The sequence below is a fragment of the Sander vitreus genome, chromosome 8 (assembly GCF_031162955.1).
Source record: "Sander vitreus isolate 19-12246 chromosome 8, sanVit1, whole genome shotgun sequence".
NCBI classification, from domain to species: Eukaryota; Metazoa; Chordata; class Actinopteri; order Perciformes; family Percidae; genus Sander; species Sander vitreus.
The window spans coordinates 21,686,241-21,830,419 of record NC_135862.1 but is presented as its reverse complement, the minus strand read 5'-3'; the positions used below and the strand labels follow the sequence as shown (position 1 = coordinate 21,830,419).

The window sequence follows — 144,179 nt, the reverse complement described above, 5'->3', positions numbered from 1 at the left end:
GGGTCACACTGATAGCCATGACTCCTGGCCTAATTAGTCCAAAGGAAATATAGTAGCATTTATTGCATTTTATATCCTGTCTGCAACAGATACAGGCTTCATAAATATTGTAAGATAGCCAGACGGTTATTAAAAATGAAAGGAATGGTTGACCTCCAAACACACCATACATTTCCTCTTGTTGTGCCTTGCACTGCGCCTGCATGTGGCCTCCCAGGGAAGAGAGGGATGAGTGAACCTAGAGGAGCCTCAGCATCATGTCAACGATCCCTCACTTCTCATTTTGCTCCAACAGAACTAAGTGTTGATTGCCCTGAGCCTGCAGAGAGCCACCAGAGAGAGAGACCAGAGATTAATGCTGACAAGTCAGCCCCCACTTGTGACGAAAAACATGTCACAAACATACAATAGTGTCACACTCCCTGGTATGTGAGAAGACAATGCTGAATTGCTGAATTTTAAGGCTGCTGTTTTGTATTGCAGCAGGTTACTGGATGTCTTGTGTTATTGGGCAGGAACACAGCCAAGTCACACTTGCAGTCGTTTAATTTCCGCCTGAATGACAGTACATGACATCATGAGACAGTCACGGGAGTAAGAGAAATGAGGGGTATTGAATTACCTTTCACGGCAGCTGGATTGTCACTATATCACACGAGAATCGTGGGATCACATACCACACGAACATTCATCTTGTCAGGCTTTGTCAGGTAATATGTTTGTGTTTGAACTACCAGCTTACTGAACCAATCAGCATCCGGTGAGGAGCTACTGGCAGCTACGGGTGTAGTTTAGGTGTGTGTGACGGCCACAACTTGCCATTCGAAACAACAATGGCGGATGTGATATACAAAAGTTTCATCCAATCACCTGCCAGGTTTTTTTTTCAAACAGTTTCCAATGATGGCTTCGGAGGTGGCTCTGTGTTAACAAACCATCTGGTGCATCAGGTTAGTTATGTCAAACTATATATATATATATATATATATATATATATATATATATATATATATATATATATATATATATATATATATATATATATATATATATAGGAAACTGCTGAGGAGCACATAAACCTAAAATGTTTTTGTCCACTCCTTCCTTCTCAAATGCCTTGAAAAGCTGTCGTTTGCATAATTTCACAAATAATCACTGGGACCAAAAGGATATTTGAGTCGGGTATGGCTGGGGCTGCAGCCTGGAGACCTCCTGGAGACCTGGTGCTGTCCACGGCGCGAGCTTCGACTTTTCAAAATAAAAGCTTGCGTCTGGTCCGCTATGTTTTCGTACAGTGTTTTGGATGTTTTTGAACAAAACAGTACAGCAATCATGCTAATGAATAAAATAATTTTTTCAGCAGATGTCTTAGTTACAACACGATGGAGCTAGCAAAGCAGTTTTGTGTTTGTATGTGTGTATTTCCTCCGGTGGTCCATTCCATAAGGAAATGGAAAATTGGAACTGGGTAATTCTTCAACTATGGTACTCTTTGAGCTAGACAGTTTCAGAAAATAAAAACATTTCTACAAACTTTAGTATCAGCTGGTTTCTCAATATGTCTAGAAACCTTCCCTGAAGTTGGCTGTGATGATTTGTATTGAATATCTGACAGTCCAAGAAAACATTTCCATCACATAACAAAACATGTGTTTTTAAGCGAAAATAATTAAATATCTTCTGTTATAAATATATTTGATTAAATAGCACACGCATCTCTGTTCAAATTTGTAATTTATTTATTTTTCAGAAATGTAACTGTAAAGATTTTACAATGTTTACACTAAAAAACACCTAAAACCAGATCACTGGAACATTTCATTTACTTATCATAGCTCAAAATCATGTATTTCTCAAAGTATATACACATATCTTACCCCTAACTGCACAATTATCAACACCACTGAATATAGTTGGTTTGATTGTATGTTTTATATATGATTTACTTTAAAATATGTGTTGTGGTGGAAATGACATGGCGTGGCGGAAGAGACAGTGAACCAAAGCAAATTTAATAAGCAACAGCATGAGTGAACAAAAACATATCACCAATATTTTTAAATTAAAAGCAATACAAAAAATAAAAGAACATGAATTTGTGTTAAAAATCAGCATATAATTTCTTCACTGTTTTCTACATGCTGAACTAGAGCAAACTAAGTATGAACTAGCGCAAACTAGAGCAAACCCTTTATGTCATCATTACCTTAATATAACCTTAAAGGGATATTTCACCGCTGGAAAGCTGAATATGTCTTTAAATTGGGTCACTTATGTAGTACAAATGTGGAAAAAAAAATTGAAATTGGTGCCTTCTAGGCCGAGAAAAGCCAGGAAATGTGTTTTTGGCTCATGTGGATGAAAGACACCAAATCCCAGAATGAGTCCACTCCCAAGCCACGCCTACCGTTTACAGACAGACAGACAGTGAGACGGTCAACTCAATTCAACTGTGTTTTATTGTCATTTCAACCATGTACACGAAACAACGTTTCACCGTGGCTCAAGTGGTTACACAATTCAAATATATAAAAACGACATACGAAACACATTATATGTTCCATAAAGTTCAGCTAACTAGCATTCGCGCTTGGTAGGCTGGAAACACAGAGTATAAACACAGCCGTAAATTTGTGTGGAATGTAGAATGGTCTAATTCTACATGGTCTCATCTAACAGTGACAAACTCCACCAGCGGTTAGCAGTTAGTTGGATACAAGCACCCCATTTTTGCAACAGCCGAAGCCTGGCACAGGTGGCTGGCTAGCGTTAGCTTTCCACCTGGCTCCAACTCCTACCCTTGTCTCGCTTTCCGCACACCGCTGAGGATGTCCCCCTACCGGCTAGCGGCATCGAGCAACACCGCAGGCTGATGTGCTGGTCTCCGTAGCAGGTGAAGCCTGCCACAGGTGGCCAGCTAGCGTTAGCTTTCCACCTAGCTCCAACTCCTACCCTCGTCCCACTTTCCGCACACCGCTGAGGATGTCCCCTTACCGGCTAGCAATGTATCCCGGTGGTACATGTGTGCGGTAGTTTGAATGCACATAATTGTTGTTCTAAAATTTCCTTCGGGATGAATAAATCTATCTATCTAACAGTTTCTGCTGAGAAGGTAAGCGATGATTCAAGATGGCTGACATTCGTTTTTACCTCGGCAATCTCCGGAAAAAGCCGACAGTCCAACCCCCCCTATGGGCTATGCGGAAGTAGCTCCTAGTACTGGCTGTAGTCCTTTGCCTCTGGGCAAAAATCTTCCGATGACGCAAAAATCGTCGGTTTACGTCATCAGAAGATTTTTTTCCAGACCCACAATACAGAGATCTCTCCTCTCAGGGGGACATGAGGGAGGGAAGCACGGTCATTCAAAAATACTACCGTGTTTCTGCTTATACAAAGCTTAATGCTAAATCGGTGAAGTATCCCTTTAATGTAACCAGTTGAATATAATGTTGAATAAAATAGGCAATATATTTTGAAATTGAAAATGTATATGCTTAAATGCTATATGCCTATGCTGAACCAGAGCAAACACTCTATACTTAAAGGGGTGATAGAATGCATAACCGATTTTACCTTGTCATAGTTGAAAAATGACAGTTTGGAGGGTAAATAGGACATACATAGAACCTCAAAATTCCATTGACACCCCTTTCCTCTGCAAATCTCACAATTTGAAATTGCTGCTGAAAACAAAGCTCATAGTTGACGTCAACTATATGGCTCCTCCTTATTTGGCTCTAGTCTCTACCTTTGTCACGCATAATAATTTACATAGGCTACACCACTGACCTGAGGTCAGTTTAGTCTTCTGAATCTAGGTCATGCAGATCTCAGAAATGTTATACATTGTTCGTCTGTTATTTAATTACTAAATTCACTTCTGAGACTTTTTTATATATAATATGTGCCGTTTACGAAAAATTGATGGCTAATGCAAATTTTGTCTGACTGTGTGTTGGAGTTCAGCAGGAGCTCAGCAGGAGCTCAGCAGGCTTACGTGACAGTGGCCGGTGCTGCCTCGCCGCCCGGTGTGTCCTCCTTCACAGACCCGGCCCGCTGTGAGCTAGATGGATCTCTGTCACGGCCGGCAGCCCGCGGCGCTCCATACCCACGCAAAGTCACCGTTTCTGGGTTACTGGGTTACTGGGTTACAAAAGTGTAGCTAGCTAGCTAGCCGCGATCTTTACCCATAGGATTGAAGGGACACTAGAAGCTAACGAAACCCCTCAAATTCACAAAAATGCATTAAATTGAAATCGGACACAAGCGTTAGGGTATCTGTGACATACATGCCATGACAAAATTCAAACTGTAAATATACGATAGTTATTCCAGCAGCTGGCAGCCGGCCAGCTCCGCGGAGCTCTGTGGAACCCCAAGCCCCAGTAGTCTAGTAACCCAGAAACAGTGACTTTCCCCTGGGTATGAAGCCCAGCAGGGGCAGACTGTGTGGAGCTCCTTAAATCAGACACGTCTTACCAAATTTGCAATTAGCCATCAATTTTCGTAAAACAGCCCATATTTGAGCTTTATATAGTTGATTTCTCACATAAAAAAGTCTCAGAAGTGAATTTAATAACAAAATAGCTAGACAAACAATGTATAACATTGCAGTATCTGAAATATGAGACCTGCTGTCTCGTCTCCAGTGTATGTGGTTCCTCAACCAATCAGCATGCAGCGCATCTAAATATTCAGGAGCATACCACATAGAGTCCGGATCGGGTCGAAGCCCGGCCCGCGTCCGACAGAGTCGTGACGGAACCCGGCCCGAGCCCGACAGGCATTAAGATATTTATGTCCAAGCCCGACCCGAGCCCGACACAGTTAAAATCTCATTTTTTTCTCATACTAATGACACGTACGTTTGTGTGGAAAACTTTTATTAAGCAACTATAGGAAGGCATTCGGAAATGTCAACAGATGAGCGCATCGCACACACGGGGCAACAAGCGCACGTTAATAAGCTGTTTAATTTAAAATGTTCAATGTGCTAACCTTTCCTGATTGCTTCGTTTCCGACCGTGATCATCAAAACTTATTCCACCAACTCTGCTCCGGTGGTCGCATCTACACATCTGCTTCCTCTTTCTCTAGCTCTCTTCTGCCCACTTTACACACGCACTGAGTTCTCTTAAAGGAGCCGCAGCACCATTTTACAACAAATGCCTTATCGCGCTGATGTGATTGAGCCTGACCCGAACCCGACCATAATTTCTAAATATCTGTCCGAAACCGGCCCGGCCCGTCAGGTACCGTCGGGATCGGTTCGGGTATCCATGCCTTAATTCCACAGGGATGCATAAGGGCCCAAAGAATAGCACCTGCGACATTTTCAGCCCAACCAATGTTACGTACCCTATTAGGAGACCTTAAGGAACAGTGTGAAATACCCTATATAATCATTCTATCACCCCTTTAAACGTTACTGTCATGTGTGTTATATCGTAAATCTATGTACTGTCAAACGTAATCATGTGGAATAACAAGTTGAATCTGACTAAATAGACATTGTAGTTGCTAAATACTGTATCTGTCAAACTTGCATATGGGCCAGAGGTTCAGTTATGTGTTATTATGTTTTTGAATTTAAATGTTTTTTTTACATTAAAGTTTTAGTATTATAGCCCAAATAATTTGCTATTTAGCACAAACAATGTAATTTCCACCACAACTTGTCTTTACCACTACAATGAACACCGTGGTAGAAATGACATTTCCCCCCTTTCCCTCTAAAATCTCATGCTATGTTAGCCTGCTAATATTAGTTTTAGAGTTAGCATTAAATATACACAAATTACACATTATTAAATTAAATTTAGCCAGTTATTTTTACGTCCATGTGAAATATGAGCTGTTTGGAAATGACAACCAATAAACATACTCTCAGTTTTACTCATATTTACCTTGATTTTTAATCTTTTCATTACCCCCTTGTAGACGACACCATTTCATCCAGCCATGTGTTCCACTGTGGAGTTTCTTTTACTATGGTTATTAAGTATACAAACCTAAATGATGATCCCAGGATTAGTTTGTACAGTGTGGTGGAAATGACAGTAAGCCCAAGGGACAAGGGTTCTAATTATGAAAAATATACAAAAATGTGAATAAATATGGCAATATATAATATGTATAATTGAAATAGACATTATTTTATCATTTGTACTTGAAATCTACATTATTTAAATATTTAATTTAGAATTAAGTGAGGATGAAGACGCAAAGTCTGGCTTAGGGACAGAGGGAAAACAGTAAAAACTATGCTATTGCTTGTAGGTCTATCCAATTGAGTGCAGGGGCATTTTCTTTCCTGGTTCGGTTGAAACATGCCCCATAATCACAGCCTAGAATCTGAGTATGACGACGTCAGGCTAGTATAGGCCTAGTTCTTTTTTTTAACTATATTTCAGTTGAGGAGAAAAAAAGAAAAACCAGATGCAGATAGTGGTTGTAGCTTTGCCTCCCGTCCCTGATATCAAGTGTACTGTTCTGAAAAATACAGTCATGCATGGCTGCACAAGGTTAAGAAAAGGTTGTGTCATATGTCATTGCAACAACTGCTGTCTAATCTCCGTTGATCCATGTTAATGACCAAACCTTATGCTTATGCAAAGATCATGTTCATTACAGTTAATACAGACTGCAAAAAACAAAATCAAAAAGTGCATATCTCATTAAAATCCTACCATATAAATCATCTGGCAATAGCAAAAACACGTTTTGGTTTTTTTTACCACTTGAAATGTGCTGAATAAATAACTACAGCCTGAACTTGAAATACCCTCCCTCTGTTGCTCTTCTGCCATCTCCCTACTGTCCCTGTCCTCGTCAGGATTCAAGCAGGTAAAGTAGAGATGTGGAGCAGTACAACCAAATTGAGTTTCCGGCAACATACATGGAAGTGTACAGCAGCAGTCTGTTTGTCCCCTTAAATCCCACTGATCCGCCACAAAATCTTGCCTCGAACACAGAGGGCTCTGTCTGGGTCCCAAGGCAAGCCCTGACAGGTGGTTCCGTCCTGAGTATTAGCAAGGTGACTGTCTGCCACAAAGGGACAGTGAAGGTAACTACTAAAAATATAGCTCTGCAGATCCACACATTTCTCTTTCTCTCTCTCTGTGTCTTCATATGATGACATGATGCATTATTATCATACATTTTTGTAACCGCGTCATTTAGTTCCAACATAAATTAGAGCCGCCTGCTCCAAAAGATGTAAATGTGTTTTGAGGGAGAGCTAGTGGAGAGGATATCAAATTGCACAAACCTTCTATGTTCACATACATATCAACAAGAGTTAAATGACATATCCGTGAATCACAGCCACCACAGTCCATTTATCTAAAGCTTTTGAGTAACATGACAGGCCAGAAAGGTCCATTATGACAATGATGCAATGCTCACTTACACCAGCGGGGCTTCTCCTCTATCTTTAAAGCTATGAAATGTACTTACAATTGCAGCTTTTTAGACCAATTGCTTGGTTGTCTTCCTCGTTTTGTCTAATAAGTGGAAGCAAAGTCGAAGTTCCGCCATATCAGACTCTCATACACTGAGTGTAGAGCTCCCTGCACACTGAGAGTATGTATGTGCACACATGTATAGGGAGTGTATGTGTGTCCAGGCCATGTGTCTGAATGTGTGTGTGTGTTCAGTGTTCCAGAAATTTGGTGGTCTATGTGCAGTCGCCACCATAACTCATTAGTGCAGTGGGACCATTGGATGAGGCTCAGTGCCTCAGATGTGGTAACAGTGACACCAACAGGAGGAGAAATACACCTTCCTGCCAGAGGGAAACAAATCCCCACTACCTCCACTGATTATACCCTGGGTGCAAGCAGTCCATGGAGACATATTGGGCAAGGGTAAAATAACAAAATATTAATGGCACCCATTTTTTATCCCTATCTTAAATAGGCCAGGAGAAAACATTCTCAGCAAGAGTATTACAAATGGCATGCTTTGACTGTGCACTCCACAGTTCTATTTGTACCTTACAGTAGTCTGTCTCTCTCTGCACAAAGCAAATATGTTCTTTCATTTGGCATCAGGGTATCTCTAGAAGAGAAAATTGCCACAGGATGATTCTTGTGATATCTGTCATCGTTTTACACCTGACACATTATCTTGGGAACTATAAAAATGATCATCATCCATAAAATATTTTGGCTTACAGGGGACAAGTGGGACTGCAGTATTTCGGAAATGTGTTTGCTAACGTAAGCTGGAGCTCAAGGCTGTAAACATGGTAAGCCAGACCCTGAGCTCTGTATCTGGTCCAAAGTAGGAAAAAAACATTTCCTCTAAAATTGTGGTTTCTATGTGCTCTACACTCATGAAATATAAGTTATTTAATCATTTTAATGTACACATGAGACCTAATTAAGTGAGACATGCAACTAATTTAATTATTATTTTTTTTGTACTGGGGTTATTTTATTCCCTATAGAAGGCAGCAGATCAGTTCTTGAGTCAGAAATTATACACATGTAAGCTTATGATCAATTAGGTCTATCTAAAGTGGGGGAAAGTAGCAGTATATACTCAAATAGTATACTTTAGGTACAATTCTGAGGTAGTTGTACGACATAAGTATTTATCTTGTATGCTACTTTTCTATAAATCATTACATTTCATTGGGAAATGAATTACTTTTTACGCCATCATGTTTATTTGACGATTTAACATATTAAGATTTTGAAAAACTATAATAAGCATATGAAACAGGATGCATTGCTTGACACTGGAATACTAGAATATTTGAAATTAGCTCCACCTCAAACAGCTACACTGTTAAAATGCCTCTTGCACGATAATACATCAGTAACAATATAATAATGTAACACTAAGTCTGAGTACTTATGAGATTTTAGGCACATTTAGCTGACAATATGTATTTTTGCCTAAGTAAAATTCTGAGTGCAAGACTTCTGTAATGGACTATTTTTCATTGTAGTATTGCTATTTTTGCTTAAGTTAAAGGGCTGAATTCTCTTTTTCATCATCACGAGTGCACCACGGCAGTATTTGTACTTGTTTGTTTGTGTTATTTTGTGTTATTATATACATCAACAAAGGATCTGGGATAGCATTAGGCACATAACAGTAGAGAGAATATGAAGTAAAGTGAAGCATCTGTCACTCTGGTTTCCATCTGCCCATGAAATAGACAAATTATTCTGTCCTGCATCCAGGCCTGAAATAACACCATTCTCCTCTTCTGTCCTCAGTCTACATGTTTAGGTTCTGTATGTCATCAGAAACATCACTTTCTTACCTATTACCATGTCCCTCATCTATTACCCATCTGGCTAAGTGAAAAAAGATATTTTGTTGTCAATGTCCTGTGAATGCCAAATGTTGCCTGTACAATTTCAGCTTCGTACTCTCCAGCTGCTGTCTGCTTGGCAGTACATCGAGCTTAACTGGCTAAATGGCCGTGTTGCTTGTTGGATCAGGGTGGTAAATATAGTATTGTGATAGTCCAAGGCCCAGTGTTTCTCACTGGTAGGAAATGTAGAAAAACATTCCAGCAATTTCACCCCATCATGGAAATGGTGCTAATTATAACCAAACCCTGCTACTGCATTGCCAGAAAATAAAACTGTAAAGACGTTTGATTATGTTTCACGTATATAATGCATCGGTTTTGTTATTGCCTTACACAGTGGTGCTTTTCTACTGCAACTTTATTTTATCATTTCAAATTTTGATTATATGTTTTTGGCATTCAACGCAGTTCCACAGTTCAAAATGTTATGTTTGTGTGAGTATGGGTCAATCTTTATCTTGACAGTGGTCCAGAGGGACCAATATACATAATTAAAATATTAAGTAAATTTGGTTCTGAACAGTAAAGGAACAAAGAATGCTAAACTATGAGCAGCTGTGCCAGATGGAGGCCTTATGTCTGTCTTCTGTTTGATTTGCTCTCTCTCAGCCTTATCACCTGGGTGTTACTGTTGGTGTCCCACTAACAGTGCACCTGCAAACAGCAGAGGGGGCAGACAGGGGCTGGGGGTGCCCCTTTTATCTTAATCCTCATCTCTCCTGTCGGGGTAGCACCAACTGAAAGCTGTGGTCATGGCCCTTACTTCTCTGCCACCACAGGCAGCGGCACCATCTGGGGGGAGAATGAGCCTGTGCTTTAGGACCCCTACAGCACTAAAGCCTATTTATCTTCTGTATGTGAGTCACTTGCTCACCTATATAAACAAAATCAGTTGCACACTAATGCACATCAGATCAACACTGGGAGAATAGCTTGTATATTAAATAGACAATCAGTGGCATAGTCCTCAATAAAATGGGCTGCTTTCATTAGCAGCATGAATTTGTAATTTCAGATACACAGATGACCTTCAGCAAGTGTCTTTGTGCAATTCAGATGTAAGTCATACAGGGATATTATACTCAACCATAATATAAAATGTTGCCAAAGAAACGCATCAATGAGGTGTGATTTTCTAACTGCTTTGAAGGTTTAACATAACCCTGAAAAGGTCTTGTCCTTTTGGTCTGGCTCCACAGTGCCATCCACCAATTAAATGTGAGGTGACAGGAGTAGATATTAAATATGCATCGCTTCAGATTGAGTACGCAAATGTGAACACATTCTTCTTAATATTTTAAAGCAAAGTAAACCAACCATTTTCTGCATTGTGAACTCTTGCCAAATCCTGTCACGCAAGCTTAGTTTTTCTTTTTAGCACAAACATTCCTTCTTCTTCACTCAACAACACAGATACATACTGTATACAGGCAAGCACACTTCCAGGCCCATAAGACAACAGCATCAGAGAGTGAGACGTGAAACAGATGACACAGAACAGAGAACCTTTGCAACCTATAGCCAGCTAAGGGAACAAAACTAAATAAGGCTAATAAGAGTGGTAAAAGTCACTGCAGGGTCATTATTATTAAAGAGGCACTAACACACAGATCTAATCTACATTGAATTAGCTAACACATACAATTTGACATCACCTCCCAGGTTTACAGCCTTTGTAAGCCATTTGTTTCTCCAGAAAAGCACAGACACAGACTGCAGCGACATTAAATTGATTACAGTGCTGCATGTTCACCCAGTGGTTACAAAAACTGAAAAACTGACAACTGTACCCTGCACGCACACACACACACACACACACACACACGCATACACACACACAAGTTATTACTTTATTAAAGACCTTTTCCCTAGACAGCTAATGAATTTGTAGTCCCCACCTAGATTCACTGACCTAAAATTAATTAATCTACCATATATCCATAAAATGTAGCAATAAATGGTTGTTCACAAAATGTCTGCATATCTCACATAGAAGGGTAGTGCCATTTATTTTATTCAAAACAGTCATGCATCTATCTGTGTCTGTCCTGCGGGACTGTCCTGCCTCAAGGGACATAAACATCTTTTTTTCTCTTTTTTACTTCTCTTTACTAAATTCCTATTTCTGTTTCACATAAACGTAGATCATTTTGAGGTATCCACTGACTCACTCTTACTTGTTTTCCAGAAAGTGGCAAAGCGAAATGTATCCAGTCTTCACAAAATATGTGCTTTGAGACTTTCTAATCTCATCATTTCAACATAAGCTTCTGTGACTGCCAGGTTTCATTATTACCATCAGTTGTGCTGTGACATTTTGTCTCTGTCCTCGGCCTCTGGCAGTGAGGGTCACTTACAGCTGCGTCAGGTGAGTCGGTGCATCATCATCCTCACCTCCCTGGTAGGACACCCCCAACTACAACATAATAGAATGGCAAACAAAGGACAAGTCATCCCGTTTTCTTCTTCTCTTGCCTGTCAGGACACATGAAAGCATTAAGTGTGCAGAGAAATGTAAATGTTTTCACCTCAAATCACTCCAGGTACATCGACATAGTAACAAATGTCGCCAGAGGACACTTAATTGCATTTAGACAGGCCCATGGTGAAATGTGGAAAGACAAAACCATTATGTCATTTTCCAGCTTTTCCCATCCTTGCTCCACTGGCTCGGCCTGATTTGGAATGACAGCTTCTCTTACCTGCATGCCAAATCCGTTGTTTTCCTTAAGATTAAAATAAGTACAGCATTACACTGCAAATTATTATCTTATTGGTTTTGTTTTGTGAGATCATCAAACGCAATTCAGGAGTGTGACAATCAAATTAGTGGAAATGAGGGCTGACTCGCTGTTCAATTAAAATCAGGCTCCAGTTGCTACTGAAAGGGTTGCTTGTCAGTGTAATTGAATTGTATCACCAGGAAATCATGCATGGAAATGATAATTTCACAAAGTCATTATTTTACCTTCTCAAATTCTCAACCAGTGCCAGTGGACATTGCAAGCAGTACATTTTATAACCTTTAGGAATGGAAAGTGGCTGAGAGTGGTCGGAGAGCCTGCCAAACACAGCACTTTTGTTTGACGCAAGCTGTCTCTCAGCTCCACCCACAGCCCAAGCAAACAGCTCTGTCTCACTAAGAGACAGCAGGCTTCGGCCAGTACGGCTGCTCTGAGAGAGAATTCCATCAAAATGAAAGGCCTTATTAGTTGTGTCAAATACTGATATTCACCGTGGCAAAGTGCACAGAATACAGATGCAGTAGCAATACAGGAGAATACAGCAAGCCATATCAACAGCTCAAGGAAAAGGACCCCAAACAATAACTTCAGGGATGGCGTGATGGCAGGCATATGAAAGGCATCACAGATGACGTCTAATCTGTATTAAAGGACCTGGGCTGGCTGTAATCACCTCTCTGTCACTGTGCTAATGGAATCCAAAGGCAGATAACAGACACAAGAGAGCAAGAGGGGGTAAAAAACAGCGCAATGCAGAAAAAGCACCCAAAAAAAGACATGTCCACAAAAAAACCCTGATAATAGCAGGCAGACAAAAACATCACAGCAATTGCAAAGGCCAAGGCAGAGCAGGCTGAAAGGAGAGCAGAAGGCAAAGACAGGTATATGATTATGTACTCCCCTGTGTTCATAATAGGGAATTTCAATCAATTTGAAGGAGCCAACACTATTAAATATTGACACTCTCCACCTTCTACCTCCCTGCTAACCCTTCCTCCTCCTTGGTTTGGCAATCACAGACATGATGTTGATCATAATTAAACAGCCAGCCCCTCTTTCTTGTTAGACTACTTTGTGCCATTAATTAGGCTGCTAAGATTTCCCTACCCACAAGTTACGCTGCTGCTGAAAGATCACCAGTAGCTCACAAGCTAACACTACAACATTACGTGACTGTAATATTAGTGAACCTTCATTCAAAAAGCTTAATCAACACCCTGTTTGAAAATTATTGTTGTTTCAATCTTAAAAAGGCGCCTACAGGACAAAAAGGGCAGAGGGATCAGGAGTGGAGATCCCCCATTTTAAGTGGCGCTTGAGCTGCTTAATATCATGCCATAATATGCATGATATATTAAACATAACCATTTCTACTAATTAAGTCATTAAAAAATCTAATTAGCAAGTACAAAGCACAGTATAGACTGCAGATATTATATTATTGTATATGTTTGATGGCAGGTGTAAAACACAACTTTGCCATTAATTGTGATCAGTAACAGACATGTGGGCAGGACGTTTTGGACATTTTCAACTTTCCTAATTTTAGGTATGTTCCAATCTGTAGTGTGTATTTGCTCTTGAAGAAGGTATTGGCTAGAAATCTAAAGAAACTATTTTGTGTGTAGAGGGGATCAATAGATTGACCGCCAGTTAGGTTTTAACAGCTGAGCTGTTTGGAGAGAGAGTTGAACAACAAAGCACAGTCCTCTCATCAGCACTGCTCACCTGTGAATGAGATACAAGCAGCTGAAATATGGTTGCTTTGCAAGGTGGCCTGCCTTAGTGATTTGTGACAGGCTGAGGATCTCACTGAAGGGTGGGGGGCAGGGCAGGGACTGCTTTCTGGCGAAGGAGGAAACCCAGCAGTTCATCTCCCTGCTACACTATGGAGATCCCCAGAAATCATTGGGGGACATTAGCAGGAAAAAAGACATTTGGGCTGCTGTGCTTAGATTGATGGATGGATATATGCATCGGTGGATTGTGTCATGATAACCTCAGAGTATATGTGCCTTTTCACCTTGAAGTATGAAGTGTATTGTTGCTCTTCCTTGTCACTCCTCTTGATGAACTGTCTTCCTTAAAAATGGCTTCCATGCTGCTGCATCCACAGAGCCGAAGCAAACACAGAGAGAAGCAGAGACGAGCACAGACACATACACTGCAATATCTAATTCTGATGTTTGTAAATTCTGATGCAGAACTCCACTGTAATGTTAATCATTTATGATTTCCCTGAGTCAGACTAGACAAGCAGCGCCTGACATGTTCTAGTACAGTTATCTGCACTACATGTTTGGCATCCACAACCACAGATGGGGAGGTGGTAAATTGAGGGGGGAGGAATTGATAGGAATTAACAGTGTCAGCGGGGAGGGAAAAGTGTCTAACTCTGACATGTTAGAGTATCATGGGGTGTCCCTCACTTAGCACTGGTTGTCATCCAATATGCCACACTAAATGGAATGTCATTGTTCTGGAAGCTAATTTTAACAACACATCCATGCGTGTCAGCAGTATAGCCTAGATCCTAAGAAATCTACTTGAATGTATATTTATTTATTTGTTGTTTCAATGTCAAAACATTGCTCAAGTTTTGGCTTTAAACATGTCTGTGTCTTAAGGAATTGTTCAGGTATAATTGCTCTTTATAAGTTATGGAAACAAAACTCCTAAAACTTGGCTTGAGTCTCCCCAAATAATCCCGACAGGCTGACAAATGCTGAGCACTCATTGATCGTGTGGTAGAGGCAATTACAGGCTGCTTCAGTGTCAAAGAGTGCAGCCGTTTTCCAGAACACCTCCTTTCACTCTGATTTTTACGCTTACAGCAGCATATTTATAATTACACATGCTAATCAAGGTGGGAGTTCACAGTAAGCCATTCCATTATGTCAGCATCTCCGAGTGGCAACAGAGTCAATAGCCAAATCACTTCTGCACCATTTGGCAGAGATTACTGAGACGACCCCCACCACTCCACAATCCTTACCTGCCACTCCGCTGTGTCACATAGTCAACATCAAATCAAACACGTTGATTGAGCCGGTCTACATTACGCAAAAGAGCTACGCAACAGGCATGCTGATTATGCATAAAAATAGTAACACAGACTATTTAAAAGGAAATGGCTTCCTTAATCACACATATAATACGCATTTAATGTTATCTATATCCTACTAAATTAAAAGTTAACACATAAATGCCTTTTGAAAGCGCACTGAGGAACTGTTCTGATACTTTAATGGATTATGAAATATTTAACTTTTATTGAGTTTTCCTTTCTTTGAATGTACAAACTGTTAAAACTCAGTGAATGTAATTTACTGTCGGAGCCTCGATTAAAAGAACCATTCTCCGTGAAATAGCATTGTGACCGTCTCAAAGCCTCATATCAATACAGCATGGCAAAATTCTACCGCTCTAATTTCAGCATAATCGGAAAGAAATGAGGATGAATGGATTTTAATGAAGATCCATACGCACAATTAAACAACCTTATTTTCAAATAACAAGAATGTCATTAATATGCTTTAGCCCACACTGATATTAGCTCTGTCAGGTTTACAAAGACTGTGGAGACATTGGCACTCCTGTTTGTATATTACAGGTGAAGGTTGCTGACCTTTCATTAATTGTACTATATATTTATTGCTATATTTTTGTAAATATTGTCTATTTTTTTACTGTACTATGGACCTTCCATTGTGTCCTGAATAAAGTCATTATTATGCTCTTCTTAAAGAATACCTCGCTTAATCTGCCAATCTCTTTTATGACAAAACAGAGGAAAAGGTTCTGAGTGCAAACAGTAAAAAGTAAATTCCTCAAATATGAGTTAAAAGCTGACCTCAATAACTGTTTGGTTCCTGAAGACAAACTCTGTTATTGACAAAACTATACCAAGACTAAGGTTGTGTTCGATTCATTATTTTATCTCCCTTGCAGTCTGCTATTAGACAGTGCATTTTGGGAGGTTTGAGCATGTCCAGTAAACTTATGTTGCATGCTTAGATATTCTTCCTAATCTCACTTACACAAAATCCACCTACTATGCAGTTGGAACGCTCTACATACTCAATTTTACATCATACTTAGTACGCATATGAATGGTATGTTAGTTTGCGATGTTAGTCTTCAGTCACACTAGCAGCTCTGTTAGGCTGTACACAGGCACAGCTGCGCTTCGAGCTAAATGCTAATGTCAGCATGCTGACCAACCAACGCTTGCAATGACAATGATGGCACGCTGAGGTTTAGCGGGTATAATATTTACCATCGCCACCATCTAGGTTCAGTCTAGTATAAAGTACTTGAAAGCAATACTTGAGTAAAAGTGCAAGTATCTTATTACAAAATGACTTTGGTAGAAGTTAAAGTCACCTTTTAGAATATTACTGGAGTAAAAGTCTTAAAGTATCTGATTAAAAGTACTTAACTATTAGAAGTAAAAGTAAAAGTAACAAAAACTTATTATAAACTTTATTGTGGCTTCGTTATAGTAAAGAATGATATTCATGGTTTGTGCACCTTCTCAAAGATTAAATTCAAAGTCTGACGTCAAAGAAAAAACTGAAAAAGATTTATTTTTTATTTTTTTAGGAATAATCTTTTCACTCAATTATTACGCTTCTTCTTCTTCTTCTTCTTCTTCTTCTTCTTCTTCTTCTTTAGTTTTGGTCTATGGTTTTGGAGCATGGCAACAAACATGCATTATGTCACCAACTGGAACGGAGCATGCATTAACTTGAAATCCACACGCAATGATTCGGCCAACTGCTTTTTTGCAGTCTAATACATTTCTTCTGATTTTATTTAGTAGTAACGATTAAGATGTTTAGGGAAAGTGTAGTGGAGTGAAAGTATACATTTCATTTAGTAAAAGTACTGGATTAAAAGTAATAGTAAGAAATATAAATAACAAACTAAAGTACAGATACGTGGAAATTCTACTTAAGTACAGTAACAAAGCATTTATACTTTGTTACATTATAACACTGTCTAGGGTAAGCATGTTAGCACGCAAACATTGACAACACAACATCCAGCTGATGTTGATAAGACTGTCATCAGCTTTGCGTTGGTCTGTTTATGTCTGATTAAAATGTTGGCCTAAAGGTGGTGCTAGATGGAATGTTGATTTATTCTGCAGGGACCATGAAACAAAATGTATGGCAATGCATCCATTTGTAGTTGTATCTCTGGAGAATGTAAGTCCAATATTATAATGGCATCAAGGTCAATGCGAGTGGTGGGACTGCGGTGACGCTGAAATGCTCCGGAGAGCTGAGGGTACACTGAAAAGTCAGATGATAATTGTTTGTGCGTTTGTCACTATCAGGGACACTTTCCACATTACGCCTAGTAATTTGATCCATTGTAAATATGAATATTGATTTGTGCAGCTTTGAAATAATACACTTTAACTATAAAATAAGCCTGTTTTCAAATAGAAAGAACAGTTTTATTCCACCAAATTCAAAAGCTTCATACATTTAATGTTACACTGCCCCTATTCCCAAACACATTTGACAAAGAAATTAAAAATTTTTTAATTTAATCAATTATTTTGAAATGATTTACTTAAATCATTCAATAATAATAATAAATAGCAACTATATTAAATCCTGTAAATAATACATTGTGCAAAATCAGGAACTCCAGCCTCACCTCCTGCGCCATAGCATTCATTCCCACAGCTGACATCCGTCAAACCAGGAGCACCATCATTCATTACACAAAGATAATAAGACACTCAGTAAATGAGAGCAGTGTGAGAGGAATATCTTTCATCATTACTCTTATCGCACAGTGTACAATGTCTAGTAGCCTATAAAATGTAATCATCATGATCAAGTGGTGTTATTGACTGTAGTTGTAACATCCATTGTCCGATGTGTTTGGACAGTCGAGAGCCTCTCAAGCTTAACAGTTTTTTATGCTAAGGAATCTTGAGCTCACTCAACTGCCTTTTTAATCTTAAAAAATAATCAACAGCGTGATTAATTGCAAATCAAATATGGGATCCTATCTGGGAACATCAGTGTCACTGTGCAGTTCACTGATGTATGGTATTGATTGCAACAGGGAGCCCTCTAATCAGAATCATGGTAAAATCAATAGCTGGCGTTGCCTGAGGTCCTGTTCATGCTTCAGTGTACATATCTGAAGTAAACTCCCCTGCGCGGAAACAGTCAGGCCATTTGCTTAAAGAAAATCAAGACTGGCTGCAATAGGGAGGACTGCGGAGATAAACTGGAGGAGACAGACACAGATAAAGGAGGAAAGCACTGGGATATGTAAAGGAGAGGAGGGGTTATTCAACCAGGGGAGTCAGTTTGATTGACAACTGTTATGCAGATTTTCATATTAAAAGCTTCAATCCATCAAGTTTACAGGGTGCAGCAGGGAATCAACAAGCCACTGACCCTGACCTGATCCACAGGTGAGATCCAGCCGGCGAGCTGTCCTGCTGTTGTCACATCTCGCTCCCTCTGCGCTCTGACCGCTCTTTTCCTCCACTGTCTCTTGATCTCTCCATCTGCCTCGGGAGCGGGTTAAGTTGCAGGGCCGCCGTCGTCGGTCTGTCTACTCACCGTGTTCCCTGTTGGGAGAAAGTAGAGGCAGGGTGAGGACAGATCTAAGCTTATCAGCTTAAAACATGGCTTTAGGTTGCCTGCTCAACATATAACAGTCACAACCCATGAACTGTGACACTGTCCTGAAGACAGCTACAGTAAATGAATCCGACCATAGAAGAGCTCCGAGAAGCCGCAAAAAGACTCCAGGGTTTCCACCAGCATCTGGTCTGGTGCCAGGGTATCTGAGGCAGTGACTGGATCCCTGGCATTCTGCCACAGCAAGGGAGCCAAACATTGCTGCTTACCTACACAGAGAGAGGACAACAGAGGAGAAACACATTAAGTGGAGCAGGGAATCCAAGAACAATAGAAACGAGATGAAAAAAGAGGGATTTGAAGCAGAAGAACACTGGGCATGGAAGGGGCACTGTGTATTCAACAACCCTGTTTCTTACAAAATGTCCTTATATCCTAGTGATTTGTTTTGCCAAATGTGTTGTTGAGGAAACATATACTACACGGATTGCGTTAATTGGAAGCACTTTTTTCCAATCCAGGAAGTCAGACCGAAGTAATAGAATGAGGGCTGTATGTGTGCATGTTCAAGAGCTAGTACAAGGCACGGGACTTTAATGTAAGAGCTTGGGATTTGTGTACTGTCTCCCACACACTAGCTTTAGGCTACTAAAACACTTAAGTCAGGCTTATATATTGAAAAAGTCAATATGTCCCGTGTCATGCGTCGAGTCAGCCCTGACTTTTCTTTTTCAAAATGTAAACCTGCATAAATTGATTTATTGGATTTGGGGGCAGCACAATAACCTGCACACACAATACTAAGACAGTGTCACCTTATAACGTTGATATAGATAAAACATGTAAGCAAGCAGTTGCTTATTAACACATTCAGCAAACACAGAGCAAAATTACAATGAATTGGAGTCGTGTTTCTGGTCACCTGATGAATATTCACTCATCTTTTAACTCTGTTTTGGTCTCTACTAACTCCTGAGGGAAACACCATTTTTTTAACTGCTAAATGCTTCACCAGCTGGTCACGAAACTCTGTCTGTCTGTTGTTTGGTGCAGGGCACATTTGCTTTATCAGAACCTTTTTACTGGAAACAGCACCCTGCTGTGACTGGAAACAAGGTTGATGAGCGTGAACTAAAACATTAAAGTTGCAGCAGGCCATGAAACCAGAACAACAAGCTGAAAGATGCCAAAATTCTCCATGGAGCTCAGGGAGCTGTAGAGTTTATTGTTAATACAGTAGCATTGTAAACATTTAGGAGACAGGGTTGAGATTCACATGAGTGTTGCGGAGTGAAAACAATGATTCTGAATGTAAAAACTGAACTGTGAGATGACAGGTCACCTCTCACCATGTGATAACCACTGTGCAGCAGCAAAAATCAACCAGAGTGAGGTGGAAGTGCGACACCAGCACTCAGTACCAATCACCACAAGGGGAGCAATTACCGTAACATTAAATAGTGATAAACACCACTGCACAATGATCGTCAGAACATCAGAGCTGTCAACCGCGCCATCCGTCAAAACCAGGCTTCAGGGTAGCAACAGTCAGGTAGTGATAGATTACAAGGGACAGAAACAGGTGCTACAATAGATTCTAATTACTTTGTTCTATCAATTATGTACAAATCCTTGTATGGCCTGGGGTCTGCCACACACTGCTGTGCCTCCTACTCACTCTCTGCACCATCCCAGCTGTGGCTACATAGCAGGCAGTACTTTTCAACTGCGCTTTGTGCCCATGCCTTGAGGTGACTAGAGAGGTTTATTTTTCCAAGGCCGAATTCATACGGATGGAACAGTTCTAAAAAAAAAAAAAAAAGCATATCCCACTGACATCTGAATTCATGTGTTATATCCTCTCTAGTAAATTCTTTTTCTCTTCCACTCAGCACTGTAAGCATCAGTTTAGACACACAGGTGCTCTGCTGTTTTGTGTTTTCATGCTGTAACGGTCTTTCAGGCACTTGTGGTTTCTGCCTTTGTTTTGCACGCTCCTCAAGTTTTCTCTCAGCCGCTCAGTGCACAAAAACATTATGCTAATAAGAAGGTAGACATCTGCTTCCAGCTCAGTTTTTCTCTCGGTGTTTAGGCATATGTGTGTGTCACTCACATAGGGGATCTGCTTTTACCTACAGTAGGTTGAATCTTTAAAGCGGAGGCATACGCAGAAGAATTTCAGACTTAACCAGCTGCTAGAATGTATTCATCATTGTTGAAGAATGATGTTTCTTTTACCCTCCCCTCACGAAACAGCATCATAGTATGATAGTGCATTAGGTTCAGTGTACTGTGTGGAAAAAGTTATTCACACTCCCTGCATACAGCATGTCATTCAGTGTTGAAAGAGTGTGTTTATGTATAAGGTAGTCTCCAACTAATAGCCATATTTGTTAAAATGTGTATTGGGCTTTTTTCAGCAAGCTATAAGAGCAGTATGACAGTGTTTAAAAGATCTCATCATTTTTGATGACAAAAAGAATAACCATGAGGAAAAAGGAAGAGGCTTAATCTGAAGGCAAAGCACAAGAAAAATAAAGGGAAAGGAAACCCGTCATATCCAAAAACAAAGATTTTAATTAACTCTACAGTAGCAAAGCTCAAAATGTGAAGGCTGTATATGAAACAAGCACTACATTTGAAAGGACACATTCTTTCTCATGAAGCTGTGCTTCAATAAATACTTCTGTTTTGACATTTGAAATGGTTTCCCTTGATTTATTTTTCTGAATACAACTTTGGGGGGGGGGGGGTCCTATGCTGCATCATAGTTAACAAATGAGTGTGTGAATTAACAGCCCTAGCCATGGTGAATAAACTAGGAAAATAATTTCCTTTACATGAAGTTAATTATCTGAGAATATCAGCTATTACAAAATGGTTTGGTCACAGGTCATAAATTATGAGATTTAAAGGAATTTCAAATGCTCAATTCCCCAAATAATGTTGGAAGCATATCAGTAAACTAAATGCAATTAAAATGCTGTTCACATCTGCATCAGTTAATATAATAATCAAGATAAAATATGAATAAGGGTATTTTCCACAAACATTGCTATTACAGAGTATTTTCTTCCAGAAATAACTATAACAACTATAACAATTTAAAGTTTGTCTGATAGACTTAATTTCACAGAGAACACACACACACACACACACACACACACACACACACACACACACACACACACACACACAGTGGTTTTCTATCTATCTGTATTGTCTGCTTCCAACCTATTGACAAAAGCTTCACATCAGAGGTGTGTCTTGTTACGGCAATAAAAAAGAAGAAATAGTACAATGTTGGACTACTTCAAAACATTTTGTCATCATGCATTTCCTCCACAATGTAGATCACGTTTCCAGCATGATTTGTTTATGAACATCAGTTTCAATCATTTATTTAGGTACTGTATCACATAACTGAAGCCAGTTTCGGATGTGTGTAACACAATTTATTCATTTAATGTAAAAATGCAATTTCTTAAAACGTGTTAAACCAGAGCAAAGCAGCATGTCCTATTTTCTTTTGGATCTGACATTTAAACGTTTTAAAGTACTGGAGAGAAGAAAAAAAAACACTATATTTTTCTTAAGGAATTATAGAGGTTAGGTTTGTTCAAACAGACAAGAGCCTGTTGTACCTTCTCTGGTATAACTGATATCCAGTGATACCTTTGAAGTGATACACTAAATGCATTCAGGCAGCACACCTGCTAGTGAGCAGTAGTCACAGACTGTTAACCTCAAGATCTGGAAGTGTTTGTGAGTCAACGAAGCTTCACAAACTCCCCTCTCTCTCGCCGTCTGCCTTTGTCAAAGTTTGGCTACATAAAGAGCCTTTTAGGTTTATCTTCAGATTCACACTAAAGTGAGCTCGGCATCCTGGCCCTGGCCGTAAGGTAAGCAAACAAATATGATTCTAAAAAGTTCATAGGCTTTTTAAATCAATAGCATGCTACTGTTACTCTTGTACAGTGACACTCTCTGTGTTGAAGTCACTTATACTGTCCACAGCAGTATTAATATTGCTGTTAACGCTACTAAAATGACATTCTATTGCTATAAAAGTCATTTGAAGTAATGATGGATAAATAACTTATCTTAACTCTAAAATCTAATTCATTATTAAGAGATATTATATCATAATCATTAAATTGGAAAATAAATTCAGTAATTTTGTTTTTATTTATCTTCATTTAAAAGGTAGAATCCACATTACCAATGGCTAATGAACACAGTTCCACTGTCCAATAATGTTGTAATAGCACTGACACCAGAAAATGTGTAGTAATGAGTACTGTGACATTCCCAGAAAGTGACAGACAGTGTTTGTTTGTGTCTCATGCTGCATTAAAGTACACCCTGTGAGGTTCTGATTCAAAGATAGAAAGTTTAAATATGAGGTTTTGTGTGTGGTTGAAAATAAAGTGAACCCATGAAGAGGTAATCCTTCCTTACTTATGGACATACGACTGTTGCTGATTTTTGACTTTAAGACTCAGTCACACTTTGCTACTTTGTGTTGGCAAACAATAGCAACAGCAGCATCATACAGAACACAGCATATAGTAACAGAAGCAGTATGTTAACCTCAGCATTGGTAGTGTTGGTAGGTGTGTCACGGTTGTTGCTCTTCATCCCCAAAATGTCACATCCTGGCAAAATGAGTCTTAGAAAAGTCTAGTTTGAAATCTACATTTTTAATTATAAATCTTTTTTTTAATATTACAGTAATAATAAGTAGCATTAGTTGTAGTAGTCTTTTTATTAGTTATTGTTATTTTTACCATAATTACCATTCCTTTATTTATTGTATTATATCATTATGTATTCCATCTTTCAGCAATTTAAAAAGAGTGTCTTGCAGAGAGGCTGAATGACTGTATGGCCCTGTTTACACATGTTTGGGGTCTGGATTATGTGGCTGGTGATCCTCCAGGTGTTACTGTATAAACAGGAAGCAAAAACACTGCATCCCTGAATGAAAACAATCAACAGCTGACTGACATATTTTTGTGTTTCTGTATTTGTGTGCTGTTTTGACGCAGGCAGCTGCCGGAAAATGACCCTGCAACCATTAACTCCAGTGAACTGTGCAGGCCTTATACAGCCCGGCTTCTCTCTGCTGCAGCTCGATGGGGAAGTTCTCCTGTTTGGCCAGAAAGGTTGGCCAAAGCGCTCATGTCCTACGGGAGTGTTTGGCATTCGTATTAAATGTGGTGAGATGAAGTTGAGGGCCATCTCTTTCTCCAATGACTCATGCTACCTTCCTCCGTTACGTTGCCCAGCTGTTTGCCGCCTCGACCCCTATGATGGGCTTCCAGAGAGTTATCTCATCCACGGTGGCCGCACCCCAAATAACGAGATCTCATCGAGCCTGTACCTGCTGACCATGGATAGCCGTGGCTGCAATCGTAAACTGACCCTGTGCTGCAAAGAGAAAGAACTAGTGGGAGAAGTGCCTGGGGCCAGATACGGCCACACCATGAGCATAGTTCAAAGCTGTGGGAAGACAGCTTGTGTATTGTTTGGTGGTAGATCCTACATGCCTGCGGGAGAGCGGACCACAGAGAGCTGGAATAGCGTGGTTGACTGTCCCCCCCAGGTGTTCCTGTTTGACTTGGAGTTTGGTTGCTCCTCTGCTCACACTTTACCTGAGCTCAGCGACGGACAGTCTTTCCATTTGGCCCTTGCCAGAGAGGACTGTGTCTACTTCCTCGGGGGTCACTCGCTCACCTCTGACTCCCGCCTCCCTCGACTCTTCCGCCTGCGTGTTGAGCTTCTGCAGGGCAGCCCCTTGCTTTCCTGTGAGACTCTTGAAACTGGCATATCCATCTCTAGTGCCATAATCAGCCGTACAGGTCCTACCCACAGATACATCATCTTAGGTGGGTATCAGTCAAACTCTCAGAAGAGGATGGAGTGCAGCACTGTGATTCTGAATGAGAAAGGGATCCACTTTGAGCCCTTAGAAGCACCTAAGTGGATCCCAGATATCATCCATAGTCGCACTTGGTTTGGCGGCAGCGTAGGGGAGGGAAGCATCCTACTTGCTGTACCTACTGAGGGAAGGCCATCCCAAGCAGACATGCATTACTTCTATCAGGTGAGCTTCCAGACAGAGGGAGACGCCAAAGAGAAGGAAATAACCCAGGGCTGCAGCCAGGAGTCAACAGAATTCGACGACTCCACTCCTCTCGAAGACTCTGAGGAGCTCTACTTTGGTCGTGAGCCGCATGAGCTGGAGGACAGTAGTGATGGAGAAGGGGGTAATTACAATGAGGAGGATGAGGAGGACGAATCACAAACAGGCTACTGGATCAAATGCTGCCTGGGCTGTCAGGTGGACCCTAACACGTGGGAGCCATACTACTCTACTGAGCTCCACCGGCCAGCCATGATCTTCTGCTCCAGAGGGGAAGAGGGACACTGGGTCCATGCCCAGTGCATGGAGCTGTCTGAGACTCTGCTGCTCAGGCTCTCTCAGGGCAGCAAAAGGTACTTCTGCCATGACCACGGAGGCCTGCCCTACCAGGAGATGACCCCACCTCGACAGGTCATGTCTCCAAAGCGTATTCCCATGAAAGTTAAGGACAGGAAAACGCCTCCGACAATCAAGATGTCCCCTGCCAAAAAAAGCTTTTTTAGGAGGCTTTTCGACTGAATCCAGTTTATGATGCGTGTCGATCACTGTTATGAATGCTGTGTGTATTCAGCATGTTTCTTGTTTATATTCAGTCAAACATTTTGTTAAGAAAATAAACAATAAAAGTGCAACCTTTCCATTATAATTGTACATTGTCATGGAATATTTTAGCAAGTCTGTCTGCTCATCTTTATTTCTTAACACTGAGTTTGACACTGCATTCTTGCTACATTTCTTTTTACCATTCAAATGATTACTGAATGAAAAATATCCAATATGTGGATCTGTTCTGAATTAAAATAACAATAAACAACATTCTGTCCTGTTTATTTCTAATGTGTTTTTAAAAAGAATTTTAGGTGACAGAAAATCCTGATATATCAATGTTTCTAGTTTTTAAGTTTGCAGTAGTATTCCATCATGGACCAAAGTGAAAATAATGGGATTAAATTAACACTACCTAACACTGGCTCCCAGAGCCAAATCTACCTAAATAGATTTTTTTTTAAATTATAATTAATAAATAAATAATAAAAATATACCTTATGTACAAATCTGTAGTCAGTTACATCAGTAATTAATTAAAAGGCAACCTGAATGAATAACCTGAACCTAAAGGTCTTTATAGCGCCATATCCTTTTAAAGAGCTTTCACAATCGTGGTGGTGATGGCGCAGTGGATATGACACACGCCTTTGGTGTGGGAGGTGTGTGCAATACATTAACTGTCCCTGAGCAAGGCATTTAAACCCTAGTTGCTCCAGAGGCGTGCAACCTCTGATATATAGCAATTGTAAGTCGCTTTGGATAAAAACATCAGCTAAATGACATGTAATGTAAAAGTATATCATGGGTACCCGGATAGCTCAGTTGGTAGAGCGGGCACCCATGTATAGAGGTTTATTTCTCGACACAGAGGGCCCGGGTTCAACTCTGACCTGCAGTCCTTTGCTGCATGTCATTTCCCCTCTCATTCCCCTTATGGGTGGTAATGGTGCAGTAGATATGACACATGCCTTTCATGTGGGAGATCTGGGTTTAATTCCCACTGCGATACATCAACCAATGTGTCCCTGAGCAAGACACTTAACCCATAGTTACTCCGGAGGTGTGCTGCCTCTGACATACACAGCAGAGCAATTGTAAGTCACTTTGGATAAAAAAAAAAAAGCGTCAGCTAAATGACATGCAATGTAACAGTCTCAATGTTTTAGCATATCTCCATGCAGTGTTTCTAGTGTGTGTTTTCATTCGCTGAATGACAGTTCATTGTTATTTTGTATTTTTTAGGCAGTGAAAATAAGCAGTTACAAGTGCTGTCTTACAGGATCAAACTCAGAATTCTTCAATATTAAAACACAAAATCATACAAAAAATTGTTAAATAAGAAACAACCAGAAGATCAATTTAGATTATGTCTTTATTTTTTCTTTGGAGGAAACAAGGTAAAAAAAGTACAAACTCAGGTAACTCGTCAAATGGATGGTAAGTTGACTGCTTCAGTGAAAATACAGCAGAAATGAATCACCACTGAACGTCTTCAGCAACCCTAGTAAACAGTTTACCAGATATTTAGTGTAATATGGAAACAGAAAATGAGGAAATCCATGGTAAAAAAAGCAGAAAGTGGAATTCTGTGAGTCATCCATCATCCATTACTTTGGAAATGCAATTCATTATGGCAACAAAACAAATAAGAGACTAGTTTCACTCTAAAACATGATGGTATTGTAGGAAAGACAACTATGGAATGAAATGTGAATATTTCACAGCTGTCACTTGGTTAAACCTATGACAGTAAAATAAAATCAAACTTTCAATCAAACAGGAAAACAAAATTGCCTGTCACAATTCAAAATGGTGAGGGCACAAATAAAGATAATATAATCAATCAATCAAACAAATAAAGTTGCCAACAAATCAGTTTCTAGCTCCCGCTCATCCCTCTCCTCTGTCAACTCGTGGCAATGAAGAAATATCATCAGAAAAAGAGCCAGGTTATATACAGAACTACAGAAAAACCCCTGCCTGCTGGAGAGTCCATGGGGTATTAGGCTTCGTAATGGACCATACTATATTTTTATGATATCAACAAAAAGGTCAGTATATGCTTTATTTTATGTGAAGAATTCGAATTTGAATCATCTATCCTCCACTGTGCAAAAACTAAAAGAGATAAAAATTGGTTCAAAGTGACCTGGCATCCATTCTGCCCCTCAGGGATCCCACGATAAAACACTAAAGTAATCTTTTTCAGAGGGCACTCATGAAACAAAAAACAATTGGGTCTCTGTGATTGCATTTAGTTTCAGCTCAAATGATATATTAATACATTGGCCACAAATATGGTCTTTTTAACACAATTTCACTCCATGACTTACAGCACTTTCATCTGTTTCCATAAATATCCTCTCTATAGAAATTCATAAATGTGTCATATCCTTGCAATACAATAAACTGTGCCATATTTCACAGACGGTGAAGATAAAAAAAGAACTTTCCTGCAAAGAGCAGGAAAAAAAGAAACCTGTGTGTCACTTCTATGTTCCTCTGTGTCCCCATCTTTGCACTGTGATAAATAACAGCTAACAAAGCAAAACAAATATATATGTACAACAAGGCAACACAAATACAAGTAAAAATGTGGTGTGGGAATAAAACGATTGTCCATCAAATTTGAGAATTTACTCTGTTCGAGTGCAAGAAATTGGTTATTTAACTGGAAAAGTATTTTGTAAAAATACAACAACAAAAGATGATGGTTTAAATTTCAAAGATACTTCAATAGCAACAAAATATAAAACAAAAATGTAGAACATCTTGGCTTTAAGTCCATAAGCTCCATTCCCCATTATTTTAAATATCAATAAATGAATATAGAAAGTACATTTGTAAACAAGTCCATATTTCTGATGGAAACAATTAAAATATACAACTATCTTGAAAGCAATGAAATGTTACACATTGCTGTAAAATAAAAATCAAAAGTCATCAATTTCCAGAGACATGTCCTCATAATTCTGGCTCTGTACTGGGTCAATGGTAGCTTGCAGAGCTTTGGCAGAGTCCTTGTGAGCTTCCATAAACTTCTGCAAGAGCTTGGAAGTGTAGAGCCAGTGATGTTTCAACACATCCTCCAGCTCAAAGGCCTTTGACTGACGTGCGTTCATCTTCCGGAAACGCCTAAACAGTTTGTTTGCTGACTCGTTCCCTTCGCTGGCCCAAGCTCCTATGGATCCATCTCTCTCTATGATTTCAGGCACATGGGCCAGGGTCTTGTGCAGGTAATTGGTTATCTTTCCATCATACCTATATTTAAATGTAGAGGAGAGAATGTCAGCAAAGCGCTGGGAGTTAAAGCTGTAGCGGCACAGCTGGTCGGGGCACTCCTTGGCAGGGCAGGTGGCGCGCCACACAGGCTTCATCTGGAGGTAGATCCTTATAAGCTCCCTCAGGGCCTCCCTCCTCTCCTCTGAGGGCACCAGCTCACACACCACCTCCACAGCCTCAAGGGTCATTAGCCTCCGGGCATAGTTCCCATTCATCCTCATCACCGGTCTCAGCTTCAACTTCTTCCTCAGCTGTTTATCCAGGGCTGCCCTCCAGCTGCGCCGTTCCTCCCGACTGGGGTTGACCCTTTTGTATACCTCTCCGATCTCATCCTGGAAGATTTTGTAGAACTCCGTGGCATTGCCAATGTCACAGTGCAATGCATCCAGCGTGGAATGGGTCTCCATGAAGGGCTTGGCAGAGACCCCTTTGACTCTGTCTCGCAGCTCATCTACAGACTCAGAAAAAGGGTTGGTTCTCCATATTTCGTACCGATCTAGGTTCTCTTCATGACTGCGGGTGACGGAATGTAGCACCATGTTTTGAGAGGCCTCTGCCCGAGTGGAGTCACAAAGAGTGCACACATAGGTGGACCCTGAGGCCTCGAGGCCCTCCATCTCACGCACCATCTTCTCATCATATCCCGTACCTCTGAAGTGAAAGCGAAAGGAGCGAGGTAGTCCACCCATGGATATGATGAGCCTGCTCTCTTTCATTGCATTACGCTCTGCAACTATAGGCCCAAGGATGGCTGTGAGCGTCTCATGGTCTGACTCATCCACAAACATCAGGCAAAGGGGCTTACAGGACAGTTCTGAGTTTGGCTTTGGCTCAGTGAAGATGGTAACCTCTTTCTCCTCCTCGTCTGCCAGGACAGAGACAGACATAATAGTGAAAGAAAAACGTACAGCCTTCTCTGGAACAGCTGGTCCTCCACCGTGCTTCTCGCTGACATCGCCCATGCCATCACAGGATTCCTTGATCATGACACTGAAGCCTGAGGTGCAAGCACTGTCTTCCATCTCACTCTCGCTCAGCCCCTCCATGATGTCCTCCTCCAGATCCTTTAATGCTGACACCAGTGCCACATCATAGCGAAACCGCCGAGTGATGGTGTCAGCTGGGAAGTCATCCACCGAGGAAGTCCATCCAGAGACGCCATTAATAATGCCAACACTGCAAGATGTAGACACATTCTTGAGAGCAGGCTGCCATTCAAACTCGTGAAAGCCAGGGAGAAGCTCCTTCTCTGCAGCTCGCAGGGAATGCAGGGGCTGAAAGATCTGGCGGCCACTGGTGGCTTTGACAGTCCGGTACATCTTGTGATACTGGCTGCAGCTCAGGAAAGTGTTGACCCGAATGGCCAGGCACACAGCAGGATGCAACCCAAAGCCTCTGCCTGCAGAGAGAGAGAGAGAGAAAAGGAAAAGAGAGAAAGTTTCAGAGAGAGACAGAAGGAGGCAAAGTTAAAAAGCCCATTTCTAGTGCTTGAAAATAACTGCAGTATCCAACATTTCCTCATTTGATATCCCACATTTAGAGTCATTTATACTATGAGACAGAGAAAATCGCAAATTTACCACCCAAATGTGAATGTATCATTGTAAAAAGCCCACAAGCCCATGATTACAGAATGCAATATTTCCTAATTTCCAAATGTTATAAGGGGACCAAGTGTGAGTCAGTGAAGCTGGCAAAAGTGATGTATTGGCTGCAGATGAAAACAGACACCAGCTGGCTTCTATTCCCCAGAGAGGAGGATGGTGCTGTCTGTGTAATTTGCAGATACAAGAGCTGCTGATGTTGTTTTGATTCTAACAGCCCCTTCACAAGAGTTGTTATTGTGCATTAAAGGGAGTGTGAGACTGACGGACAAGCAGGCAGGGAATGTGTGTGGGAGAGAATCAGGGAGAGGTTGAGCGTGCAACAGCGGTGGTTCAATAAACAGAGATGGACAATAATGAAATGCTTTTCAATCAAAATCAGAGAAAACTTCTCCCTCTTCAATAGTGAACTTTTCAATTAATTGCTATTTATGAGATGACTGTATTCCTCAGAGACAGGCAGAAATATTAATGAGCGAACACTATCATACTTTTAATTTGTTTTTGTCCCTTTTTCTTGGCAACGGAGGGTTATATGTTGATTAAACAAAAACATTATAATAGCTTATTACCTTGCATCATGGCCTCTAGCTCATCTGCTTGCCGGTGTTCATTCGCAGACCTCAGTGCAAGCAGAAACAGAGCCTGACACACAGACTTCAGGTCGCCACCTTCCTCTTTGTCTGCAAACGCCCTCACCTGGTTCTTCATGTCCCTCAGCCGATGCTTCTGGGCACGACGGGTAAGCGACAGCAGGTGCTGACGGGGTCTTCCCCCTTTATTGGCTAGCAGTGAGTTGTCGATTTCTGATGACTGCTGCTTTGTGTCCTGTCCATCCAGCTCATGGCCCAGACAATGAGCTTTGAATGAGTCTAGCCTTACTTGCTTGCCACAGCCACTCCTAGGGCAGAGCAGAGGCAGGGAATGTAGGGCTGATAAGAAGGCTTTGGTGGGTGTGCTGAGATCATCAGGGGCGCAGGACATGTTGCAGGCCGGGCAGTGAGGTCCCAGAACGTGGTTATATTTTATAATACAGCTGCGGCAGAAGAGGTGCCCACAGGGGGACTGGACTGGATCAGAGAGCAGGTGGTCACACACCAGGCAGGTGAAAGAAAAGAGGAAGTCCACAGGGAGCTTCTCAGAGATCAGCTTGGTATTCACATGGTCTTTCTGGCAGTGGGTGATGTTCCTCACCCATTGCTCTCTCTGGATGCTGGGTTTCCTACATGCCCGGAGCACAGGAGCATGATGATGGTCTCCAAATGGTCTCAGAGCCCTCCTCTCACCCACAGCAATGCTGTCGCTGTAGTCCCACCTGGACCTTTTTGCCAGGCTCTGGGCTTTGAGAATGGCTTTTCGCTTCTTCCTTCCAGTCCGCTGGAATGAAGGTTTCCTGGGGGAGCAAAGATGGCAGGGGGAAGAGTGGGGTTTCCATTCCGGGACTCTCGTTCTGGAGAAGCTGCAGACGCCGCCTCCGCGTATGGCAACCACCCAGCAGCGATGGCAGAAGAGAAGAGGTTGGACAGACTCTGTGTCCTCTGTCACATCCACTTTGAAGACTTTGAGGATGACCTCTGGCCAGCTTGTAAACTTGCAGCCCATTTTACGCAGGGCACCTTTGCTGATCTCATCCAGATTCCCGTTAACGTCGTGCACTGGTCCTTTGACTTTTCTCAGGGCCATTCCACAGAGACGGCACAAGCACCTTCATAGAGGAAAACAATGTTGTAAAATAATTTTAAAGAAATGCATATTCTATAGGGAAGTTAATATAGTATAGTGACATGTTATCACCTGAGGTGGTTCATGTGGGTGTCCATCTCCTGTAGCTTCATATCTACCCTCCAGCCAGGGCCCTCCACATTTTCCTTGCTTTTTCCCCCGAGGCACAATTTCATAACACTACCTGGACTCACAGCATTATCTAACTCTATATTTGGAGCTGCATGATGTGAGATCCCTAACAAGGCTCCTTTCTCAGGCTGTGTTTCACTGGGCAGAGGGGCCTTCTCCATGGACTTCACCCGAAACAGTTTAAACTTCCACTGAGAGTACTCAGAGTGGGGATGGTGGAGCTCAGCCGGCATGGAGGATCTGGGGCCATTTGTCTCCAGGCTCTCCTCCATTATGCGACTTAGAAATTAGACCCTGGAGAGGAGAGGAGAGGAGAGGAGATGAGAGGATAGAAGAGGAGAGGAGAGGAGAGGTTAGTTTGATGCATCTCAAAAGTGAGAAAATAATTTCAGCTGTCCGTGAGATACATGGTTGTGGATGCAGGAGAAAAGATGTGAAGGTTCAAATGCTTAGATATCCCCAGTGCCTTTTCAGCGTTGAGCCCATGACACAATCTAAAAGCTTTACTTGATTCCTGTTGAATTAATGCACCAAGTTCCCTGGAATCCCACTGAACAGAGAGTAGTGAGCCCCATCCCAGAGTGCTGTATTATAACACAAGTGGCATTTTGATCTTGTGTAAAATGCATGAGACAAGCATTGGGGGATCGATACAGGACAAAAATCTTCATTTCTCTCATCTCCAATCCCATCGCTCAGGGAGCCATTGTGGATTTTTTCCTTTGACACAGCTAGTTTGCTAAATGGGCAACCTTATCTCTGCAATGCTGTCAATCATTTATATTAGTCATTTTCTTGGCTGGAGAGAGAATTGGAGCCCTGGGAGCCTCTGACTGGCATTTTAAATGCGGGAAGAAAAAATCTAAAATACAGGAAGCTTACTAATATTAATATTACATATTGATCAAACAGGAGGGAAAAGAAAACAAGAACCCATCATATTGAATGAAGATCATAAAGAAGTATTCCAAACACAACTTTTTTACATCGAAGAGTCGTATTTCAACAGGCAAGTGCTCTCGATGCTATAGCACAGGTAAGATCAATGATACTGCTGCATTGACACACCATATTTCATCTCCTCCCATACTATCTAGGTTCCATTACAAGTTCAGACAATAAATCACTCAAACAATCTTACCATTGCACAACTATGGTGCACACACTCTAGTCTCTTTCGTCTATCCATCTTTTGGTCTTCTCGCTGCGTTTTCTCCCTGAGAGGCTCAAATCTGGCAGTACTCCTTCATTTCCTAGCTCTCTGTGTACTTGTGAACTCTCCTTTGAGACAAACAGCTGAGCCTGTATGCATGTGTGTCAGCTGGGCTCTTACCTTGTTTTTCAGTCTCAGCTGGCATCAGCTCCCCTGGGGGTCCTCTTCGCATGGGAGCGCAAGGGAAGCCCTGGAGCCAGGCCCTATACACACTACGTATACTGTCTATGCAAGAGTCTTGGAGCATCTGTGACCAGGAGTTGTGGCTCCATACAGTGGGATTGCTCCTGTCTGTCTCATCATGTCTTGTATTTATACCCTTCCTTTGGTGGGATCCCAACAGTCAACTCCTGACACCTGATGCAGGCAGCTGATTTTTGGAGAAAAAAAAGCATTAAAAAAAAACAAGGTCGACCCCAAAGCACAGTTGCAAACATGTACAGTATATGTACAGAATCCAACAGCCTACCCCAAACAAGCATTTTTTTTTACCACAATACATTGATCCTCAGCTGGAAACACTTACTTTATGTCACCTTTATCTCCCTCACATCAATCTGCAGGCTTACCTCAGCCAGGTGGCCTCTCTCTGACAGAAAGATAGATACTGTTAAACTTGTGAAAAAGGCTACCAGTGCAGAGACACAACAGATTACAGAATAAATGCATTTCCTAGTCCCACTGACAAATAAAAAGTCTGACAAACATTTTATAACAAAAGAATTTTTTAAACACAGACATGAAAAAAAGCATAGATGAATACAGGATCTGGTTACAAGTCAGTGCATTGCAACTTGTTAAAGCTGGAGAGAATCTTTGTTGATTTGTTTGTGTGTGTGACAGAAGTGTTGAGGTGTTCAATACAAAGGTCACCAATGGGGCCATATTTTGGGGGCGTTGTTAAGCAGATATCCTGTTACGGTACTGTTAAGTGTCTTTTAGTCATCTTCTTCTTACATTAGTGTGATCTTTCAAAACGGGTCTTGTTTATTCCAAGGCAGATGCATTGTGTTGTGTGTATGGTTTTACTTGTCATTTTGTCCACCCCGTGTGTTTTTTATCTGCAATTCTTCCCTCTAGATATTGTCAGCACATTTCATTAATTTCTCCAAATGCCGTCTCTCTGTCACTATTCAGAATTATTTTTAATCAGACATCATCGTTTGATGTAATGTCTCAGTAGGTATGGGGAGTATTTGCCCAAGATCATTCTTGTTTGTAATTATCCAGGGGATTAATCTGGTGTATTCGCCACAGGAGCCTGCTGCTGTTGCGTTGAATTTGCCAGCCAAGTCATTAGATACACAGTCAGTGGGAACCAAACAACAGTTGGGTCTCTCCCACTCTTGTCAATTTAACAGGGGAGCAGGATGAATACTGGCAGGCTTATATTTGGTGCATATGGTCAAGTGTAGTCTTCGAAGGTCTGGCTAGTCCACACAACATTCGGGTATCGGAGAAAAACGTGCTCTGGTTTATTGGCATTTCTTTAAACCAATCACAATTGTCTTGGGCGGCACTAAGCGCTGGACGGAGCAACGGTGCCTCTGCAATATAGCCTCGGGAAGGAACATGTTTTGGAGGAACATGTGTACGTTCACAAGTTGTTTTAGTCGTGCAACAGAAAACTCAGATTGGACAGATAGTCTAGCTAGCTGTCTGGATTTACCCTGCAGAGATCTGAGGAGCAGTTAACCATAGTCCTCATAAATCCACCAGAGTTTAGAATGCCAACACAAAGAAAGCAAAATATTAGGGACATCTGGCCGAAAATGAGGCACATCCGGTGGAACATCCGGCAGAATATACGGCGGTACCGGATCAATCCCGTAAATGAAACGTCGTCAATATAGACTAGGTCAAGTGTGACCTTAGACAGGAATGGTAGTTTTTTTGTTTGTTGGTTTCTTTGTGAAGTATAGTTGATCACAAGAAATGCTGAAGCGCAAATACACAGCAAAGTTGGTGGGGTGGGGGGTGCTGTTTTTCTAGGCCTACCAAAATCCATCAGACACAGCTGGAAGATTTAAAGTACACAATGCTTGATACATTACATATCCAAGAACAAGCAAATGATGGATTGTAGCAAGATGTTCCAAGCCTATTTATAGCTGATATTTAGATTTATGGTAGCCAAGTAGGCACGCGTTTCCAAGGTAAACGACACACCTAGCTGCAGATGTCTGCCTGACAAACAAGCGGTGACCCCCTGAGACCCTCATCTCTCTGCGCCTGCTAATTGACTTGTTATTGATCAACTCAAAGACAGTCTGATTTATGGGGAAGAGGACTTGTGGAGACAGCCACCTGGCATGGAGCAGAGTGTTATGAATGTGAGGAGCAAATCCTGCGGGACTAGAGGCTGCAGTTTAGGACATACAGGAGTTTGCAATGCACCAGTGAACTGACACCTTGCACTATGGAGGGGGTGTTTTTTTCTAATATGATGAATCCAAACAACAGCAGTGAGCAGCAATGTGTGTGTGTGTGTGTGTGTGTGTGTGTGTGTGTGTGTGTGTGTGTGTGTGTGTGTGTGTGTGTGTGTGTGTGTGTGGGCACGCGCATTGGCAGGGATGAGAAGGAATATGGCAGGGGCAGAACATGTGCTAGGGGGAAGGGGGGTTGGGAGGGGCTGTGTGTCTGTTTTTGTGAGTCCATGCTGATGTGTTGGTGACACCCAGGAGCTAGACCAAATAAGTATAAAGTCATCCTATTAATCCATCCTTGAGAAACTTCAGAATCATTACTTTTGGGTATGTGTGTGTAGAACAAAGAGACAGACAGGAAGAGAAAGGGAACAAGAGGGAAGGCATAAGAGGTGAAAAACAGAGAAGGGATGTATAGTAGTGATCTTGTGTAAAGGAGTTGCACAGGCTAACAGGCTTAGCTCAGAGTGGAGAACACAAAAGGGCTTAAGGCTGATTGCAGGCTGTGACAAGGAAAGGGGGCAAAGGATCAAGCCTTCCAGGCAGAACTATGTAAGCCAACGGTCCCAAAAAAGACCCCCTGGCAGTTCAAGTCACCTGGCAGCTTAAGGAAAAGTGTCAATAGCAGAGATGGACATTGAATGAATTCCACAGAAGCATTGGTATCTTCCTCACAGGGAATAAAATGTCAGCATCGTCCACATTTGAATAGGCCAGACTGAAATTGCAGCATATTTCTAAATGTCATAAAGAATGTAGGCATCTTTGTGATTGTATTCAGGGTAAAGAGGGCATTTCAATCTCATATTTCCACTGAGTGTTATGTAATATACTGAGCATTCGGTATGCAAATTTTTAATTGCATTTTCATAGCACATTCAACAACTTCTTCAGCCATTTCTTAGTAAGTCGCCTCCCACTGTCCACCTCTTCCATCCCTCATCCAGAGACATGATTTGGCAGATTAATACTCAAAGAGGCAGACTTCAATGCAGAGCTATTCGTCAAGCTACCTGCCAGAACGAACCCCTTACCCCACTGCTCAAATCCCCCCTCATTCATCTCCCCCTCTCTCTCCCTCTCAAAGTCTTGTTTCCCTTGTCTCGCACCTCTCCTCTCACCCTCACCTCAGCTTTTGTTAATAATCAATTATGTGATTATTCCAATAAGGGGATTAATTACTGGCTCTCCCTCCCCCTGTACCACAGGTTAGCGTGCCTATAATCACACAGTTACAGCCAGGGGACAGCTGAGTTGAGTGATGCTGTCTTGAGGCCTTGCATGACCCTGTATGACTCGGCTGCGTTTGTTGTCAGCTCATCCTGACTGATGGAGCTTTAACAGAGAGTAGAGACACGCCACAACATCACATCTTCTACAAATAAGATCCCCCACAAGCTCCCGACAGCCTGACACCACAATATCTTCCATGTCCAGCTATCCAAATATTCATTTTATTGGATGGTCTAGTCTTGGGACCCTGAGGCGCTGCAGAGTTATTTTGGTTTTGGACAGGTTCCATTCATCTCCTCTGTTCTGGTGAGTTAGACAATGTGTAGAACATCTTAAGCTACAGCAAAGTGAAAAGAATCCTGTTACCATAGCAAGCTAGGTCACATAGAGGTCAATACACATGCAGAGATTGCAGTGAATAAATAGTGTGATTACAGTATGACTGAAAAGCGAGACTTGAGCAGTACAGATGGATGTTGATCCACTCGCAGTAAACCAAATTAAATTAAACCCTGAGCGGTATTCAGGAGCACAAGAGTAGAGTGGGGAATCAAGACTAGTGTCTTTAATCAAAATAGCAATGCTCTTTAATGCTGTGTTAATTAAATGTAGATTTCCAAGCTCGAGGAGCAGTCCCTTTGATGCCAGGGGACCTCTAGTCAAATAAACATCCACTCACTGGATTTGTCTGGTGTTTAACCATGTCTTAGTCCTCTTTTCCTAAACTGGCTGGTGCTAGTTTACACAGAAGGTGTGTCAGCTGAGGGATAGTAGCTTGCAAACAGCTCCTCAAGATTCCAAACGTTGTGCAGGGTTTCTTGGCAAGTTGTTAAAACACCTTAATAAGTGGCCTATAACCGTACAGTTCTCAGATGAAATGAGAGTAATAGTGAATTCTCTGCACTAAATTTCACACCATTTGTCTCTTGATTGGTCATTCTCCCTCTTTCACTTCCCCACTCCTTCCCTCAGTCCCCCTCTTTCAATGTAATGAGCAAAAGAAAAGAGAAAAATTGGTCCCATTATGTGTCAAGGAGTGTGAAAAGAGTAGCGGTGTTGTCTGTCAACTCTAACCCCCAACTGTCCATGGTCGTAACTTCCCACCAAACACAATGAGCTCTTTGCCCGCACGTAGATCTGCTTATTATTTCCCTGTCTTTTAACTACAAAGTCCATTATAGGAAATGCCAGGACAGCCGTGCCCTTTTCTGCACTAGCTCTGCCACAGCTCAGACAAGGGTACAATGGACACAGTAACACACAGTGATTCAATGCTGATTTAGAGTGACTGGTCTTAAAGCCGACTTATACAGTACAGTAATTATAGGAGATGAAGGAGGAGGAGCTGTGAAGGATGCTGTGGCTAGGTGGGGGCTTGGGGAGGCAGGTTGTTGTCATTTGGCAGACAGTCCAGTTGGAGAGAGAAATTACAAATGGAGCCAGAGCCTGGGTGGTGGAGCATTTATCAGCCAGTCCTTGCAATCATTCACACGTTCCAGCGGGGAGCCATTATTTTACGACCCCGCTCTCTCACGGCAACCTGCTGGTGGCGAGGATGATGATAGCTACAGGCTTTATGAGCAAAGGAGCAAATATATACAGTAATTGTTTGAGAACAATAGTTTGGAAAGTCCCATCTCTTTTCAATATTCACAATCATATGTAGTCTGTGGATTGGACTATGCTGAGAAATAATCAAGCAGTTGAGCCTAACTCAGGGGCAGCGTTTGTTCAATGCAGCAGAACACAGAGATGCCTCAGGAAGGGACTGACAAACACGTGGTCCCTGTAGTTGGAGGGGAGAGTAACTGGCACGGAATACATAAAGATCACAAATAAATACACCATCCACCTGCTCGGCGAGTGCTTTGGGACCGGGTAGATCCGAAGGCATTGATACAGTTTTGCATTTGCTGGTCTGCCTGTAAAAGCAAGTATAACAGTCTCTGCATAAACAAATACATTCCTGACTGAATAGGGAATAGGCATGGGAGGCCTGTGATGGCCTTCTCATAATAACAATGATAAAAATGATATTATTCTATTCATACTCCCCTCACTCTTTACCAACTTTCCCTTTTGGCTCCCATGGGAGACACATCATTCTAATATACACAGGTTTTCATCCCTTCTCTTTCTGTGAAAGACCTGTAGGAGAGACAGAGACAGGGGAAGAGAGATGGGGACTGTTTATCCAGTCAGATGGTCTAACGTGTGTGGAATAGATTTGAGCTTTAGAGGAAGCTGTCTACACAATGACAGTTGGCATCAGTGAGTGAGTGAATGATGGCGCATCTGAAATCACTCCCTCGTTGACTCATTGACATTGTTCTATAGTAATACTAAATTGAGATTGTGGACATTTTTTTGACACATCTATCAAGGCAAAACATTGCATTGCAGTATATTAAGCAACAAGACTACAGCCACACCAGCGGCACTGTGAGGTAGTACTTAAAGTGATGGTTCGGAGTAATTTCACCCTAGGGTCCTTTGCACCATGACCTTGAGCCAAACAACCCCCAATAAGCTTTTTTCCTCTACAAATTGTGTACAAATTACAAAACCGAAAAGAAATACAACAAAAATATTTATTAATTTAACTTATTTGAGTTGTGCTGTAGTGCAACTACCAGGAGACAAGTTATAATTGAGGTAAGTTTGGAAACACTACCTCATTTAATCATTAAATTAATAAATATTTTTGTTGTATCTCTTTTTGGTGTTGTAATTTGTAGACATCCCTAAGCACTCTCACTGCCCGGTAGCAGTAGCAGCAGAGAGCAGAAGCCAGCAGGCAAGTGTTATTTAAATAAACTCCTGGTGTACTTACAAACTTTCCAATCCATCGTTTTATGAGTACATAACATATTTGTACTACTGTAGAAGTTTGGTATCATTTTGGGAATTATTAGTGGGGTAATTTATGAGATACAAACCTGGATCCGTTAGCGCCTGCACTAAGCTAACCAGCTGATAACGCCTACTCGCCCAATGTTCGATCCAGGTGAAAAAAAGCTTCTGGGGGGTTGTTTGGCTCGAGGTCATGGTGCAAAGGACCCTAGGGTGAAATTACTCTGAACCATCACTTTAAGCATAGCTGATGTTTAGCATTATTTTTTTACCATGTTCGCAATCTTAGTTTTGTGTGTTATCATGCTAACGTGCTAATTAGCACTAAACACAAAGTACAGCTGAGGATAGTTAGTTATTAGTTTTTCAGGTATTTAGCCACCAACCAAAATTCCGCAAATGATGGTGGTGCTGAAAAGTCACCAGATCAGCAAAGATATTTATTTATATTTATTTAGACATACATGTCTGGATCAAATTTCACAGCAATCCATCCAATAATGGGATGGAACCATAGATGTCTAGCCATAATTTGTTCAAAATGTGATACCAATCTTACCAGTATATCGAGATTTTTCACAGGAGTGAACTTTGACCTGATGACGCTATTGATGAAAAGTCAGGGGAATCACTAAAGTCGTTAGGATAGTGCGGAGCATGAATGTCGGTACAAATCTATCTTTTCAGTAGTTCAGACAGATAATTCAGTCTGGACCAAAGTGGTGGACCAACCAGCTGACAGGCAAACATTTCCAAAGAGCAACATCGTTAGCGTGCCTAAAAAGTAGTGTACATGCTATGAAAAAAAGCCTATATAATGCATACGTATTTGTCTACTCATTTTAACTCATTTACCAAGGTGGCTGCCACCATGTCTTCCTGTCTGTCTTTTATACTCTTTTTTTTCCTCAGCCTGCTCTCGCTTCACTTCCTCGTGCCATTTACTGTCATTGTGAAAAGGTGTGTGTGACTCCACTAGTAGAACAGAGCTCATTATCGTAAATAGGCCAATAAGTAACTTCACACAACGTGTCTCCAAAGCAAGCACACTCTATATGCAAAGCAGAGGCACACTGCTAAAGAAACTGGCGCCAAGTGATTATATTTGTAATTTAATTTCCTTGGTCATAGAGAGATAAGAGAAGGGAGCGGCTACAATTGGCCGGGGATGAATAGAGTGACGAGAATGGGACTACAGCGTCATTGTCTGGACTGAGATGTCCGAGACGACACCACTTACGAACAACGGTTCCGGCGGGCAGATATGTTACATACAAAGGGATTCGAACTCAAAGAGACAGCAGAGAGAGTTCCACTATACAAGAACACATGCACTCTCAAATCAAATGGATGAATGTAGGTGCAGGATAATCAAGAAACTCTTTTTCCCCCGAAGCAAGCTCTGCCTCTCCTCTTTCTATCTGTCTTCGTCGCACTCAGTTTTGCTGAACAAATGTAATCAGCCGGGTGGTCTGGGTGGGATGTCGGTCACAAAGAGCAACGGCTCATTGCCGATTCTACAGGCGAGATGAACCGGGTCCCTGCAAGAAAGACAACTGAAGGACACAATGTGTACTCTCCCAACAGCCTCTCTGTGTCTCCCTCCCTCTGTCTGCTTTTTCTGAGATTGTAGAACTGTAGATATCAAATTTCCTGACTTTTCCATTTTCAAAGAGTGTCCACTTATACTAATGACAATGCAGTGGAGGCCACAATACTGCAGTGGTCAAACTCTGATTTTGACTACATCAGAACATTCAGGACTGGAGCATTGGTGAGCGAAAGGTACAAAGTTAATCAAAATCTCACAGCACAAAAACAGAATTCAGGGTCAGCACGAAACTGCTTTGTGACATCTCTCTCCCTTTGTTCTCTCCTTCTCTCATATTTTTCTTTTCTCATTCTGTCTACTTCTCCCCTGCTGTCTAGTCTTTCAGCGTATTTCCCCAGCGTCTTGACTTTGAACCCAACAGCATTAACCTGTCAGGAAAGTTACAAATGTTTTGACTGCATTATGTAAACCATGGAGAGATAAAACTGCAAAAAGCATGGAGTTCTCGCTTTATTTCATAATTGATCATGCTCCCAGATCGAGCCAAATAAAACTTGACTTATTATGTAGTCCGGCGCATTCTGGCTCAAAATCCTCTGAAATATGCTTGAGAATATTAATCACACTTTGTCTACCTCGCAGCGAACAATCAAACACACACACACACACACATACGTGCACAGGTTTTTTGTGTGTTTTCATTACTCATCATATGGGAACATTGTCTCCCACATTCCACCAGAATTTTTTGAAAGAGGCAAAGCAATCAATGTTACACCAGCACCACCAACAGGTAAAGCTGAAAACAACAGCTTGCTTTCTTCACCTCTAAAATACAAACTTACAGCACTGGAAGCCTGATAAAGGATGCTTCGCCCAGGCAGCCAGCAGGTTTATTTATTTATCTCAAAGAACACAACCACAAACACACAGGAGCAAAGAGAAACACACAGTTTATACTAGGGGGATGGGGTAGTGGCAGTGCAGCATAATTAGTAGGACACGGCTGTATAATTGGTCTCTAATTGATATGAAGAGCAGTGGTTTATCCCAGGTTGTGTTGTACACATTCTGCCGGACACGGGTAGGAAACACTGGCGGCCTGCTCAATCTTCTGATTGATGTCTTTGTAGCAAATGCCCTTCAACAATCAGTAGCCACAATCTCTCTGTGTCTATCAGGCCACCTGTCTATCTGTGCGTAACATCTTCTACCATTCATCTGTCATTTCATCCTTTGTGCCTAAACGTCGCACTATCTCTTTCTTTCTATCTCCACATTGATTCGGCCTGTCTTTCTCCGAAGGCATTATCAACCTTTGGTCTGTTATTCTCAGGAAGGTGAAAGAGCAGCGTTCGTGGTGGTGGAAGGTGAAAAGTGGTGAGTTTGTTTATGAGACACCAGCAGCCATAAAAGACATGGCCCAGACAGCACTCAACAGGGGGGAATAAAGACAACTTTAGATGAAAAGGAAATCAATTTTAAAAGAAAGGGACGTACCTGCCCCCCCGATTTAGTAAATGAGGGTTGAATTGTTTTTACTAAAATAACAGTCACTGCTGAGAAGCACAGGTGAACACAATGAATTGAATGGATTTGAAGTTTGGGTGGGGAAGCTCTTTAGAACAGTTCTGTTCATGGATCGCGTGCTGATGCAAGACGACCTTCAAGGACATTTACCTCATTTACACATCAATTAAGCACTAGCCTGTTGGTAAATTGAAAAAGAGACAAAAATCCTCTGTGGATTTAATAACAAACTCATTACCAGGGCCCAACAGGGCATAACTGCCTTTTAATTAGAGCAACACCTGATTAACGCCCAATTAACAGAGCCAGAGACACTTCATTCTCCCCCACTTTGGCAGGTTGAGAACATAAACATAGGCAGTCCAGCATGGGAGTGCTTCCTCTCCCCCCTGGGAATGTGTGAGAGAAAAGTAAATAACGACTTTGGATGCAGTCTGTTGTTGGGTGGTCCAAATGATCCGCAGAGCTAGGAACTGTATGCTGGAAATGCATAAGGTAAGTGTTTCCACAAAGAAGACAGATGTAGGACTGGCTGGCAAAAACTCTGCTTCACTACACATGCAACTCCTGGTGGGCTGATGTACGGTAGGACAACTGTCCAAGCAATTAACCCTCATGTTCAGCCATATGTTCCTCCCATACATACACAGGGATTCAAACTCAAAAGGTTAGGGTTAGACAATCAACTTTTTTTTTTTTTTAATTATTTTTTATTATTTCCATCAATAAGTAATATATATACCAGCGTACTGTGTAATTTCATACTCCAATCAGAATACAACTCCTAGTAGTAACAGTATTCCTCTACTCCACAGGATCTTAAACTACACTCATGCATGCTCACTCATACTTTTACATACACACCTCCCCAACCATACACTCTCCATGCTTCCACTCATCCACATATATCATTTATCCACATTCCACTCATCCACATATATCTTTCACATTTTTGACACACAAACCCAAACACACACCAACCACACGTAATCAACTTTTCAAACCTTTTATTTAGCTGTGGAAAGGTGTGGACATCAAATCAAAGCATAGTCAAACTAAGCCTTGTTGAACATACTATTTATCACACCATATGACAACTAATTAGTAATAAAAAAATAAGGGACCATTGAAATAGGGTATGACCACAGATGTGTGTGCTGTGTATTACTCATCATCAGCAAACAGGAAACATTTTATAGGAAAACAACAAAGAAACACAATGTGTATTTGACATCATTTAAATATAACCTATTTTGCTTTTGTTGGTTGAGGACTGTCAAAAGTGTCAGATGTGCATGACAAGATGGCGCTATTTTAACTTTCGGCAACTACAGTACATCGCAGCTCCTACTTAAACTCTCAGTTAAAGTTACTAGTTGAATGTTTAGTGAGTGTCTTGTTTACATAAATTCAACTGAAAACCCACCACAACGGGATCTGTTCCTGGCCCAGGGGCAAACCTGGACAAAGACTAATGAAATTCAAAACTTTTCAAACACCAGTCTACACGTGCACTTTGTCAGAGAACAGTTCTCGTCTTACATTTGGTGCCCAGTTTCCCAGCCAGTATTGTTGGTCTTTAGTGTGTTTTTATTTTATTTCCGAGCCTTTAGTCCCACTGACTTCCAGGACTCAGACTTTAATTCCTCTGGCAAACACTTATACTCATATAATACTCATCAGTATTCAGTCTGGTTGTATAGATCTATAAAGCAACTAGAAATTGCTAGTTTCTCATTCAGTCTGTGTGCTTTAATGTGTAACTTACACATTCAAATCCATTTCCTCTGTCATGTCCCTATTTCTGAAATCCACTTAAGGCTCTTGGGAGCCATGTTGCTTTTCCTGTTTCCAGGGTAATAACTATCGCTGAAAGAGCGTTTAGCGGCCTTAAGTTGAGAGGAAATCCGCCACGACTCCACAGCCGTCTCTAAGTCTGGCAGGATGTCAGGGACAACAGCTTGCTCAGCTATAAAGACTATCATCTCCACGACCAACAGCAGGACCCAACCTAGAGCCCCTAGCCAATAGGAGGAGCCAAGGCTGGAGAAGTCTTGACGGATTTCTTCTCGGTGCTGATGGGTGAAAAGAGACCAGCTGAGGAGGAAGAAAAAACCTGTAGATAGAAGAAGAAAAAAAACGGGTCGAATCAAGTATCATTGCGAGGAAAAGAAAAAAGTCATTAAGGTCAATTATTATGTGCCTGGAGGTTTAGAAAAGAGTTTGTATGATAATGAACTGCAATTCCAAGGAAAGTAAAAAAAAAATAAAAAAAAATAAATAAATAAAAAGTCTCTTTAAAAACCGCTGCCGTGCAGGGTATGTAAATGACTAGTACATAAAAGAATTTCTGGAAGTGTGGGTTTGACATGAACTACACAAACCAAAAGGCTATTTGGAGGTTAATTAGAAATGGGGCCATTTTTATGACTTTACTTGGATGGTATATATTATTTTAAACCTCCCAAAACAACACCAATGTAATTATTAATAAAGTGAAACACAAACACATGCTGTGTGGTTTACATAAGTGTTGTGAGCAGTGCAGTGGTGTTACCTGTAGAGGCCATAGTGAGCAGCAGCAGTGTGGATGGGTAGAGGGCCTGTCCTGCCATGAGGAGAGAGCGAGTGTTTGAGTAGGAGCGCACCGTCCGAGATGTCCAGCAGAGGGCAAACACCAAACACAAAGCACCAGTGCTCACAGCCATGAGGAAGGAAACGACTCCAAAGACTCTCTCTGCTTCCACGGCTGGAACATACAACACCATGCACACAGTTCAAAGTGGGAACGGTAAACTGGACTGATTGATATTAACTTGAAGTTGCCACATTTATATTACTTTCTACTAGGGTTGAGCGATTTTTGTTGCAAACTTTTACAAATACACTACCGGTCAAATAGTTTAGGGTCACTTAGAAATTTCCAGTCCACTCCATTACAGACAGAATACCAGCTGAGATCAGTTGCATTGTTTTTTTTTTTAATCAGGGCAGCAGTTTTCAGATTACATTATGTGCTTACATAATTGCAAAAAGGGTTCTCCAATGTTTTCTCAGTTAGTCTTTTAAAATGATATCAGATTAGTAAACAGAATGTGCCTTTGGAACATTGGATGAATGGTTGCTGATAATGGGCAATGTAGATATTGCATTAAAGATCAGCCACCCACTCAGATCAGCTGGTATTCTGTCTGTAATGGAGTGGAATGGAAATGTCTACAGTGTTTGAACAATTCGGCATCGTACTTACAAAAACATAACACAAATATATTAATTCCCATCCAAAGAAGATTACAACCTTACTTAATGATAAAAAAAAATAAAACTCAAGAAGAAAGGCACTTCAATACATAAATAGAAAAAAAAGAAGTAAAAAATAAATAAATAAACAGTACAAAATACAGACAATACAATACAAAGAAAAGGTGAAATTAAATGGGTTAGGGTTAACATGTCGAATCCCTTAATATTTAAGATATACTCTGTAACAGTAATAAACCCCACAGACGTGTTTATGTCAAAGGCAGAAATGTGTGTGTGTGTGTGTGTGGGGGGGGGGGGGTGGTCAACAGGCGATTATGCATGACAACACATTTAAGGAAAACCCACTCTCGGTTTCTCACTGCAGGGGCACATGTGGTTGATGGCGTCTTGAAACTCAGATATCTCTCCTATATCTAATTTCACAAAGAAAAGGTGAAATTGAATGTAGGCTATATAATCACATTTCCTTGAAAAAAATCTTGCAGTACATCAGCTATATAAATACTTTTATTATTAATAATTTGGATAGACTCAAAAACAATTCGAAATTCAATTCTGAAGTGAGTAAAAGCTGGCCGAGATTAAGAAAACGTCGCTTTATGGATATGAAATTTCCCTTGTAGAATTAATAGGTTGACAATCCTATGTATTGTTTTGTTTTTGTGATTACGATTCAATCTGCCATTTTGTTTTAGCTACATGTTGCACCTTCTACGATCATTTTCGATAAAGTAATACAAAATAAATGAAAAATCCACTGAAAATAGGACGTTTCTGTTGACAATCTGTGATATGTAAAATTATTCCAGCATTTATCTTATGAAAAAACAGTAAATATAATGGGATAAGATATAAGAGGAAGACAAAATGTTAAATTAGACCAAATATTTCACATTTGATTAATCGCGGTCTTCACGATTAGCTGATCGCATTCTTTCAAATCGCTAATTTGATTTGAAAACGATGAATCCTTCAGGCCTAGTCTCTACTAGAAATACTGTAGGCAGCATGATGAAGTCAAACATGGCCCTGACACATTCCCTGAAATGATGATGATCACATGTCCCTGCCTACAACTGAAACCAAAAACGTCAAATCAAGAGTTCATGGACTTTTAGGTTTTCATGTATATTGAGCTCACACTACATTACATTTATTCTGAAAGTGTTTTTGCACAATAAAAATGACACATTGGAGTACAACAAACTGAGAGATGGAACAATTTCTTTTTGTGAATAATTACCAGCAGTTTGAGTCACTTGGGTGTTTTTTTTTCTTGGTTAATTTTTTAAATAATTAACCAAGAATTAATCTTAATAATTTTATTTAAAAAAATATGTTTCCTTATTTTTTTTTATTTTTTTTTATAATCAATATCATTAAATGTGTTATTAAATAAGGTTTTTATAGTTTGACAATCGCTTCCAATAAAAACTTGCAGCAGTCTTCAGCCTTTTTGGGAAGTGAATTATCTGGCAGCATACCTGTGGTGTGTAGTGAACAAACTGTCAGGGGACCTAATTTCTTTGACAAAAAAACAAACAAGATGTAGCTGACAAAGACCAGCTGACCAAAATTTCAGCTCATTTGCCTCCGGCCAAATGTGAAAACTTCAGCAGATGCAAAGAATGCACTTCTCTGGTACAGGAGCGAGCTCAAACTTGTTTACTACTGCCTAGAAGCTGCCTTGCAACCCAGTGTTTTTTCAAATGCTCCTCCTGATGTTGATCCCCTCTAGAGATTAAGTGGTGGGATATTTTAGCAAAACCCGTACCTTAATTAACACAGCACAGCAAATACATGTTTATGCCTCATTCAATATGAATGAAATACATGTTATTCCACGTTATACTGTACGACAGTCACACCTTTAACCTTAACGGGTAAGTGACAGCTTCAGACAGATGACAACTTTGATTTGTTGACTGCAGTAAAATGTCAGTTATGTAAATGTGGCTTGTTGCTCACCGTTGAAGACAATGCCATCTGTAGGATTTGTCTGGTCACTTTTAGTGTTATTCCACTCCGTCCAGAGTCCCCTCTCCTTCAGCCAGAATGGTGTCCAGACTGCATAGCACACACACAGGCTACCCACCAACCCCACACAGGACTGAGAAAACCTGAAGCGACTGCCAGAGTCCGCCAGCTCCAGCAACTTCATATTTCTACACCACTGAGAGAGAAAGAGAGAGAGAGAGAGAGAGAGAGAGAGAGAGAGAGAGAACAGAAGGCAGGGAAAACAGAAGAGACAGGAATAAAAATGGTGTAATTAGTGTAATAAAGTTGGGTAACAGTAGGAAAGTCTCTTAGAACTAACCTCGTCATTTAGTTCATATACAGTACCAGTATCAGCTTAAGAATGTGGAATTGTAAGCAAAGTACTGTCTTACCTTTGTTGTTGTAGACCATAAAGGTGTCAGGAACAAAGCTGTGAAATTAGTCTGTGTACAGGTAAAACAAAGACTATACTACAGAAACTACTTATGGTTACTGCTGTACAAACACTACTGTACAAGCGCTTTGAACACACTGCTTGTACTGCTCAGGACCACAAGCCCTCACTCGCAAGTCAACCTTACTCCACCTCCGCTGCAATGGAAACTCCCCCAGTCCCCCATGCTAAATTTCCCTGTGAACTCTCACTGTAGAGAAAGTGAAAGCACCAACAATGGCCATTCAGTATTTGAGGAAGCAGAAGTTTGTGTAGCTAACATAAAGCAGCAAGGAAATAAAGAATAACTGGACATTAAAAAGGAAGTTTAGAAACATGTAGAATCCCTTAATATTTGAGATATACTCTCAGCAATAAACCCCACAGACGTGTTTATGTCAAACGCAGAAATGTGTAGGGGGTGTCAACAGGCGATTATGCATGACAACACATTTAAGGAAAACCCACTCTCGGTTTCTTACAGCAGGGGCATGTGATGTGGTTGATGGCGTCTTGAAACTCAGATATCTCTCCTCTTCGTCATACCACCCCCCTTCGCCTCCCATTGTAGCAACGGAATGGCCCCACAGCCCAGCCAGAAGGAAATATTAAAAAATAAAATGCCTTCAGAGCGTGTTTCGTACAAAAGAATATAGTAGATCTCTTAAAATAAAAACAAACATTTGAAAGTCAAGATATTTATCACTGCCCCATTCAGATCTCACTCTAAATGAAAGATTCTAGTCAAATAAAGAATAAATGAATTCATTTATTTACAGATCATTAACTTTACAGAAAGTGCAATACATTCTGACACAATAAAGTGCATATGAGCAAATAATAAAGTAAATAAAGAATGTACAATTCAGATTAGAATATTTAAGAGAAGAATAGAACGTGACTTTTGGTTGATTATATTTGGCATTCATTTAGAGTTGCAGTAAATAAACATACATATTTTCAGTCTGGATAACAAATAAAAAAACAAAAACAAGGCCATCTCCCTTAGCAGATTGAAAATAAGGCCTAGAGATGCAGAAAGAAAAGTGCTCCTGTCCTATCATGGCCTTGCCTGTTTTACTTTTTTTCCTTCTCTCCTCTTTAGCCTTCCCACAGCAAATATTCCCTGGTTACTTAAAAATAGGCATCAGATTTGACCTTGTGTCAGGTATTTGTGTCAAGCTTTGAACCATAAACCCAGAGACTAAGAAGGATGCTGATGTACTGCCGCTTGACATGTGGCCGCTACAATGTGGGCCCCTTTATTTTCTGGCTCTTTGCAGCAGGGCCTTGAATACATCAAGAATCTGTGGGTCCTCCCCAGCAGACAGCTCTGGAGTGTTTTTCTCCAGCCAATCGGAGGAGTGGATCTGGTGCCTGAGCGTGCCAATCAGAGAATCCAGACTGTCAGGCTTCGATGCTTGGCAGTCCAGCAACACTAAGTCTCCAGTGTCCAGCGGGCCTGTGTCAGTAACAGGGCAATCCTTCTCCATCAGCTGGTCGGATGACTTACTCTCGGGTGATGATGTTGAATTGACAACCGCAGCATTGTCTGAATCGTCACTGTCCTCTTTCTCAGATTTTTCGCTCTCATCACTGGCTTCTTTGATGGCGTGCGAATCGGGGCTTCCTTCAATTTCTTTCAAGGCCTCCCTAATCCGCTTCAGGCCTGAAATAACACAAAACATTAACTGAACAAGTCAGTAACTATTATCCAATCATTACCTAGCTTAAGACACAAAGCAGGAGATCAACTGGAATAAAACAAACCATTGACTGAACAAATGAAATAATAGATATGATCTAATCAATGTCTAGTTTAAGGCAGAAAATGTGAATTAGAGGGGGAAAAAACATAACTCACTATTTAAAAACTTGAAAAATAGATATCAACTTGTCAACATATATAATATAAGACAGGGAGTAGCTGAACAATTGAGTGGGCATATTACACTAGAGACTGACCGAGCTGAAGGTGGTGCTGTTGGTCTGCAAAGACAATCCGGAACCAGCCGGGCGTGGAGCAGCAGAAGGCCTGACCGCAGCTCACCACCACCTTGTGTCTGAGGAACCCCTTCCACAGAGACAACTCCTCCTCAAACGACGGCTCTCGGAGAAACTACCAAAATGCAGAGACGGAAGTGACACATTAAGCCCACAGGAACACAATCTTTTCCAGACATAACCACGTGTGGTTATTTTGCATTTGAAATTAGTGAGAGTGAGAACGGAAATATTAGCCCCAACATCTTAGCGTGACTTTGATCTTGGTACCTTTCTGAGGTCCGCCCAGACATACAGTGCAGCGTGTCTGTCCAGGTAGGGGATGCCCATACTCTGCAGCTCTCCGGTCAGGTAACTGTGAGCAGCTTTCAGTCTGCGCCTGTTCTCAGGCAAAAATTCCTTGCTGATCCACTCTGGAACACGAGTGTGTGAAGTGACAGTAGGTAAGTGTAAATGAAATGTTACAAGTCATATCAGAGGAAGGCAAAAAAAAGGGACGATATCTCTCAGCAACAGGGAAACTGCTGCAAAGCAAAATGTTTGAATTGCTGAAAAGCTTACATCCAAAATAATTTGAATTCATGCATTTACTCTTGACTGGTCTTTACCAAAAGGGGGTTGATGTGAGGATTGTTTTCTCAATACATTATGTTTGCAAAAGCACATGTGAAGCTTGGATCCGTACCTCTGTCCTGAAGCAGTTGTGCTACCTGGTGCTGGCTGTTTCCTGAGACACCGTGGAATGCGCCCAGCTGGGCCAACGCCTCCACAAGGTCTCTGTTCTCGGTATACAGAGTGCCTATTCTGATTCCTGCCATTGCAAAGTCCTGAAAACAACAAGAGGAAGTAAATAATGAAGAACGGTGAAAGCAAACGCCCACACGGGAAAAGCTGAGATTTCACTGTTCTGTGAGCGGCGATGTAAGAAGTCTCCTGTCTTCACACTCTCCTACATACTGGACGTACCTTGCTCATCCCCCACATTACATGTGTCCTCTGTGGATCAGGCAAACTGAAAAAAAAGAGCACATCGTTAGCAGCTAAGATGCTGTCTTCAGCCTCAGTTGTTATGATTAAAGGTCTAATAGAGTAATCAAGCAGAGGCTAGGTTCATGCAGTACCTGTCTATACCGAGGACACTGCTAAAGGAGACAGATTCATCAAAGACCGTCAGCATGTACACTTCATCAACGATACAGTGGAGCTCATTTCTAAAGCAGGAAAACGTGGAGAGAAAGAGACTATAAATATATACAGTGAGGCATTAATAAAACGTGGTTTTATATTGTCAATGATTGTTAATGACAAAGGAAATGCAACATAAATGTAAAATGGTCACTTCAACGCCGTACGTCAGTGTAAAAGCTCTGTGGTTTATGGTTACAACACCTCTGTGGAGGGAGTTAACTCTGGCAAGATCATTTAGAAACCAATAGATGATGCAGGAGACTCCTTGGCACATGGCTGCACTTGACAATATGCTAATGGTTAAGAGAGGTGATGAAACTTAATCAAGAGCGCTTGATATTCCACACACGGGACAGAGCTCTTGGGCCGTAAAATAAAAGAGATCACACTAGGAACTGTATGCAGTGCTTTGGCAATGTGCTTAAAATGAGCCACAGGACTGCTGGGAGGATGACAGTGAGATAACAGTGGGGCAAACATACCTTTTGGCGAATTCCAAGAAGGCAATCATCTCATCCGCGGTGTAGATCTCAGCCAGAGGGTTGTGGGGGTTCATCAGTATAACAGCTCGGATGATCAAACCCTAAAAGAGATGGCCAGATTCTAAATAACTAAAAATGTGTCTTCACAGTCTTTAGAAACAAAGCTGAAAAACCAATCACTGAGAAAAAGAGAGCATCCAAGACGTTTATCTAAACTAAGAACTTTATCCAAGGATTTCTGGAGTGGTTCGGTCTTCCTTAAAATATTCATTAAGGTCAAGTGCTTAAGAATAAATGCATTCATGAATTACCTCTTGCTTAGCTCTTTTCAGACCTTCTTCTAGTTTGCCTTCAGTAAGGTGGAAGGGTCGACTGTCTTTGCCATCAGCCTTAAAATAAAGTGACGAAACAACAACATTCAAATTGGACAACTGACAATGCTGCGTGAGATCACATGATGCATTTAAAGGTGAATGCAATGTCCATGTAAATATATATTATATTGAATGTATACGATCAGCAAGGCACAACAAGTACATACAGAATTACATTTTTAAACACAAGCACATAAGCTCTGCAAGTCAATCAGGCTCTGTATTCCTACCTCACAGGCAAGAGGAACATGGAAGAGTTTTACATCACTATACAATTGTAGATCCTCAGTGATAACGCCGTAGAAAGGAGTCGGAATGAGAATGGCATCTACAACATGAAAAACACAATGACCACATGAAATTGACACATACGGCAAGCAAACCCATATAAGCTGCTATTTAGGTTTTACTACTTTTGAGGTATCTTATGGCTGGTCAGTGCATTACCATCTTTAGTAAGGGTTTTACAACAGCTGTTTTGAAGGGCTCTGGGAAGCTGCCTGTTTGAAGATATGCATTTATATCCCCCAGAGTTAGATAAGTCCATACTACATACCCTTCTCATCTCCGTGCGCGTCGTAACTGTGTCTAACGCACCCACCGCTAGCCTCGCTTAACCCAGATCCTGGAGGTAACCGGCTCCATCTAGCCTACTGCTCCCAATAAGTGACAATATAACGCCAACATTTTTCCTATTTACATGTTGTGATTTGTATAGTCACAGCATGTACAAATAACAAGGTCACATGAGACACAGCCATCTTCTAACCGTATATAAACTGGGAACTATATTCTCAGAAGGCGAAGATGAGAAGGGTATGTATGGACTTATCTAACTCTGGGGGATACGGTGAATAAGCTAAAGTCCCAATAAGCCGACGTGTTCCTTTAAGAAATGCTGTAGGTACAGGGTTATTGGGGAGGTGGAGGAGTTACACTCAGTGGCAGCCTTGCAAAGCTCAATTAATGTAATACAGGTAACTTTTCCCACGGTTACATCTTTTTTTTTTTATTTATTTATTTATTTATTTTTTACAGGATTTTGTTGAAGTTATTCTGTTTTTGAAGAATAATGCAAGTTCTCCACAATTTGATGCAGAGAATGTGGGGCAGAGTTTCCAACATTCTCTTTAATAATATTGTATAAGTAATCCTTTCTTGCCAGAGGTATTGCATTGTTATAAGCAGTCATGGCTTCTTTGTATATATTACAGTGAACTGTGAGCTTAGTTTTCCTCCACTTTCTTTCCGCTGCTCAACAGATTCTCTTAACTTCATCAACAGCGGTATTATTTAACCATGGGGAGATTTTGTCAGTCTACCTCTTTTTAACCTTCAGTGGAGCAACAGTATTTAAAGCAGATGACAAGGTGTTGTTGAGACGTTCAATAATGGCATTTAAAAGAGCAGTCATGGCTGTATGACTCAAATTACTTCATAATATAAGAGAACTTTGCTTCAGCCTTCGCATTTAGGAATCTCTTTCAAAACAAAAATACCCTTTTAGTCTTTGTTATGATTAGGTTGGCATCAAAAAAAACATACAGTGATGCTCAGAAATAGGTAAGTCAGATACTGAGAAATTGTCCATGTTTAACCCTGTTGTATTTACTTCCTAAGTCTTGAATGTTTACCAGGCTGATGGGTGGCTTTATTAATAAGAATATTCAGGTCTGCTGTCAGGATTGATCTATCATATCTTGTGATACCAAGTGAGATCAGCTCTGAGAAAAGACCAACATGGGCTGCTTTTCAGGCTTGTGATTTTCAAAGCACTTATTGAGCTAAACAAATATATTTCAATGCCTAAAATGAGGCCTTGCTTGTAGTAGCACTAAAGCAATTTATGCAGCTGCCTACATCAAATAAATAAAAAAATGTAATGTTTAAATGATTATGCTACAACTTCCCCATTCTGTTATATTTTATTCAATGATAATTTTTAATAAAAAACTCTTCTGTCCTGTTGTCCTGTTGTTACGGTGTTGTGTTGTGTTGTTACTAATGATTGTATTCATACACTAGAGATATGGCTGTATTGTGTGTCCGTGACAGAGCATTCTAAACCTACCTTTAGGGTCACAAATTACTGCTGCAATACACGAGAAGAGGGAACCACAGCCATTCATCACCACAACCTGAACAAAGACACACATCCACCGTGTTATGAAAGACCCAATTAAGGCACAGAAGGAGGCCTGATAAATATGCTACCAATTCATCCACTTTCTAAAACAGACATTCATTACATCTGAATTTAAGTTGGTTACCCGCAAACAAAAAAAGCTGTGTTAGTTCAGTTGCAGCATTTAGCATCTTCATAATCATTACGGAGTTAATCAGATAAATTAATTGAATCCACTGCTATATTTTTTGAGAATGAATAACTGTTATCCAGTCCATCTTCTGCAGCAGCAGCATTAAAAAATTTTTTATATATATATATATATATATATATATATAAAAAAGACATTTGTCAGTAATTACATAATTTGCTGGACATCTGTATCAGTCATTTGAAGGGAGCCTTCTTCACACAAATCACAGAAATGCAGATTGACACAAGAACAAATCAAATGTAGTTATCAGGTTCAGGAGCAGGGCCACGCCTCAACCACACCTCTAATCACCCGTCAATACTTACTTACCTAGTCAACCCATCCCGCTCTGGTTGTCTCAGATTTCTCTACCCACCCTTCCTTTCCCTTTCATCAGTTCTCCTTCCTAACTCCTCCCTATCCACATCCCTTCTCCCCTCAGTCCTTCCTACTCACTCTGGTGCATACCTCTCCCATGTTTCATTCTACTGTATGTACCCCTGTATGACAGAGACCCCCACACTGAGTCTCCATCTGCCCGGTCTTCAGTACGTCCTTCTTCTACCTTCACCTCTCCCCTTTACATCCATTCATCTGTCCTCAACATCCAATACCTCCTGAATTTCCATTAAACCTTTAAATGACTGTTGTGGCGTGGTTAAAAAATGTATTTATTCCAACCTGTTCTTTGTTGACTACATTTGTGTTTGCCTTTTGTCTATGTCCCTTTTAAAATCAGAAAGACAGCAGCGTCGAAAAGTTAGTCTGTTTGCAAAAAGTAAAGGCTGCAAGTCAATCGGTGTGCTCCAGTCCCTTTCTTTTCCCTTGATGCTTTATGTATTGTGGTGATTTAAATTGTAAGAATATAAAATAAAAAATATACAATAAGGAAGACCACAATGTTAAAATACGTAATTAAAAGTCCGGCTGTCTGTGCTGTTTGTGGAAAATAAAAATAAAAAACATTTTTAAAAATAAATAAAGTCCTGCAGTCAATTTGTACCTATGGTAAAGCAAATCATTATTAGAAGTGTAATTTAGAGTTGATAGTGCAACTAGTCATTCTGAAGAATAGTTCCTTTTAAAATTTCAAATTATTAATAATAGATTAATGTATAGGTAGAACTGTAGTGCTGTTCAGGTGGCACTACAGTAGATGTTATAGTGTTCCGGAGTATAAACTCTAGAGAGAATAATATATTTACCTTTTGTACAGTGGGCTGGATGTAAAATCTTATTATGCAAAGTGCCCACTATCTACAGTCATAGTATAAATGTTGTACAATATTTCCCTCTGATATATTGTGGAAAGAATGCAAGTAGTGTAGTCTTACAGAATGTAAATATGATAAAGCACCTCAGAACTGTTACATTTTCCACCTCTGCTATTTACGCTATATGCTTTCCACAAACTCCCTTGTTTTTTAACACGATACAAGGCAGAATATATTGTTATTCCCTTCATATACAATATTTAGTATGGAATACTATATTATATAGCATATTCAATTGACTACCGTAGTTGTCTTACACACACGGTTCATATTGCTTGTGTTACATCCCTTCTAGCATTAAAAGCAATCATCTTTACTCACATTGTTAGCTTTCAATGGGTTTGGAGAACAGCAGTAGTGAGTCAGGAACTTTGCAACCTCCTCTCTCAGGCTGAAAGAGAGCAAGATGGAAAGGTTATGACAGGGTTTTACTTTGAACTACTACTTAATTCTTGTTAAAATGTAACATTACTACGAGCCGCTCATCTAGACAAAAATAAAGGTCCACTTGAATCTCTTACAATGTGTGTCCCTTCCAGTCTGAATACTGCAACAAGGATGGGTCAAAATGTGGCATGTCAGGCTTGGTCAGCTGTAGCAGAAAGGAAAAGGAAATGGATTTGTGAATGCAGGCAGAACAATTTAGATTACCAGGATGTGAGTGCACTGTTAATCTTACCCGTTTACCAAGAACATCATAGCATAGTTTGTTTTCACTGGTACCCATGTTGATTATGCCCTGGAAGTAAGAAAAATGGCTTATGAGTAATTGTTTTGGTGTCATTTTTTTTTTGCCACATCAGAGCTGTCTGACAGCTGTATTTATTCATGACACAGACTCACATCAGGGTTCTTTGTGTCATGGTGTTTGTCCATTAAATATTGGGCATAGCCCTCCTGAAGAATGCCTTGAGTCTGTCGGATGCTGTTACCACGGTTGGACAGGTACACGCTAGGGCCAAGAGTTCCTGCACCTCTCAGTGCTGCCAAAACACTCTGAGACATTTTGCAGGCCTTGACAGATGCAGGCGGTGTTGACTCTATTGTCTCCCGAGTGGAAACAGCCTGTGTAGTGGGAGCCTCTGAAGGTGGTTGAGATAAAGATGACGAGACAGAGGGGGCGGCCGTGGTCATCAGGGATGCTGACAGATGAGCTAGGGGTGAGACGGAGGGGTCAGTCGGTGTTGTCGCGGCGGTCGGAGCGCCCTGTCTGACAGCAACCAATACCCCTGTGAGCATGCTGAACAGGCGGAGCTCATGCTGGCGCTCCTGTTCCGCCCTCCTCTCCTCCCGCTGTTCCCAGCGCTCCTCAGCCTGCAGCTCTCTCTCCAGCCGCGCCTCCTCCAGGGAGAGGAGGCGCTCCTCTGCTGACTGCTGCCATTTCAGGAAGCTGGCCAAGGCTTTATCCAGGCTTCTTTGGCCAACGCATCTAGCGCCCCCATAGCTCCATGATGTCTTGCCACCCAGGCGACGCTTCCTCTGTCTCACAGAGGTTGGGGGACGAGAACCCTTCTTACTGGGCCCCTCTGATGTGTCCTGTGGCCCAGGACCACCAAAAGCCTGGCTGACAGCTGTGGCGGAACCAGCAATGTTCAGGTCACTAAAGCCTGGGGATGTGAAAAAGAGAAATAACGTGTCAATAATCATTTTCTAAACTCATGTTAATGACAGTAATAGTGATGATGATGATGATTCTAGTATTTGGATTGACAACCTGAAGGTGAGATTCTCGCATTTGTTGAGCTCTGTCCATGACCCAGAGAGTCGTCTGGCCCCGGTAGAGACTGGCCATCAGTTTCCTGGTCATCTTCAGAGCCATAGTACATCTCGGGGGGAGCGACACCTGAATTCAGCAGGCTCTCCTCAACATCTTCACATTTAATATCTAGTGAATCTCCAGGTTTTGGAGGCTGACCAAACAGAAACCCACCTGAGGAGGCAGGACCAAAGGTGCCGGCTGGAACTCCTTGCAGGTATGCCTCAGGCCCACCTGGGCACTGAAACACCTGTTGGGCTATGACAGCTCCGCCCAAGGAGGAGTAGGTAATAGCCGGCCGGTTCGCCAGCACCCTGTCCATCACATCATAGAACTTCCAAGACCTCATTTTGTGATTGTCCTTAATGCGGCGGTACTCCAGCTTCATCTTTTTGATCTTCTCCCTGCACTGGTCACCGGTACGGTAAATGCCCTTTTCGCGCAAGATGTGGGCTATGCGGTCAAATACACGCTGGTTGCGCAATGAGCTCTCCAATTCAATCTGGACCGATTCATCGGACCACAGCTGGAGCAGCTCCACTATCTCCGGGTCAGTCCAGTTGCTGCCTCGCTCATGCCTCCTGCCGCGAAAGTCCATCCTGTAAGTTACAGGAGGTGTTCTGCAACGCAAGATGACGGGGCAATATGAAGACACATTGGTAGCCTAGCCTACAGTACCTCTGTCATCCTGACTTCAGGAGCACCTAACGTCAAAAAAATGGAGCTTTAAGTGGACACATGTATTCTTAACGTTAATGTTTAAACAATACTAAGATACACGTTATTTTACCTTACTTATCTCACCGTTAATCAAAAGTGCAGCTCTTCGGAAACAGATTGTTGTGGAGCTTTTACTCAGATGTGACATCAACGTAGGTAGAAACTGTCACGGCTGGTTAACCCGATTTGGATAACTGGTTTGGACTGGCAAAGCTTTGTTCAACCGGTGCTAAGAGATAGAATTCATTATTTGAGCAAATTTGTCACATCTTGGCGAGATGGGGAATAGGAATAGACGCGTACAAAAAATATCTACATCCGGGTTGACGGCACATGCGTGCTGTTCTTACTCCGGGATAACTTTGGTCCGTGCTAAAGGAGGGGCTGCTGAAAGCGAGCTGGGTTTTATGCCAGGCTGTAACGGGTAGACACAACCATACGGAGTAACGTTAGAGCTATGTGTCTTGGCCCCCTCTACCGTACGGTGTGCTTTTTATTCATGTGTGTAAGTTGAATAGATATCCAGAAGATGGCGGTCACACACAGCAGTACATATGTCTATGCATACAAGCTATCTGGAAAACAAGGACGTGTGTTTTGGCTACAAGCGTAGGCCAGAATCCTATTTAACTATAAAATAACCATGACAGCGGTTGGAATCAACCCAAACAACCATAATTCTTACAAAAAAGGCTTTGACTTACCGTTAGACAAACATGAATCGAGGCTTTGTCACTAAATATAATTTCCTTGTATTAAAGGATACTTTTTACTGTTATAAATCATGGATTTATATTTAATATTATACCACGTATTAATGTATTCTACCTGATTAAGAAGGTAAACTGTTAATGTCGAATAAAAAGTGGATAACCGTGACCTTAGGTAAGTTTATTCCTGCTTCGGGCTACATCAAACGGCCACCCGCCCATTTCAACGACCACGGTGTTACAAATCAAGCATACGCGACAGTCCAGTCAGCTCTAAACGTGACGTATTTCCTGGAGAAAGGATTTTGTGGCAGTTTGTTGTTATCTCCAGCCAGTAGTGAACCGTTATATTGTATTGGCACGTAGCCTCTTACTCTCCCTTTCTTCTATCCGTATATTTACTTTGCGTTTGTAAATGAATGCCAGCAAAACAAGCCATGTGAAATAACTCAACCCGTTAGAAGAAACCGTTAAAGAAATAACTGGGTGCGACGGTTGAAGTTAACGTTAACTGGCAAAATATAACCATAGTGGTGGTGGCAAGTTGTTGGCGGATAACATCAAGGCTGCTTAGTTGAATTCAACACTTTTGGAGGAGGATGGGCGTGTTCGGATTGCATTATTATTCATCTCCTGGACCAAGTAGAGGTGAGGTGTAAAGTTGAAAGTCAAGCCTCAGGAGGAAGGACAGTCTCCGCCCGGAGGAAGAAGAGAAGGAGGAGGCATGACGTCTCGTTTCTTAGTTTTTGTAAAAGCCACGAGTTAGATGTGTTCAAAGCAGAGAGGGGAGCTGTAGCAGAGTGGGTGGGAACAATGGGAGTATTTGCGGAAACTATAAAGGCTATTTTAGCATAAAGTCTCTGCCAGCGCAGCCGACATCTCTTACCAGTCTTCCCAGTAAGGTGAATCTTTCCCCAGTGAGGTAACAGGCTTAATCCAGTATAGCTAGGTGACGGAGACATGACTTGACCAGCTTTGGTCCGCAGCGCTTCCTGTCTGAAGTTTATTTTTGGTAAGATTACGGCATGTTTGTTGTTGTCATGTTTTTACTATGTAGTTTTCTGCAGCATGTCTCATTTGACTCTGTTAATTCAAATTTATGTTCTGCTTTCCTCCCTCCTCTCTGTCTCTCTTGCGCACACACTCGATACATTTTCTTTTTGTCTTACTTATTCACGCTGGAGCCTTAATAGGCTAAACCAGAGACGGTTTAGAGCTCTTTGGCTAAACCGCTCATCGGGTACTTTTAGGCTATCTGTGTATTGTGTGCATTGCTGTGATATATTTCAGTTAGTCCTGCTTGGCAAGGCATAGATTGTTTAGACTAATTTTACGCACTATTCCTCTTCACACAGGCACCAGATATGTGTGCCTATTTTGAGAATATCAAAGTGAGCTCAGTTTGAACCAACAAGGTGAAAAACTCAATTTAAAGTTATCGCACTCATCCTATCTTGTCCTCTGGTTATCAGTGTTATTTTATATCTCAAGTGCAAATTACGGATGTCTGGGATCTCAGCAAGTGAGCAAGTCAAGGCCATCAGCTTTTGAAAGGAACTGCACGGCTCCAAGTCCCCCCCCTGAATCTGATTACACTACCTCGCTGCATCAAAGATTACCTTATAAAACTAATCTTTTGTGCATCCCTTTGTTTTGCCTAAATCTTGCCAAGGCCAGTTAAGAGATCAAAGCTATTAAAAGGGTTGGTCCTGGCTCCATTATGTTTATTTTTGCCAAAGGAAGTCAAACTGAGTGGTTCACATACACATTTGCCCTGAACACCACCTCTCCAGCTCTGTTGATTCATCACCAGCGCTGGGTTTAACAATACTGGTAATTCTTCAGGTGTGAACTGAGCTCTTAGGAGCACACATTTTATAAGAAGCATAAAACAGGAATGCAGTGGAGGAGAAAGAAGTAGGAAGACAAACTTGTCAACGATATAACTCATCTATAAACTAGGGCAGCGTGTTGTGGATGAGAGGAAGTTTGACACAGGGAACAATGCCAAGATTCAGATGGCTGTTAAAAGTTGGTTTGGATGTCTCTGTGGGACATTACTTACAGAATTGATTCTTTCTCCTGGACACATTGCTCCTGCCCTCGACAACATTTTATCAGGCTTTTTCATCTCCGTAGCTCGTAGGCAGTGGGAGCGAAGATGGATCAGGCGTTAGTGTTACTCAGTCATCACTGCGTGCTCACTCACTTCAAAGTGTGTCTCAGATTATCGTCGTACAGCTCACTTCCAGCTGTGTCCCGCTGTCCTGACAGAGCACACCGTACCTGTGCAATGCCCGTGGTTTTCCAATCGCACTCTTAACATGAAGCAATTTTCCCTCTCAGGAAAGAATGCTTGGCTGTCAGGGGTACTTCACAAATGCTGCAGTTCTCTTCTGTGCCTTGGTTTTCTGTGAGAGGGCAGCCCAGAGCACATGGTGGGTGTTGATTTGGCGGGTGGGCAGCCTGAAATAGAGCTGGAGTGCCGCATATGGTCTGTCACAGGCTTAGTGTGCTTGTCATTACCAATGGAAATCACCTGTTCATCCCCATCAAGAGTAGATGTGTTATCTTGTCACATTATGTTTATTGCGTCTTTCCGGAGTGATTCTAATGTAGTGGTAGTTACCTGGGTGCATATGCTGTATTCTCATGTAACCGTAGGCTCCTGCTGCTGTTTACTAAGCAGTTTCTCTGCTACAGCTAGGGGACTCAAGTGTTTTCCTGGTCAAACCCATTTTCCAGATGGGTAGGAAAATCTAATTGACTACTTTCCAGTCTCAATCCCAGTTCTCTTAATTCCAACTCTTCACTTTATAAGAGGTAGATCTAGATGTGGGTTATACTTACAAAAATCAAATAATATAATGTGTTGGACTCCGTGCCATAATACTGATAATGTGGTGAAATTATCGGTTAGACTGCTGGTATTTTAATCAGCAGTGGAAATCATGGCCAAGCAGATAGTCATTCATTAATCATTTCACTCTGCTACAACTGACCAATGCTGGATTTCTGAGGCCAAAACCAAGATGGATGTTTGAGAGTGTTACAAGAGCTGGCTGGTGTACATTGTTTTTGTCAAGGATCCCTCACATTTGGCTAATTAAGAGTTGTGACAAAGATGTTCCAGGAGGCCAGATATTTTACAGTTGAGCAATAAGCATACGCTTAAGATGGCAATAACAGGAAATCCAAAGATGAAGGTAATGAACAGTACACTTGAAATGTAATTATGAAATTATTATAAATAGCTTTAAATGCAAACCTAAATACCAAACCTGCTAAAATATACCAGAACTGCCATCCTAAATAATCTGTGATAAGCAAGTATTGGCCAGTAATATAGATCCTACTGATATGTGTGTCAGGCTGTAGCTCACAATACCATTTAGGCCATTATATATAGCTATGACACAGCCTGAAAGATCAGCAAAAGACAACATATTGTTAACTATATTGGCAACATATTGATACAGTATTAATTTTATCATACTGATATTATTGTATATCAGTATGTATATTGTATTGTGTATATATACATACATATGTATAGATCTTGCTGGATTTTTGCAAAATCAGTTTACAGCAGACTGGCTTATAACATATCTTAACAGCTAGTGTTGCTCAAAGCTGCAAGTCTGTAGCATACAGATAATGATATCAAGACAATAATGAATGCACAGTCTTAAGCACTCTCAGTACAGTTGAATAGTGAGGAGGACAGGAATCCCTGTGGTTTGTTTGTACATCCCAGTCGTGTTCTGATGGCCACTCAGCAGCTCTACCGGAGCGGTCGGGGGTGAAGTGCACCTCAGCCGTCAATTCTGAGGCAGAGGAGAGGATTGCTCATTATGAATTTTCTTGACAGAACGTCTAAGCAAAGTGTTTTGTTAGGGACTGCCTGTTGTTGCTGCTGTTCTGTTCCATAATAGGACCTATTGAGCAAAATGTTTCGCTTGAAACCGACAGTGCTGAATTAATGATTCAAAGCTGTTCTTGTTATTTTAGCATACCACAGGTCACTTATTAGAGTTGGATATCGTTTGGATTTTTACGACTCCCAAGCCGAACCGGTACTTTTAAAACGATCCCGATTCTTGAAAAACTGAAAAATGACATCAAAGAAAGACTCTTTTATAGATTTGGTAGCCGTAATATGCTTTTACGTCCGTTTTGGTGAGCCCAGAGGGAAAATATGGCATTTTAAAAGTAGCCTACATTTACGGTAGCTAGCTAACGGTAGACTACAGAGACAGGGTGATATTTTCACGTCCGTTTCGGAGCGACAGAGGGAAAATATTTCAGTCGACACATTAAGTGGAAACAAAATGAGGAACCAACATTTGCATTCTAATCCGGTCCGATTCCTGCCGGTTGCGTAGGAACCGGTTTCATAGTGGAACCGGGTTTCGGTATCCAACCCTATCACTTATCCACCCCTGCATATCCACTTACACAAGTGTGGTACTAATCTCGAACCTTATGCGACTGGTTTTCTATTTTCATTGTAGTTTAGATCCTAAAGTCTTAGGTTCTCCTGTGGTTTGAAAGTTGAAGTTGCATCTCAGTTTAAGGCCTTTGATGTATATTGTAAGAGTAAGCAGCCTCTTGATAACTCCTCTCCAGGCTGTGTTTTGAGAGAAGGTGTTTTGGGCGTTGTGTTGTTTTTTTCTGCAATGCTGTGTAGGGGAAGAATACCCCCTTCTCTCTCTCTCTCTCTCTCTCTCTCTCTCTCTCTCCCTCCCTCTCCATCTTCTCCTCCCTCTCCCAGCCCTCTCAGTGACAGCAGACCCCCTGCTCCTGTTTTTGTGACTCCAGCATAGCATCTAATGAGCTCAGAAGAATTGCACCACAGGAAGAGTGACAGCCCCCGGTCATGTTTTCACCACCAATCCTGCAGCTCTCCAATCACACCCACTCCTAAATGTATCTGTGAAGCCATAAATGTATTCCGTGAGCTTCTTCTATTTAAATAGTTTGGATATGCGTAACTAATGGATTTACGGGGGGATCTTAGGACATAACAACAGTTTACCTGCAAAACAACTACCTTGTTACATTTTAAAATTGCCCATTGCCAAGCATTAGGCATTCTTTCAATTAGAGTTAGGTTTTATTTTCCAAGTCCTCAAGAAAGAGCCAGTAATTTGACAGGACCCATTCACTGTGGGAAATCAATATGGAAGCACTCACTAAAAGGAGATTTTATTTTTGACATTATCCAAGCTCTAGCATGTGTAATATACCTCACACCTGTTTCCTGAGAGTATCAAAAGGCGAAGATGTCTTTAGTCCTATTGTATGATTGTTAGCTAGTATCATCTTAAGAGATAATTGGACAGTAACATGTGATCATATTCCTGAACTGTTCCCCAGTATGGTGGACTGTGTGTGCTGCCATGTGCTGTTTTCAACTGTTATGTGCCATCTATATTAACAGTGCTGTCGGTAGGTGAACAGACTTGGTGACGAGGTGAACTGCCACCTACTGCCAAAATAATCACCACTTATTTGGAATGCACTGTTTTTCTTTCACTTTTTAATGCCTATGAGTCTAAACACACTCCACACGGTCAGTATAGTCTGCTCTGCTGCAGGTTTGCCTTACCTTGCAGAAGACATGGGCTCCTATTTTTAAGAAATCCATTAACAAGACTGGAAGTCTAAATCCCCATTGCAGCCCCTTAAAGCCTGCAATGTTCATCACACTTTATTTGAAACAGTTTGACAGAATGAACACACCATGGATGATTCTGCTAGATCCTTAAGGGAGTAATACAAATGTGAATTTGTCCTGAGGTTGGCCATAGAGGAAAGACCATGTGGTCATTAGATTCAAAAAGGTTTATCTCCTTGGAAGCCGCAAACTGCTGAGCAAAGATCATGAGAATCTGCCTACCAGTCCATGAGATACCTTGTGAGCACGAATGACCGTAAGGTGGAAGCAAATAAAAAATCTCACTGATTGCTCAAAATAAAGAGCTCATCTTTTAGGGAGTAGGAATGTCATTTTTATTGCCCATTGGTACTGAAATATTCAGACCTAACGTTGGCATCATTGCCAGGTTTAGAAAAAAAAGAATGCTGACCTAAACATCCTGCCACGGCGATGAGTAGAACAACCAGTCCATGTGCTACTCGGCTGTTTTCACCCATCCGAAAGAAGGTTTGTATTAGAAAATTCAATTTCTTTGACTTTTTAAACCTCCTAGAAAATTCAGCAGAAAGTCGTACGTGAACCCAACATATTTCAGACATCAGTGTAGCAGGGATTGACTCACTGAATGGCCTTTTGATGCAGCATTGGTGGGGTCATCTGTTGGACTGTGCAGGCATTTAAACCTGCATCACTTCCCACCTCTACATCTTTCTTCGGATGGACTGATTCCCACACCTTATCTTTCTTCTCACTTGGAGCCAGTTAACTTACCACACAGCTTTTCCTTTTTTTTTATTATATGTGGCTTCTCTCCTCTATTCAAAGAACTACAAATCAAAAGCCAGCACACTACCCCAGCCTGAAAATCGTTTTTCCTTTGAACACGTGTACAAATGATCTTTACCATGCTTGTTGTTATACTTTTCATGTTTTATTACAGTACCTTCTCATACGTAATAAGTGGTCGGTTGAATTAAAATTTTGGAATATCCTCAAACTAAGAGCAGTTTCTGGGCGAGCGTTGAAGTGTCTTCTGTCTAGCAGCCACAACTAGCTGCTGGTTTGCTTGGAGCTCGTCCTGTATTGCAGCAACATGCCTACTGTATATCATTATCATACATTACCATTTCAGGTCTGAACAAGATGAGGGAGGATTGAAGAATAATTCTGTTTTTGGGCAGAAACCTTGTCTGTTTTGACCTAATATTTATCCGTTGCACATTTATGAAAATGTTCTCTCTCTCTCTCTCTCTCTCTCTCTCTCTCTCTGAGTTTGACAATGGACAGAGAGTTGTATGCTGGATGATAAGGTCTGTGGGTGTGCTGTTTATTTTTGCTGCAGTTCTGGTTTCGTTTTCTGAATGGTATCTGCAGTAGGTAATTCAGGCCCGCGAGTGACCCAGTTAAGAAGGCCATGTTTGTGTTTATAGCTGGCTCTGTCCTCTCATCTCTAGGACACTGTTCGACTTTGCTGCTGTAAGGTAGAGCAGCCCCACTCTGCCTGGGAAGCAGTGACAGACGGACGGATAGACTGCCCTGTGAAGTGTTCTCCTTTTCATGGATGCCAGGGTGGTCCTGCTGCACTTATGGGCAGTCCTTGTCCTCCTGATAGCAGAACTGAAGTGGATTGAAGCTGCAGAGGTCTACACCAACACCTGGGCTGTCCAGATCAATGGGGGGCCAGAGGAAGCCGACCGCATCGCCAGGCAACACGGTTTCATCAACCACGGCAATGTAAGTCCTACTTACAGTATGTGTGCGTGCATGAATGAGTTAGTACACATGGAAGAGGCGTCTCTCATAGTTAACTATATCACTGCATGTGAGACTGTGTCCATACACAGCTATGGCTCGTAGGTGAACACTAATGTTACAAAACCGTTGTACATCAAAGCCGAGCATCAGAGAGCCAGACATGACCCCTCCAGGCAATCCTGTTTTTTCAGACTGTGAAAAGTGTGGCCTCCTCCTCCTCTTGTAGTTTAAGTGGGGCATACAAGACTTCCACACACACTGGCAGACTGGTTGTGTTTACGGAGGAGTGTCAGGAATAGACAAGAATAACAAGGCTGTTATTTCAGGGTCTCAAGGTTGTTCTATTTAATTATGATGTAGGTCATTTAGTTTTATTGCCACCACTATAGCTTCTGTTTTTGGTAGTAGTAGTTGGTAAAGTCATTTTAATTAAATGAGCCGTTGTGTCATACAATTTGAAGATAGGCCAAAGAAAAATAACTGTCAGAAGAGGTGAAGAAGAGGAAGGAGAGGGGGAAGTAGTAGTGACGTATTGTTCTTTCAGTGGTGTGTGAAGTCCCTTGAATATCAAAATGCTTCCAGTGCTAAGCTTTTCCATATTTGTGCTCATCAGATGACAGTGAGTCGCTATTTGGTCCCCTCTACCCCTGTTACGCCACTTCAGACTTTACTTCATTTGCATGCGTCTTTGTGGAGCTGCCTGAGTGCTGCACACGCCAGTGAACAGCCTTCTGGATTACTTCTGAGGAATATGCGTAGGTGGTTCTGCATGTTGCCACCCCACTTCTCCCCCACCTCATGAAGAGGATTTTATGAAAGAGGTTTGCAAAATCAATTCAGGCTTATGTTTGCTTTCTTTATTTTGTCAGATCTTTGTCTGGAGTGCAAGGCCAGATGTTTTTAGTCCACCTGATATCATCATAGAGAACAGTTGTCACATGGGTTTACAGCAGTATCCAGTATCCATGTGACTTAACATTGAGCTTGTCTGACTTACATCCTTCTTGGATCTGGAGTTCATTTAGTATTGATCTTGATAGTTGTGGTTGTTCCTATCTTCCAAAAGTCTAAATGCATTGAACTGTGCATTAAAAGGAAGTGTGCATTGGGTGTAATGGCCCCCTAACAGACTTTTACTGTTAATTGCTTCTGAGAATTCTAGATGGAGGATCAATCTCTAGTATTAGTGAATTGGGTAAAATGGATTGTTAAATATTCTGCTCACAGAGCACACATACATATTCTAGACAACCACCCAGGGACACAATGCTGTAGAGCAAAAAAAAAAAAAAAGTCTCTCTTCCTCTGAATGAGGCACTTCTTCTTTTTCATATTCCCCTTATGTGATCACTTTCCCTAAAAAACTTTTATGGCTTTCTTTCTCCTGTTTATCTCTCCTTCCCTCATATCACCCAAACCACGAAGACCTCTCCAGACTCTGTTCTGTCCGTTAAACCACTAGATTAATGTGGAGATGTATAGTTTTGTTTTTCCCTATTTGTGATTGAGTCAAAGGAAGTAGAGCTAGAAGCAGTCACAGGAACGAGTCTTTTAAGACAGCTGTCACTGAATCTCTAATGCCAGATGGCAGCTTGTCATTTTAGTACATCTGACATTAAGCCGCTCAGGTCCCCAAACGGGAGTAAAGCCCCAAAGTGGGTCCTAAAAAAACCTAATCACCTCATTCCAGCCAACCAACAGTACCTTTCTGTGATGGGTGCATGACACCACAGCCCACAAGATGCCTGTCTCCTTTACAGGTGTGCTTTTTTTTTTTTTGCAGTTTTGATGTGAGAAGCAGATATTCCAACAGAAGATATAGAAGTTTAAAGAGGGTGAAAATGGATACTAGGAAAATAGGAGAGTAGGAAAGAGGGTAGAAATAATTGAGATAATTGACAATTTCCCATTGGAAAAATATGAGTAAAAGTAAGACTTGTGGTAATAGCAGGATGGCTGTGAGTGTGTGTGGGAGACGCTAAGAGAGTATGGTATTACGAACCAAAAAGCATCAGTGCAAGATGACTGAAAGTAAAATTTAGTATGATCCACTGTCTGAAATTAGATTTTTTTGTGAGTACATCTTCAGTCATTGTTTCCCAGAGGCACCCAAATATGTTTTATTTTAGTCTCCAGTCCCTGAGTGGGTGCTATGAGAGAAGGATGATCTATGCACAGTGTCCATGCTGTGACAGTACAGTGTGGGTCATGTGAGGGTATGGGTTAAACAAGGCTGGGGGCCTTATAGGGGAAACGGCTTAGTCATTTTCCCATCATCTCTGGTGGTTGTTCTACAGAGCAGGAGGTAATGGAATTTTTATCACTAATGTGATTACAGGATCATTACGTAACTGTTGATTTGTTCGCTGCAATGCTCAGAAATGCCTTATTGTCTTGGTGCATCTTTATGTATTTGCAGATTCACTCATAATGTTTCAGCTAAATTTTATTTGAGTGGGCGTAAGGGGAAGAAAGCTTGTGTGTGTCTGAGTGGGTGTGTGTTTGCATGTGTTCATCACCAGGATTTAAGTGTAAATGTCATCGAGACTTCCCAGTGTGCATTAGCATTTTACAAGTTGTCACGGAGGGTTGTCCTGTCTGTTTTTCTGTAATATGTTCAATAGTGTGTGCTTTTTTTCTTCCAATAATGCTTTTGTGTCTGCGTGGGAGTTCCAGGCCATGGTCTAGAGCTAAATGTCACATTGTGTTCTTAGTGAGCCGAGTCAGAATCATTGTTTTTATGAGGATGGGCAGGCTTTGTGGGTGTTGACAGACTGAATCACCCCGCTCTGTGGACTAGACGTCTAATGCCAGAGTCTTTCTTTCTCTCTCTCTCTCTCTCTCTCTCTCTCTCTCTCTCCATCCATCCATCCATCCATCTGGGTCTCTTTCTATTTATAGCTAACTAACTCAAAAATATTGGCTATAGTGTAATCTGAAATAAACAATACACAAGTTATCCAACTTCCCACCGTCTGTTCCAGCGGCCGTGACCCTTTTCAAAAGTTGCCGGAAAACACTCCACGGGTTCTTGTGTTACAGAGGTGACAGGAAATTTCCAGCTGGTGAGCAAATGTTTGATTGCAGTCACCCTGTGTTGGCTGATTGTTCTATAATATTCCTTAGAAATTCAATAGTCCTGCTGCAATTTCTCTCTTTTTCAGTCCAGTTTTCCAATTTCATACCATCACAGCCCCAAACACACACAAACACATACCCGCTCTGTGCTGGGTAGAATGTAATGCGCTCCAAGGCCATTGTCCATTACTCTGCACATGATACCTTGCCAACTGTGTGATGCACCAGCCAGCCTATTAGCCAATTCTCTCTCTCTCGCGCGCTCTCTTTGTTGATTTAATTCAATTCAAATGAGGTGTATTGGCATGAAATATAACAAAATAAATGCATGAAATACATCTCACTCTTTTTTTTCTCTCTCTCTCTCTCTCTCTCTCTCTCTCTCTCTCTCTCTCTCTCTCTCTCTCTCTCTGGTCTTATCTGGCTGTGTGAGCTGGTCACAGCACGTCAGGATTGAGTTAATGTTGTATTGCTTAAGAAATGACACGGATGCTTTCAAGAATGCATATTGCAGTTTGCTCTCTGGGCAAGGAGAGTTTAATTATTTTATATTCAAGTTTTATTTGTAAAGCGAGCTCCGCCGGGCTGATAGTATCAGATAGTGTCATTGCTTTTTGTTTGGCTTGAGTGTGATTGTGTGTTTTTGTGTATATGTGGCAGTTGATTTGTTTGGCTTGCTGATGATTCTGTCCTCATTTTAAGGTAATAGTTTATTTAAAGTGCTTGTATTATGCTTTTTGGCTTCTTCCCTTTCCTTTATTGTCTTATATATCTTTTTTGAGCACGTTATAGGTCCATAAAGTCCACCCCAAAGGCACTTACCATCTCCAACAGAAAACACTGTTCACAAACTGCTCCAAACAGCTCTATTGTAGTCCAGCCTTTACTTCCGTGACAAACGTGCGTCACTTTGTAACACACGTTATAATGCTCGCCTAGCTGCTAGCGTGGCACGCCCTCATACTCTGCTTCTGACTGGCTAGTAGTCCTTACCTAGCTACTGCGCATGTGCGACTCCCAACAAAGATGGAGTAGAAGTGAGATGCCTCACTCGGTAGCTAAAACGGAGAGCTCAACACACAGGGTGAAAAGAGGAGCTGCAGCAATGTGCAGTACAACAAATATATGGTGTTTTTTGAAAATGAAACCATGTAAACATATTCTGATATAACCTCTAAATACAATTATGAACCTGAAAATGAGCATAATATGAGCACTTTAAAGGAAGATAAAAAAAGTATCTCTCTCTCGCTCTGGTTCTCTATCTCCGTCTCTGCCTGTTGTTTTCCCTCCAGTGCATACATGTTCTGAGATGTTTATATCCTCACTCTTCGCCATTCTAGTTTCTCATAAACCCATACTACACTGTTCTGCAGCAGTGCCTGCACTTGCAGTATTTGCTGTCTTCTATTCCCCCAGGACTTTGAAGGAAAAATAAGGAGTGCCTCTGAATAAAAGCTGTGATGTCTTGCTGTTGGCACTAACGAATCCCAATAGAAAGAGTCTCCAGAGGCGCTAATACTTTAGAATGGTACCGGGAGATTATTTTAAGAAAGAGAAGATTCTTTCTAATTTTTTGCTCTGTCACACTAATGTCCCACTTTTGTTCATTTTTTTTTTTTTTTTGTCACTGCAATAAATGTTCATTTTTGGAGGATTGAAATGCATCTTTTTAGATAATGCAGAAGTGATTAATCTCACATTGTTTGTTCCCCAATGTAAACAAGCGCCCATATTCATATTTTGAATTTACTGACTATGGCGTTCAAGCCACTGGATATCGGTACTTGACCGAAATAAGCCAGTACTAAGTAGTATTGCAAATTCTCTGGTCAAACGATACCTGAATTCGATCCTTTTTGTTCCCAGATCACATTTTACTCAACTGAATGCTTCAATTCACATGATGCAAAGTATTTTATTTGTTCAGTATCACAAGGTTACTGGTATTGGTACTGGTATTGTCATTTTCTTCAATTTGTGAATACTTTTGTAAAATTGAAATGAACTTGAATGGTCATTTTAGTCAGAACTTTAGTCAGAGCTTTTGTATTTTGTAATTTCAGTCTCATTCGGTTTGTTGACATACAGCTCAGCTGCAGGGCCCTTATTAATAAATCAACATTGGAAACAAGCATGTAATGTAGATATCTGTATCCCTCTGTTTTCTGTAATAGCCTGATTACTTTTGCAAGCTACAACTTTCGACACCCAGACACTTCATCATTCTGAATCGAGTAGAGCAGGGGTCTTCAACGTTTTTTAAGCCAAGGACCCCTTAACTGAAAGAGAAACGGAGCAGGGTTATGCATATTTAACTGGGCCTACAACAATATGTAGAGCAGCCTAACGCCTTCATACACACATTTTTAGTGCATTGAATACTAAGCTATTAAAATAATAATTGTTGGCATCATGTTTTAATGTAAAATAAACATGTGGCAGAGTGAATCCTTTGGATGAACTGTATCTGTGGATCTTAGTGACTGCCTTACTTATGGACCAGTAAGCCTATCCTCAGCGGGGGGTTCACAAATTGTGAAGCTGATTTAGATTTGCTAATCATTTTTGCAAATAAAATGCTGGATTCATATCAAGATATTTTAATTTTCATGGAAACCTTCAAAAAATCAATAATTTGATGGCCCCCCTGCAGTAACTCTGAGGACCCCCTAGGGAACCCTGACCCCCTGTTGAAGATCTCTGGACTAGAAGTTATAACTCTCTTGTTATTTCCTTCTTCCAAAACAGCCTGGAGTTGCGTTTTCATTAAAACAATTATGACTGGTGTGTTAACTGCATGCCAAATTAATCAGAGCACACAAGGCCATGCGACCGGTTGTCGACAAGCATTTAAAAAGCTACTTTTTGAATGGAGTCCGACCATAGATTGTAAATAAAGAGGTTACTGCTACATCACTTCCTGATTTCCCAAACTATAGATACCTGAGGCCCAAATCACAGAACGATTGTGCGTTAATTGCGCGTCAAAAAGATTAGTGGCATTAAAAGGAATTTGCTTTAACTTATTATTATTATTATTATTATTATTATTATTATTATCACGTTCATTTGTGTGTGTGTGTGTGTGTGTGTGTGTGCATTTGTTGTTGTGATGGTTAGTTATCTTAGGGTTTAGTTTAACCTTCTTGATCCTGCTTACTGCCTTACAGTCAAACTATAAAACATTTGTGACTGTCTGCCCGCTGGCACACCAATCTACAGCCTGTTCTGGCATTAGGTTGCCATGGAGAAATTTGCCAGCATATTATTTGCAGTAGATTGACTCAGTGTTGGGAGACTGCGGGGTCATTTCTGTTGGCAATACATTACTACACATAGTTCTCAAGGCCACTTGGCATTTAAAAAAGGTAATCCTCTTTCTATTGCTATTTGTACTTAATTATGACTTATCTTCCTGTGTTTATTGTTACCCTTCTCTCTTTAAATATGTGGCATTCAGTTAATACTTTTAAGTAGGTCTGTCAAACGATACATTTTTTTAATCGCGATTTAATCGCATGTTTTATCACATTATTAAAATTCTATTATTTTACATTTCAGAACTTTTTTTAAGTACATATTAACAATGGAAAGCCATTCTTACCAGTGTATCTTGATTGGGAATCAAATGAATGCAAATAAAGTTACTTTATGAACTTTACTTTAAGATTTGTATTTGTTTATTATTTATTTACTGTAAACAAAAGAAAAATGTGTGAATCTGTCATTATTGCACAATTCCTCCAAGTACCTAACTAAAAAAACTAAAAATCCCTATCCTTACTAGAGTCAATATAGTGTTTAGTAACTCCTAAATAATGTTGATTACTCACTGACGTCCAGTGATGACCGGTTAATGAGACAGTGTTTGCAGCACCTTGCAGCGGTTCCAGTGTGGCTGCTTTCTCCGTGTGGTACAGGCTGTGTATGGTGAAACTATTGTCTCCCTCAACGGCAACGAGACAGGTCAGAACATGCCAACCGTAGTACGTCTTTAAGACCCGAGTCCTCTACGATGCTGACAGGTCTGCAGTTAGTTGCCACCCATTTCGCTGTAGTAAGAGCTGTAGTCATTTTTTGGGATTTGGTTTCATCAACAGGTCGGCGAGTAGCACTCTCCAAATTAGTGCTTTTCCTGAGCCTGCTAGCATCAACCTGAGTCACGTTAACTGTACTACTATGCTTAGCTCGTAGGTGGTAGCTCAAGCTTGACGTGCTTCGGTGATATTTTAATTCGGCTTTACACAACGTGCATATGGCTTTCGACTTGTCTAAGAGCCTCCGGGAGTTTTGGAAAATAAAAAGCGCCATTCAGAATTGCGTTCCTGCTGTGTTTCTCCATCATGCCTGCAGCCTGCAGCAGCAGGATGTGTTAGGAGGGAGTATGGCAGCTTGATGATAAGTAACGGTGCGGCAAAGGGTCAAATAGTAGCCTGTTAGGCACGACGCAAAGCTGAGTGAAGTGTAAAATAAATTAATAAATGGCGACATATGATTAAAAAAAATGTACGTGTTATGCTCGGCCCTTAATCGCATCACGATTAACGCGTTAATGCTGACAGCCCTACTTTTAAGTATGTCAAATCAATTTGGACACAGCTTAGTTTTTTACAGGTATATGTGGTGTTTTATACCTGCATCCCTACTTTCTTTCCTTTGTGCTCTCTCTCCCCCCTCTTTCTGTTGTCCTCTCCCTTTCTTCACCCTCTACATTCCACTTTATTTCAGTGTTTGCTGATCTGAGTGAAGTGTGCCTCCTCATCCCAGAGCTGTCTTTCATTTAAATGCACCACTTCATTATATGGAGCTTGCAGTCACAGACCTTTTTAGCCGTTTCCAAACATGTCTCGTAGAAATGGGTTGGTGTGGTGCTAGAGATTTGCAGAAAGCATTACTCAAAACATGCTCAAAAGGCTGGTTTAACGAATCTTTGACCAGTAAAATTCTAGTTACGCCTTCTACTAACAGTGCATTGTAACAAGTTTGCAGTCAGGTTTTGGACTGGAAGAGAAGGAAGGTTAGAAAGAGGGTTGTTGTTTTCATGGTAACGGTGGTTGGATGACTCTAAGAGCAGACAGTATAGATCAAGTGTGTGGAAAAGGATAAAGTCTATCAGGCTGCTCTCTGTTCCTCTGAGATATGGAGCCAGCCATGCGTGTGCATTGTCTGCCTCCATTCAGGTCTCTTTTCTTTAGGGAGGTCTTTTTTAAGACTACTCACATTTATAATCTGCCCATTATTGACTTAGGATGGCTTTGAGTACATTGAAGATGGAACTTTCCTTTTTATAAGGCATTGACTTTTGTACACAGGGAATAATGTAACGCCAATGTAATTCAGCCTCGACTGCAGATACAATAGCCACCACTTTGCAAGTCTGTGTTCTTCTTTGGCTGCAATATTTCTGATTGTACCCATTAAATATAATTTTTTTACATTACAATTAATCCAGTTTGTCCAAGAACTCTTAGAGTATGTTCATGATATTGGAAGTCATGTAAGGATCAAGCTATTGAAGAGCTCTTTCAGTTTCTCAATTTACATTAACAAATTTCTCTTTCTGTCTACGTGTGCATCACTGCATATGTATTATTGACCTCATTGAAAAAAAAATGCTAATGCAATTCAATAAAAGAGCCTGATAACAAATGGCATTTTTAATGCTTATACGCCTAGTGTTGTTTCTTTAGATAGTCTGGATCAACTGAAGTACATTTCCAAGATAAAGCCTGACATCCACATGCTGGATGTCAGGCTTTGCCCCTCACTTTCTGCTCTCTGCCGTTCTCGAAATCCCTTCGATACTGGGAAACGACATCCTTCGAGCTAGCGAGCTACACGCTTTTAGCGTTTTAAAGACAATTTGGATTGTGCAATAAGACAGGCCTGCTTGGTTCTTTCGGTGAAGGATTGTAAAGATTTACAAAGAATATGTTTATGGCATTTACTCTCTAACTGGGGCATTTTGGGACCGATTGGCGGGAAATGCTATGTACGAAGTACACACAGCGATAACACTGGTTAAGAGCAAATTACATTTAACCATGTATCCAGCTAATTTAAATAGCTCACGTTACTGTATTGTGTGAACAGTTAACTTCATTTTATATTTTATGTGGGGTTTTCTTTTGCGGGGTTCAAATATTCCACCTAAACAAGTTCCTTCCCAAGACTATTTTGCAAAGCCACTGTTGCTGCATCCGGAGACAATTGTGGTTGGTTTAAAGAAATGCCAGAGCATTTATTTCTCCTATCCCAGAATATATGTGTGGTGTAACCAGAGCTATCTCCACAGCGCTGTATAGATAGGTCTGGCAATTTAAGACTACTTTTGGAAAATAGGTTCTCAAAATGCATTACACTGTTGAATCAACGCTTCTTTGGCATTGTCTTTTCACAATTTTAAGTTTCAGAAAGGTAGTACTACTATTTTATTACATACAGCGTATTATGATATTATTCCTTGTTGGTTCTCCTCACTGAATGTTCCTGAAAGATCATTTGCAATGGACAGGGGCTATATGTATGTGAGCAGACTATTAGAAGTATAAATCCGATCTAATCTATGCGCGTGCAGGTCCTGAATGTGACATTCACACAAATCCTTGGCTGTTGCATATTTTTACTCAGAGCAAATGCAACTGTCAGGGTGTCTGCCTGTACCGGGCATGCAGCATTCAGCCACAAATTACAGAATAGTCGAACAGTTTAAAAGTTGGCTGCATAACATTTGTTTTGGTTCAGTGGCTCAGGCTTGTGAACTCCATCATGTCAGAGTGTCTACAGACAATATCACTGCAAAACACTTTGAGAAGCACTGCCTCTGAATTGCTCTGGATGCTCATTGCATCAATGCTTTAATTATAAATGATGTCAATTTAATGCATTGATCTCCTAAAAGAAATAATCAAATTACTCCGGCTTTAGCAACAATCAATGTGAAACATTTGCAAGATGCAAAGATCAAAATGAAATGAAACTACTCACTCTATTGCCATATAAAATATAAATGTTAAAACTCTAATAATAATAATATAACTACTGCTAAGGTACTACTGCTGCTGCCGCCGCTGTAGTACAAGTAATATTATTGCTCAGAGTAAAATGTGTGCCGAACCCTGTTTTTTTACTGTTTTATAATCAGTGTAGAAGAAACTGTTTTGTTTTATTGTTACTGAATCAGTTTGTGTTTCCCAAAATTGAACTCAGTCACATCAAGAAGAAAAATAAGAATAAGCCCTCTTAAAGCAAATTTCCAGCTTGAGTGATTAAATTACATCAATGTCCAGCCAGCAATCTACACACTGGGGCTGCACGATATGTGGAAAATATGCGGTATGTGATAATGTCGCGATAACGATATTACTTGCAATAAATAAACCAATATTAAAGTGTATTCAGTTATGCTGCTTTCAGTATTCTGCTAAAATACAACAAATTTCTTGTTGAATTTAAACAAATGAAGGGAAATCATTTCCAACATTCTTTTAGTGAACAAATTGAACACTGAATTGAATATAAAAGTTAAGTAAACAGTTACATTTCAGAGTGCAGTTTTTTTTACTGACATTTTCTTTCAACTAACACAAAAAAATCTCTTGAGTGTCTTTCGCGATACGTTGCAGCCTTTCGCAATGTGTTTATTTCGGCAGTTAATATCGCGATGACGATTAAAAAACAATATATTGTGCAGCCCACACATACTAAGCATTTTTTTTAATGTCTGAAAAAAAGTGTCTCTCTCTGCAGTTCTACTGTAGTCCTGGGAGTTCATCCTTTGTCCTGCCCACAGGTTAAAAAAAGACCAATGCACAGACCTTGAGTCAGCTTTGGGCTCTCCACATTGGGAATAACCATAGGCATACTGCATTCCAAACAATAGGACTGTTCAAGCAATGCGAGCAAAGAGTTACTCACTGCACAGTACAGACTGTACTAACATAGTGCAGTCAGATGACATTTCTCTTCCCTGATCCTGGCTTTGAGAATATTATTAGAAATGTAATATGAGGGGGTATCAAGAAGGGCATAAATGAAAATAACAATTCGAAATAAAACAATACAGTTATAGGTGAGCGGGGGGGATTATTACCCAGAGGGGTGAGTGAGGGATCAGATTAGTGCTCAGCCAGTATTACATTCTGCTGGGAGAATCTCTGATTTTTTCCCAGCTCCACTACACAAAGCCTACAAGTGTACCAACAATAATTTCATTTGACTGTGACTAGGACACGAGACGAGTTATTAAGAAGTTATTAGTTTTTTTTTTTCCTGCTGTGTGCCCACACTCTGTCTATCATAAAATGGCATATTTGGATAACTCACAATGATATCTTTTGACATTTTAGCATTTCATTTTTAAATTTCATATCCTGTTTGGATGCCTGTATAATACCTTGGATTTTTCTTTTTTGTATGTGCAACCAGTCAATTTGGCATGAATATTTTAAGACCACATGAAATGTAAATCAGAGCTCAGTACACAGAGTTAATTTTAATGAAAGGGAGTTATGGGCAGAGGTTCAGCAGGGGTCTGTGGTTGAATGTTTGCATTGCATTTATAACGCTTAAGAGTTTTTTTTTAATTTGTGGAGATATTGATTCCACACCAGCAGTAATGAAATACTGGAGTTAAATGTATTTTGCCCGTAGTTCAGAGACGTACTGGGAGGCTGTGAATTGAAGCAAGTCCTATATACTTATGCACATATTGCCTTGGAAACCCTTCTATGGTACATGCACATCCGTCTTACTACATAACACAAGATCTCAAGTGCCAAATGAGGCATCTCACTGCATGTCAGGGCATTTCAATTATGGATTTCCAACGCACGTGCTATTTCTGGTTTTTGACATCTGGGATGTTCCACAAGAGACTGGTGCAGCAATCAAGAACCAGCATGCCATTTTTAGGTCTTTAATGTAAGAGAAGGGGGGGGAAAAAAGTATTACCTTTCTTTTGGATCATACAAATGACCTTCCCTGTTGTGTTTCAGGGATTGTGTAGGAAGGAAAAATAATGTATTAATTATTCATTAATAAGTAAAAGACAAATCAAGTAAAACGTTTGTCAACCGGCACATAAAAATCTACAATGATGTATTGTCTTACACAGGCCAAGCCCAAGACCACGGTCCATGAGCTTTTTCCCTCTGTTTTTTTTTTCCTCTTTATCCTCAAGAAAAGTCTGACAAGATATGAAAAATATGATACCAGAAAAAGTTGTGCAGAGCAAAGTGTACTTTGTGCTGCTGTAAAAGTAAAAAATATGACCTTTTGAGGAAAGCAGAATGGAGAAGTAAAAGGTCTGCAAGGCTGGAGATATCAGGCTCGCCTCTGAAGCGTGTCTCTTGGTCAATTGCGGGCTGATGCGATTTAGCTGAGACAAGACAGAGAGTGATGGTGAAATAACAAGGCAGCTGGGCCTCCCGAACTCAGGCACTGTTTGATTCAGGTAGCTTCTTCCTGGAGTTTTTTCACAGTCAATCATACATTATTTAATTACAAGATAAAAGCAAACAGTCCAAAGAATAGATCTTTATATTTCATTCATGAATGGCGTCCTGATTTATATACATATAGATTAAAGTTACTCTCTAAAATACAGTATATGGGTTTTAAGTCAAACTATGAACATTTGTGTAATTAGTGGCTAGCGATCCATGTGAGTTCTTCTGTATGAGTGCATGGGTGCTGTCATGCAGATCCTCACCCAGAGATTGGGAGTTGTGTGTGGTAGTTACAGTATAAGACTGTCAGCTCATTTTCAGCCTGAATAATGAAGAACGAGTATCTCGAAGAATGACTGTTCAAGGCAGAGGATGAATGCAGAATACTTTTGCAGTGTTCCTCTCCAATCCTTTGTGGGCAAAGACAGAGCACTGAGCCGCATGAGCAGTTCTGTCTCAAATTTAAACGATGCAGAGGTTCTTCAAATTGTATTCGCTAAAATAAAACTGACATGAAAGAATGGAGCAGCTGACCCAGAACATACCAGGGGCTTTTTGTTCAAAATGGCACTTACAACCTTCTGGGTCTTAGCTCTTGATAAAGAGTTTGTCTCAGATATACAGTGATTTAAGTTGTGGAAAATGGGTTCCATAGGGTAATAGTTTATCTGATGCAGTACCTTCTGTTCATTCACATGAATACTTTAGCCCATGATAACCCTTTTAACTCCAAATCTACTTTCTCTCCTGCGCCGCAGAGATCTGCGCTAACTTAAACATATTTTTAGTCTGTTTTCATTAACTGATAAAAGAAATACAATTTCCACACATCTTGATTTACACTTTTATTCCAGATACTGGACAAGCATTTATGTATATTTCATGGTCATAATAAGGAGTAATGCACCAACTACCTAAATCTCCCCATTAAGAGGTTGGATAGAATAGGGTGCACTATAAACTTTTAGACTATGTTATACAGTAATGGGAAAGATGACTGCAATATTTATGATTATTTTTGTATACACTAGCTGTTGTAAAGCTATACCCCCATCATACATCTGTCCTTCATCTGTGCTGCATTAGCTCTGCAATGGAGGCTACAGGCTATTCAATCTCACATGTTGTACATAGGAACGAATTGGGAGTGTTGTAATACAGAACTCTGAATTTTTCAAACACATTGTAGCAGTGGAGTAGTTCCACTTAGCCAGACAATAGTACATACATGCATGTCATAACAATGTAAAGTAATGGCACGGCTGAACCCATATTTAAGCTTGCATGATGCACGTTTATTAATCAGGCAAACAGTCACTATAATCATAGCAGGCTTATCATGATGTGTCCACCCTTCTAAAGCAGTGTAGCAGTGGAGTAAATTTAGTTGAGGGATGACAATTGTGAAGATTCCTTATCAAGCTATTAATTTTAAGGCACCATAGAGGCTGTAAAAAAAATGACTGACACTATTTTTCCTCAGGTTCATCATATTGTAAGCCTAATGGCATTCTTCTGCCAGCTCAATTGTTGTTTTGTGTTATAGGAGGATTGAAAAATGAACAGCGCAACACAGCAGGCTGCCTTGATCCAGCCTTTAGAAAATGTCTGTCTCTAGTGTTACAGATGCATGGCAGGAAATTGGAAAACAAAATGAGGTTAAAAAATGTATTAAGGTTCCCAGGGTGTTAATCCGTTGTTCTGTTTTGCAGAAAGCCTTCTCACTATGCTCCCGTCCTAAGCGTAATAGAAAAAGTCCTAAAAGTGGTAGTTGCATGATGGAGCTTACCAGAATGCTTCAGCCATTTATCATTGTTATGAAGGCTATCATGGGACCTTGCACAAGAGTCCTTTATAGTAAGTGCTGCGTTCTCTCATATTTTCAGTGCTGCCACACAAGTGCATACACCCCACACTGCATTAGATTTATATAAGCCTGCTACAATATGATGTCTTTAATCTCTTACATCATAAATAAAAACGTCCCATGGCTGAACTCTATTTTCCCCTTCACACAAATAATTGTTTTCTAAATCATCTTCCAATTATTTTTCTCTTCTTGCCTCCTGTTTGGGTTTTCTTGTAAAATGATTATAGACATTTGGTCTGTAAATCCTCGCTTCTACTGATCACTGTATTGTGTTGAGATGAAATGGTTGTAAATGCCATGCCCTTTGCAGCGAAGGGATGTTTTGCCTTGAATAGCACCATAACAACGCTTTCCCAGGCTTGGCTGAATGTCATGGGAAAAAGCCCACTTTAATAGCTTAATTTATGCTTAATCATTAAATAATCTGACCACTGTCTCAACAACATCGTCATGCCGGTGTTAGCCCCTGTTGACAATAAAAAAAAACACAGTGAAATTATTAAATGAAGTGATCAAATAATCAAGTAGGAGTATTTTCTTACTTTCTTGCCTGCCTTTTAAGTAAGTGGCAGCGAACCTTTAATCACACTGCACAACAGTCCCTAATTGTTACCTCTTTACAAGATTCTGTATGCACGCAGCAGTGATCGTTTTTCCCTGTAACACTTTTTTTGTTTGAAATGTGCCTTTTTTAATGGCAGAAGGGATGAGAGTGTTAAGTGACCACATATTAATTATGATTTTAGTTTGATGTTATTAATAAGTCATAGTACGAGTACACATGCTTACACAGATGATATGATTCCGTATTTGTCTTGCCTTTTGTTTCTGAAGCATTTGTGCAGTGACTCATAGTAGTCCAGCGCGTTTAACTGCTTCACCATCACATCAGGTTTGGGCACAAAGCCAGCTCCCGTACAGAGGTTATTTCAGGCGCTCATGAAGCTATGCACACTCCCATTCTCAATACAAAGAGACCCTGATTCTTAAACTCTGTGTTTCAATGTCCTTAACTGTCTGTGCTTAAGTTCAAAGAAAGGGCTTAATGCTCCATGAATTTGAACGAGACTTGGTTCAAAGTCACACCCCTCCACTCTTGTAGTTGGCTTGCTCTTCTAGTTCCATGGCCGCTGCACGTTCTGGGCCCCTCTCGGTAAACGGATAGAGGCAGCTTGAGTCTTTCTTTTTGAGCTATGAGGCCACCGTGAATTATCTACCTTTTTTTTCTTCTGGTGTACGCAAGCAATGTAAGAATAGGTTGTTATTATCACATAATACAATTCTTTCAATTCAAACCACAATATAATTGAAATACTATGTATTAGTATTAGATCTGTGGAAGTAGATACTACTTTGATCTTGTTTTCCTCACATCTAGATACAGAGAAATCACTTTATATGGTTCAGGCAAGAATTCACTTGTTTTTTCCCCATAGTCTTAAATATTAGATTTAAAAGGTAAACGTTTTAATAAATAACGATAAACATCAGACTGAAATATAAATATGATATATATACATTCTCTTGCTTTTAGGAGAACAAATGTAACAAATTAATTAAACGGTGAATGTTTCTAAGCCAGCTGCTGCTGTTGGACATCATTGAGTCTCTAGCTACACACATATCAGACAAACGGTGTGCCGGGCTCTTTTCTCCATACATCTCTGCTCCACCTACTTCTAGTCATTCCCTCGTCCCCAACGTGCAGTTCTTTTCGTCTTCTTTTTTGAGGACTCATTAATGAGTCACGCTAGACTCAAAAATGAGTCCAAATGGTACCAAAATGGGTTCTGTGTGGTTTTTGGAGGCGTTTATATGGTATGGGCCTCCATCTAATAAAATGGCAAAAAGACTGAATAATAGAGGTGTGCCTTGCACATAGGGCTGTTGACCCTATCTGGGCAGACAGCTCAATCCTGATACCAAAATTGCTTTTCGTCGCTGGATTGCCAGTGACACATCTAACCTACTGCCCCTTTCGACCCACTGCAGCGAATGGTGAATCACCAAAATGCTGAACTGGGCAGGCAAAGGAAAAAAAACATCACAGCACCTCAGACAAATGCTACAAACTGAATTGACAATGTCCAGAAATGCATACAGCACAGTATACCGTAGATAAATCTGATCATTTGTAATACGTTCACATACAGTCAGTTTTTCCCCCTGCGTTTATACTGAGCAGATAGGAAGACATGAATGATTTTAATAAGGCTCTTAACATGAGGAGAGGGATAAAATGTAAGCACTGAACGTGTCAGTTTTATTAGATGGAACCAGAGGGAGCCTCGCTGGGTGGGGTGGGCGAGTAAAAGACACATAGAATAAAGGAATTAAACTGACGCGTGCTGCATGGAAATGGAAGTGAAACCTATTTACTGAAGTTGTTGAAAACTAGGGTGATGAAGCCTGACAGAGGCTGCTCTGGCACCAGGGAATTCAGCATAGGTGATGTGTAAAAGAGCAGTGGTCTGAGTTACACTCTGCAAATGAATAATCCAGCAGCCTCACAGCGCTCTTAAACAGGCCACCGTCAAAGGAAGGAGCCTGAGGGAACAGCTGGAGCCTGAAGTATTCTTTTTTTTTATTGATCTCATCGCACACAGAGGCAGCAGAAGACCGAGATATAGAGGTGTGCGTGAGTCGGTGTGTGTTTGGTGAGTGCATGTGTGCACAGGTGTTTCTTCATTGCTCTGTGATGTTTAAGTGAGAGTGTGAGGGGATCTCTAAGATTTAGTTTTTTTCATGCAGCATTGTTGCATCTACGTCTGAAGGTGCTGACAGCTTCCAACTTCCCTTAGCTGAGCCCTTGAAGTGAAGGGCACATACTGCACATTTCCCTTTTAGTAGTCCGTCACTGCAGCTGAACACCCACGGCACCTCTTTCAGTGCTCCTGCCTCCCCGCTTGCAGCCATTGATAGATTGACTGATCTGAGTCTGTAAAAAATCAATAGGACAGCACATTGAGTGCTCTTCACATCGGGTTTTCATGGACTGTAGTTACTGTACTAACAAGTAGCAGGCTTTTCATTCCTTAAGAGAGTGTGCCTTGCATGACTTGTTGACAACATGTGGAAACAAAGTCTTGTAGAAGCACAAGGGCGCTATTAACATAAATGAATGGAGGAGGAGAAAGAAGAGAGAGACATTGTTTTTTGCATGACAGAGTCAAGTGCAGGTTGTATGTGCTATTCACTTCAGAACATTAAAAAAGGTATGGCAGAGCAATCAAGGCGACATGCCGCCTCTAGGCATAAACTATAAGCCAACAGCGCTTAGGTTGTGCTTAACCAGCACGACACCTTAGAATACTAAACACTGTAACATACTCAATATTTCACAACATTTCCGGTCGCAATGAGGTTGTTTTTCTATTTTTAATTCACTCTCCCGCTATTTTTTTGTTGTTGTCTTTTTCCTCATTTGCATAACGCTATGCTTCATTGCTTAAGCTCTTTGTCAGATGCACGGTGGCACGTTGCTTCTTTAGATCCAAAGAGCACTGATGCTGTTCTGTTCAAAATGTCTGTTTACTCTACCCGTCTCCCGACGGCTTGAAAATTAACCCAGTTTGATCTCAATCCTTTGCTTTCTGCTGAAGTTGTTTTCATACATCATCAAGTCTTCTCCTGCTTTTCCTCATGGCAAGAGGAAGAGGCCCCTTGCGGTCCCAGTTTTAGCAAACACTTTGTTTACCAATGCATCTAAATCTGTGTTAGTCTATTCCTCATCCTCTCTCTTCTTTTTTTTCTCTTCTCTGTCGCTCGCTCTCTTTAGTTCTTGCTCAATGAATAGAAAAAGCAGTATTACATGGAGAGATGCCTAGCTTCCCTCACCCCGTAATCTCAGAGCAGGTTAACCGCATGGTTACTAATATCACCATTCAAAGGAGAAACCAGCCCCACTGCTGTGCTGGACCACTGCAAAAAGCAATGGATTCAACTCTCCCTTGACTCCATGAATATGCATTGCTCCGGTGAAGCATGGTTAATGTTGGGTGTTTACTAATTTGGTTACCACATTTCTCCAACCAAGAGAGGGTTTGAGACCGAAGAATCAGCCCAGTGGGATACATCTTAAATTAAAAAGGCAAGAAGTAATCTGAAAAATGTAAAAGGTCTCTCTCACAGACACTCTCCCTCACATGCAAGGTATTTTTTTTTATTTTTTTTTTTTTTATATCTGTCTCGAGCTCTGAGTCTTTGGTGTGTGTGTGTGTGTGTGTGTGTGTGTGTGTGTGTGTGTTTGCATTTGCACGCACATATGTGAATGACTTATACCAGCGTGTTTGTGAGTTGGTATCAGTGCCACTCTGAGGAAGGTTTGACTGAGTGATGATAGCTTTACTGTGTGTGTGTGTGTGTGTGTGTGTGTGTGTGTGTGTGTGTGTGTGTGTGTGTGTGGTTTTTGATAAGCCTGTTCTCCCTGCTCTGTCTCTTATCTTTTCTCTGAAAAATCACACCACAGAGATAAATTATATCAGGAATGCTACTTTGTTCACATTTTTTCTGTCCACGGCAAATGCGTGAGATTCATATACTCAGCCTATTTAATTTTCTGGCCTAATCTGACTCTAAACCCATTGCATCAAGGCATAAGAGATACACTGTAGATCCACCATGTTTTATTCAGGCATAGAATCACAGAGGATGATACCATCATTGATTAGAATTACAAGTCATTTACTGTGACAGAACTGTTTGAATTTAGATTTATGTTAATTTTAGCCAAAGGTCATGCATCAGTAGGGGCTCCCTTAGTGTCTGGTGTGACGCATGCCTTTTGTAGCCATTCCCGTTGTTTTCCACCTTCTTCACTCATCTATTCTCTTTTTTCTCTCCTGCCTCACTTATATTTCCCTTCTATCTTTCATATTCCATGTGTTCTACTCTCCCGGAATAGAAATAGGTCTAGATGGGCACAACATTATTCAGACTAAGGTCTTTGTGCTTTCCCCACAACTGCTTTAATAACTCTTCTTTATATTTATTCAAGAACATTTATTCAATGGCCCAAATCGGTTTTCACACCTTTCATGCTTGTTACTTTACCACTACCGGAGGGATGGTCTTCATAGGCATTTTGTTAAAGAGTTGCTATTCAGCCACATAATTAGCAAAAACTGTTTTGTGGCTCAGCTTTTCCCAAGACAACAAATCCCCTGAGCTGGGTAATGCAGACGAGGCGGGCAACATGCAGGATCGGCGCTAAGATGCAAACAAATAATTACCCTTCGTTTGAAAACACTCAATTAGCCTCTATCTTAGAGTAAAATAATGACTTTCTCCCACTAAGAGGAACCCCAGAGTTTCAGCTGTAATTAGTCCAAAAGATGGCAGCCCAGTGGCTCAGTGGAGACTATAATAACACAACAGTTGTATTAACTTCACAGCAAATACCGCACCATACAGAGGAAGCACCCATTGCTATAGGGATTGTGCACTGTATGTGTTGTGTGAGTAAGCAAGATAAATGAAAGTAAAGGGAATATATATAAAAGGAAAAGCGAAAGAGGAGAAAAGGCTCGGTGGGCTGTGTGGCAATCAATGTGCTCTGCTGTGCCTCTGACATTTCTATCTCAGATGTGCAACAGAAGCTGCCTCTGAGTGCCTCTCTACTGTACAGAGGAGCAGAAGAGCATTGTGTGCATTGCTGTATGTGTCATCCCACTATCCTCTTCCATCAAGGTTAGTGGAATCATATATCACAGGCAGTGAATAAAGGTGCACACTGTTTGGACTCCCACATCTGTAGGGGAGAGTGTGCACACTTGTAAGTTCAAAGTTGTTCAAATTACAAGCTTGAAATTCTTGACATTTACATCTGACCCCATTTAGACCGTTCTCAGTTCATAAGTTATTTTAAAAACAGACAAAGAATTCAAGTTCCTCTCACGGCTGTATCGGGGAATCCAAGAAAGAGCAGACGGAGAGGAATATTTTTCCATGCTAAATACTAAATAGCATAATAACACAGATTAGGGGGACCAGATGAGAATGGGTGAAATTCGCAACAGGGGAGTTAATAATAAAGCAGCGCCCCTTAGCTGTGATATAATCACAACATACCACGGGCTGTTGAGCTATTGCTTAACAAAACTTTAAAATTAAACTTTATTCTTAATTGAGTGAATTACTATTATTGCTGTGTCTCTAACTAACCACTGATGCTAGTGTTTTATCCCTGAAAGATGGGGCTGATTGACGGCAGTTCCAATAAGGTGGATTTGCCTCTGTGCACTTTTCTCAAGCTTAGGGGAATACATTTAATGTGAAAGTCTGTCACAGTCAATATCAGTGTAGTAGACCTTTAAGCTCCAATGCTGAATACTGAATATTTGTATTCAGTACCCATGCTGAATGCACACACACACACACACACACACACACACACACACACACACACACACACACACACACACTCACTATATCAGTGCATTAGTCTGCTGGAATCCACACACATACTCTCATTCTCTGCTGCCTCTACACCACCACATTTCTGAACATTGGAATTCTTTTAAATCTCCCTGCAGAATTCCAGTGCGGTGATAAGAAAAATTATATTTTACTATGTACCTTTTCCATCGCCTATCACTTGAGACAACCACAGCGTGTCTGGCACGGAACAAATTCTCAGGCACATTTCTCAACAAGTGCGGTTCGTATTTTCATCTTCACTTGTCTGATGAGAATGAAAAGAAAACTTTCCCTCATTTCAAATCAGTATGTGACATTGGAGAGTTGCCTAAACATATGTATGCACACACACTGCAATGTGAAATAACATCAGGTTACAGCCCAGTGAAAGCTTCTTACATTTTTGTTTTCGGCACCACTGATCTGAAACCAATCCCCCGTGGCCAATATTGACTTAACAACTGTGGCGGGTGGTGGCTAGAGACCAAGGCAGCCACCATAGAAGAGCCCAGGACAGGACACAGCAGAATATGGGATGTAGAAGACACACCGTGACATTACTTTCAGTCACCTTGAAGTCTAACAACCACTCTGACTGATAACGTCGTCAGCAGATGGCTTGGATCCCCTGTTGAGTGTAGCAAAATGTACTGTGACCTCTACTTTTGAAGATGCTGTTGTAAACCGTGTCTTTTAACTTTAAGTGCCCAACAGTGAGTGGTAGGTAGAAAAAATTGTCTAGGTAAAGGATTATTAGTGGGGAAAAAAAATCAAAAGTGAAACACGAAGTGGGCTGAAGAAATGTTGATGCCTCTTTGATGCTTCACACAGCTCTTGGACTGATGAAAAGCTTTTGATGAGCGATCTTACCGTCAGTTGCATTCAGTCTCCGCCAACACGTAGACTCCCACATCTGTGGAGAGAGTGCACACTCGCACTTGTAAATTCAAAGTTGTTCAAATTACAACCTTGAAATTCTTGGCATTTACATCAGATTAACTCATTTTAGACCGTTCTCAGTTGATAAATTATTTTATTTAAAAAAAAACGGTCCGAGAATTGAAGTTCCTCTCACGGCCGTACAGGGGATTCCAACCAAGAGCAGACAGAGAGGAATATTTTTCCATGCTAAATACTAAATACTATAATAACACAGATTAGGGGGACCAAATTCTTTCCTGCAGACTTTGCAAAAGGCTTTGTTTGGATCTCGTAAGACAGCAATGATCCATGACTATTTTACCAACCCACTCCTCCCGGTACCTGGAGTAACGTCTTTGCTTTTTGGCTGGATATTCACCAGGTCATGGGACACTGGCCCCATGTCAGCAATGGATGGTTTCATTTCCCTCTGTAAATGTTTTAATTCAACAACATCATAGCTATGTGTCGCCGCTATGCATAGTTATGCGGCACTATGGGTAATGGACACAGCTAAAACAGTCTACAACAGGCATAGTTCATGTAGGCTATGGACATACCAACAAAATGTTTCACAACGATCAGTATTTAAAGTTTTATTAGGTTAGGACTAATCAATGCTCAGGTCTAATTTTTGGGACAAACGGGATAGGATTTGGGACAACTGCTCGTAATTGGGGACTGCCCCGGAATAAAATAAGGAACACAGATCCAAGAGGGTGCAGTCTTGGAGTCCATGCTTGCAGACTCAGAGAGGGCTGTCCCATTGTGGAAGCTATAGTTGCATTAGGGGCTTTTGTGAAGTCTTGTAGTCTTTTAGTGCCTTGTATTTTTATAAGTCTGCATTTCAGTGGACAGTTTCTGAGTGAATTCACCGAAAATTAATTAGTGCTTTACTGGTGATCAGCTAGGAAATCATTTAAGTATTTAATAATATAATATTATTATAGAGCCGTAAGCAATATGACAATCATTTAGTTTTAATGCAGGTAATACAATTTTAAAGGTGCTCTAAGCGATGTCACACGTTTTTTAGGCTACAACATTTTATCGTCACATACAGCAAACATCTCCTCACTATCCGCGAGCTGCCTGTCCCCTGAACACACTGTAAAAAGACGCGGTCTCTGTAGACAGCCCAGGCTCCACAAACAAAAACAAACTGCGCCAACCTGCACCACGAAACATTCTTCCAGTGTTCCAGCCAATAACTGACAAGAAGGATTTGGGGGGTGGGGGTTAGTGTGCGGAAGCACAGAAGGGAGGGAGAGGGGACGGGATGAGGATGGAGGGAGGGGCGAGCTAGCCTCGTTTTGTCTGAAAATACTTTGAACGTCAACAAGAAGTGCTTTCACCCAACATCGTTTAGAGCACCTTTTAATGGGTTAAAGAAAAGGGTAACAAAAGTATGTACTTCTTATGTGTCATCAGGGCTTTGAATCCGTGAAAAATTGTTCACCAAAATGTCATAACTCATGCTGCTGATATCTGGTACTGAAAATGATTTATTCTCAGTCAAATTCTGATTCTCAGCCAAAAAAAAAACAGACCTCAGCAGCATCTCACTCATGGATGGCTTTGGGGCTCAGGTATTTCAAAGAAGGGGGCAAAAAGGATTTGACTATATATGTATATGCTCCATACTATTATATCTTAAAAAAACATTACAAGGGCTACTTTCACTGGATTTTACAAGGACATTTTACTGTTCTATCACAATCTACTATTTTCACTATCTAAGAAACCTCAACTTAAGTGAAATACTTCAGCATTCAGTTTGCAAAGCCATTCATAAATGACCGTCTTACTCATAAGAGGTTATCAGCTTTTTTTTGACTTTTTCCAAATGGAATCTGCAGATTTTCTTTCTTTTTTTTTTAAAGCTTTTCAGCTGTGATCCAGAATGAAAAATCAGTTTTCTCTGCTTGGGGTGGAGATGTGTTATCATTCAGAGTTTTATTTTATTCATTTATTTTAATTTGTTTAAAATCTACAGAAGATCTGCGTCCGCAGATTCCGTGTGGCCCTGGTTATATGTCTACAGCCCTAACTTACTTTTCCTTTTTATACTTTATCTACTTACATACATACGGAAGCGTATTACATTCACATTAAAAAAAGTTTTAGACACCTTATCTCAGAATTACGAGATCCTGATCTCGTAATTTTGAGAAAAGATCTCGTAATTAAAAGAAAATAACTCATAATTTTGAGAAAAGACCTCGTAATTACAAGATCAGGATCTCGTAATTTTTAGAAAAGATCTCGTAATTATGAGAGGAATGCATTTTCACAACAACAGAAAACAGCTCTCTTGTGTGAAGCTTTCAGGCTAGCTGATGCCATGGAAGCAAATAGGCCTACGTCATGTGTTTGTGTAAAAGATGTTACATTAAAGATGATACATGTTTTTTTATCCACAATAAGCTTGTGCTTAAACTGTAATGTACGAACCAACATCATCACCAAAACCTAGCTTGTAGCTACTCTTCTTCGCCTCCCTTAATACCAACATACACCATGGTCATACACCTAGACACCCTCCGCTGGTCACACTAGGTATTATAGTTGATTCATTACAGCACACGTCTCACCTGTTTAGTTGAATCCGTTTTTATTTTGGTTTGGGTTTGAGACATTGGGAGATGCTAATGTCTTTAAGTACTATAGATGGGACTGTTATCAGTTTGTCGACTTTTCACAGGCACCTCAGGACTTTGCGGTTGTTCCGGCGGAAAGCCCATTCTGATCTGTTGGACATTGTAGTGTTTCTGTAGGATCAGTTGAACAGACATGTCCATTAACTAATACTATCTATAAAGTTACATAAGAAGTATCCCGCTAACTTAACCCAGCTGAATTTATGTATACAAATGTTACCTCTCGGTGGTACAGTTGCTCACTGAGCCGTGGCCTACTGACAACTAGCTAGATATGCCGGCTTCCAGGTGTTTAAAATGATCTCATAATTACGAGATCTCTTCTCAAAATGACGAGAACAGGATCTCGTGATTACGAGATAAGGTGTCTACATTTTTGTTTTTCTATGGTGAATGTAATACGCTTCCGTATATACACGCCTCTGGAAATAAGAATGCAATGGTTTCCGTAAGCAGGTTTGGATTTGGCCAGAACAAAAACCTTTGGGAAAGTCTTATAAACACAACTTCACTCTGCTCTCTCATAGAGTTGACGTTCATTTTCATAAATATAACATGTAGATATTTAGAGATCACAGCAAGATCTGTACTGTATAATATAAGTACATACTAAACCCTTTGCAAGTGGAATAAGCTTATGTTAATACATTTAGATTTACAGTTATTTGGACTTTTATTTTAAAAGGATTATATACTGCTCGCAATGCAGGACTATCTGACTTTATCCAAATAAAGGACACCAATTAATTGACAAAACAATCTGTAGGTTAATTGATAATGATTATAATTGTTCGTTGCAGCCCTACCTTCCTTGTCTAGATTAGTAGTTTTATCGTTGGACTTTTGAGTCCTATACAGCACACTTGCGAAACAAGTGTGCTGTGAGTGTAAAGGGCAGTATTCCTCCAAAGCAGACTCAGAGTATAGTGGCAAGGTGACTAATGACCCACACTGCTCTCAATTATTACCGCCGACACACACACGCACACACACACACCATATGATTTGTTCGGGTTCAGACTGTAGATGGGCATGACTCAGGCGCACTCATGGGCAGCTACACCAACTTTTCTATCTCAATTTCCCAAGACCCATAGACTCTTGGTCTAAATGAGGACATCAGCACTCTAGGAAATAGGTTTGTCCCAAAGAAAAGTCACCCCAGGTGCAGCACAAATTAGCTTTCTGCCCTGCCGCAATCAATGTGAAACTGGGTCTCATTAATTCCTCGGGTCACATCCCTCATCACACCTCAATCTTGCATCGTTCGGAAGCTATTTCCTTTTACATGGCTTTGAAGTTATTTTCGAGACGGGGTGTTTGTAAGGTCAGCATCAATCGAGGATCTTTCACATCAGTGTGTCCAAGGATAGTATCCATGAATTCACCTTCTTAGCACCAGGTGTAAGCTATATTACTTACCTTTACTTTATTACTTAACTATACTACTGTATTGCCTAGTTGGTATATTTATCTGCTAGATATCTGGTAGCTTAGTAATAATGCTGGGCTTGAACACATGGCTTCCTTTTTTTCCTGCTCTTGCCATATTTTTAATAATTTTAAGGATTGTCCTTCTGCAGAGCTGTCTCCTAACAAAATCGGCCTTATTTCTCTTTCCTATACATAATTGTGTGCAAGCTGACTTCTTAGGGAAAACAGATGATTTTTGTACAACGCGAAGTCATTTAAGATGGATGGTCACTCAGTGTATGTGGAAATTATCACAGCAAGTGATTTAAAGTCAAGTCTTAATTACAAATATTTGACAAATGAAGTAAAATTGGCCGGCACTAGGCTGGCAGCTTTCTATCAGTGCTGCCATACTAGGCCTCTGAGCTCCAGCCTCCAGTCTGGTCGGCTCGCAGACAGCCAGCCTGCAGAATCAGCCTGCACCCCCAGGAGAGCCTTCCATCCTGCTGCGTCTGCTCTTCTCCATCCTCACACACATCCATCCTGCCTGGTCGGCCTGTCAAACCCTGCGTTTCCCTGCCCGCCTTGCCTCCCTCCATCATCCACCCCTCCTCCTCCTCCTCTCCCCTCTCTCTTCCTTTGCTCCACTGGGCTTGTGAAGGTGAGCCAGTCCCCAGTGGCACTACTGTACAGATTGCAATGCTTCCTCTTGGAATGGAGGCTTCTCACTTGTGAATACTGGTGTAAAGAGTGGCTGGGCTGCTCCTCGTCTTCCTCCACCTTTTGTTTGGTTATTTTTGTCTTTTTATCGCACACTTCTCTCTGGATGTCTGTATTATTTAGTCTCTATCTTTATCTCGGGTCAGCTGTCCTTGACCATGACTCGGGGAGGCGCAGGCTGCTGTGTCACTTAAAAGCAAGGGTGACCAAAAAAAGCACTTTAGGCCAGTTTTGGTGACAACTGTCACCCAATCGCTTGTCCTTAAAAGCTCTTTTATGAGCAGGATGTGTGATGGAACAATGACAGCGACACGAGGAATGCTTCTGTCTAGCTCTGAAGTGACACTATGTCTAATGGATGCGGCTAATCATTTTTGATAGATGGTGTCCATCTGCAGTTGTGTAATGGATGTCTTTCTGTTGGTACACTTCTGTGTGCGTGTGTGTGCGTGTGTGCGTGTGTGTGTGTGTGTGTGTGTGTGTATGTGTGTGTATGTGTGTGTGTGATTTTCTCCAATCTGTAAAGAGCTTAAGTCTCTTCACCCCACTTCCAGCTTACCTCCTCTGGTTATGTTGCTCTGTGGAATATGCGGCTTATTTTAGTTTATCAAAGCTGAAACATGATTCTTTGCTTTATTCAAATCCTAAACTGAATAAATATCTAACACAGCCCTGGCTAGGGAAAAATGTAACACCTTATTTAAATAATAAAAATAACATAACTCTCGTGGCATTTACAGCACTTTCACAGCAGCTAAGAATAAAATAATGATTTCTAATGGTTTCTACCAATCGGTGCAGTAATAGATGTTTTTTTTCTCGCATTTAGCTTTGAATATGGACAGAACAGACTTCAATGTCCAAATGGATGTATCCCTATTCAGCTCTTTCCGAAGTGAACACATTTGCTTGTGTGCTCGTGAATGCCTTGGTGATCACAGAGTGTTATCCAGACCATCCCTTGTTGCAGGTGAACTCATTGCCTTTGCCTTTATGTTTGCGCAGGTTTTTGGAGATTATTATCACTTCAGGCATCATGCCGTGGAGAAGAGGGCTTTGTCTGGCCACAGGGGGATGCACATCAGACTGCAAAAAGAACCACAGGTAAGGCAGTTGTTAGCTCTCACACAGCTTGTTGCAGCACTCTTATGTTGGCAACAAAAGGCCAAAAGACAGATTGGATTACACACAGAGAGTGTGTATATCACAAGAGAAAAGGATGCCAGCATCAATGACAGCTGATCAAACTCTGTATTCTATTCAGTCCTCGCCAGTCCTTCCATCTGTCCCCCTGACCCAATCCGAGGCACCACATAGCTCTAAATTTGCTAAATAACAATACAACAGCTGGGAGTGTCTCTGTGTTTGGCCTTGCTTTTTCTCCTGTCTTGTAAAATCATTATTTGCACCTAAATGTTAACTGGAGAGGAAAATTGGCATTCATTAGGCTATCCAAAAACAAGAACATTTTCCATCCCTAAATGCTATCTTCATTTGGACATCGGGTTCTGAATTTGCATACAGCACAACCACCAATTTATACCTGGCATACTAGCGAGTATATTTTAGAACTACTCGCACATGTGCGACCTGCAAATATAATGACATTTTTATTGTTTTATTTCATGTTGAAAAAGGAGGAGAGAGCAAATCTGCCAGAGATGGCCAATTAGTGTGAGAGGGGGATGATCCGTGAGTGATTAGTCAACTACGTGGGTAACGTTATCTACACTCGTGGGTCTCGCTTTCGTGGCTTCACACTCATCGTCCGCACATGCTTTTGCACAGCGCTGTTGTTACCATGTTACCGTGAAAATCTTGATGTTGCCATCCATAATACATTTACGAGTGGTGATCCGCAGCCGAAGATCATCCATTTGTTTGCTAAAGACATCGAGACGTACATTGGTGAAGAAAATGCTGCGTAGTAATAGCCAATAAGGAGTTAGCCTTAGCCTACCATTAGGCCTCCTCTCTTTCCCTCACTTTACTACGTCTCAACCCGGCTTGCGTGCACTTCCGATCGGCGGAGCTGTGTTGATAGACCTCGGCAGTGCTGTAGTGCATTCACTGATTTATTTGCATTTTTAAACGTCTGCTCCGAAATTTGCCACACACTGCTGTACTGCTCCCTCGCTTGGGTGAGAAAGGTAGAAATGTGACAGCAGAGAGCGGAGACCACTTCTATGGAAAAAATAAAAAATACACACAGGATGCTAAATGCATAACTATTTACCTCGTAAAAACAAATCGTGCTTGTGTGAGTGTGTTGTGAGCTCCTCTTTCTCTGGCTCCCACATTACTCCGTATTTCCCACACTGTGTGTTAGATACTTCCATGGAAGTTTAAACACCTTAGATATGATTATTTCAGTGTAAACAAAAAAAGAGACAGAGAGGAGAGAGGGAGAGCCTGTATGAGGCAATAATACACTGACAATAATAATACTTTGTTAACATTTCTGAATGTGCATTTGTTAAGCACCATTCAATTAAAATGTGACTGTGAACTAAAATAAAACAGCACATTGTAGTTTCTGTATTTATTACCAAAGCATTTATCAGTAAAACATGGGGGAAATGTGAAAAATTGCATTGCAGGTCGATTTAAGATGTGTGCCTCTACATTTTCTGCCTGTGCCCCTAAAATGTTTTAGTTAGGGGCTACAATGCTCAGGACTAATAAAAAAAAGTTAGTCTGGAGCCCTGCTCTGCAAAATCTCAGCTTCTGTATACCAGATGTAGTTGAGTCAGTATTTAAATGCCAACATAGTGGAAGGAAGTATTTTTTGTATTAAGAGATTAGCAGTTTCATACTGCCAGACCCATATCCGTACTGTTTGCACTGTTCCTACGCAGAGATTGTCTGGCAGTATCCACTGTTATTCTATTGTAGGTTTAAAAAAAAAAGAACTGTATTGATTTTATTTCTTAAATCAAAGAGAATTAAACTCTTGTCAAATATGGGAAATGCTATTTTAGACAGAACTTTTTTGACAGTGGAAGCCAGAAGAGCGAGTTGTAAGTTCCTGTTCCTGTAAGTTCCTGTTGTAAATCAGTCTTCATCAAAGGTAACCCTAACTCTAACCCGTGAAACAAATGTGTTGGTTCATTAGGGCCAGAGCACCGACAGCGACGAAGGCCCTATTGAAACTGAAGGAATTCTTCCTCCGGCAAATGAATCAACTTTTTGAGGGGCTTAACATACTCAAAAACTCACCAAAATTGGCGGTCACATCAAGCCTGGTGAAAATCTACGTATTTTAAGGGTTTCGGGAATAGGCGCACAAAAATGGCTCGCTAGCACCCCCTACAAAGTTAAAAGAATTGAGCCCCTGCAGTGTGTTTAACATAGACTCACGAAACTTGGTACACATATGAAGCTTGTCAAGACGTACAAGAAACTTCATTGGAGCCATACCCTAAACCCAACAGGAAGTCCGCCATTTTGAATTCAAAGTTCGAAATTAGTGTGATTTTGGCCATTTCCACGTCGTACTTTAACGAACTCCTCCTAGAGATTACATCCGATCAAATTTGGTCTGTGCCATCTTAAGACCGTAGAGATGAAACATTTTCGTCATAGGGCGTGGCCGTGGCGGGGCGGCCATTTTGTGCGTTTCGCCATCGAAACAGGAAGTGGGTGTAACTTGAGTGTACATTGTCCAGTTGGTTTGAAACTTTTCAGGATTCATAGGAGTCCAGCCCTGACGACATCTATAGGCCAATATTGGCTCAAAGTCATAGCGCCCCCTAGTGGCAACAGGAAGCAGACCTAAAAGTCAAGGTGCTATACTTTAACGAACTCCTCCTAGAGATTTCATCCGATGGACTTCAAATTTGGTCTGTACCATCTCAACACCTTAAAGATGAAAAATTCAACACCTTATTAAAAGAAAAACTTTTACGTCAAACGGTGTGGGCGTGGCGGACATTTTGAGTGTTTAGCAGTGAACGAGAAAGTGGCTGTAACTACAGTGTACATGGTCATATCTGCTTAAAATTTCTCACAATCAACAAGAGTCCAGGCTTGAGGACATATACAGGCCAATATTGACTTTTGGTCATAGCGCCCCCCGCTGGCAACAGGAAATCAGCCTTATATGACAAACATCATCCGATTTACATGAAACTTAGAATGTGTGGTCTACTTGTGATACTGAGCCGGTCCCTATACTGTAACCACGCCCATGGCTTTTGAACCGTGTAAGGTAGAGTCTTGTGTGAGGTATCATTGAACTCAGCAGAGACTTCCTTTTTGATCAGTTATGTTTTGACCCGCCCCTATGCGTTGGCCACGCCCCGTTTTCATAACTAATGACCTATTTGATGTAGAGTCTTGTGTGAGGTATCATTGAACTCAGCAGAGTTTGTTTGTCATTGGTCATGGTTTGGCCCACCCCCTATGTTTAAGCCACGCCCCCTTTTCATAACTGGTGACCCATTTAAGGTAGAGTCTTGTGTGAGGTATCGTTGAACTCAGCATAGAGTTCCCTTTTCATTGGTGATGATTTGCCCCGCCCCCATATGCTTAAGCCACGCCCCCTTTAATAACTAATGACCCGTTTCTTGTACACTATTGTGTGAACTATCATTGAACTCAACAGAGAGTTCTGTTTTCATTGGTCATGGTTTGGCCCGCCCTTCTATGCTTAAGCCACGCCCCCATTCACAGCTAATGAACTGTATGACGTAGAGTCTTGTGTGAGGTATCATTGAATTCAACAGAGAGTTCCTTATTAATTTGTGATGGTTTGGCCCGCCCCCTTATGCTTAAGCCACGCCCCCGTTCATAACTGGTGACCCGTTTAAGGTAGAGTCTTATGTGAGGTATCAATGTACTCAGCAGACTTCCTTTATTATTGGTAAAGGTTTGCCCCTGACCCCTATGCTTTGGCCACGCCCCCTTTCGCAGCTAATGAACTGTGTGACGTAGAGTCTTGTGTGAGGTATCATTGAACTCAGCAGGGAGTTCCCTTTTCATTGGTGACGATTTGCAGTGTCTGAGTGCGCGCAAATGCACGGTCGCAAGGAGCGGCGTCCGCCAGTCACCCCGACGCGAGCAGAGGCGCGAGGGCCCGTCCAATGCTGCTTGCAGCTTTAATTTTGGTTAAACATTCTTTACACTGATTAAATTCACATTAAACACATTACACTTCATTACAACTGAACATACACAGTCAAATCTAGCAGACTTCAGATCATAGCACATCAACCTGAGCCGCCTTACACTACGGGCAGAAACTAGCAATTTGCTACAACCTGGCACAAGACATCTATTAATGTTTTTTTGTGCACTGTCCCTGTTCAAAATAAATAAATTATTAAAAAAATTACAAATAATAAAAATAATCCTTTTTTACTTTATACTTTTAACTTTATACTTCTTCAGTTTGTGCGTGTAGTACAATAACTTGACAAACATAAAGGTTAATATCGTAATTTTTTTAGTCTAAGAATGTCATAACCTTTTGCAAGCTGTGTTCATGGGCTTGGCTGCTTTTATTTACACCTGAACTGTTGAGGTGTATGTGTGCACACGTGTGAAAGGGCAGAAACCCTCTATTTTTTATTGCTGCTCCCACCTTGCTCGGCAACACGCTGCTGTCATGTTTACATTGGAAGCACTTGAAGAAGAAGTGAAAATTGCTTCTATTTAAAAGCATCTTGAGAGGTACCCGACTAGTGCTCAAAAGGGGCAGTTACGAAGTGAGAACAGATTGGGGCCATCTGTAGGAAGGTAGGCCTGCCAAGTAGAGCTCAAGGACTACTCTAGCTTTTCCCAAGCCCAAGTCAAGCTGGCTGAGGAAGGGGCTGATGTGGTCTGACAAGCGCTGAAGCCCCAAGGCATCATTAGTGAGATATGGTGACATTCAGTGAGTCCAGTGGTGTCAGGCTAAGTGGACGTTAAGAAGGCTCTGAGAGCATATGGGTACACAGGTGACTGCCTGGGAGCTGGGAGAGTACTGTGGCGCTCCAATGGTCAGAAGATTTGCTTAGAGAGCTCCAAAATCAGTAACAAATTACAGTAGATTTAGTATAGACAGTGACAGAAGCAAAGATTTTGTTATTGTTAACGAGGATTTAATGATGTACTATACTGGATTTTCCAGTTGTATGCAATGGTGAGGGATAAAATGCAGAATGGACTGCTGGCAAAACCGCAGGACTGATAAGAAACAGTCAATGGAATGTTGATGTCCTCTTTAATAAGTGGCTCGCAAGGAGCAAAATTAATCTGGTAGATGGAATTTGAGTTCTTCTGTGAGTGTGTGCTAGATTGCCTTTATACTGTCTATGCCATTTAGCAATACCAAATGAGAGAGTAGGCATCTTGAATTTAAACCTGGAGCCCTAACAACAGAGCCAGCGAGATAAAGACATTTTTGACAGAAGAGGTTCATCTCTGCCAGTGGTTCAAGTTCAACTTGCTTGAACTCCATCTATTCCGGGAGTCAAGTTTCTGGCTAAGGAGCAACAGTTTTTCCCTAGGTTACCTATCCACCCGCACAACCAAAAACAGACCAAACCTCAGGCAAAGCATGACCACTGCCAAAAAAACACCACAACACAAGTGAGTGGGTTTGTGTAATGTGCATTTGTATATTCATATGTGTGTGCGTGTGACCATGTGATCCCTCAAAAAGGGAAAATAAAAGGTTCTGCTTCACCTGGTTCAAAGAAAACACATTTAAAAGAAAGTGAAAACATAATGGTTGGATTTAGATTAGTCAATGCTTAGCTTTGAGCTTGTTACAGTGTTTCCTCTCTGTAATCCGGCTGCCGTCTCTTACATCGCCTCCTTTGTCTCTTTTCCTCTGCTCCGTGGTGCTAACATGCCACTTATCACCATCTCCTTTGAATAATCACACAGTAGCAAGATGACATTGGCAGCTGCATAAGCTTTTACCATTATGCTTGCGAGGGTTGTTTGTCATCTCCCCTCCACGCCCCACACCTTCTCTATGAGGGAAATAATTGATTAGTTTTGGGCTGGCTGCTGTTGGTTTTGTACAAACCGCAGTGCAACGCAGCTTACTGCATGCTGTGTTTCAGAGCACTTTACTATGCTGAGGCCTTACTGTTAAAGGATAAGGCTATTCTATATTCTTGTCATTGTCAACAAATCCCATGAAAAGACCAAAACCAACAATGCGTTAGTTCATCTCACAATACCCAGCTAGTCTGTGGGACTCAGCTCCAAGCCCACTGGTTCCTACTGAAGATGTAAATGTTTCAATATGAGTCACAGGAGGAACAGAAGGAAATAATGCATTTGTTGGGGACTATTTTCAGCAGCGGATTTGCTGCAATAGTGAGTGTTTAAGGCAATGGCCCTCTTCACAGGTTGCACATGTCCAAGGGTTGTGAGCAGTTTAACTGAAATCTGCAAGAGTGATATGTCTCTCTTAGATTGTTTTATTTGCATTATTTAAGATGCCTGAAAAAATAACATTATTCGGTAAATTAATTTCTTGTAATTCACAAGAAAAAATGTGATTGACCATACAGTGCCCATGTTCATCAAAACGTGTGGTTCACTGATGTCTGTGACAGTTTTAAATAGTCTTTGGAAAACACTGGAGATACATGGCACATAAGCTATATCAGGCTTTGGATACAGTGTCTGTTGCATCAACTCATTGTTGGTTTTGGTCTTTTCATGGGATTTATTGATAATTACAAAAAAATATATATCACCAGACTTATCCTTTAACATATCATCTTTCTCCATAAACTGTGTAAGCACATATTTGTAGATCAAAGTACAGGCTGCCTCTCCGTCAGTCTCTCTGCATTACAAACAATAACAGCATGACTTCTCCTTAGTCATCAGCCAGTAAAGCCCTCAGGACACTTTGCGAGAGATGGAGCAAATAGTTTATTGCTCAAGCGTATCACAGACCTAGAGCACGTTGAGACCTACTTCTTGTCTCTCATCTCTTTGTGTGGTTGTGTTTGGCTGTTCTTTGTCCTTGTTCCAGATCTCGGGGTGGTGCTTATACTGTGTCTCTGTATTCTAAATTAGCTCTCTATCACCAGCTTGGTCTTCAGGGAGATATCGATTCAACCTTGTTTTTCTCAGTCATTGTTTTTCAGAGTCACATATACACAAAATATCCACAATTTTCCATAATTAAAAAGATCAGATTACATTACATCCGATACACTGAATGTCAGTTTTTGTAAGGTGATGTTGTATAAGTAAGCTGTGACTTGAATGTGCTAACATTTAATCATTTGAATTAATGTGCTACATAAAAGAAACACTATATATCCTACAGTAGATGGCTGCTGTATCCAGGTCATCTGATTTGCCAATCGTTTGTAATTTAACTCTGATAGTAATTTGGTGTACAGTGGGCAGCAGTGCAACGAGGTCAGTCGTGTACCGTCCTAAATGTAATGAAATGGGATAAGTGTTAATTATTCCAGGGTCACTTGAATAAGGTTAATGGCTTCATTCTCTGAGGCAAGGTTTTCAACTGGAGCTACACCACCCTAAGTAGCTGCACTGAACATGTTCTCATTCAGACCACGTGCTTTATACTGTAAGAGCATGAAATTCACAAGTAGCGAAGCCTCACTACTCAAAACAACTCTGACAGCAACAAGCGAACAGGAAAAAACGATTTAAAATAATTTAAATGCTTGAATAACAAGTTGGACTGTCAGAATCTGCAGAGCATTGTACAGGAAATGCATACGTTTAGACACGCTTCACTTGAGTGCTCTTGACACAAACGTGGAATCAGTTATAGCTTTGTCACCTTCAGCATAAATCAGCAAAGCATGCATTTATCACTGACAATAACAATGCACAGCAGCATTTGCTTGCATTGCACAGCATTGCATTTCTCCTAGTTTTTCTCCATCTATGCAAATTCCTTCTAATACAGCAGTAGCAGTCCAAGTTAGCTTTCAATTATTATTTGAATGTGCTGCTCCTTAATTTACAACTTATAGCTGCCTGCCTTTTATTTAATCACAACAAAGTGTAAAGTTTGTTAAAGCGATGCCACAGGTCTTTTACACTAGATGGTTCTTTGGAGCACACACTTCTGTAACTAACTTATTTATGTAAAAGCTCACAGCTTGGATATGAAATGCTCAGTTATCAATGCACATAGTGAAATGTGCAACTTATACATCTGCAAAAATATCATATTCTATGGGTATCTCATATCATTCTTACTACTGTCAATCATGCTCACAAAGCAACATACCTGTCAAAACATATAGAGACATGAAAGAGAAACACAAACATGCTGAGTGGACCAGTAATTTCAACTGGCAAGTGGACAGACATTAAATGATTTGCTATTGTATGGCTTTTGGTAAGGATGTTTAGAACTATTTTTTCAGAAACTGAACTATAAAATGACTTGTATGAATAATCTATCTATATCTCTGTATGTCTGTCTGTTATTTACTTTTTGTGGAATTATCCTTTACTGTCAACCAACCCTACCAATCCTGTGCATATCCCAGCAGCCTCTAGGACTTCAAAGGCCCTTCTCTGGCACACTGTACAGCGACCACTTTTCCTCATCATCTCAGGAATGAAATAAATTAGATTTGCTTCACATCTCTGCCTCTGTTTCTAGTTATTACTTTTGGAACACAGCTGGGACCGTGTTTTTCCATGTCTACAATCTGTGGGAGATTGCAACAATTTATCTGTGTGTGTGTTTGTGTGTGTGTGTGTGTGTGTGTGTGTGTGTGTGTGCGTGTGCACCCCAGGTCCTGTGGGCGGAGCAGCAAGTGGTGAAAAAAAGGAAGAAGAGGGATATCTATGAAGACCCAACAGACCCTGATTTCCCCAAGCAGTGGTACCTGGTGTGTGATGGTTTCCTATCTTTATAGCCTAAACCTAATTAGTCTGGCATTATGGCATGTTTTATTCGTAAAATGGCATACATAGTGTAATTTTCAGTAGCATTTTAGAGCAGCATCTGCAATATGCTACCAAACAAATAAATTAGTAGGTGCACAGTCAGTAGAATATGTAATGATTTTTCATGTTTTTGTATTCCATTCGGAATGCCTTCATATTATTTTGAAGCCTATGGAGAAGGTCGTCTGCATTCAGATTTAATAGCAAAGTATTGTCCATATTTCAGTTTCTACTCTGCAATTATTTCTCATTAAACCTTGAAAGACTCCTTATTCAGCCCTCTCTAAACAGCAGTCAATAGTTTCAGCTCTATACCTGATTTAATATGTATTCATTAGTGCAGTGGCAGAAGTTATTAATTCCCTCATGGTCAGTCTGATCAGTTGAATTGCTGTCTGTTTGCCCTAATCTCCCCTTTTTTCTTTTCATATGCACAAAACCTCTGTCATTGCAACGGATTAATGACAACATTGACTATCCCAGACATAAATCACCAGTGAATAGAAGTTGTGAAACCACCTCTGCCATTCAGCATTAGACCTCTAATCTTTAGAGGACTTTCCCCCCTATATAAAGTATTCTAGGCCGCTCTGAGTTTAAAACCAAGCCAAAAAGGTTTTTGCTTAAGGCATATGCCACTGGTGCTGAAGTTTTGTCTTCAACATTTACTGTAGAGGGCTTTTTATATTGGTTTATTCTAGTACATGGGCCCCATTAGTTTGTAGCAAACATTTACTTAAAATATGTTTTGAATGGTGTCTGTGCAAGTTCAAAGACTACATCCAGGAATTTAACTGTACTTACCTAAACGTCCAGGTATCCTCGCAGAAGTGCACGTGCAGGAGTCGTGCCCTGTGGAGAAAAATGAGCAGGAAACCGAAAAAGGGGGCAGAGAAGGTTGTCTGTGATATCGTTTCCATTCCTACCCATGTTTATCTTTAACCATCTCTTTCATCTCTAGCACTCACTTCTCTTTATACTTCTCACTGTACCAATGTTAATCATCCAAATCACACTTTACCAGACCATATCCCCCTATTCGTCTCCCTCCCCCTCCTCTCAAATCTCACAGACTGCTATCTCTTCTGCGAGAGAGGCAAATGCCCTCACCAAGATTTCTGACTTGCAACAGGTTGTCTGTCTTTTTTTTATGAAAGCTTAACTACAGTAGGATGCTCACACCGAGCAGCTCAGCCCGAGGAGGCAGACATGTCGCGGGGATGCATTGCAAATTGGATTTTAAATGTCCATGAACCACCTCTGATCTTCCCTTTTAATGTCTCAGTGCTTATTTTTGTATTGAGCATTTCTGTTTTTAACACAACGTTCTGTGGCGAGCAGAGGTCTTTACAGTTGATTTAAGCTGTTCTCACAAATACACACACATTTTCTATTGGTCCGTCTGGAAAAGTGTCAGTCACAGCAGATTGATAGCTGAACAAAACCCTTGCGTTTCTTTCAGTCCACCCCAACACATCAAGACTTGAATACCAAAGTAGCCTGGGCTCAAGGCTACACAGGAAGAGGTGTAGTGGTGACTATCCTGGACGATGGCATTGAGAAAGACCACCCAGATCTCGTCAGCAATTACGTAAGTCAAACATACAAAGTATGACGCAGCCTCCCCGTTTGTAAACAACGTTCAGAGAACATTTTCAGAGAAAAATGAAACGATGTTAAATGAGAGCTTGAAGTTCAAATGACATGATTGATGTCCTGTTTTCCCATCTGTCTTAGGACCCTGAGGCCAGCTATGACGTTAACGATGGAGATGCTGACCCCCAACCAAGATACACTCAGCGGAATGAGAACAGGTAATTTGGCAAAAGCCGCAATCTGGCAACACCACAACTAGGATTAGATCCGGGCTTTCAGTCTTTATGGAAATTTGGCGAGAATGCGCAGACTTGATCAATTTCAGTTGTGAGAGTGAGCAAGTGCATTCCTAACCTCTTCGTTGTTTTGTAAAAAACGAGAAATGTTAGTGGACAGGGAATGACATGGTGAGAAAGCACCAAGTCTATACTGCTTTTGGTCCAGTTCTTTTGGCTGATGGATTTACATTTAAAAACCAATTATTATATAAAGTTTGAAATCACTGGTGCAGTCATTCTGCAAAGTCTTGAAAGATAGTTCCCTTTCTTTTTTTTTGTCTTGCTTCAGTACACAAGCCGAGCTGCTGTAGCTGCATTTTAAGGTCCCTTCCGTACAGCTCCGCAGCCACTTATTTGCCCCAATTTAGTGATGAAACACTAAAGCTCCAGCAAAGGCGAATCCTAAACCTTCATCTCCTCCCTTCTCCCCATTTCTCCGAACACCATGGTCTTCTGCCTTAGTCCAATCCCCCTGGAGCAGATGAGAAGCCACATCCAGCCTATGAAAGCACAGCAGGATTTGTCTCAAATCTCTCTCTCTCTCTCTCTCTCTCTCTCTCTCTCTCTCTCTCTCTCTCTCTCTCTCTCTCTCTCTCTCTCTTTTCTGGGACAACTGCCACCAAGTCCTTTTGTAGTAGTTTGTTGTTGTTTTTTGTTCTTTAGTTGGGGTTTCACAGCACATTTGGTCAGAGGGAGAAGCGAAATCAGCTTTAACGAGTTTTCATGAGATTATAGAAACTCTTATATGAGAATCTGCGCAGATGTTCTGATTTGAACTTTCACATTGTTAACTCTTCAATCTATCTCTCTCTCTTTCTTTCTGTCGTCATTCTAAAAGTATTTATTAATCTTAAGGCTACAGTAGCATCAGCAGTTTTTTGAGCATAGGCCTTGTTTCTTGTCCTTGCCGACAGCTGGAGCAGTCATGCAGAGCGACCCCAGCCCTTTCTGTCGGTGTCAAGTAGATCCCACTCTGTCCAACTGATGAAACAAAGCACGACTGGAGGGAATTATTCCCTGTCTGCACCACCATGCCATTACTTCAGAAAGACTCACACATACACACACATAAAAACACAGATATGCACTCACACACACTCTACTACTCACGTCAATGGAATTGCTAAATTAATTATCTCGGACTGGATCAATTTATGGGCATGAAATGAAAAGCAAGGGTGTGTCAAGCGTGGCGCTGCAGTGTTTGGACTGAATTGTGGGCAAATTATATCCAATGAGTTATGTAAATCACCATAAAGTAATACATGCCGACAGAGAGTAACGCCCACAACCCCCTCACAATGAGATTATATGAATATATTCATAGGAAAACAAAAAGCAAAGGAAAGTCAGAGGCGGGCATTTTTCATAGCCATGAAGGCCAGTTCATTTGTACTGATGACACACAAGGCTGATTTTTGAATTTTCATCTCTGGGTTTATCCTTTTAGATGCTCTGTAGTCTTGCATTGGCAGCTCTGGCAGATATTATTGCAAGGAGTGCAGGCTAAGTTGAAGGCTGGTTGAAGTCTAGCCAATCAGGTAATCCGTTTGTGCTTCATCATGTCAAGAAAGTTTTTTTCTCTACTTTCCTCCACTTTTCCTCCATTATGTCAGTGTGATATGGGCGTAGAGGGTGAGGTTAGAGCAGAGAATCACAAGAATGATTTCAGCTGCTGTCCGCAGCCTGTCAATAAATGAGAGATGAGTTTTTAGCCTGCGGCGGAAGATGTGTAGACATTCGGCCGTCCTGATGTCAATGGGGAGCTCATTCCACCATTTAGAGCCAGGACAGCAAACAGTCGGGATTTCATTAAGGGATTAGTTGTCCCTCACTGTGAGGGGGCAGCAAGCAGGTTGGCTGATGCAGATCGGAGTGGGCGAGCTGGGGTGTAGGATTTAACCATGTCCTGGATGTAAGCTGGGCCTGATCCGTTCGTCGCCCTGTATGCAAGTACTAGTGTCTTGAACCGGATGCGGGCAGCAACTGGTAACCAGTGAAGGGAGCAGAGGAGCGGTGTAGTGTGAGAGGTAGAGGATGGATACCCGAACCGAGCCCGTCGGGACCCGACGGTACCCTGATGCGCTCATCTGTTGACATTTCCGAATGCCTTCCTACAGTTGCTTAATAAAAGCGGGCTTTCCACACAAACAAACGTATGTGTCATTAGTATGACAAAAAAAATGAGATTTTAACTGTGTCGGGCTCGGACATAAATATCTTAATGCCTGTCGGGCCGGGTTCGGTTACTGCTCTGTCGGACACGGGCTGGGCTCAGACAGAAAAATGCGGCCCGATCCGCACTTTAGTGAGAGGACTTGGGTAGGTTGAAGACAAGTCGACCTGCTGCGTTCTGAATGAGCTGCAGGGGCCGGATGGTACATGCAGGCAGGCCGGCCAGGAGGGAGTTGCAGTAGTCTAGACGTGAGATGACTAGAGCCTGAACCAGAACCTGAGCCGCCTTCTGCGTTAGAAGGGGACGTATCCTTCTGATGTTATGCAGCATGTATCTACACGATCGGGTAGTTGAAGCAGTGTTGGCAGTAAAGGAGAGTTGGTCGTCAAGGATCACACCCAGGTTCCTAGCAGTCTTGGTGGGGACTACCACAGAGTTGTCAATTGTTATAGTCAGGTCTTGGGTAGGAGAGCCCTTCCCTGGAAGGAGCTCGGCCTTGTCAAGGTTGAGTTTCAGATGGTGTGTGGACATCCAAGAAGAAAAGTCAGTCAGGCAGGCCGAGATAATGTCTTCATCCTGTATCCAATTCTTTTGTGTGGATTTAAATAAATACAATTCAATCACTGATCTAAACGATGAAATACTAAACATTTTTTAACTTGCGGATTGTTATAAATCAATCAAATTAATAAAACCGTAAATGTTTTGTTTAAGTAATACTCAATTATATTCATTCTTTCCTGAGACCTCCTGGGGTCCTGGCTGTGTAAAAGTGATCATCAAAAGATGATAAAGATCATTACCTTGCTGTGCTATGTTTATAACTGCTACCATATTTACATCAGATCATATTCATTCCACATCAGAACGGCACACTACTGTGCAGATTTTCAGTTGACTTATTTTTATTTGGGTGCGATCCTTGGTGTGGTGATTTCATTTGTTCTTTCAGGTTGTTATACTGTCTCTGTTCCTCTAACTTCCCTGTGGAGAGCTATTAGCTTCTGTAAAGAACTTTTCACTCAAGATTGTGCAGTGACAGCCTTTATTGGGGAATGATTGGCATGCTACGCATCCTTGTGTGCCCTTCAGTCCAAACCAACCCATCAGCACCGAATCGAATGCTAAAGTGACTTAAGCTCAAGGCTGGGAAGATGAAGGAAGAGGTGTGGTGGCTAATCTGGTTGGTGGCATTGAGAAAGACCAAGAGATGTGTTTGCACGCTTCTCTCGCCTTATCAAATTGCTTTGTCCTTGGTGGCACATGGCTATTTGTTTCTCTGACCATGAAAGTTCTGCTTCTTCAGCAGAAATACACTGGATGGGAAAAATGCTAAATGCACCTGCACCAGTCACTGCAGAAGATACACACTTTTTTCATGATTTCATTCCATTCAATTATTGATTTCTTATGACATTAATCAAGGATGGACAGGCATCCCCTGCAATCATTAAGAGGCAAAGAGGGTGGTGACTTTTAGTAGGGTACTTTTTAATGTTTTTGTAAAGTTTTTCTATTTGAAATGTTAGCGTTGATAATCACACAAATTAGTGAATATGTTTATGGATTAACAAATGTATAAGCAAGAAAATTATGTTTTGACCTATTTTGGAAATGTGAGTTCTCTGGAGCGTCTTTGATGAATAAAACAGATGTTAGTGATATTAACAAATTGTTCCAAAAACTGTACTTGGTACAATTTTTTTATATTTTTTAAAGACCTTCATCCTTCATCAGTGATTTCTTGCCAATTAGGCAGATGACCACAGGTTGCCGTTTATCTTATAATGGATAATTGTGTTTTGTTATTTAAACAAACGATGGAGGAAATAAACTTGTCCATGAGTCTATTGAGAGACTTCCAGCTGACAGCGGGGTCTGTGAGCGTCACTGGTCGGCCGCAACCAGCTGGCTGTCACGTCAGACTGGAGCTTCTCAAGCAAAACTGCCCATATTCAAACTCTCCACAGTTGATTTCTTGCAGTTGTTAGCTGCAGCTACTATGGCAAACTACCGATCTAGATTCTAGAATCGGTTGCTTTTCCTTGGGTTCCCGGATGTTAACACTGAATTTTAAACATTGCATTTTGCAGCTGAATTTGGCCCGTTGAATTTGAGGAAGTTGAAAATATATTAGTTGATTAGTTGTAGTTAATACATTGTATTTTGAAATGTATTGAATTTTTTTATGTTGAATGTATGAACTTATAAAAATAAAGGTGAGAATTATTTGTTGAAAATTTGAAGAGTAAAATTTAGAGGCAAAAAATTCTGATACATAATTTCAATGCATAAATATTCAGTGCTAGAAATTCAATGTTTTTTTTTTTTTTTTTTAAAGATTATTTTTTTGGGGGCTTTTCCCTCTTATTTAAAAGTGGAAGAGAGATGGGGGATGACACGCAGCAAAGGGCAGCAGGTCAGATTCAAACCCTGCGCCGCTGCAGGACTCAGCCAACGTGGGGCGAACGCTCTTACTGGGTGAGCCAGAGGTCGCCCCAGAAATCCAATGGCTTTTTAATTCCGATGAAACAGATTTACTTCCATACTTACTTAACCAACCATATTGTTTAAATCAAAAAGTGACAGCTACAGACTCTGGAGGTTAAATGTTTATGTGCTTCACTATAAACACAACATTTAAAATGTGTTATTGTGCAATATTTTGTATATATTTTTAAGTCTCAATCCACTTTGAATTCAGGCTGCAACACCAGAAAATGGCAATGGGGTTAAATATTATCCGCGGGCACTGTGTCCTTGGCCAAATGCTGGCAGACAAGTGGCAGATAAGGTCTGAGATGTTTGCTATTTAAGTATGTGAATGCAAATGAAAATGCCTGTCCTGTGCTCTGCAAATCCATAGCCCTTCTGTACACATACTGCATGACATAAACCTGAGTCGTCAAGGGTGTGATACAGGACAAATCAGACTGAAGGAGAGCACAAATCAAAGAAGACGGCTTCCTCCTGCGTCGTCTGCTTTTGTGCCTCTGTTACAGTGTTTGACACAGCAGGTCGCACCGCGCTGCGCTGACTTTGCTGCTGACATATTTCAGAACACAACATTGTGTATAATTGGCATTCCTCAAGCAACAGCATTCAGTATGTTTTTTGTTTTTTTTGACAAAAGAGCTATAGTTTGTCCTTGGTGGTTTAAGAAGCAGAACACATTTTTAAATAGACAAACTTTAGTGTGTGAAGTACTTGTGTTGCGGAATAGAGGCAGTTGTTTCTTAATCCACTAATGCATGCAGAAGATGCACTCTACCCAGTATAACACAAGTAAACCGTAAAGAGTGAGCGTACCTTGGTGAAAAGGAAACTTGTGTAAGCCTTATTATGAGACTTAATTTGTCATTCTGAGCCTTGACATCTTGACATACGTTTTCTCAGACGCTAAGGCGGACTGTTGGCGGTGTGAACGGAGAAAGAATAGGAAAACAAAATATATATATTTTCTCTATTTACTCTGGCCATCACACAGTGCAGATAAATGCTCTCCACTGTTTACACTGGGTTTATCAATTATTGTTTACAATGCTGCCAGCCTTTGTCAGGCCTGAATAATGTAATTCTGCTTCCTGCGTCTTGTTTATTCTGCCTGGAACAGCGTGTTTATTTTCCAGACAGCCAGGCAGACATTTTTTGGAGGTGATGTTGGCAGGAACCTCACTCTTAAACCTGTCTGCTTTCCTATTAAAATCTTTGCTTAAGAAAAGGATTGGGTGTGATTGAAAGCTGCTATTTTCTAAACATTTCGACAAGGTCTAGCCCATGGTGATTGGAGGTGGCAGTCTGACCACCTGGAGTCAGTCAGTATTACCCTGCTCAGCTGACTGTTGAATACTGTTGAATGGGATGGTAAAGCAGTAGTGTCTGTGTGAAGATAGTCCAGTTCAGACATGCTAGGCAATGTTGAGCAATTAGTTTCTTTTTCATTTAGGTTACTGTTTGATCACTTTTAAGCCATCTGGAATACTTTTAACATCCTGTATTGCTTGACAGACTGTATTTAGTTTGTTTTCAGTAACCCACACTGAGACACTGTACATCTCTCTTCTTGTGTTCATTTATGTCCTTTTTAGATACTTTATCATTGGGCAATGGTCATTCTATCCACAATAGTCCCGTTAAAATTGTTTATTTCCTCTCCTACCATAGTGCTCCATATAGCAGAGTAATGAATTTTATTCAGAGTAGCGCAGCTGTTGCCTTGCAGTAAAAAAATGCATTTCGATTTCTGGCCCCCTTTTTTGTAGAGTTAGATTTTTTTCCTTCCATGTCCCCATGAATGTACTCCCACATAAGGATATGCAAGTCAGATGGATTTAAAACTCTAGATTGCCTATGGGCATGACAGTTACCGTGTCTATCTACATTTTCCGGAAGATGGACTGACAACTTTTCCAAAGTGTTTCTTTGCCACTGCTCATTATATTGTACAATTAAGAAAAGGGGTCATCACTCTAAGTAGCCAGAAATGAAAATGATTTGTGGTTTTCTCAAACCCAGTACATGAAAACCTGGAATTTTAAACAAAGTGATTATCTTCTCTACAAGGCAGGAGACAGCTCCTCTGTGTTCGAGCACACAATGAAGAGATCTCCACTTCACACTCCAGTGTAACCATTTGAACAGACCTGCCTAAGGCCACAGCTGAGCAGAAAATAGCCTGATCCTTTTGGCAGCTCCAATAAACGGAACCTATTTAGTCCCTCTAAAAACAAATATAAATCAACCAACAGAGCAGTGCTAAGAGACAGATCCTACAGTTTAGTGATGCATATTCAACACACATGCTCTATACAACACAACCCAAATACTACATGAGTGTGTACGTGTGATCATATTCGTCTACCAACTGTTAACATAAATTCTCAGTGCTTGAATACATGTCTCTCTGTTGTGCTGAATGAACAAGTATGCCCTGTCAGCTTCGAGAAACAATGTGCTTTTCTCACTCATCTGCTGGTAGTAACACCTACAGAACTGTGAAACTTTTGTTGAATCGTTTGGGTCCACTCATCTAGCTCAAATGGGCACTCCACCGATTTTATCTGAGTTCAGTTAATTCATCACAGTGATTACTACTACTCAGCCTGTTAAAATAAATGTGTACGTTTTCGTGGCTCTGGAGGAGCTTTCTAAAAGTTGTTATAAACTGGCGGTTTTGTGTTTGAAAGAAGTGGGCCTATATGAGGCAAGGAGAGTCTAATGAAAGATGCTGTCAAGCTGCATTATGGGAAATTTAAGTTTTGGAGCTTGACCCACACTTGGAACCAAAAGTCAGGGTACTTAGTTTTCCTGATCAAAATGTGGGCGAAGTGTCACCTTCAATAAGAAGAAGCTGTTTTTGCAATGTAGAATTCTTAGTATATAATTGATGGCTTTGTCTGCATACTGTACATTAATAAACTGCACTGCACAGTATATTAACTCTGTATGATCTCTGGTTGCATTGCATCCTGTCAAGAGAGATTGTGTTGGGTGACATGTCTACATTCTCCAGTAAATGGCAGGGCAATGACTTGACCGAATATGGTGCCTTGTCCTGAGGAGGAGATAAAAGCATTACCTCACTCTGTCCCTTTGCTCCTTCTGATAAGATAAGGCAGGTCACATTGGCTGTGTGAATAGAAAGTCTCTCGTTCAGCTGTCTTTTTATTTTCGATTTGTTTGGTCTTTTCTCCACAGCCTTTTAGACAAAGCATGCCATTTTTGCCATCCTCCGGCTCACACTTTAATGATTTATTCACTGTGTCGTTCTCCCTGACATAGGGCTGCACTATTTTTAAAGTGTTTGTTGTTTTCCCACATCTTTTGTATAAACTTTAACTTTTCAAGCATGACCCGGGGAGTCGTCGTGTCTGACACCTCTTCCAATCTATTTCAAATGGATAAAAAATTGAGGCATTCAGCAAAGTGTCTCGGAAATCATTTCATTTCATGGACATTTGGCAGATAGAACTGTGGCTTCGCCTCAAACCCTTTTGTCTGCTCTGCAACACCTGAGCCTCCCTGGATATATTAAGCTGTCTGGCTGGTTTAGCGGGATTCAATCCGGGCCAATCACTCATTCGCACACACATGCATGTGCACATGCAGATAGTATTCAAAACAGCTGCATATTGGTGTGTACAGCTTCTCTATAAACATCTTTCCAGGCCCCTGGCTTTGTGTTGACTTCGTCCATCTTGGCTAAATCCCCTGCCTGGCATCACATCTATGGCTGCAGCTCCTTGGTCTTAGGATATGTGCTGTCTGGAGCACAAAAGCCTTTTTTTACGATGTTGTGAATGAAACAATAACTGTACGTGCAGGTAGTTGCAACTAAAGGCATCGCAGACCTCATGTCAAAGTATTAACCGTCATGGGCTTTCATTTGAATTTTAAATACAACACACGCCTTTGTTTTCAGCTTGAGCTGGGATTGTTTGGTTTTGGTCACTAATCACATATTTAGGAAAAAAACAATTTATTTCCCAGCCACATATTCAGAGCTTTGTTTTAAAAGGCAATGCTGTGAGCCAAGCTTTTTTTTGTTCCTTTTTTTTTTTAAACAACATTGAGAGTTGACATTTGAAGCTGCTATTTGAAGTGTGATTCAACTGCAAATGCCTGCACATTGCAAGCATGTAGTATTTTGGACCAAGCCATCTGGCTGGCCATGGTGCTGACTGTGTGTGTTTCTGGCCAGTGTGGATGGTCGCAGGCTCCCTGGCCTGTGTATTAACGTGTAGTGAAAGAATGTGTTCTCATTAGAAATCATTTTCCTCTGTTTACTCAGACATGAAAATTGCTTTACAATGTAGCTAAACTTCAAATTAAACCAACAAGTGCTAACCTAAAGATGTATTAATCATTTTAAGATAGAATTTCCAAGAAAAATAGCTCATAAGTTGGAACCTGCACTGGATCGTTACACATTAAAATGGAGAATGGTGTGCAGCAGTGACCCACTGCTACATACAATTACAGAGGACACACTTAGTGTCTTGTATGTCTTCAAATATAGATCTCTCCTACTTGTGTTTTTATGTTAAGCAGGCACATTCATAAAAATGCAGTGGGTGAAATTGTGCTCTGTCCTGAGTAGCACTGATGCCGAGCTTTGTTGATGTCATTAAACAGTCTTCTCACTAGTCACTCGCACACATTTTGTTTTTCTGGCTGGAAATGACTGGCAGACACCATTCAGCACCCACTCTGTAGTGTTTTGCCACATAATAACGTAATTGACTTGTGTGGACGAGCTTGTAGAGCCAGTCAGTCAGACATTGTTAGGCGCGCAGTGGTGAGCTAAGATGTAATGAGGAGGCAGGTCTGTGCCTCTAATAGCGCTCTGATTAAACAATAGATGCTCCCTTAAAGGTCTGCTCGTCACTTCACATGCAGACAGAGATGTCCTGCTGTACAGAGATCAGCATACTTGGGAGCTGAATGTCTGAGACTGTGGACTACGTCTTCAGCTTTTTAATACGCTAGATGGTTCTTTGATAATCAGACACATTTGATTTGTGCCTGTGAATTACAATGATTCTCTGATGCTTAATAGGCCATTATGGTGTTTGATGGATTTTTCACAAAAACTGCTGCTGCTGCTGCTGCTACATACTGCTGCTAAGAAATGGCCTCCCCACGTAATAAGTTCCAATTTAACCCCTGAGTACATATATTGTTCTTGAGGGAGCCGTCAACTCTCTATCAACTGCTGCCATTTATACAAGCTAGTTAGCAGTACAGCAATGTAGTTTAACCTCTTGATAATGGTGATGATAATTTAATTGCATTTGTGATGTATTACACCCTGCCATATGTTGGGCCAAGGTCCTTGTGTAAGGGCGTATTCGTCAGTGAAAAATACGCCCTGTCAGGCCAGTTGATTACTTGTTTAAAAATCACTTTAATGCTTGTAGTTGTTGACAGGTCATGTAATAAATGATTTGTTAGGAGGCAACATTGTTTAGTCCATATCGTCTTTTATTTTCTTCTTGTTTGATGTTGTAAATCCTGAACTAGTAAAAAAAAAAGAGAGACAGAAGAAGAAGAGGGAAGAAAACAGCAGCAATCATCTGCTAAAGTGTTTTAAAGCGAACAAAACTGAGAATTAGCGGGTGTGTAATATATCACAGAGCTACGCAAAGTCTAATCAGCATCCCAGCTGGAGGCGTAGCCATGCTCTGACCCTGTGAAATGACTTTGTCCTCTGCCTCATCATTTGGGGAGGTTGGGAGATCAAAAAGGAAGTCATTTTTTGGCTCTTCCAAAAAAAGCTGTGGATGTAATTAGCTTTGTTCTGATAACATTCACACAACACATCCCAGAAATGGGTGTGAAACTGTACTGTACACCTCCTGATCAGATATCTGCGCTGTAATCAGGAGACAATCTTAATGACCTGTGATAAATGCCAAATGCTCATTCTGCTCCATCCATTTGCAGTCTGAGCACACTGCTTCAACCCCTGAAGTCAATGAAACAAATTAAATCCATTTCACTAACGATTGCTTTTTTTTTTTTTGTTGCCTAGAATGATGCAAAGCTGTAAAGGTTTCAATTTAGACTTCCCATTGTCTTTTATAAGACCTGATCTGTAGTTAATAAAGCACGTTGTTTTGGGGGGCGTTGGAGTTTTTATTTTTATTTTTTGGTGTAGTGTTGGTGTATTTGACATCTAGACAACGCTCCATGGGGAACCTGTCTGTTTTCTGAAACTCAAGACTGGTTGAAGGTATTGATGAGGGACTCAGTGAATAATTCATGTACATCGATAACATCTCATATCTCATTTGGATGGCCAGTGATTGTCAAGGTGAAGTTAGTTTTAGACAGGTGTTTGTCCTCAGGTTTCACTTCAGTTACTTTTGATTGAAAAGCAACCGTGACCTGTAACCGTGTAGCACGTACAACAGGAGAAAAGATTTCCAATATTTCTTTCTGAGACATTGAGTAGGCTTAGAGGTGAAATAAGGGGCTCTCTGTATTTACTATTGTACTCTCAGGTTCATAGATCTCAAGCTTTGTACATGCTATATAGCATATATAACATTTGTCCTTGAGGATATTGGTTAGAAAAACAAAGTTTTTCTTTACATAAAACTTGGTTTAAAATCAAACTATTTTTTATAGGATAAAAGTTGGATATTCACCTAAGCAACAATCAAAGTCCCTCTTATTATTCATTGAAAATTGAATCTGCTTAATTGGGGCTATGGGTTGTGTGTGGGTGTCCATGATACAAATGTTACTAAAACCTGATTGGATACAAAAAAAAATGTTTTTCATCTAATCATCAAGTGACAATTGCACTCACTCAATACACACTGCACCTTTTCCTTTGTACAGTGGGGAGAACAAGTATTTGATACACAGCAGATTTTGCAGGTTTTCCTACTTACAAAGCATGTAAAACAAAATCTACGGAATCTAAAACAAAAATCCAGAAAATCACATTGTATGATTTTTAAATAATTAATTTGCATTTTATTGCATGACATAAGTATTTGATCACCTACCAACCAGTGAGAATTCCGGCTCTCACAGACCTGTTAGTTTTTCTTTAACAAGCTCTCCTGTTCTCCACACATTACCTGTATTAACTGCACCTGTTTGAACTTGTTACCTGTATAAAAGACACCTGTCCACACAATCAAACAGACTCCAACCTCTCCACAATGGCCAAGACCAGAGAGCTGTGTAAGGACATCAGGGATAAAATTTTAGACCTGCACAAGGCTGGGATGGGCTACAGGATAATAGGCAAGCAGCTTGATGAGAAGGCAACAACTGTTGGCGCAATTATTAGAAAATGGAAGAAGTTCAAGATGACGGTCAATCTCCCTCGGTCTGGGGCACCATGCAAGATCTCACCTCGTGGGGCATCAATGATCATGAGGAAGGTGAGGGATCAGCCCAGAACTACACAGCAGGACCTGGTCAATGACCTGAAGAGAGCTTGGTCCACAGTCTCAAAGAAAACCATTAGTAACGCACTACGCCGTCATGGATTAAAATCCTGCAGCGCACGCAAGGTCCCCCTGCTCAAGCCAGCGCATGTCCAGGCCCGTCTGAAGTTTGCCAATGACCATCTGGATGATCCAGAGGAGGAATGGGAGAAGGTCATGTGGCCTGATGAGACAAAAATAGAGCTTTTTGGTCTAAACTCCACTCGCCGTGTTTGGAGGAAGAAGAAGGATGAGTACAACCCCAACAACACCATCCCAACCGTGAAGCATGGAGGTGGAAACATCATTCTTTGGGGATGCTTTTCTGCAAAGGTGACAGGACGACTGCACCGTATTGAGGGGAGGATGGATGGGGCCATGTATCATGAGATCTTGGCCAACAAACTCCTTCCCTCAGTAAGAGCACTGAAGATGGGTCGTGGCTGGGTCTTCCAGCACGACATAGCCAGGGCAAATAAGGAGTGGCTCCGTAAGAAGCATCTCAAGGTCCTGGAGTGGCCTAGCCAGTCTCCAGACCTGAACCCAATAGAAAATCTTTGGAGGGAGCTGAAAGTCCATATTGCCCAGCGACAGCCCCGAAACCTGAAGGATCTGGAGAAGGTCTGTATGGAGGAATGGGCCAAAATCCCTGCTGCAGTGTGTGCAAACCTGGTCAAGAACTACAGGAAACATATGATCTCTGTAATTGCAAACAAAGGTTTCTGTGTTAAATATTAAGCTTTTCTGATGTATCAAATACTTATGTCATGCAATAAAATGCAAATTAATTACTTAAAAATCATACAATGTGAATTTCTGGATTTTTGTTTTAGATTCCGTCACTCACAGTTGAAGTGTACCTATGATAAAAATTACAGACTTCTACATGCTTTGTAAGTGAGAAAACCTGCAAAATCGGCAGTGTTTCAAATACTTGTTCTCCCCACTGTATGTATAATTGTCGTACTCTAACTTTAACAGAGCACAGACAGTGAAGTTTTTACACCAGCATTTGCTTGTTGGTGCTTTTTGTGCTGTGTGAAAAAGAAATCTAGTGCGTCCCTGATACTTTTTATTGTAAGTCATTATTACCATGAAGGTTGTGGCTCCCTGCTTTTGTATAAGTAAGTCTTGAATTCTAAAAGTACTCTAATGAATAGATATTTCATTCAGAAAGGCATATCAGGCTCTCTGGCTCTTATTGTTAAAACTCTGACACAAGTGTGCTGCAGTCACAAAAGGGCCACTGGGTTTCTCTTCTGACTGTGGTGTATTTTTTAGCAACACTTCAGCTACAGTATTGTTTGAAGGCCCAGCTCAGTTCAGGAAGTTACAGTACAAACAATTGCTGCTTTTCTGCTGTCAGTATTTGGTTGAGTTATTGTGATGCTCCTGCTTGATATGTAAATAGTTTCTCTGTAATCCTCCTCTCGCCTTTGTGACTTTGACTTTTTTTTCCCCAGACATGGAACTCGATGTGCAGGAGAAGTTGCAGCAGCAGCCGACAACGGTGTGTGCGGTGTAGGTGTGGCATATAATGCCAAAATTGGAGGTGAGTGAAGCAGACCATTGGGATTTTCAATTGGGAACAATGTTTCATTAGAAATAATATTCATTCAAATGAGTTGAATATTATTTTTAATTAGAAATAGTATGCACAATAATATTCACATTCAAACTAATTAACGTGGAAGTGAATTTGTTTCAGCTAGGCTCTATTTAGTCCGGGACCTGAATCTGAATCACAGATTTAGCTGCGTCTTCACATTTTGTTATAGACCCAGTAATATATATCCATAATGGTTTTTTTTGGACCATTGACTATCTTTTACCGACTGATTGGCTGCCTGTTGTTTAGATGCACAAGTGAAAGTGTGCTACATTGAGCGTGCAGTGAATTGTGCTTGCTCTAATGCTACTGAGAACAATAGCTTTAGCTTTTTCTTCTGGAAATACTGTAAGTGGCTTTGTTTAAAGCAATGCATAGAAACTTTCAGATTTAAGTTTTTGACATGGTGAACTTTTTTTTTAGTCAAAGCAGCAAATATGATAACTCACTCCACCTTAATTTGGCACGTGTCCTGAAACTCCAGTCTTTCTACCACCAATTAGATAAAAAGGCAGTTCAATTTTTTTAGTGTTTTGTTGAGTCTTTTGTTATGCCTATTGTATTATGTTGATGCCAAGGGAACTTCCCCAGTGGACATCTATTCATACCACTGTTTAAATCATCTGCCTAAAAAGCTGGTCAAAGTAAGACTTTTGGAACAGGATCTTGTTTGAACAATAATAATGCTGTCAGCATGTGCAGATATGCATTAAGAAAGAACATATTCCTTCAGAGGGGTTCATTCAAATCAAACCTGTGATCGCAAATTGAGTATGAAATGTGTTTTTTGTCTCCCAAATATGTTTGCACTTGATATAGTATTCCAAGGAGGCTTTTAGTAACTTTTGTCACCAAACAATCTGTCAGTGACATGATGGCAGCCAACAAGACTCAGCGGAGCCCTGATCTGTCCCGTTCACAGATGTTACTCATAACTCTCCTTCTTTGTCTTCATTAGCATTCATCTCCCGACGGAGCCTCTTGTTGGCCCTGTTCTCATAAATTACTCCTTTTGTGAATCTATTCACGTCACTGGGGTCAGTGGATTGTTTACAAACAGCTGGGATTTGCTCCCAAGTTGTGTGTGTGTGTGTTGTGTGTGTTGTGTGTGTCGTGTGTATGTGTCTGGGCACCCCATGTGTTAAATGTGTGTATCCTTACTGAGCAATGATTAGTGATTACCTGTAATTGACCCTGCTTGGCTAACTCTGCGTTTCCTTCCACCTACTGTATCTGTTTTCCCTCCACGCACGCACACACACACACACACACACACACACACACACATACACACTCACACTCATAGCTGCATTCCTACCTGCTGCCTCGAACTTGCTGGAGCAGCAGGAAACTCGCACAGCACTGTCTTAATAAGGAATCGTCGAGCCGCAGGAAGTTGATGAGAATTGTTACGACAGTAATTATCATTACCGCTGCAATACAGCCCGTGCATAATGATCAACCGAGCAAATATTGTGCTTTATGTCGCATGTTTAGCCCGGTAAAGCATTTTTTCCATGCTCCTCGGTATTCAGTCTTGTGGTACGCCAAATCCCCATGCCAACAGAGTAATTGCTGCTTTGGCTACATCCCTTCTGGCATGTGTTTGTGCCTTTAGGGTCAGGCAGGTTGTCTAGAATGGATTATTGAAATCTTAATGTGGACGTCGTCGCGTTGCCTCTGAGGTCCGGGGGTCCTCTCCCAGTAATGGACCTTATTTGAGGGTGGTTCATTTCACGCCTCTCTACAGCCATTAATGTTCCGAGGAGTGATCTGAGGCTGCTCACTTCAAAGGCTCAGACAGAGTTGCGTTCAGGTATGATGAAAGGTGACATTCAGTGCTACCCTGTGGATACCCCAGTCTGTTGAAGGCTCTGTATACCCTCAGCTTATTTATACCTGTGTATGTGCGTGTGTGTGTGTGTGTCTCTCTCTCTCTCTCTCTCTCTCTCTCTCTCTCTCTCTCTCTCTCTGTCCTGCAGTCTGTCAGGTTTGTCAACATGTCCTTTCTGTGCGTTTGGTGGGGGTTAGGAAGCTAGCCTTTACCTGGTTCAACAAACAGCTGGGTTTCTGTTTATGTGATGGTAAAATAATGTAGTATCCATCGGAGCAGCATCTGCGGGTGCCGCTTTGTACGCTTGCTCATTAAAACTGCAACTCTGTGAAGTCTTTTGTTTCACCTGTTTTTCTATTTCTTGTTTTGTTTTCTTTGTGGCAGAAGATAAAATGGGAATCTGCGGTCCGACCGATTTCTTTCAGTCTTTTTATGACAAGTTTTGTCTTGGTGTCATCTCATGCTGTGTTTTTTTTCCTTTAGGTTTTGACACCTCTCCACCCATCTAAAGCGAAAATGTATACGCTCACTATCTCGTTTCCAGCTGTCATTCTGTCACTCTTTCCCCACCACTTTTCATGTCTCTAGTGTGGTAACCTGTCTGCGCTGCCTGTTCATTTGATAGGAGTTCGTATGTTGGATGGGGAGGTGACAGACGTGGTGGAGGCCCACTCTCTGAGCCTCAACCCGCAGCACATCCACATCTATAGTGCCAGCTGGGGCCCAGAGGATGATGGCAAGTCACTGGACGGTCCTGCCAAGCTGGCTAAAGAGGCTTTCCTCCAGGGAATCACCAAGGTCAGTCAGTCTGACTTTTAATCTACTAATATCTTCCCTGTTTCCTGCTTCTAGCATCACCATCAAACTCACATCAGTTCTTTAAAGGTTTGACATAGGTTTGTACTTGTTTTTTGGAAATTTGAGGAAATACACCTTTCCTTTCTTGCATAGAAATGGATGAAAGGTGGCTGGGTTGGATCAGTGGGTAGGGCGGACGGACGGACGGACGCTAAAGTTGACTAAAAAGAGGAATAAAAAAATGAGGAAAAATACAATCTTGAAAGACACCAATTTTCTTTGTGAATGAATAATGTATCGTAAATAAATGTTCTTCCTTAAAATACAGGGGGCATAAGTAAGTACACCCCTATGTTAAATTTCCATAGAGGCAGGCAGATTTTTATTTTTAAAGGCCAGTTATTTGATGGATCCAGGATACTATGCATCCTGATAAAGTTCCCTTGGCCTTTGGAATTAAAATAGCCCCACATCATCACATACCCTTCACCATACCTAGAGATTGGCATGGTTTTATTTCAGTTAGCCTAATAGCTGGTTTGATTTGCATTGAGAGATGATTTTATGGAAAGTAACCCATGCCAATCTCTAGGTATGGTGAAGGGTATGTGATGATGTGGGGCTATTTTAATAAATTAAAAAATGGGAAATTCCAGTATTGCAGCAGCAAAATATGCCTCGACGCAGAGGTCCAGGGTTCGAATCCGACCTGTGACGATTTCCTGCATGTCTTCCCCCCTCTCTCTCCCCTTTCTCACCTAGCTGTCCTGTCAAATTAAAGGCGGAAAAGATTGATACAACTCTCATGTCTGTATGGTAAAAATGACACTGAAGCCAGCCAAGCTTTGTTCAGAAAACTTTTAAAGCTCACTAATTTACATGTTATATCTTGTTTGTCTAATCCGAACAAAAAACAAATTGTAAAAATAACAATTTGCTAATAGTGATACATTTTATTATGTGCCAGACTATTTCCTCGCCATTTTGCTGTCAGTCAGTTTCTCATTGAAACAGTGTTTCTCACACCATTGCCCTCCACAGTTGGGGTTAGGACACAGGATAAATGATGGTTAGGCATCACAGAGATAACTGCCTAGGGTTAAAGTAAGGTTGAGTTGAGGTTAAGCATAGCAGAAAAGGACTCTTTAGAGTTAGCGATATGTTTGAGCTCAGGCTAAAGTAGGGAAAAAACACAACTTGATTGGGAAGCAGACTTAGACACACCACCAGGACCAGGAACCTCCTGATGGTAGCCTGGTCACTGGTCCTAGCCAAGAAATACTATGACTCATAACCCTTAGTAAAATGGCAAATTTTCATTTTTACAATTCATTTTTTGTACAGATTAAACAAACATTAAAGATAGTGATACAAGCGCTAAGCTAACCTGGCTGCTGGCTCATATTTACTGTACAGATGTGAGAGTGGTATTGGTCTTCTCATCTAACCCTCGGCATAGACGCGAGTACTGTAAGCGTATTTCGCAACACGTTGAACTATTCCTTTTATGCTACATATGGAGCAATTTCTCTCATGCCAAAAAAAAAAAAAAGGCTTTTGGAAATCTGAGGTGTAAACATGTTTCTACCTATACAATCATATTGTATAAATATTTAATGGAGGATATCTTTCGGAGATGTACTGTAGATAAGGACAAACTCAAGGTGAGTTTGGTAATTGCCCTCCGACTAGCCCTTTAAGGTTGGATAGAGTAAGACATTAAAGAGTATGACAATTATCTAAGGCTAATGTTATCATTTCTCATGTGTCAGCAGGCTGCATCAGAAGGGGTTAGCGGAACAGCCGAATGATAAATGTGAGCTGGGAGAAAATAGAATCAGAGCAGCAGTCACTGATGCAAACAATAGTGAATAGTTAATAGATACAAAGACCTCAGTAATTGGCATATAACTGAATGAAACTGCCCATTGTCTGTGGAATAGAATGATTCATACTTCACATCCCAAAATGTGAAATGTTCCACCAATCACAGTGTGTTAGTAAGGAGAAATAGCCTGACAGCAGCACAACAGGACCTCTCCGGTTCAGCGTGTGTTCTCCTGGCAGTGAGAGAACCCCTGGCAGCGAAATGTGTTATCGTCTAGCCTCCCTAACCTGCAGCAAAGCCAGCATCAGGTCATAAATTGGGCTGGAAGGTTTCAGAGTATTACCCAGAGCTTTAAGGCCGGCTACACACAGCCTGCGTGGCATGAGCGTGGCGTTTCTGTTACGTGTCAGCTGCGTGGCGGCTGCGTGGATTTTTCTATGTCTTTACACACCAGAAACGTGTCTGACATGGCGCTGCTGCTGCTAGCCTTGTCTGTACACATGTATGTTTCCCATTGATAAAATTAAATACCATGTTAAACATAAATATATACTGATTTGATTACAGCAAAGACAACGTCGGCAGTATTGACGGCAAAATACAGAATATTTCGTTCTGTATTGACAGGTGCAATATTAGAATATCGATTAATCGATTTTTTTAAATTATTTTTTAATTACATTTATATCTGCATTTATATCAAAACCTAGAGACTTTCAAACATCAACATGTCATTTATTAATATGTATTCGTGTCAAAATGACATATAAACATCTTTTCTTGATCTATTTTGCCTGGAAACGCTTCCAACACACTTGCGTGTCCCGTGAAAAGTAGGCGTCGGTCCTATTTCTAGCATGCACGCGTTTTCGGCGCGTCCGCGCCTGAGACGTGCGTGTCACGCAGGCAGTGTGCAAGCTCTAACCTGTTACCATGGGAGCCAAAATAAAAACGGGCACGCCACGCAGCCAGTGTGTAGCCGGCCTAAGACTCCTTTGTTACTATACTGTATGATTCAGACAGCATCACACATACAGTAGAAGGAAACTTTCCACCCCAATTTTGTGGTAAATTTGTGGGATGGAGATGTAGGAATCCATTAAGAAAATTAAATGGATAATCCTATTAAAAACCAGCTCATTTGAAGTCTGTGTTCAGATGAAATTAAGCTCCCATTGTACACTTGCAAGCTTACAATGTGATTAACAGAGCCAGAGAAAATAGTGTTGTGGCATCAGTGATAAGGAAACCAAAATTCCAGTATCTTTATATTTGTCTGGGTGGTGAAGCCAAAATACCGAAACTGATGATGTGACAAGACTTTTATTTAGTTTAACAGCCAGGCCAGACTCAAGCAGGCAGAGAGCAGAACAGACAGACAAAATCTTTAACAACAGGGGTAGCGAAACATTCATGCATCTTTTTTTCTCTTTTTATGTTCCTTTTTGTTTAGTTTTGTGTATCTGTGGGTGGCCGAGATGGATGGAAGAAGAAACTGTATACTTCTGTTGTATCTCACCTTATTAAATCTTGCTTTGCCATCAGCGGTTTCATTATTCTGTATGTGAGATTTAAAAGAGATCTTTCTTTCTGTTTCTTTACCTGTTCCTTTGTTCATTGTTTTGTTGCCCACTTGGTTCAAACTGAATGTGGAAGAAGACAAGTTTTAATCATTCAATTTTATTTTTAGCTGCTGCTTTCACACTTTGATGAAATTGTTTTTTTTAATTAACGTGAATGACAGGGTGTAATGAATCCTAAATAGACATGCGAGTTGTGAGTAAATTATGATGGTAATGATACCTTTTTTCGCTGCACTTTTCAAAACCACTTAAAAAGCGCTTTGCAGAAAAACAAAGGTAGAGTGATAATAAGCTCTAACAAAGAAGGAGAGGTAAGGTACCTTCCTTCTTTGTTAGAGCTTATTATCGCTGCCTTAAAGGAACTTTAAGGACCCTGAGGTTGTTCTCCATCCAGAGGCTATTTCAGAGCATCGGAGCTCTGACTGCAGATGCCCTGCTACCATCTGTCTCTGTCTCCAGCCCGACACCGGCAACAACAGCTGGTCTGCAGACGTCAGGCTACTATATGTATTGAGAGAAAGAAGGTCAGCAGTGTAGGAAGAATGCAGACCAACTAGTGCCTTTTAAAAATAAGCAGTAAAACTGAAAAAAAAATCGATTCTAAAGGCCAAAGGTTAGTACAAGGAGGCCAAAATTGAGAAAATGTGCAAAAATCTTCTACAACTTGTGAACACCCTGGCAGCTGTATTTTATACAAGCTGAATGCGGCCCATCGATTTCTGGGGCATTTCAGCGATTAAGGAGTTGCAGTAATCTAATCAGCTGGAGACCAATGCATGAAAAAGGATTTGTTTGTCTTGGAACAAAAAGGACAATCTAATCTTCGTGATGTTCCTGGGTTGAAAAACGACACCCTTTGTTTCTCTGCTTAAATATTTCTAGCCTCCTGTTGGCAAGTCCAACCCAACTGGACTATAAATGTACGTCTCATACAGCGTGTGTATTTTATGAGCATACAGTCACACTGCCAGATACCATGTTGTCATTTATCATCCCCCTGAATTATATTCAGCTTGAGTAGATTTTGTAATTACATTTCTTGTTTGTTATCAGATGTTCTGCTGCAATAAGTCACCTGACATTGTGATGTATTAATAAGAGTTGTGCCTACAGCGGTTCACTGCTTCTGAACGAAAGCACATACTGTAAGTGACAAGGCGTTTAAGCAGTGAGACAAACGTATTTGTCAAAGGCAATGTTTCACACTTCAACCAGCTCTTGTTAGTCTCTTTCTCTAAACCTATCCTGTGCATGTCTGTATAAATGTACGTATATGTGTTTCTGTACCACAGGGACGTGACGGACAGGGCTCCATCTTTGTGTGGGCTTCGGGTAATGGTGGCCGGGAGCAGGACAGCTGTAACTGTGACGGCTACACCAACAGCATTTACACCCTTTCCATCAGCAGCACCACGCAGTCCGGCAACGTGCCGTGGTACAGCGAGCCCTGCTCTTCCACCCTCGCCACCACCTTCAGCTCTGGAAACCCGGGGGAGAAACAGATAGTAGGTGTACATGCACACTCAAGCTTTGAACATCTCAGATTTTGTGTAGGATTGTCTATATACTTTAAATCTCGAGCACACTGTAAATGTCAGCAATGCAAAAATAAACATACACCTCATACTTTGCGTTCGCCAAAAGTTGATGCTGGTACATCCACAATTAACCCTTTTCGAATGTACATATACATGTATCTCGTCTCTCGCAAATCAAAAATAGGCATCAAAATCAGAGTGACTGATGCGTAACATACAGTACGGGACCATTCAGTATTTATGGAATGGACCACCGGAGGAAAAAAGGGGAGGCTCATGTCTTTTTATTCTTTGCTCATGTCTTTTTATTCTTTGCTGAGGGGAGGGTCATCCAACATTTTTCAGTCCAGAGGGGGGGGGGGGGTCACCTAACTTTTGTATTAATGAAACAGCAACATTTCAAAGTGGCTTGTTTGGTGCATATTTTTCCATGTAGCTCTTAGTCTCGGGCCTCCTTCGCTACCAGATGGGTCTGACCCATGGATGTATTAAGAGTTTGCTGTGGGGCAGGGCATAGACATATGGGGCAGGGGGAGCTGCCCCTGGTGGCTGAAACGGATAATTGCATTGTTTAAAAAATGAGTGGAATAATTACGTCTGACATGATCAGATATTTTATAAATATCTTAAATAACACAAAACAACTAAATGGTGGTAGGTAATACATCTGATTTCTTATACTGCTTTAGTAAAAAAAAAATATATATATTTCCTGGCTGATGATGGCAGCAGCAGGACGTAAAAAACGAAAATGACTGTTGCACTAGTCTGGACATCTTACCGTGCCAAGGTTGCAATAAAGGTTTCCTAAATGCCACATTTGATGTCAGCTTATTAATTAATTGCGGGTTTTGTGTAGATTTGGACTAGATACGTTTATTCCACTTTGTTTAAACGGCGAAGTGGAGAGAGCCTAGTGACGAGTCCATAGCAACCAGTTTGTGTGTTGAATGTTACCCAGAGTGCCTTGCTGAATGATCTCAATATTTTATTGTTTTATTTCAAGTGAATACTAGTTTACTAGAGGAGTAACTTAGTATTTGAAGTAATGCAAGAAGTGTGCATTTAGTTTCCATGCTTATTGTGTTTCCACAACAATGTTAGTGAGTAAATCTACTGAAATGGCCACCACACCATAACAGAGGAGTGTGATGCGTCAGATGAGAATGTAGAGGTTTAGTCACATATGTCATAGTTTTTAAAAAACAATGGGAATCTGTATATTTTCCAAGCGCAAACCAGTACAGAAGGTATCAATACATTGTTGGGGGAGGGTCATGCCTTTTTTCCAAATTGTTTTGGAGGGTCATAGAATTTTTTTTTCTGGCGAGGGGAGGGTCATGTCTTTTTTGGCTAAAAGTCCCAAAACTCCTCCGGTCGCCACTTAAATAAATAACGAACAGTCCCTAAGAGGTGCCACATGCTTCCATCAAGATGCTTGTTAGCTGAAGAAAGACTTGCCTCAGGGACATAGAATAACAACAAACAACAATAAATCTGCCATTCCCTCCAAAATACATCAGAGGCATGCTGCAGGCGAGCAAACGCACGTCGTCAGATTGATGAAATTGAAGTCATTTTAATATTTACAGCAGCTCTTGTACTGTTGCTTTAGCAGTCAGAAGCTGCCATTTGTTGTATCAATGAGTTCACACAGCTTTCGTTTATGTTGACTTTGTCAAATGTTGTGTTTGGTACATTTGTATCTAGACTGTCGAATCACAAGCAGACCAGGACCAGGCTTTTAAACAAATCTAACGTGGACTCATTTACTGTTGAGGCGCTGGGAATGTGTTACTGGGTATTTAGAAAATGCTAGGTTTATAACTAAAAAAAACAATCAGTGTAGGGCTGCAACCAGCTATTATTTTCATTATTGGTTAATTGGTTGATTATTTTTTCAATTAATCACTTAATATAAAATGTCAGAATATAGTGGGGAAAAAAGCCCATCACAAGTTCCTAGTTGATGTCGTCAGATTGCTTGTTTTGTCCGACCAACAGTCCGAAACCCAAAAATATTCAGTTGAGAATGATAGAGAACTGAGAAAATCAGATCCTCACATTGGAGAAGAGGAAACCATCAAATATTTGGACTTTTTCTTTATAAATGACTGATCATTAAATTAGTCAAAACAGTGCAGGCACCTCCCTTTGTTTATTCCTCTGACACGTAGACTTCTTTCCACAGTTAATGGCCAGTTAGTGCTACAGTCTCTCAGGCTCATAGGCTGTAGTCATTGGTCAGGCCAAAACTTGCAAACCAAGAATCAGTCCCTGACCTTCATAGCTCGCCTTGCCCTCTGGCTTCTTGTCATTTCCGACATGTTCCCATGGTGACCCAGACAGGCCTCATTAGCTTTCTGCCATTGGCAGAGTTTGAGAGCAGAGGTGTACCCGGAGTGCTAAGATACTTTGTCTCACCACCACCCAACCTAACTGCACTGATTTGGCTGACATTCCCTGCCCCGGCTGTGACCCTTTGGCAGGGATCCACAGACCTGAGACTGAACCTACCTGCTCATTCTCTCCTCCTCCTCCTCCTCCGATTGTTGCAGGCAGAGCTCCCATTGTCCCTAGCTCTCCCCTGCCTAACCTCTCTCACCGTGAACTTCACTCATGCTGGAGTGGGAAACTCAATGTGTCATATTAACTGTGTCTAACCTTCTGTATTTCTGTGCACTTCTCTCACTTCTCCTTTCTCCAAGGTGACCACAGACCTGAGGCAAAAATGCACAGACTCTCACACGGGGACATCTGCCTCGGCCCCACTGGCTGCTGGGATCATCGCTCTGGCTCTGGAGGCCAAGTGAGTTGAGAACGACACAACCTCCTCCTGTAACCATATAGCTGTTTTTGAAGTCAACCCTGTAGCCAATACACTTTTACAGTAAACACTTTTTAAATTCAATTTGAAACTTCATTTGTTACCCTCTACTGTGCGCCCGTGTGGGTGTGTGTGTGTGTGTGTGTGTGTGTGTGTGTGTGTGTGTGTGTGTGTGTGTGTGTGTGTGTGTGTGTGTGTGTGTGTGTGTGTGTGTGTGTGTGTGTGTGTGTGTGTGTGCGCGCGTGCGTCTGGGAGTCAGCGTTAGCCTAAATCCCAGCCCAGAAATTCTTTCCTCAGCAAATTAAGCTTTTGATAATCAGTTAATTAGCCAGACAAATCAGCAGCTGTAGTCCCCACAGACAATCGGAATACCTGTAGGGCCGGCATTGAAGATTTTAAACTGGAGAATGTCTCTCATTATCGCTCACTCAGGATTCCAGGTGTCAGAATCCAAGTTTCTGTCAGCAGCGCTAATGTGTTCTCCGTTATGTTCGTATCTTCAGTCATATCTTGCGGTGTGTTAAGTCCTCTTATCAGTCAGCCGTCCTCCACTCTGCGTAATTCACCTCATTTCCACATTAGCGTGTAGCCGACAGGTGTCAAAATCAAATCCAGTCACAGCCCGGGTTTCAGTTGAGGTGTACATGCTCAGCGTCCCCGGTTTATCTCAGCACTGTTGCCTCTGATATCATAAAAGAAGGGCACTGAATGACAGACCCCTAAAGTTTTACACCACGTAGACTATCTCTCACTTTTAACACCACAGTAGAGTCAGCCCCCCGTCCACACCCCTCCTGAGAGGCAGCAGTAATAACAGGGTAGCTAGTTTATCAGACTGGGACTGGGAATTCACAGAGATGGAATCATTTAATAGGCAGAGGCTTTCTGGTGTTTGTTATTTTATTTATTTATTTTCCCCTTGGCTGAGGTGACATTGATGTGGGGGGGGAGAGAGAGAGAGAGAGAGATATCTTGTCCATTAATAACATTGCTGAGTGATGCGCAACAGTGCAATTCTGTGTTTCTATATCTGTCTACTGTGGTGTTGCACTCAGTAAGCAGTGTGATTCATGGCTTGATTATATTAAACCACGGAGCAGTGTTTTTTCCACATTGGTGACTCAAAGGCTTTTCCTCTGAATGCTTCCCTGCTGTACCTCTTAATAAATCTATTTTTTTGCAAATTTTTATTGGGCTTCTACTGTGATAGAAGGTGACCTCATCCCCGAATCCCTAGTCTCACATTACCAGACCTATCTCCACAGAGCCGAATCCCAGACCTCATTAGAAACTATCATTACAGAGAAGTCTAGACACAGTCCTCCACAGTGTTGTATCCTGTCTTTTATTGTGTACCTGACCTTTCATCACAATAGGTTATGACGTACCTTTAATATTGGTGCTTTCCACCGGTGTTAAGACCATAATGTGAGCCCATACCGTTGTTATAGTTAACTGACATATCCCTTAGGGCCTCCTCTGCGTCTCAGTATAATATTTTAGAAATGTATGGCTGTCCTCACTGTATATGCTCAGGTGGATCATATTTCAGGTGTGACTGCAGACTCCTGACCTTTTCCATAACCCCATGCTCCTCACATTTCCTCTGCTGTACTGTTGGTGTCAGCGAAACCTGGCTTTTCTCATAATGTGCATAATGTAGAAACTAATACCTTTGGCTATTACATGACAGAAAGTCAATGCGGTTACTCTGCTTACCTTCTTCTATCTCTGCAGTATGAACCTGACCTGGAGGGACATGCAGCACCTGGTGGTGAGGACGTCCCGGCCGGGACACCTCAGCGCCGGAGACTGGAAGACCAACGGAGTGGGACGCAGAGGTAGAGGCTGGCTTGTCCAAATCAAGCACAGATGGTATTATATGGTGTGATATTTGTCCCTCTATCTTGAGCGCACAGTGGGACATTTTAAGCATAAAAAGCAAATGCATTATATAATAAATTTAGCACAAAAAGTAAGGAAATTTGTGTTTGGTAGATTATTTCTCTGTGGTAACAATGCTTTTTGGCAATAAATATTACCGCTGGAAAGCCTGTTTAGTTCCCTTTCAAATGGTGCCCCATTTGAAAGGAACATGCATTTGTGGGATGAGCAGCAGCGCAGAGTATGTGGGTTGCACCCATGAAAAATTGCCAATGCCAAACAGCTTATTCTGCCATTGACTCGTTTGGTGTTTGGTGTTTGGATGATTCTGCCTATGGCAGTTGGATCGTAGGGTCAAAGTGTGGAGAAGACGCGGAGAACGCAATGCTGCTTGCTGCACCGATAGAGTAACACCTTTTGGTGGAGGCAGTGTGATGGTGTGGAGCGGCATCTCCCTCACTGGAAAAACGAGGCTTGTCATCATTGGAGGCAATCTCAATGCAGAGAGATATAGAGATGAGATTCTGCAACCAGTGGCAATCCCATATCTCCACAGTCTGGGACCGAACTCTATCCTCCAAGATGACAACGTTCGCCCCCCACAGGTCGGGGTTTATCAGAGACTACCTCCAGAATGTGGGATTGGAGAGGATGGAATGGCCTGCCAGCAGTCTTGACCTCAACCCCATTGAACTCTTGTGGGATCAGCTTGGGCGTGCTGTTCGTGCCAGAGTGACCAACACAACCACGTTGGCTGACTTGTGACAAATGCTGGTTGAAGAATGGGATGCCATCCCACAGCAGTGTGTGACCAGGCTGGTGACCAGCATGAGGAGGAGGCTGTTGTGGCTGTGTATTGTTCTTCCACACGCTACTGAGGCTCCTGTTAGTGAAATGAATCAATTGTTAAATTGCCAATATGTCTTGTTTCTTCAAACTTCAATCATCCGATCCACCAAACATCAAACGAGTCAATGGCAGAATAACCTGTTTGGCATTGGCAGAGAAGATTTGGCAAATTTTTCATAAGCGCAACCCACATACTCGGCACTGCTGCTCATTCCACAAATGCATGTTCCTTACAAATGGGGCACCATTTGAAAGGGAACTAAACTGAGAAATAATCTACCAAACACAAATGTCCTTACTTTTTGTGCTAAGTTTATATACAGTATAATCAAACTAAATAATAACACAAAATCACAACTTCTCACTCAGTTTCAAACTCCCTGTTCTGTGTGAGATCTCAGCATCTCCGCTCGGTGAGCTCTCAGGTCTGCCTGCATGTTCGACCAACTTGACATCCAAGAAGATGGGACTAATTTTGGTCATTTTGTCTCCATTTTTTTGGTCTGCTACAGCATGTACATATCTTTTCTGTAAATCACTTGTCCTGTGTTATTCTTTGAGAAAAGATAAGAAAGAAATTTAAATTTTACATTTTATGGTTTTTATGATGGCTTAACTTTTTCAAGTCAAGTCAACTTTATTGTCAATTCTGCAATATGTGTCAGACTTACAGAGCAATTGAAAATGCATTTCTCTCCAACCCACGGTGCAATAACGACAGCAAGTATAATATAAAAGATAAGAAATATATAGAAATAAAGATTAAAAAAAAAGATAATATGTACAAATAAGATAAAGAAAGATAAGTAATATATACAATACAGTAATACATTCTAAATAGTGCAAATGTAAGGCAAAATCAAACAGTACAGAAAACTAAAGATGAAGATATTTGAAATGTGCAATATAAAGGAAGAGTTCTTTCTATACGCAGAGCAGACGGTCACACTGAGCCAGACAGCAGCTACACAACACAAGATCCACAGACTGTGAACAGCAACCCACATCAGCTATCCTGCTGAAGTCTCCTGCTTATCTAACTTACAAACATGAACGCACATCTTGTCCTTGGCGACCAAACAAAGTGCCCTGCTAACGTCATTTTTCCAGACTGAATAACTAAATAGATGGTAGGCTGCAGCACATTAAACAGCATGTGAACCTACTTGCAAATATCTCTTTGGTCAGTTTAGATGCTGGTGTGGTCCTTTCTCTTTAATATCTCTGCTGATAACACTCTGTCTGCACATGACGTGTAGGCTACAGCGTTAGACCCTCCAGCCAGCTCAGACGAAATGTATTTCTGATATTTCCTCTTATGACCTTTTTTCTTCCTACTAATAACAAAACAATTGGCAATACATACACCTTTTAAAATAGTTTTACATTGTTACATTATATTTGCAGAAAGGAATGTCCAAATGTGATTTGGATAACTGAAGGAACTACATTTGATGATTGCGGGCTCAGGATTTAGGAACAAGTATAATGCCATAGTATTACAGTCAAGACTGGATTGCTGACTGACAGTAATTTCTCTTTCTGTGGTGTTATCTCATCGCCACCACCCACCAACCTGCCATTTTGCTCTCCACAGTGAGTCATTCGTACGGTTATGGGCTTCTGGATGCAGGTGCCATGGTGGCTTTGGCACAGAACTGGACCACAGTGGGACCACAGCATCAGTGTGTTCACACTATGCTCACGGAACCAAGGTTAGAAGTGTGTGTGTGTGTGTGTGTGTGTGTGTGTGTGTGTGTGTGTGTGTGTGTGTGTGTGTGTGTGTGTGTGTACTACAGTGAGGTTTAGTCTCATTATGAGCACTTGCTGTTCTTTCACCCAGCTCAGCCTGATAGATGTTCCCTTATTCTCCTCGGAGCTGGGACGGTCGCGTAGATTTGCAGCACAGCGCTATTGTCTGTGTCCATTTCTGCAGCCACACACCATTAACCACCCTCCCCTCCACTCGTCAAATCTGCAGAGACATCGGGAACAAGATCGTGTTCAGCAAGAGCGTGGATGCCTGCTGGGGACGACCCGAGTATGTCAGCTCTCTGGAACACGTTCAGGCTCGCCTCACTCTCTCCCACAACCAAAGAGGAAAATTGGCCATTCATCTCATCAGCCCACTGGGCACACGCTCCACCTTGCTGTTCCCCAGGTACACAGTAAAACACACCACTGTACACAAACAGCCGAGCCATGTTATGAATCTCTCTTTGCCTGTGTCTCTTTCACACACACACACACACACACACACAAACACAAACACACACACACACACACACACTCCATGTACCTCAATTTTATCTGTGCATAGATACTCCCACAAGTATACTCCTTGGGGAAATCACACTTTCTGCATTTTACCACCAAAAAACACAAACTCTCACACACACTCTCCCCTATTCTTTCAGGCCCAATGACTTCTCCTCAGAGGGATTCAACGACTGGGCCTTCATGACCACCCACTCATGGGGCGAGGATCCTCAAGGGGAATGGACACTGGAAATAGAAAACGTAGCAGCTAATGGACATGACTATGGTAAGCCCACTCATCACCATTAATTGTTCAGTCTAGTCACTTCATATCAAACCTACAGTCATGCCAGCATTTACTGCCCCCTCATCAACTCAAGTCCTTTTTGCATATTTCCATGCTTGCCTAAATAGCCTCTGCTCAGTTCCCCTCTTTTCTGTCTCTCTCTAATGATTCAGTTTATTTTATCATTTTTGTGGTACCAGGGGCAGCGGCTCTCAGAAATATATTTGGTTTGGATTAAAACTTGGCGGCTGCTGGACAGAGAAATATTCTTCTGCAAAAAAAAAAAAAGAAGTGGATGGCCACTTTTTGATGATCAACTTTTTATTCTCCAAATCGGGCTGCATTTTCTTTCAAAAGGCAAACGGCAGCATATTGCCAAGAAGAGTTAACTTGTACGTTCCTGAGCTCTCTTGTGGCTTTGTTTACTCTGAGCAGCTGGGGAAATGAGATGGGAAGGCATCTCTTCCTCTGCTGGTGTTGATTCTCCGCCAGCGATGCGTTTGGTCCGCTCTCATCACTTGTTTCCTTTTCATCCACCCCCATATCCTCTTCTCAGCCAGTTCACACCACCAGTTCCATTTCTGAGAGGTGATACATTGATATTCTCTTCCACATCTTAATATCCCCCTTCCTCTCTCTCTCTCTCTCTCTCTCTCTCTCTCTCTCTTTCTCAGCTGTATTAAGTCAGTTCACCCTCATCCTGTGGGGTACTGGACCCAGCGTCGTCAGCCCCTCGTCATCTGACTTCCCTCGGCCGTCCAACAACAGCTGCAAGACCTTTGATGCCCAGCAGATCTGTATCGGTGAGATCATTCGGACTTCACATAAACTTTAAACAGGAGCCATTTATTATTATTTAATGGGCTCATTTGTATTGGCGCTAGCACACAGTCATTGTTACCAAACAGGCTTTTGGTCAGACTGTGTTGGCCAATTGAACTTGTGAAAAGTGAATGCTCTGAATACAGATTATCCATTTACAAGCCTCGTTTGCATTTGTTTACCCGCACACTATGAATATGCATGTTGCCATATGTCATCTTAGTTTGAATCAGAGTATTGGACGTATGGAGGAGCAGCAGGGGAGATTAAAACCCGCGAGAGGTGCTACGTTGTCAGCAACTGTTCAGGAGGATGACTCCCTCATTGAAAGGCAGATGAGATCGGAAGCTTCATTCTGCTTCCAAGCGTTCAGACACTTCTTTCTTAATCATTCCAGACTGCATAATTCAGTTAAAATCTACATTTCAGGAGTTAGTGGTAACACTTTGTTTTACAGGGCCCCAGAACTGGAAGGTTCCTGGAAAGGACTTTGTAATGTTTGTGATTGTAACACCTTCCATTTTGTGGTGGTGGCCTTCTGTTAACAAATGAACCATGTTTAGGCAGTTCACAGGAGATACGTTGAGAAAAAAAATAAAAACAAATGCTAATGTATTTCTGTGTGGTTGTAAATTGAATACAATTCAACACAGATATAAAGAATATGGTTTCTAACAAATACATGAATAGTAACATGGGTTTAAAATGATCTCCGTTTTTCAGTCATTACAATCTTTGGTAACACTTTACTTGAAGGTCATCCTGTTTAATGTCAAGTTATCTTAATAAGGACACTCCAAAGACATTTAATGTCAAGTTGTCATGACAAATACATCTTCTGGTAATGTCACTTTGATTAATGTCAAGTTGTCATAATCAAGACAAACCAAACAATGTCAACTTGTCATGACAAAAACCGAATGACACTTAATGACAGAAGTCATAAACGTTGACCTGTTTATAATGTTTATGACACGTTCATGACAGTGTCATGTCATAGTTATGACGGTGTCATGTCACGATTATGTCGATACCTTCAAGTAAAGTGTTACCAAATCTTTCAAGGCAATTTCTTTGGAAATCAACAACTGCTTATAGACCGTGCCCGACTGCTACGTACAGTAACTATTAAACACTTTCTCATAACTCTTTATTTCCAAATAATATCAAATAATCATAATAATAATAATAATAAGTCATTTTTCATGAAAATGGTGATGATGGCTGCAGCTTTTCAAATATGAGATTGTGCTGGTTTTCCTAGTCTTACACTACTGTGAACTGACATTTTTGGGATTTTGAACTGAAGCAAAAAAGCAATTTGAAGACCCACTTCGGCTATTTTATTACTATTTTCTGAGATTTTACAGACAAAATAATGAATTAATGAATCAAGAAAATAATCAGCAGATTGATCGTAGCTCTAAATTATGCACTGTAGTTCTTTCCAGTAAACGTCCAAGGAAATTGTAAATACATTTTTGGACTTGTGAAGCCAGTTATTTGTGGATGCATGAGACTTAACTTCCCTTATGCTTTCCTCCCACGCTCCATCCAGAGTGCAGCCCCGGCTTCTCCCTCTTCCTCCAGGGTTGTGTGAAGTTATGTCCGCCTGGCTTCACCTCGGGGCCGCAGCTCCTCAATCTCTCGCTGGAGAACTGGGTGGACCTGTCCTCGGTCCAGGCCTGCCTACCCTGCAACCCCGCCTGCCTCACCTGCTCAGGCAGCGGGTCTACAGACTGCCTGTCCTGCCCGCCTCACAGCCACCTGGTTCTCACCTCCTGCCTGCACCAGAACCAGGTCCAGCGCAAATCCCCGTTAGCTGGGGAAGTCCAGGGTGAGCGAGCGCAGCCAGCGGGGGCGATCCCAGCAGCAGCAGACGACGGCGGAGAAGGCGAGGAACCTCCGGGGCTCGGCGTAGCTCCGTCCAGTCAGCTGCCTGTCGTCATGGCCGTGCTCGGCTGTGCCTTCATCCTGGCTGCCTTCGCCGGGGTCTTCCTCTTGCTGCAGATGCGCTCAGGTGGCGCTTTTTTGGGCTGGAGGACCAAACTGCCTTCTGTGTATTCACAGACGAGGGGGCTGCGGGTGGGCTTCGGTTTTGGCTTTGGCCAAGGACAGGAGAGGAAGGCAAGGATATGCTACAAGGGGATCCCCACTGTGTGGGGGGATGAGGACGTGATGGCCTACCAGTCTGAATCAGACAGCGAGGAAGTGGACGGTCACGGCGAGAGGACAGCTTTTATCAAGACACAGAGCTCGATCTAGCTGAATCTGCTGAATGTTTGACACCACGACTCCCTGGGTCTCATCAGCATTTAGATCTGACTGTATGGAGCTGATACATAAAGGAGAATCACACAGGCTCAGAACAAACACAAAACACAGGCCTTACTGTTCCATCAGCACCCCATCTAAATGCATTAAAGAGTCAATTGTTAGTTTTTTTTCATGTATTTATTTGCATTTGTTAATTTATCTTATTTGATACAATATTTTGACGTCAGATGTATTCATTATGCATTTGACTCTTCGTCGCCAATTTCAGGTGTTATGTAACTGTTATTGTTTTTACTTTAATGACCTGCTTGACGTATTTTTTTCCAGTTTGTTAAAGGGGTATTTACAAGACAAATCAGTCAAAACCAAAGCAGCAGAGACCGAGATATCCTGGCTTTTAGTCCCAAGTATAGGTCAAAAACTCCAAAACCTGAATCCTACATTTCCTATAATGCAACTCAATAGCATCTTACGTTAGAGCCCCTCTGCCCGGTAAATGGCCATGTCTTTCAAACTCCACACCCCCAGCTTCTGAAAAAGAAATTTCAAGCCCAATAACCAATCAGAGTTTTAAAAAAAAAAGATGATGTCATCATGGTTATTGTTTCAGACTTCTCAAAGCTCCTCCAGAACTACAGAGGAACGTTATACAACAGGCTGAGACGAGTAAACTGAACTCGATGTGTAAAATGGGTGGAGTGGTCCTCTAAGCCAGTAGAGTGCATTGATTTGTCCCCAACACAAACAGCTGGCCATCAGCACAGGCAGTCGTCTCATAAATTGCCGTTATATTTGATCCGACTCCTGGCAGATTGTGGGCCAGGGGTTGCGAAGTAGTTGATAGTAAGAAAACTTTAAATTGAGGATTTCTGCAGCGTACTGGGACGGAATAATAAAACATCCCGCTGGCTGTTTGATAAGCAGGAAACTTGTGGAGGACGCTTTGTTTTCAATCAAGGAACAGCGGGTATTACCACCGTCGCATAGAAACATCTGATATATCAGTCACAAAATCTCATTGACTTGTAGTAGAGTAACACTGTTTTTGAATGAAATAAAAACTTTGCCCGAAGCTGCTTGGCTGACCTTTACAATATATGTTTCTCCTGGTTGCTGCTGGTAAGAAATGATCATTTTCTCTTAATTTTCCCCACAGAACATATATTGATTTTGGGGCTTCTCTCCCAGAACATCTTCATCAGGGTAACGCTCTCCCTTTCTATCGTGAGCGCCATACATTGAAAAACAAATGCCATGCTTTATTTTTCATCTATAACAGTGTGGACTACTACACTGCTACGCAAGTTGAATCAAAGTCTTTGGATGTAAAGGCCAGAATTGTTACCGTGATTGAGTAATGAAGAGGTCTTGTATCACATTTTCTATGTTTGTTTTATATCCTTTTTTTATTTAACTGACAATGGATGTTAATGTTGTGGAAATGAGTTTCATGCTGGAATAAAACCGACTTTGGCTGTTGCATAGATAGACTGTTTGCGTCTTAACTGCCAGATTTTAAAACTTTTAGGGTTTTATGCATCTTAAACTCAGCCTGACATACAAACACTACCGGAGAGAGCAGATGGTTCATCACTTCTTCATGGCTGTTTGTCATTGTAGCAAGTGTGGTCCCTTCACTCCGGGCGTTTTGCTTTAGGGTGCCAGCATTCTCCCTACTATCCAGTAGCAGTGAGCGTGCTGCCAAAAACAATTAAAGAAACTGTTTTCTCAAGCTTCAATGTGGTGGCCCTTTAAAGTTTAAATTAATATACAGTAAAAGCAAAAGGTTTGCATGCACACGGGAAAACAATGCCAGCTGGTAGCGGCTTTGTTCATTAGCAGCCATCTGTAACACCATCTACAGAGACAGGTAACTGGGTTCATGGGTGAAGGTTCATTCATTCTGTGGCCCATAATTAGATCTGCCGGGAGAACTGGCTGCACAATTCAGTACCCCTCGGATGCATCATTATAAATCCAGTATGTGTGAAAATAAACGTGTAAATTGGCTCATGTAGTTTAAAAAAACAATATATATATATATATATATATATATATATATATATATAGACAGGAATGACTATATATATATATATATATATATATATATATTCTTCCAGTTTCTGTAAGCTGACTTTCATTGTTTATTTTTATATATGCCCTTTTAGCCTGTATTAATTAGACGTCGTGTTCTTTACAATGCTGCCCACTAACAAGACTTGGCAACAAGAAATATTAGATTAATTAAAACAGCACTAACAAATCAAAACCCCATTAGCTGATTTCACATTCAGATCAATTGGACACTGAGGCTCCAGTCGCATTACTCCAGCTAGTCAAACATTATTTGTGTGTTTGTGCTGTGAATCTGACGCTCGGCGATATCGCCGACTGTTGGTTCTCCCTTCCTTACACACAGGTCGGCACCAGCAGAGGAAATGCAGCGTGTCCCCAGGGTGCCTCCACAGGCATCACTTCCCCCTGCATGCATGCACACACACACACACACACACACACACACACACACACACACACACACACACACACACACACACACACACACACACACACACACACACACACACACCAGCTTCCTTTCTCCTCCACACATGCAGTGATCACTCTCAGGCGTCCCTGACACACTTGTTTTCTTCCTCTGGGTCCCTGATCCATTTTTATGAACCGTGACCAAAGAAACATTTCTTATCATATTCACCTCCTGCTCAACGCTGTCACCTTCCCCTTCAGACCAATCCACCTCTTTCGACCAAAGAACAGCATTAAAATATAGCAGTTTCACTCAGGGGCGCAACTAACCAGTGTCAGAGGGGATTGCAGCAACAGTTTTGGCGACCCCCCCCCGAAAAAAAAACATGTATGGGCTTTAAATAATAAAGGTTTATCTTTCAAAGTATATCAGCAACGTTAATGGTCGCCTAGTTGCCCTTGGCAACCTGACTGTGACAAATGGCAAAAAAAAAATCATCACCCCTGGTTGATGTGATTTGAGTGGTGAGGGGCTTTCCATCTCTGTCTGCACTATTTCTTCCCCCAAAAAGGACACAGTGAATAGGTTGGTCAACAGAACTTCAAACCATACTGGACATTTAGTTTTGTGTGGTCTAACTAATAGAACTGCTACCTGATGTCATCACTGGTCTCATCTTTACCTGATGCTATCGCAGACCTCATGTCTGTCTCATTCACTCCTTGCCTGTGTTCTTCTCCACTAAGACATAATGTCAAACAAACATTATGTAATAGATTTTACATTAGTTTTTCCATATTAATAATAAGAAATGAATCTGTTGGTATCAAGTGCCCCCCCCCCCCTACACTTCCACCTAATCTTAGACCTACCTGTTGCCTCCCCCTGTCTTTCCTGATCCACCATCCTCACACCTGAATGAAATGAGCTCACTGTTAAATATAGCAGCCTAAATTCAATTCTTAAATCAGCCTAGTGATGGCATCAGATAAGACAACTATTATGCAGTAAGGTTGCATGCTGTTGAAATTACATTCACATTTTGTATTTTAAATACATTTTTTTCATATTTATTTATTTTTCTTCTTGTCATTTATTGTGCATGCTACCTTATATTTACCAGTTGTTATTTGATCTTAATAAAATTGAGATATGTCATGCATGGGATTGGTACCATAGGGTTTAACCAAAATCTAAATGTAGCTATCAGCAACATTGGTTTGCATTAAGTTAGCAAACACTAGCCAGTCTGTTAACATGAATATTTGCAAGCCTCCAAGTTTGGTAGCAAATCTATGCATGATTCCATGGTAAACCAGAGTTATTGCATTAGTTATGTTTTCCAAATTCTTGTCATTTATTGTACATGCTACCTTATATTTATTAGTTTTCAGCTAATCAACCTCGGTTTTGCATATTCTAAGCTAGCTGTAAACCCCATTTGGCTGCTACATTCCCAGTGTTAGCAAACGCTAGCTAGTCCATTAACATTAATATTTGCAAGCCTCCAAGCCCAGACGTCACACTTTAAATCCTACCTGTTGCCTCTCACCATCCACTTATTTAACGGCTGTCGCATCCCTGGCCATGCCATCTCCTTTTCCCTCTTTCTTTTTCTATTTTTAGCCCCCAACAACTCACTACTGCTTGCTTGGCGCTCACGGCGCTCCCCCCGCCCGCGCCTACTCTAGCCTGTTAGTCCTCTAAAATGTTATATAATAACATTGAGGAAATGCAGAAATGATTTAGAAACGCACAACAGCAGCTAAATATAGAAAATACCAAAAAAATATTACTTTTTAAACCATGCTTTGGCGCCCCCCCCCCCATGGTGCTGCGCCCCTATGCACCGCATATAGCGCATACCCACTTTTTGCGCCACTGGTTTCACTAGTGCATTAAAAGAGGAGGAGAAATCTAATTAATTTCAGAAAGAGAAACTGTTTAGAAATAATCTTTGTCTTTTGGTCTTTATTCAATTCCCATCTCCTCTGTTCTACTGCAGCTTTAATCATTCATGAATAAGCAAATACAGAAGAGAGCTTGTCTTCATATATTACCTCTGAACAAACAAAAACAGCGCTACAGCTGAGATCACATCCTAAAAAAAATAAGACATTTATACAGAGAGAGAGAGACTCAGACACACACCAAAACAGCAGGAGAGAGAGTTATGACAAGGTCAGACAACAGGAGAAAGTGCAATTTAAGATGCAGTGAAGTCTGGTCTTACAGCAGCTGGAGGAGAGGAGAGAGAGAGAAAGAGAAAGAGAGAGGGGATCTGCAGTGCTCACAGTAGCGGGAGAAAGTGGAATGAATTGAGCTATGGCAGACCAGACATCAGGCCAGAGGAGAGCAACAAAGCAGCAGACCTCCTGTGGAAAAATTCAGACGACCGGTTCAGTGATGGGACACAGTGGGGCGGGGTGAGGCGGTGGCGCAGTAGGCTACAAAGTGTGACACAGGTGGGCTGCCTGTGGGATGTCTGGCCCTAGCTTTGGCCATGGATGACAACATCCTCCACAGCTGCTGTGGAGGCAGATACGCACCAGAAAAAGTGCCTCAAGATGGCCTCGGGCCAAGAAGCACTATGGAGCTGAAATTTTGTATTTTAAAAACTGCAGCTCATTTGAGGAAACTTATTTCTTCTGTGTTGATTATCTGTGTGTATGGTTTACTACGACTTCTTCATAAAGGATCAGTACACCCAAATTACAAAGATTTCCTCACTTTGGTCTTAGTTATTGATTCCTAAATGGTATCTTGACAAGCGGACAGTTTTGGTTTGATGTGTCTTGGTTTTGAGAAATCCCTCTCCGAGACGTCTATGCTCACAACAAATACGAAAAAAAGAATTCACAGCAACAGCAACATCTCCTTCCAGAAACATTGTCCCGCCTTCAGTTTTCACACCGACTACTGCATACTATTTAGTTAGATGTGCTATATACCAATCTTTATAGTATACTTTTTTTTTAGTTAGTATACTTCACCGTTTTATACAAACAGGAAATGATGCAATACGTGCATCATGCAAAGGCAATCAACCTGTGACGTTAGAATGATATTGCCAATTACACAAAAATAGACAGTTATTTTTTAATTTTTCTGGGTCTTCCTGGAGTGTTTTCACCACCACCCACAGTTAGTTTTAATTCTGTGCAGCTGTGAGCAGCACCTTCATTTTCCCTATGTGAAATGCATTGTCGTACAGCAACAACACACTCAAACATCAAGCGCTTGTTAGTATGCATATGGTCTGTTTTTGCATACTTATCACTTTTCCAGTGTGAACACAGTGCATACTCGAAACCTGCTTAGAATTAGTACCGGTATATAGTATGGAATTGTTACTTTTATTTTAGTAGTTCCAGTAAATTGCTTCACAGCAAGGTCTGTTTATCAAGAGTGACGTGGATACTTCTTTCTGGAAAGGCCAGTTGCTAAAAATGTTTTACTGTTGGAAGCCAACAACAAATAATGTATTGGTGTGGTGGAAGAAATCTCACAGACAGATATTTTCACGTGTTGAAAAATGCCAAATATTCTCAGATTTCAGCTTCTGAAATAACGGGCGCTACTTTTGAGTTCAAAATTTTTCGGAATTGTTTGTTCAAAACAAGTGATTAAAGAGACACAAGCTTGGGCAGTTTTCACCATTTTCTGACATTTTTTATAGACTTAATGAAAATGATTATTAGTGGCAACTCTAGATAGATATCTCCAAACCAAATCTGTGTAGCCAGATACCACTTTTTGTAATTTGGGTGAACCAAACCTTCCCATTTCTGTTCCCATCTTCAATGGGAAGCTCCCTTTGTTCTGCAATGATGTGACCCACAGCTCGCATAGACACCCAAACTGATCGGTGATACCTAACAGCATTATGAATGGTCCCTGATAGTGTGCACTGTAACCTCAATACACCCAAAAAATAAACCCTCAGATATTCACATCAACATACTCTACATACACACACACACACACACACA

At 41.2% G+C, this 144,179-nt stretch overlaps 5 protein-coding genes across 10 annotated transcripts; 2 read left to right on the top strand and 3 right to left on the bottom strand.

The window, feature by feature from the left end:
• The first annotated feature begins 23,763 nt into the window (after positions 1 to 23,763).
• rag2 (recombination activating gene 2) lies at positions 23,764 to 25,365 on the top strand. The gene has a single exon (XM_078256122.1). The coding sequence runs from the start codon at positions 23,764 to 23,766 to the stop codon at positions 25,363 to 25,365; it is 1,602 nt and encodes a 533-aa protein (XP_078112248.1).
• A 2,963-nt stretch (positions 25,366 to 28,328) lies between these two features.
• On the bottom strand, positions 28,329 to 32,404 carry rag1 (recombination activating 1). Its single transcript, XM_078256121.1, has 3 exons — positions 32,076 to 32,404; positions 30,854 to 31,986; positions 28,329 to 30,076 (listed from the first exon to the last, which is right to left on the bottom strand). The coding sequence occupies exons 1-3, from the start codon at positions 32,366 to 32,368 to the stop codon at positions 28,329 to 28,331; spliced, it is 3,174 nt and encodes a 1,057-aa protein (XP_078112247.1). The 5' UTR covers positions 32,369 to 32,404.
• Positions 32,405 to 43,934: 11,530 nt separating this feature from the next.
• Positions 43,935 to 48,809, bottom strand: LOC144522426 (uncharacterized). The gene is made up of 4 exons (XM_078257487.1): positions 48,597 to 48,809; positions 48,175 to 48,379; positions 45,500 to 45,691; positions 43,935 to 45,058 (listed from the first exon to the last, which is right to left on the bottom strand). The coding sequence occupies exons 2-4, from the start codon at positions 48,365 to 48,367 to the stop codon at positions 44,733 to 44,735; spliced, it is 711 nt and encodes a 236-aa protein (XP_078113613.1). The 5' UTR covers positions 48,368 to 48,379; positions 48,597 to 48,809; the 3' UTR covers positions 43,935 to 44,732.
• A 579-nt stretch (positions 48,810 to 49,388) lies between these two features.
• Positions 49,389 to 59,687, bottom strand: accs (1-aminocyclopropane-1-carboxylate synthase homolog (Arabidopsis)(non-functional)). 3 transcript variants are annotated; one of them, XM_078257480.1, is made up of 16 exons: positions 58,824 to 59,687; positions 57,992 to 58,653; positions 57,121 to 57,884; positions 56,957 to 57,016; positions 56,799 to 56,869; positions 56,599 to 56,668; positions 54,757 to 54,823; positions 52,916 to 53,013; positions 52,623 to 52,700; positions 52,312 to 52,412; positions 51,763 to 51,852; positions 51,608 to 51,653; positions 51,327 to 51,468; positions 50,912 to 51,054; positions 50,603 to 50,756; positions 49,389 to 50,306 (listed from the first exon to the last, which is right to left on the bottom strand). In XM_078257480.1, the coding sequence occupies exons 2-16, from the start codon at positions 58,629 to 58,631 to the stop codon at positions 49,900 to 49,902; spliced, it is 2,931 nt and encodes a 976-aa protein (XP_078113606.1). In that variant the 5' UTR covers positions 58,632 to 58,653; positions 58,824 to 59,687; the 3' UTR covers positions 49,389 to 49,899. The 3 variants fall into 3 exon arrangements, with proteins under 3 accessions (XP_078113606.1, XP_078113607.1, XP_078113605.1); XM_078257481.1 differs by having other exon boundaries at positions 58,829 to 59,687; XM_078257479.1 differs by having other exon boundaries at positions 58,838 to 59,686.
• Positions 59,688 to 59,747: 60 nt separating this feature from the next.
• furinb (furin (paired basic amino acid cleaving enzyme) b) lies at positions 59,748 to 139,183 on the top strand. 4 transcript variants are annotated; one of them, XM_078257483.1, is made up of 17 exons: positions 59,748 to 60,111; positions 66,580 to 66,859; positions 94,417 to 94,515; positions 103,155 to 103,250; positions 104,125 to 104,205; positions 104,771 to 104,899; positions 105,046 to 105,122; positions 118,769 to 118,857; positions 121,374 to 121,546; positions 126,250 to 126,462; positions 129,204 to 129,304; positions 131,060 to 131,163; positions 133,653 to 133,770; positions 134,037 to 134,216; positions 134,473 to 134,600; positions 135,275 to 135,403; positions 136,981 to 139,183. In XM_078257483.1, the coding sequence occupies exons 2-17, from the start codon at positions 66,683 to 66,685 to the stop codon at positions 137,685 to 137,687; spliced, it is 2,601 nt and encodes an 866-aa protein (XP_078113609.1). In that variant the 5' UTR covers positions 59,748 to 60,111; positions 66,580 to 66,682; the 3' UTR covers positions 137,688 to 139,183. The 4 variants fall into 4 exon arrangements, with proteins under 4 accessions (XP_078113609.1, XP_078113608.1, XP_078113612.1 ...); XM_078257482.1 differs by having other exon boundaries at positions 59,748 to 60,475; XM_078257485.1 differs by lacking the exon at positions 59,748 to 60,111 and adding an exon at positions 65,448 to 65,632.
• Positions 139,184 to 144,179: the final 4,996 nt, after the last annotated feature.

Coding starts and splice junctions, on each gene's coding strand:
- rag2 (XM_078256122.1), top strand. CDS start 23,764: ATGACCCTGCAACCATTAACTCCAGTGAACTGTGCAGGCCTTATACAG.
- accs (XM_078257480.1), bottom strand. CDS start 58,631: ATGGACTTTCGCGGCAGGAGGCATGAGCGAGGCAGCAACTGGACTGAC. Junction 54,824..56,598: donor ACCCATTGAAAGCTAACAAT/GTGAGTAAAGAT, acceptor GTCTTTGTTCAG/GTTGTGGTGATGAATGGCTG. Junction 51,654..51,762: donor AGTGTCCTCGGTATAGACAG/GTACTGCATGAA, acceptor CTTTTTTTTCAG/TTTGCCTGATCCACAGAGGA.
- rag1 (XM_078256121.1), bottom strand. CDS start 32,368: ATGCCGGCTGAGCTCCACCATCCCCACTCTGAGTACTCTCAGTGGAAG. Junction 31,987..32,075: donor ACCCACATGAACCACCTCAG/GTGATAACATGT, acceptor TCCTCTATGAAG/GTGCTTGTGCCGTCTCTGTG. Junction 30,077..30,853: donor GCTAGAGGCCATGATGCAAG/GTAATAAGCTAT, acceptor CTCTCTCTGCAG/GCAGAGGCTTTGGGTTGCAT.
- LOC144522426 (XM_078257487.1), bottom strand. CDS start 48,367: ATGAAGTTGCTGGAGCTGGCGGACTCTGGCAGTCGCTTCAGGTTTTCT. Junction 45,692..48,174: donor AGATGGCATTGTCTTCAACG/GTGAGCAACAAG, acceptor TGTATGTTCCAG/CCGTGGAAGCAGAGAGAGTC. Junction 45,059..45,499: donor GCTCACTATGGCCTCTACAG/GTAACACCACTG, acceptor TTCTATCTACAG/GTTTTTTCTTCCTCCTCAGC.
- furinb (XM_078257483.1), top strand. CDS start 66,683: ATGGATGCCAGGGTGGTCCTGCTGCACTTATGGGCAGTCCTTGTCCTC. Junction 118,858..121,373: donor ATATAATGCCAAAATTGGAG/GTGAGTGAAGCA, acceptor TTCATTTGATAG/GAGTTCGTATGTTGGATGGG. Junction 134,601..135,274: donor AGCTAATGGACATGACTATG/GTAAGCCCACTC, acceptor TCTCTTTCTCAG/CTGTATTAAGTCAGTTCACC.